This window comes from Eumetopias jubatus, unplaced genomic scaffold, assembly GCF_037043125.1.
Source record: "Eumetopias jubatus isolate StellerSeaLion01/CBP00866 unplaced genomic scaffold, mEumJub1_p1.0 scaffold_8, whole genome shotgun sequence".
In the NCBI taxonomy this organism is placed as follows: Eukaryota; Metazoa; Chordata; class Mammalia; order Carnivora; family Otariidae; genus Eumetopias; species Eumetopias jubatus.
In genome coordinates, this window is record NW_028274814.1 from 88,273,905 (window position 1) to 88,418,083 (window position 144,179).

Here is a 144,179-nt window from a genome sequence, read left to right on the forward strand (position 1 = left end):
TTCTTTAGAAAGAAAATTTTTGGTGCATCCTTTCATCCAAGGACAACATGTAGGCCCCACACACTTTGTGATACTTGCCTCACCATGATTTTACAAGCATTCTCGTACATAAGAAAATTGGCACAGATTTTCGTCTGACTCATGTGATCCACCTCTCCTCTCCCAGTAGTTTTGTACCAACATATTATTTCAAAGCTCTTCTGGCCAGGACAGGTCTTTAGCAGGAGCAAATTTAATGAAGATAAAATACACTAGGGTCTAGACTAAATTCTATGCATTATACAGTGTCGCTCCAGATTTTTGGACTGTTTTTTTTGTTGTTGTTTTTTACTCCCAGGTATTTTGATAGGTACTCCATGCATCAGTGTTGCTTGCTCTCAAGTATATGACCTCTACATGGTAATTGATGACATATAGTATAACCATAAAGTAGAAAGTAACTGATCATCTGCTGTGTTTGTCATGAGTGCATTGCTAACACTTTGGAAGTTTGCCAGTTCTACTCACCAATTAAAATAGCATAGAAAGTGAAAAACATATTCCTTGAACCATAGATCTTTTACATACATTGCAACTACTTATTGCATAACACCATTGGATAGAAATGTTGGGGTGCAGAGAAGTTTTATAAGCAAGGAACATTTACTCTCTGTTGGTACCTAAGCAGGGTTTTGTCAATTTCTTCCCCCCCGCTTTTATTTTTTGGTTCTTGGTTCACTTCTAAATGTTAAATTTTAATTTTATTTGAAATAATTTGTAAATTCAAATATTTATGAAACTTTAAAAATTGCTACGTAGTTACAGTTTCAAATCTTCTCTCTTTTACTGAGTCAAATCTTTCCTTCCTGCAATGCTCTGAATACTTCTGATTAAGTTTTTGAGCCTCATTGAAGTTCATTCTAACATGATAACCTTTCAGTTATTATGCTTTAAATTAGCTTTTGGCTCCTTTTACCCCTTAGTTTCCCTAGAAACATTGTATCATATGATTATTTGGTGAATTCCAACATATGAACATTATTATCATCCTCTAGAGTATTTTTTAAAGTCCCTCAAAAATTATGGTACCTATATCAAGCACAATATTGCAGATATATTCTGACTATCCAAGGGTACCCTGCAAAGAACAAGAGGCAATAATAGATTGGAGTGAGAAGTTAAGAAAGAATACATGATAAACAGATATTGATTTATTCCAGCATATGACAGTTGCTTTGGCATGATCAACATATGGTAAATAGATACATATTGATGGATACATCAGTTATGGAATATCTTGGCAATTGTTCCCTAAGACAAAAAATAGTCCTAGAAACTTTCAGTTACAAAATTTCAGGCATGTTCTTGAATGGGAAGGAAAGTTAAGGCTAAGCCAAATCCCTTAATCAGACTTTGGTGGCTACAAAATAAGAGTTATAGTAGATAGATGCTAACTAACTTGATGGTTTAAAATTAAAATATTAATTCAGTTTATCCAAAATAGTACTGATACAGACATTTCCACTACCTAAATTCTTGGCTGAGATTAGAGTAGGCACTTTGAAGTGCTAAAAGCTTAAAAGTGACATTTTTGGGATTATCATATTATTTTCAAAATTTTCTAAAATATAGGTCTGGGGATATCTTAATCATTGGTCTCTACAAATTGCAGAAAATTTATATACAGCAAAATAAAATGTGTGTAAACATTCAAGAATGTGATGCCCTTAATAGTATGAGAGAAGCAAGTATATGGTAATTTTGAGTAGCATTAGGAATTTAAATTATTAGGCTTTAGGAATTCATTATACATCTCATAAATAGAGTGATATAGCAATAGGTTTATAGTAATTTTCACATAGTATTTCTTTATGAAAAGAGAAGTGACTCCTTTGGGATACGCCAGGTATTTATTTGATTCAATAATTCCTTACAGGAGTAGCTGTGGCTGATTTATATCTCTTTACTGGTTTGTGATGTAATGATATGCTTGGCAGAGGTAAGTTAGTTTAACAAGCTGACCTGCTTACATAGAACTTATAAATATTGCATAGGTGGAAGCATTAATTGGGTCTTTTGACTGCACAGACTGAAATGAAGGGCTTTTCAGAGGGGTTTTGTACCTTTTATAGCATTTGTCAGTTTAACCCTACTCAATGAAAGGTCACTGGCTTGAAATACCTTCTGAGCATATTTTGAGTTTACTTCCTAGGATCCTTCTAGGTTCCTGTGCATAATACAGGAAATTTGCTAACCAGTGATGAAACTGGTGCCTACATTAATCACTGAGGTCTTAAGTTCTTTAGTTTTGACAAAATGAAAGTGGCTTCAAGAGGTTTTTGTGGAAAGTATTTCTCTTTAAATAGTTAGAAATGTAGATAACAAAGGAAATTATTTGCCTAGGTTTTATCATATGAAAAATAAATTAAAACTTTTTACCTCATATATAACCTAGTTTTATGAAATGCAAAGCAGAGAATAATTCAGGTTTATAAATAATCTTGTAGAAATTATAAAAGCTGTCATTGAATATTTGAATACAGCCCATGTTTTAAACTTGGAAAGTATGATGCAAAATAAATACTAATTAAATATGCTATTAGTTTACTGCATCTCAGTGAAATCGATTTCAAAATTGGTGGTAGAAAGTTGTCTATTTTAATTATGTATTTAATATTGTATTTAAAGAATATTGTCCCACAAAAATAGTGGCATGTCTTAGTTTATAATAGCAAATGCAAACAATAATTTCCTTGAAGTTTCTTAGCGCAGACTATAACCCTACATTTAGATAAATTTGTTTCTTAACTACCTAGAAAGGTATATTTTCAGGGTATAAATAAGACATAGAGAACATTTTTGCCCCCATTTTGGAAATGGACCTTGAAACCATTTCTGAGACAGCTCAGATGTCTAAATGCTCTCTGGAAAACATTAAAATGCCATCTCAGTCCTTGTTTAGACATTATTGATTTTATATTACAAGTAGATGAAAGGTCCACTTGGGGAATACAGTTGTATAATTGCTGCAATGACCTAGCCATCTACTACTACCCAGGGCAAAAGCCATTTGATCAAAATCAATGTAAAATATACATTTATCCTCCTGAGACTATTAGGGTGTAGAGGAGAGGAGGCAGAAGACACCAAATATGAAGAGTGCTACTTAATAATGTGACATCAGAAGTAACTGCAATTGTATCTTTACTAACTCTCAAATGCAAATAACCCTATGTGGCTCTGAATTCTGGAGCTGTGTGGCTTATCAACAACAGAATAAACAAATCAATAACTTCTGCAGAAACTCAGAGTGTTCTGAAAAAAGGAATCTTGTATTAGTGCCAGGAATGTAGCTTTACAAACAGCGCAAATGCCATGTCCTTTTGTTTGTTACAGCACATGGTTGGATAAAAATATATTCAGGGCAAGGCTTATATTACATCTTCCCTAGCTCTTTCCTTAGTTGGAGGACCCATATAGTGAACACTTTATATCCACATGGAAACTCTTCTCAAGCTAAGGAATATTGGTCAGATTTGTAGAATTCAAGGTTCTCTATGTAGTCCAGTTTCTCATCTGATCCCAAGAACAGGAGAATGTGGTTGGACACTGTTGATGGATATGTTTTTTTTTTTTATCCTCTCTTTTTTTTTTATTTTTTTATTGTTATGTTAATCACCATATATTACATAATTTGTTTTGGTGTACTGTTCCATGATTCATTGTTTGTTCATAACACCCAGTGCTCCATGCAGAACGTGCCCTCCTCAATACCCATCACCAGGCTAACCCATCCCCCCACCCTCCTCCCCTCTAGAAACCTCAGTTTGTTTTTCAGAGTTGATGGATATCTTTTATCAAGAGGTGCACTTACCACAAACAAATGAAACTTAAATTTCAGACCATCCTAGGCAGGACCCTTTGTGCAGCCCTGGAAAGGACCCTAGCAATGTACATATATTCATACATGTTTGTGAAACATATGTTTGTAAAAAAAAAAAAAAACTGAGGTACTTACAATTTTCTTGATTTTGTAATTCTAAATAATGCAAATACTATTATATTCATGATTTTGTTTTCTTTTTTTCTTAGTATTCCTTTATTTTTATTTATTTTTAAGTTTTTATTTAAATTCTGTTAGTTAACATACAGTCTAACATTTGTTTCAGGTGTACAATATAATGACTCAGCACTTCCATACATTAGCTGGTGCTCATCACAAGTGCCCTCCTTAATCCCCATCACCTATTTCACCCATCTGCTCTACTCACCTCCACTCTGGTAACCATCAGTTTGTTCTGTATAGTTAGGAGTTTGTTTCCTGGTTTGTTTCTCTCTCTCTTTCTTTCATTTTTCCTTTGCTCCTTTGTTTTGTTTCTTAAATTCCATATATGTATGAAATCATATAGTATTTGTTTTTCTCGAACTTACTTCACTTAGCATAACACTCTAGCTCCATCCATGTTGTTGCAAATGGCAAGATTTCGTTATTTTTGATGTCTGAGTAATGTGTGTGTGTGTGTGTGTGTGTGTGTGTGTGTGTGTGTATGTGTGTGTGTGTGTGTATACATCTTCTTTCTCCATTCATCAGTCAGTGGATACTTGGGCTGTTTCCATAATTTGATTATGGATAATGCTGCTGTAAACATCAGGGTGCATTACCCCTTTGACTTAGTATTTTTGTATTCTTTGGGTAAATACCTACTAGTGTAATTGCTTGAAGGTAGGGTAGTTCTATTTTTTTAATTTTGTTTTTCTTTCAAATTTTTATTTAAATTCTTGTTAGTTAACATATAGTGTAATAATGGTCTCAGGAGTAGAATTTAGTGATTCACTTACATATAACACTCAGGGCTCATCCTAACAAGTGCCCTCCTTAATACCCATCACCCATTTAGCCCATCCCCCACCTATCTCCCTCCATCAACCCTCAGTTTGTTCTCTGTTATTAAGTCTCTTATGGTTTGGCTCCTGATCTCTCCTCTTTTTTTTCCTTTCCCACATGTTGATCTGTTTTGTTTCCTAAACTCCACATATGAATGAAATCATATGGTATTTGTCTTTCTCTGACTGACTTATTTCACTTAGCATAATACATTTTAGCTCCATCCACATCTTTGTGAATGGCAAGAGTTCATTCTTTTTGATGGCTGAGAAATATTCCGGTGTGTGTGTGTGTGTGTGTGTGTGTACACACACCACATCCTCTGTATTGATTCATCAGTCAGTGGATACTTGGGCTCTTTCCATAGTTTGACCATTGTTGATAATGCTGCTATAAACATGGCGGTGCATGTACCCCTTCTAATTTGTATTTTTGTATCCTTTGGGTAAATACCTAGTAGTGCAATTGCTGGATCATAAGGTAGTTCTATTTTTCACTTTTTGAGGAACCTCCATACTGTTTTCCAGAGTAACTGCACCAGTTTGCATTCCCACCAACAGTGTGAGAGGTTACCCATTCTCCACATCCTTGCCAACATTTGTTTTTTCTTGTGTTGTTAATTTTAGCCATTCTCACAGGTGTAAGGTGGTATCTCATCATGGTTTTGATTTGTATTTCCCTGATGCTGAGTGATGTTGAACATCTTTTCACGTGTCTGTTGGCCATCTGTATGTCTTCCTTGGAAAAATATCTACTTGTGTTTTCTGCCCATTTTTAATTGGATTATTCATTTTTTGGGTCTTGAGTTTCATAAGTTCTTTATATATTTTGGATACTAACCTTTATCAGATATGTTATTTGCAAATATCTTCTCCCATTCCATAGGCTGCCTTTCAGTTTTGTTGACTCCTTTGCTGTGCAGAAGCTTTTATCTTGATAAAATTCCAATAGTTCATTTTTGCTTTTGTTTCCCTTGCTTCAGGAGACATATCTAGCAAGAAGTTGCTATGGCCAGTGTCAAAGAGGTTACTTCCTTTCTCCCCTAGGATTTTGATGGATTCCTGTCTCACATTTGTCTTTCATCCATTTTGAATTGATTTTTGTGTATGGTATAAGGAAGTGGTCCATTTTCATTCTTCTGCATGTTGCTGTCCAGTTTTCCTAACACCATTTGTTGAAGAGACTGTCTTTTTTCCATGGATATTCTTTCCTGCTTTGTCGAAGATTGGTTGACCATAGAGTTGTGGGTCCATTTCTGGGTTTTCTATTCTGTTCCATTGATCTATGTGTCTGTTTTTGTGCCAGTACCATACTGTTTTGATCACTATAGCTTTGTAATAGAGCTTGAAGTCTGGAATTGTGATGTCTCCACCTATGCTTTTCTTTTTCAAGAAACCTTTGGCTATTCAGGGTCTTTTCTGGTTCCATACAGATTTTAGGATTGTTTGTTCTAGGTCTGTGAAAAATGCTGGTGGTAATTTGATAGGTATTGCATTAAATATGTAGATTACTTTGGGTAGTATAGACATTTTAACAATGTTTGTTTTTCCAATCTATGAGCTTGGACTGTTTTTCTATTTCATTATGTCATCTTCAGTTTCTTTCATCAGTGTTTTAGAGTTTTCGGAATACAGATCTTTTAACCTCTGTGGTTAGGTTTATTCCTCGGTATCTTACAGTTTTTGGTGCAATTGTAAATGGGATTGATTCTCTTGATTTCTCTTTATGCTTCATTATTGGTCTATAGAATTGCCACTGATTCCTGTACATTGATTTTTGTATCCTGCAACTTTATTGAATTCATGTATCAGTTTTAGTAGTTCTTTGGTTGAGTTTTTGAGAGTTTTATATACAGTATCATGTCATCTGCAGAATGAAAGTTTTCTACCTTGCTGATTTGGATGCCTATATTTCTTTTTGTTGTCTGCTTTCTATGGCTTTATTTTTCTCACAGAAGAGTCAAAACTGTATTATCCTGAGACACCATAAATCCAGGATATGTTCCTGCTATTGATAAGACCCATGAAATTATCCAAATTACTTCAAATGATGCCATGGAAGAAATGGATGAAGAAAGAAATTCTAGAGATGAAGCCAGGGACCATAGGCAGAACAATAACAGGAGAATCTCTCTCAAGGAGAATACAGGCCTAATCTATAATCTGTTACAAGGGATATTTTAATGCCTACTCAGCAGAATATGACCAAAAAGTAGTGCCTATTGTGGGATTTTTGACACAGTGGTCTACCTTTCTTCCACCATTGTATATTTGGTATGGGGGAAGACAGGTGCAATTAGTTAACAGGCTAATGAAGAGTAAAGAAGCCACATCTGGACCATGAAAAGGACTTTACATCACCCAGAGATCCTGAGTTTTGAGCTAGATGCAGTTCTTAATTTTAATTTTGAGCCAGATGCAAATTCTTAATCAGAATTCAGGATGTTTTCCTCAGGAACAGAATAGGTGTGTTCTTCACGTAGGAAGAAAGGTACACATTTCCCACCCAAAGTATTAAGGGTAAATTTGGTAGTCAGAAAAATGGACTGTGGGAGTAGCTGTTTCTCCCCAGTCTCACTATGTACTTGCAACTGGGAAGCAGCTACCCTGTTAAGAAACACATTCACTTGCTGTGCTTACATCTGTATTTGGCTATATGATTAGTTCTCATGAAATAATATGAACAAAAATTATGGCAATTACTTCTAGGCAAAGAATTTAATAAATTGATTTTCCTCTTGAACATTCCACATCCCCTTGTACTAGTAGATGCCAATATAATGCAAGGTAGAGACAACAATCCAGAAGGAATTGGGGACCCTGAGTCACCCTGTGGAAAAGAGCCACCTTGAATTATTGTATGAGCTAGAAATAAAATTGTATTTCATTCGAGTTATTTAAAAAAAATAAGGTGTTAGTAAGATAGTATCTGATATTTAAATGTAACACCAATAGTGTGTCCTTGGTCTAGGTGATATATTTTTTAAAGATTTTATTTATTTATTTTGAGAGAGAGAGAGTGTGTGTGTGAGTGGGGGGAGGCGCAGATGGAGAGGGAGAAAGAGAAACTCAAGCAGACTCCACGCTGTCCATGGAGCCTTACATGGGGCTTGATCTCAGGATCCTGAAATCATGACCTGAGCCAAAATCAAAAGTCGGATGCTTAACTGACTGAGCCACCCAGGCACCCCCGGTCTAGATGGTATTAACTCAAGGTATCTCCATTCTGTTTCACCCCTGATTGACCAAATGCCAACTTAAAGGAATCAACAAGTATGAAAACAACACTCCAGTGTTATGTTTTCTAGCAAGAATAAAACTTTTTAGCTCATACTAGTAGAAATTTATTTTAATAAATTGTTATACCTTTCCAAACAGGACATCATCATTTCTAGCAATTATACCTTCCATCTGCACTATTTCTTAAACTCATCCATGCATACAATGATATCAAAACTTTCTCAGTTGATTATTATCTATAAGAAATAAATCTGGGCAGAATGATCTCTAGTACATGCTCTGGCATCCCAGGAATATATATAATGTAAGAACTGATCTATAGTCTATCAGGCAATTCAAAAGATTAGAAAATCCTCATCTGAGTTGGAAGCAGGAAAACACCATATTCAGACAATTTCAGGTATCAAATCTACTCATTTTCAACTACACCATTCTGCTTTCTACCTGTGCTCACTATGGTTTTCTATCCGAAGCATAAATAGATAGCCTACACTTAACATCAACTGATCTTAACATCTGCAGACTGAGAGCCTAAGGATTCATTCATTCCTTAATTCACCTATTTAAGAAATATTTATTGAGTACATTTCTGAGCCAAGCATTCTTCTAGAAATGGAGCAAGACAAATGCAGGTGCTACTTTTAAAGAACTTAAAATCTGGCAGAATGCCATTGCAGTTACTACCATGTGAACTGAGATCAGTCCTGAAGAGGCAAGAGTGGTAAATCCTCTACCAGGGCTTTCTACCTGGTATGCTCAGAAGACTCCTCATCTAATGAGAGGCATTTGGGGATGGAGGATGAGAAGGTATCTGTTGTTTCAGGTATTACTACTGGGATCATTCTCATTATATAGAATAAACATGCATTTGTAGTGTGGCCTTCTTGTTTGATGACATACTAAGTAATCACAACAGAACATATTTTTATAGCATATTGAATCTTCAGTGTTTCTTAGAATGATAGAGAGATAGATAAGGGTGAGTAAGTTTTTGTGTATCTGCATGTATGTGTGCATGGTGGGGTGGTCTGTTCTATCTTCTTTGGTGACTATCTGCTGGTGGTAAAATATTTCCCAGCGTGAAGCTGTAGAAAGAATCCTGGACTTGAATACTGGTTATAGTAAGTTAAATCAAAGATCTGGCATTTATAAACTGTGATCCTAAGCCCATTGCATAAGCTTTTCAGACCTCAAGTTTTTATTCCTCACATAGAGTAAATAATACCTGTCTGGCCAAGATTAGATTTCTTTTTTTATTTATGTTTGAAATATGCTGCATATATTACCACCTTGTCTCATTTAAATCTGAAAATTCACTGAGGTCAGGGATTACGATCGTCAAATCATCATTTTCCTTTCTTAAATATTAGTAATGATAACATTTACTTAGTATTTACTCTGTGGTATGCACTCGATTAACCACTTTATATACTTCACTTATTTAATGTTTACAGTATCCCTAGCCAGTTGTTATGACTTCAAGTTCTACAGAGACTGCTTGACTTTGAAATTTAGCTCTTCTACTTACAAGCTGTAATATTGGAAAAACCACTTAGCCCCTCTAAATCTCAATTTTCAAATCTAATCATAGGAAGTTGTGAGACTCAGATGAATTAATAAATGTAAAGTACATAAATATTGCCTGGAGTATAGTAAGTTATTAAATATAAGATAACATTGGTTTCAGATGTACCCATTTTTTACTGTTATCATCTCTAACTTGAATTATTATGGTAGTTTTATTACTGTTCATTTTTTGCTCTTTTGCAGAGTTTGAATTTCTGTTCAGTAAATATTATAAGCAACAAACCTTAACCTCACCTAGATAAGCCTAGCATATGGACTCTCCTTTCCTGACCCTCCTCTGTGGATAGAGTATACTTACTCACACCATTGATGCTGGACTTACCTGTGTGATTTCCTTGGCTAATGGAATATAATATGAAATGATCTGGTGCAAGCCTGTGCCTTAAGTAATATCACTTGTTTCTGTTTACCTCCCTGGGAATTTCTGGGCCCATGGGAAATGCATGCCCCATATACCTGATACTCCGACACACAGACCCTAAGAGTGTTAGATGTATAGAAGATCTTAATTCAATATGCAGGAAGAAGCAGAGCCACTCCAGCTGTCCAGCCAACACAGAGATCTATTAGCAAGTAATAAGTGCTTACTGTTTGCCACTGAAATTGTGTGTTTCTGCCTTATAATATGGTAAAGACTGGCCAGTGTACCTTTTCTCCCCATCAGTTTCTTTGATACAGTACTCAAAGTAGTTTAAAAAAAAGCACCACAAATCCAAAGATATCATTTCCTTCTACTTAGCATCTCTTAATGGCATGCCATTGCATTTAGACTAAAATGAAATTGTTTGTTATAGCTTAAGATTCCTTTTAAGATTTTTAATTTATTTTAAGAGATAAAGACAGAGAACATGACTGGGGGTGGGAGGAGCAGAGGGAGAGGGACAAGCAGACTCTGTGCTGAGTGCAGCCTAATGGGGGGCTGATCCCATGACCCTGAGATCATGACCTGAGCTGAAATCCAGAGTCAGATGCTTAACCAGGTGAGCCTCCCAGGTGCCCCCTAGCTTATGAAGATTTTAACTACCTCTCAGATACCATATTATATTTTTCTGTGCATAGGCCATCTGCGCCCTTATTCTTTACATAGAGCATCACAAGTTCCTTCTCGGGGCCTTCTCGGATGTTTTTTTAATCTTCCTGAAGGAATATTCCACACTTTTCTTTCCATGCTCCTCACCCTTCAGATCTTAAGTTAAAAATCATCTCCTAATAATGCAGTTTTAATTATATATTTATTCATTTACTTATTTTTTATCTGTCTCTTCTACTACAAATCCTATGAGCTCAACACAAGAGCTAGATTTATTTACTATTGATTACCCAGAATTTAGTACAATGCCAAAAGCTTACAAGTACTAACAAATTCTATTGGATAGATTTGTTAAGGAAATTGAGGTAGCTAATGAAATACATTTCATAGGATTATGCAACTGGTAACCAAGTGCAGAACTAAGACTCATACTCAAGTGTATCTTTGTTTGGAAAGATCTAGATATTAGGGGGAAATCATAAAAATACATAATTTACCTGTAATACATCTAGCCTTGCCTTATTCACAGTTTTGGTAATTCATACCACATGTTGATGAACCAGTCATGGAATTATCCCACAGTAAATTGTGCACAATTATAAGGGTTGTATTTATACTACTTAGAATAATAGGTTTCAACTAGCCATAAGTACTTTATAAATATTTATTATTAAAAATTCACAATCCAAAAATATAGCTTGCTTTATTTATTTATTTATTTATTTATTTATTTATTTATTTATTTATTTATTTAAACAGATACCCTCAAGGTTGTCTGTTATACAACTTGATCTACTTTATTTTTATTTTTTGACAAAACCTCTTTATTGAAGTATTACATAATATACACTCAGAAGAGGAGCATAACTTAAGTGTTTAGCTTCGTGAATTTTCACAAACTCAGTGTACACCCATGTACCCAGCACCCCACCAGGGCTTCAAGTGGTTTATTTTTTTTAAACTTTAAAAAATTTTGTGGAAACAATTAGGTGTCCAGGGAGGTACTGTGCACCCTTCCTCCAGCCAGTGTTAACATCTTGCATACCTGAAATACAGCATCAGAACAAGATCATTGTGACCAGTGAAGCACACCAGCCTTATTCAGTTGCATTTTACGTTTTATATGCTTTCATTATGTATGTGTGTTGATGTACCATTTTGTACCAGCAATGTATGAGGTATTTTGCATCTTCACCGGCAGTCAATATTGTCAGAATACAATTACATCTATTCAAACTTTCTGGTAGGTGTAGAGTGGAATCTTACCATGGTTTTCATTTCTATCACTGAGGACTAATTCTGCCTATTTTATCTTTTTTTTATTAACATGTAATGTATTATTTGTTTCAGGGGTACAGGTCTATTATCCATCAGTCTTACACAATACACACCAATGTCCATTACCCAGCCACCCCATCCCCCCCACTCTCTCCACTCCAGCAACCCTCAGTTTGTTTCCTGAGATTAAGAGTCTTTTATGGTTTGTTTCCCTTTCTGGTTAGGCTTGTTTCATTTTTACCTCTTTTCCCCTATGATTCTCTGCCTTGTTTTTTGAATTCCACATATCCGTGAGATCATGTGATAATTATCTTTCTCTGACTTACTTCGCTTAGTATAATACCCTCTAGTTCCATCCACGTCATTGCAAATGGCAAGATTCCAATTTTTGATGGCTGCGTAATATTCCATTGTATATATATACCACATCTTCTATATCCATTCATCTGTTGATGGACATCTGGGCTCTTTCCCTAGTTTGGCTATTGTGGACATTGCTGCTATAAACATTGGGGTGCGGGTGCCCCTTCAGATTACTATATTTGTATCTCTGGGGTAAATAACCAGTAGTGCTGTTGCTAGGTTGTAGGGTAGCTCTGCTTTCAACTGTTTGAGGAACCTCTATACCATTTTCCAGAGTGGCTGCACCAGTTTGCATTCCCATCAACAGTGTAGGAGGGTTCCCCTTTCTCCACCTCCTTGCCAACATCTGTCGTTTCCTGACTTGTTAATTTTAGCTATTCTGTCTGGTGTGAGGTGATATTTCATTGTGGTTTTGATTTGTATTTCCCTGATGTCGAGTGATGTTGAGAATTTTTTCATGTGTCTGTTGGCCATTTGGATGTCTTCTTTGGAGAAATGTCTGTTCATGTCTTCTGCCCATTTCTGGATTTGATTATTTGTTCCTTGGGTGTTGAGTTTGATAAGTTCTTTTTGGATTTTTGGATACTAGCCCTTTATCTGATATGTCATTTGCAAGTATCTTCTCCCATTCTGTCGGTTGTCTTTTGGTTTTGTTGACTGTTTCCTTTGCTGTGCAAAAGCTTTTTATGTTGATGAAGTCCCAATAGTTCATTTTTGCCCTCTCTTCCCTTGCCTTTGGTGATGTTTCTACGAAGAAGTAGCTGCAGCTGAGGGCGAGGAGGTTGCTGCCTGTGTTCTCCTCAGGGATTTTGATGGACTCCTGTCTCACTCTGAGGTCTTTCATCCATTCTGAATCGTGTGTGTGTGTGTGTGTGTGGTGTTAGTAAATGGTCCAGTTTCATTCTTCTGCATGTGGCTGTCCAATTTTCCCAACACCATTTGTTGAAGAAACTCTCTTTTTTCCACTGGATATTCTTTCCTGCTTTGTTGAAGATTAGTTGACCATAGAGTTGAGGGTCCATTTCTGTTCCATTGATCTATGTGTCTGTTTTTGTTCCAGTACCATACTGTCTTGATAATTACAGCTTTTTAATAGAGCTTGAAGTCCGGAATTGTGATGCTACCAGCTTTGGTTTTCTTTTTCAACATTCCTCTGGCTATTTGGGGTCTTTTCTGGTTCCATACAAATTTTATAATTATTTGTTCCATTTCTGTGGAAAAAGGTGATGGTATTTTGATAGGCATTGCATTAAATATGTAGATTGCTCTGGGAAGCATTGACATTTTAACAATATTTGTTCTCCCAGTCCATGAGCATGGAACATTTTTCCATTTGTTTGTGTCTTCCTCAATTTCTTTCATGAGTATTCTGTAGTTTTCTGAGTACAGATCCTTTGCCTCTTTGGTTAGATTTATTCCTAGGTATCTTCTGGTATTGGGTATAATTGTAAATGGGATTGGCTCCTTAATTTCTCTTTTCTTCTCTCTCGGTGGTGGTGTATAGAAATGCAACTGATTTCCATGCATTGATTTTATATCCTGCTACTTTGCTGAATTCCTGTATGAGTTCTAGTAGTTTTGGGGTGGAGTCTTTTGGATTTTCCACATAAAGTATTATATCATCTACAAAGACTGACAGTTGGACTTTTTCTTTGCCGGTCTGGATGCCTTTTATTTCTTTGTGTTGTCTGATTGCTGAGGCTAGGACTTCTAGTACTACGTTGAATAGCAGTGGTGATAGTGGACATCCCTGCTGTGTTCCTGACCTCAGGTGAAAAGCTTGCAGTTTTCCCCCATTGAGAATGATATTCACTGTGGGTTTTTCATAGATAGCTTTTATGATATTGAGGTATATATCCTATATTCCTACACTGTGAAGAGTTTTAATCAAGAAAGGGTGGTGCACTTTGTCGAATGCTTTTTCTGCATCTATTGAGAGTATTATATAGTTCTTTTCTTTTATGACTGTAGTGTATCACATTGATTGATTTGTGGATTTTGAATCACCCTTGCAGCCCAGGAATGGGTTGACCCACTTAGTCATGGTGAATAATCCTTTTAATATACTGTTGGATCCTATTGGCTAGATTTTGGTGATTATTTTTGCATCCATATTCATCAGGGATATTGGTCTGTCCTTCTCCTTTTGATGGGGTCTTTGTCTGGTTTTGGGATCAAGGTAATGCTGGTGTCATAAAATGAGAACTTCTCATTCCTTTTGTATTCTTTGAAACAGCTTCAGAACAATAGGTATTAATTCTTCTTTAAAAGTTTGGTAGAATTCCCCTGAGAAGCCATCTGGCCCTGGGCTCTTGTTTGTTGGGAGACTTTTTAATACTGCTTAAATTTCCTTACTGATTATGGGTCTGTTCGGGTCTTCTGTTTCTTCCTGGTTCAGTTTTGGTAGTTTATACATCTCTAAGAATGCATCCATTTCTTCCAGATTGTCTAATTTATTGGCATATAGTTGCTTATAATATGTTTTATAATTGTATTTCTTTGGTGTTGGTTGTGATCTCTCCTCTTTCATTCATGATTTTATTTATTTGGGTCCTTTCTCTTTTCTTTTTGTAAGTCTGGCCAGGGATTTATCAATCTTATTAATTCTTTCAAAGAACCAGCTCCTAGTTTCGCTAATCTGTTCTACTGTTCTTTTGGTTTCTGTTTCATTAATTTCTGCTCTGATCTTTATTATTTCTCTTCTCCTGCTGGGTTTAGGCTTTCTTTGCTATTCTTTCTCCAGCTCCTTTAGGTGTAGGGTAACCTGATCTACTTAGTAGACATCTGTGATAAATATTCTATGAATCTAAATTTCAGTTCTTTAAAACTATTTCATATTTTGTATTTTATATTAATTTCATTTTTTAATTGCTATCACATCTTTGTATCGGTAGGAATAGGTTAGTTTGTTCTATATTAAGCCATAACCTTAAAATAGTAAAGAACTATAACAACAAATATTTGTTTCCTACTATATGTCTGTCATTGGTTAGCTTAGGCTCTGTTCCATATTTCCTTTTCTGCAGAACCCAACACAAATGAGTAGCTTCCTTCTGGAATTTTGTTGGTTGTCATTGCAGAGGAAACCTAAAAGGTAATTTGAGCTAGCCTTTAAATCTCCTGCTCAAGACACATGTCACTTCCATTCCTGTTTGGTCAAATCAAGTCATTTTATGAAGTCTGAAGTCATTGGGACAAGTATGATTCTTACTGAGGGACTGTCATTGCATGTGGGCAAAACTAAAAGTGGCACTTTGCCACCTATTTTGAAATGTCTTAAATATAGCTGGAAGTTATTAAAATCCAAAAGCCTATGATCTTTTCTTGGACCCACCATTCAAGGAAAAATGATAATTTCTAAGCAGTTGCCTTTCCCAGAAGTTGAATTAACATTCTTAATGCTTCAGAAAAGTGAGAGGCAGTTAGATTCAAATAAAAGAAAAATTTAACACTAAGTCATTGTACTTGTGTACACTTTTTTCTGCATGAAGATAAGTTTCACTTGTGTACACTTGTGTACACTTGTGTACACTTTTTTCTGCATGAAGATAAGTTTCACTTGTGTACACAAGTGTACACTTGTGTACACTTTTTTCTGCATGAAGATAAGTTTCAATAGAAAAATCACACTGTGGTCCATTAGATTTTTAAAAATGGGCAAAAAAATAACAGATTTCTTACTATGCATAAAAATCTATATATACATATTTTAATCCTTAATATCTTTTTTAATCCTTAATATAATCTTTGATATAGGTATTTTAATTATCTTTCTGTTAAGGGAATTGAAGCCTAAAAAGATTGAATGAGGTGCCCTATGGCACATAGCTGATAGTGACTATTATGGATTAAAAATTCATACAACTCTGCTTTCAAAAACCTACACTTTCCATTTACATCATACAGTTTTACTTTCCATTTGTACTATCAAAAATGGTATTGGTGTGTATTTGAAACATGAAAATGAGATGATACATCTGGAAATGGTACTTATATCTCTGTTCTTGAATTGTTTGTACTGAGTCTAGAGTAGCTTTTTTTTTCCATCAGTCCTTCACTCCTGATAAATGTGCATGCACCTCTGCAAATAACTTGATAAATCTTAAGATTTGATAGAAGGGTGCCTGGGTGGCTCAGTCAGTTAAGTGGACGGCTCTTGATTTCAGCTCAGGTCATGATCTCACAGTCTTGCAATTAAACCATGCACTGGGCTCTGCACTCAGCTGGGAGTCTACTTCAGGATTCTCTCTCCCTCTCCCTCTGCCCCACTCCCTGCCCACATGCTTGCACTCTCTCTCTCTCTCAAATAAATAAATAAATCTTAAAAAAAATATTTGATAGACTTGCACACAATGTTCAGACCATGTATCATATGTAATTGATCCTAGAAAGTAATATGTTTAAAACCTAATTCTTGAACTTGTGTGGGTTTAGGTCCTTGGGACACAATGAGGCTGGAAAAAATAGATTGAGTATAAAAATCCCCTAACATGTACAAAAAGTGATGTTATGTAGTTATTAAGAGCACTTTCTGGCATCAGACTGATTGAGTAGTATCTCCCAGTCCTGCTGCAAGTTATTTAACATATTTGAAATTTTATATTCATATCTGAAAAATGAGGATAATAGAAACACTTTATTTAAATGTTTATTCTGAGGATTAAATAAGATAATGCTAGGGGCACCTGGGTGGCTCAATTGGTTAAGCATCTGCCTTCAGCTCAGGTGGTCCCAGGGTCCTGGGATCGAGTCCCGTGTCGGGCTCCCTGCTCAACAGGCAGTCATCTGCTTCTCTCCCTCTGCCTGCTGCTCTGCCTACTTGTGCTCTCTCCATCTCTCTCTCTATAAAATAAAATCTTTCTAAAAAAGATAATGCTCTTAAAGTGCTCATAAGTAGTGTTTACAAAGTACATTCTTTCAACAACAAAAGACTTGCATTTTGATCTTATGACTATATATGTATCCACTTCCATGGTCTGAATGTGGTCCCCCAAAATTCATGAGCTGAAATTCTAATAGCCAATGTGATGGTGTTGAAAGGTGGGGCCTTTGTAAGGTGATTAGGTCAGAATGGTAAGCCTTTATGAATAGGATTAGTATCCTTAAAAAGACTCTCTGGGATACAATTAGAAGTCTGCAAACCAGTAGAGTGCACTCATTGGACCATCCTGGCACCCTGATAGCAACTTCTAGCCTCAAGAACAGTGACCATAAATTTCTCTTGTTTATAAACCACTCAATCTGTGCTGTTCTTTTTAGCGCCTGAATAGACTAAAATATCCACCATGCCCAAACAGTAGTCTTTAGAAACAATATATGAAAAAAATAAATAATAATATATTCAGAATCTTATTATTAGAATCTTAAATAAAATAGAAAATGATCTGTAAACATTATTATTTTATACTGATTCTTGTATCAAAAATTGGATATTAGAAGCCACTTAGGAAGAAGGATGATGTTGCTACTAATATCAAGAGCCAGAGGGTGATTAAGGTTAGTGTTTCATGTGTATTTCCTAAAATAACATATCATTAAAAATCAAGAATAATGATAAATGATAAAATTTCAGGTAAATGTTTCTTGTTTGACCTAGAATGAATTTCAAGGAAGTAGGTTTCATAAATAATGATGTAGAATGAGGGGCCATGAGTTTATTAATTCACAGTGGTGACATTAACATGGATTAAAGTTTTCTTTTAAAGAACAGTAATAAGGATCCTCCTCCCAAAGTTTCTAAGGTTATCAAGATGTAGACATAGAGAATCCTGAAGCTAGGAAATTGGTAGTCTAAGAAGAATGAGAAATGTTGGGATTAAATGACATAAGAAAACAGTGACTGGCAAAATAGAATCTAAGTTATGTTATTGGTCAACCAGTTAGTCTACACCTGATACTGACCAGCTAGTCTGTCTTTGGTTGTAAATCAAAGGAATTCACATATTCTTGTCTAAAAATGCTATTTACTTTCCTAGAAAGCATGGAAAGCTAACCATGGCACAGTATCCAGGTAGCTCAGTCAAGTTATTTCTTCAGTAGAATAACATACTAGATTGCTGTCGTGTCCAGATTACACATTTCTTTTTAATTTTTTTTATGTGGGTATAGTTGACACACAATGTTACAGTAGTTTCAGGTGTACAATAGTGATTGATTTCTCTATTTGTTATGCTGTGCTCAACACTTCTTTATTCTGCATGATTCAACTTCTCACTCTTCCGCTGCCAGCTTCTTTCCCTTAGGTGGTTTATCATGTGTTAGAATTTGTCAGCACAATTAGACATAGACTTTCTTGTCAGGAATATGATCATCATGGGGACACGTGGCTCAGAGCCTCATGTGAGGGAAAATCAGTGCTACATCTGGGTGCTGAATACTAACTTTCTTATATTTGTCTAGGCTAGTAGTAATTGAAAATAGATCATAGTGTTCATGGATCCTGATTCAGCTGAGTAGAATTTCCATCAAGGTTTGTGTTTGGGGAGTGCTGAAAAAGTTGAGTTTGGCATAAGAACATCCTCTAAGTAGAATGTATTAAGACAAGCACTTTAGACCCAACTTAGTGGTCTTAATCCTCTTACAATTCCTTTTTCAATAACCTTACATCTACCCATCAAAAGTAGGGCTACTTTCTACTTTTTTCCTCTTTTAGGTTTCTTTCATCAGACGTGATGTATATTTCTCATATTCACTTACTACTAAGATTTAGGAGGACTAAATTGGTCATTGGTGCAAATGAGATTTATATTAAAAGTCAGATATATTAGGGGCACCTGAGTGGCTCAGTTAGTTAAATATCTGACTCTTGATTTCCGCTCAGGTCATGATCTCAGGCTTGTGAGATCGAGCCCTGTGTAGGGCTCTGCATTGGGCACAGAGTCTGCTTGAAATTCTCTCTCTCCCTCTCCCCGTTCCCCTGCTTGTGTGCACTCTCTCTCTCTAGTATAAATATGTAAATAGATAAATTCCTTTTTTTAAAGATTTTATTTTTTGACAGAGAGACAGTGAGAGAGGGAACAAAAGCAGGGGGAGTTGAAGAGGGAGAAGCAGGCTTCCCATGGAGCAGGGAGCCTGATGCGGGACTCAATCCCAGGACCCTGGGACCATGACCTGAGCCAAAGGCAGACACTTAATGACTGAGCCACCCAAGCACCCCAATAAATTCTTTTTTAAAAAGTCAGATATATTAGAATGAGAAAATCTTATGTATACACATATCCATGATATGTGTATGTATATGTGTGTGTTAACATATGTGGGTCTAGGTTTGGTTCATAACCTTAAAAAAATAATTTTTTAATCAAAGCAGGTATTCCATATAGAAACAATGTTAATATGATTCCTATTTCTTTCCCTTTTTTTTTTAGATTTTATTTATTTAAGAGAGAGAGAGCATGAGCAGCGTGGAGGGGCAGAGGGAGAGGGAGAAGCAGGCTTCTAGCTGATCGGGAAGCCCCATGTGGGCCTTGATCCCAGGACTCTGGAATCATGACCTGAGCCAAAGGCAGACAGACGCTTCACCGCCTGAGCCACCCAGGCACCTCTGATTCCCATTTATTTTAGAATGAAATATAATTGCAATATATTTTTGTGAAAATTCCTAATTTAGATACATATCACAGAAGAAACTTTAGCAGGGCTCTCTTAATTACTAGTCCCATTCAGTTGGTCTATTTGATAAGCTGTCAACCATTGGATCCATTTATTTAAATGGTTTAGACATTGAAATTAATAATATTAAAGTTTTCATCAGAGTCTATGAATGACATGTGCTAGATTTATAGTATTGTGAAAATATTTACTGTTCATTCTATTTGGACCTTCCCTATGGGAGAATTATATTTACAGGTTCATAGATATGAGACTTTAATAGACTTAGATAGACCAACTTTGAACATGAATGTGTGGGCAAGTGCCATGTGAAAATTCCAAGTGGAAGCCTTAAGAGTATTGCATGGTATCACGATGTTTCTTCCTTCAGTTATGAGCCTGTCAATATTCTAGATATGGGCTGTTATGTCAGCCTAGCTGTGGAGTGAAGTGGATATTGAACAGACTTAGCAAAAGTAAATATTGTATAACAGCCATCAAGATTTGGTGCTCAGTGTTTTTTTTTAACCATAGCAAAACTTAGCCTAAGATTTGTGAAGAAATATTTTCCAAAATAATGTAATACAAAGAGGTAATTCAGTTGTTTAGGTTATATAAGCACACGGGCACTAGGGATACAGCAAATACAGTAATTGCATTAATGCTAATGTCATGGAATATAGTAACAGAAATTACTGTTAGACATAAAATTAATGTCTAGTATTTACAGCTCTGGCTTTTCATACAATACAATGGGAAGGTATCTTGGTACATTTCCAAAGGGTAATTTTAAATATATGTTAGTGTAAAAATACAGCCTTTCATACAGTAGTCAGAACTTCAAGAAAAAAATAACAATGCACACAAAACATATGCAGAAGAACAGTGAGTTTTTTTATAAGAGTAAAAACATTTTGAAACAGTCTAATGTTCAAAAGTAAAAGATTGGTATCATCATCAGCTGTAAAATGAAATTTTATGCAGCTATTAAAATAGTATTGTAGAGGAATATTTAATGGTATAAATACTTTTGACAAAGAGCAAAAAGCAAGATAGAATTGTAAATAATGCATAACTTCAGTTCTTTTAAATCATAATAAACATGTACACAAAGACTGGAAAGAAATGAATCAACATTTAACAGTGGTTATTAGTACATAATATAACTTTTAAAATTAACATACGTTACTCTTAGACCTGGAACACTGTTATGAATTTCATTAAAAATAAAACAAAGGGGAAATAAGGTAAGACTGTATCTTTTTTATATACAAAAAATTTCAAAACGTTATATGTGAGTGGGGAAAGCTTTTCCCTTGGCCTTCCCTGCACCATTTGTCTATCTGTGAAGTGCTAGGTGTTACCTCACCTCATCTTGACATGTTATTTTAATTCCATTTTCACTGGTCTTAAAGTTGGACTAGTTGTGTTGTTAAATCAAAAAAATCCTAAATCTTTAAAGTCAGACTAAATGCAAGTCTCTTTACTACATTATCACTATTTCTTTTTCCAGCTATGTAGAGGTAGAGAATTCATGGTAATTAAATATTATTTTGTCATTAATTCCAGCTGGGACTGCTGATAATTATGTCCCAATATGACTTCCTCTAAGATATCTCACAGGTCATTGATAAACAGCTGAGAAAAAAAAATCAAGGGATTAGCAGTAATTATCACAAAGTGGTTTGCTATTAAATTAATTGAATAAAAAGTAATTGGATTATGTATGATCTTCAACAGCTATTAGAGTTTAAACTTTAATTGTCATAGTACTCATTCAAAAATGAATGTTTGAGCATAAACTATTTTTAAACAACAAGAAGAGCAGAATACTAATCAGGACAGCCTATACCACCAACCTTAAGTTGAAAACTCTATCAGACTGATTACCAACCGATTTCCACACATTAAAATTATCGGCAAAAAAGTGTTGAGATATAGTAATCATTTAGAGGCTTTTCAAATATTATTACTTGATAGGAAGTCAATTAGCATCGACTAAGAAAACTCATTCTTAAACAATTAGCTTAGTTGTATGCATTAAAGAAAACCTAAGCTTTTAATTTTGTCTGGAAGCTGTTAGAGTCAGAATTCCCCAGCTAAGTCCAAAATGACAGCTTATCAACTATTTCTGTATCTACCATGAAAACCATTTTAAACATATTGATACAACTTTTCATGCCCAACTCACTCTATTAGTGTTATAAAGTAAAAATAAATTTAAAAAATATTGTATATGAAATAATGTTTATATATATTTACATACAGATATGCATGCACACATATATTTGTACATAGATACATGCAGATAGACACACATATATATCATCTGGGACATCTTTCAGGCAGCTACTTAAAGGCTGTAAGGTAAAGGAAAGGTAAGGTGAAGGTGAAGGGAAGACAAGCTGTTACTTTTTGCTTTTCTACTTCTGCCCTTCACAAAGATGGTAAAAATAAGAAATTGCTTCATTCAAACATACTAATTTTCAGTGAGAACTAAAGGTGAGAATTTGAATTTTCTGACTTTAAGATTTTTTTTAATATAATATCTGAACTGTCTTCAGAGAAACTTCTTTTTTTAATCTTTTTGAGGAATGCTTGATGAAATGATTCTCAATATGTACTACTTTGGATTTCTAAAAAAATTAATTTTTTTTTTTACTCTTAATTTAAACCAAAGGCTTTCTAGAACTCCCTATGGTAGATTTGGATCATTTGACTTTTATATTAATATTTTAAATATATATTTTTGGTTTTAATCTTTTATCAAAAATTTATCTTACCTATTTCAGGAACATTTAACTTCTATTTTTAAAGGAGATCAAACAAAATTAAGAAACTACATTTCATTTTTGAGTGCAATTTTATGCAGTGTATGTTATATGCTCTCTTTCATTCATTTCTCAAAAAAAATACTGTGAGAAACTTATTTGCTTTTAAAAAGTGGTAACTGCAGTTCAGGTCTCAATTCTTTGTTTAAGATCACACAGTTAGTAGATGCTAGAACAGAGTGTAAGACTCAGAACCCTGCTCATTACACTCTCCGTGAAAGACGTGAGGATGCCCCAAGCCTAACATGGAGTGGGATGAAGAATGAGGGGGGAAGAGGTTGAAAAATCTTTTTTTCTTTAATTAGTTCCCCACAGGCAGTTCTCTACCTCAAAGCAAATCCACTGGATTGACCCTTCCCACACTCCTTGATCCTAAACTTAATTTAGAAAGATTGACAGTTCTGTGTTTAAAATTAACTTGTCACATAATTTAGGATACCTGGCAGCAAAGTTAATGCCACTGGTTAAATAAAACTAATTCTAGAAGCCACTTATGTGAATATTTAAAATAATGCTGTCAAATAAATATTTTTAAATACAATAACAGAAAAAATGTCAAGTAGTGTGTAATCATTTTGTTATCCTGAGAGCAAATGAAGTTTTCACTGGTCATTATTAAGGCATTACTGAATATTCAGGAAATAAAATATCAGCATATTCATAATATCAGGTTACCCTTAGGTGCATACAAATCACACTCATAATCAGTTTTATTCATTCATTAGTTCAGTACATTTTTATTAGCCAATTGCTTTATGTCAGGCAGTGACCAAGGCACTGGAAATACAAGGGTGCCTGTGATACAGAATCTGATCTCGAGGAACTCATAGATGAAAAAAGATTCATGTCATCAAGTAAAATAAGAAAAAGAGAGGGAGGTAAATCATAAGAGACTCTTAAATATAGGAAACAAACTCTGAGGGTTGCTGGAGGGGAGGTGGTAGGGGAATGGGGTAACTGGGTAATGGGCTTTAAGGAGGGCACTTGAAGTAATGAGCACTGGATATGTTATATGCAACTGATGAATACTAAATTCTACCCCTGAAACTAACAATACACTATATGATAAATAAATTGAATTTAAATTAAAAAAAAGATTCATGTCATCAAATCCTTGTAAATTACTATGATAAATGCTCTAAGAGTGCTAGAATCAGAATCTTATGGTATCTGAGAAAGGAAATAGACTAAATGAACTTGAATAGACATTTTCCAAAGAAAACTTGCAAATGGCCAAAAGGTATATGAAAAGATGCTTAATCTCACTATTCATTAGGGGAATGCAAATCAAAGCCATGGTAATGTATTACCTTACACCTGTTAGGATGACCATTTGAAAAAGAGAGAGAGAGAGCACGCAAGTATTGGTGAGGATGTGGAGGAGGGAGAACACTTGTTCTCTGGGAATGCAAAATGGTCCAGCCATTGTGGAAAATAGTATGGAAGTTCCTCAAAAAATTAAAAATAGAACTACCATATGATCCAGCATATAATCCATCTGGTTATGTTCAAATCATTGAAATCAGGATCTTGAAGAGATAACTGCACTCCCATGTCCACTGCTGTATTAATGACAATAGCCAACATATGGAAATAATCTAAATATTGATGGATGAAATAAAGAGAATGTGATATATAAATGCAATGGAATGTTATTTGTCTTAAAAAAAATAAAGAAACCTTGTCATTTGCAACAACATGGATGAACCTGAAGGACATTTTGCTAAGTAAATCAATCACAGAAGCCAAATACTGCATGATTTCACTTACATGAGGTATTTAAAATAGTCAAACTCACAGTCAAGCAGAAAGTAGAATGGTTAGTTATGCTGTGCATTTTTTTTTTATTGGTGTACCATGTTTAATTTGCCCCTGATATCTTTGGAGTTTTTCTGAGAAATGGAGCAGTAATACAGCATCAGCTTATTAAAATACGTTTTAAGCCTTTAAAAAAAAAAAAATGGTGGTTGCCAGGGGCTGGGGAGAGGAGGAAATGGGAAGTGCTGTTCAGTGCCTTGTACTTTTATTCATAACCTCTTTGCTTTCGTTTGGTGAGTTTCGTGGATTGGTAGGTTTATAGTTGTCATGAATTCTGGAGAAAATGGTTATCATTTCTTTAACTTTTTCACCCCTTTCTCCTTCTGAGTACTCTGATTCACAAATATTTGGCCACTTTCTGTTACCCCACACATCATTGAAACTCTTTTCATTTTTTTCTAAAATGTTTTCTTTCTCTCTGTGTTATTTTGGATAGTGTTTATTGCTGTTTTCAGCATCACTACTAATCTTTTATTCTGTAATGTCTAATATCTCAATTTTATACAGTATATTTTTCATGTCACATGCTGTTTTATAGAAATTAAATTTGTATTTTTTTATATCTTCCATGTCTTTACATGTTCAAAATATATTCTAGTTCCTCAAAAACGTGGAATACAGGGGTGCCTGGGTGGCTCAGTACATTAAGCGACCAACTCTTGGTTTTGGCTCAGGTCATGATCTCATGGGTCATGGCACTGAGCCATATGTTGGGCTCCCCACTCAGCGGGGAGTCTGCTTGAAGATTCTTTTTCCCCACATGTGCATGTATGCACTCTCTCTCTCTCTCAAAATAAACCAATAAATCTTTCAAAACATGTGGAATACAGTTATCAAACTGTTTTATAGTGTCCCTGTCCATAAATTCTATCATTTGTTTCATTTTTTGGTCAGTTTCAACTGTCATTTCTCCTCATTATGGAATAATGAAGTTTTCCAGTCTGGCTGGTGGAACATCATAATATTCTCATGCCTCTGTGAACTTCAGACACTGTTCCTTTCAATTTTTCTTCATGGGGTTCTTTGTCTTCTAATAGTTTCTTCACATTCATGCACTGAACATTACTCAACTGAATACTTGAGAAGGACTCTTCGAAGATCTCTAGATTTTTTTTCTCTCTGTATAAGTTGTGCTTCTCTGGTACTCTTAAAACCAAATCTTCCCTCTGTCCTAAAGGACACTATTTCCATCCTCCAAAGTTGTCTGCTATACAAACCCATTTGAAAAGAAAATCCAGAACAAAAGCCAATACAAGGTGTGCAGAAATAGGAGAGATCCATGGAGAATTGTATCTTACCATCAGACCACCATCCTGAGCCAGGCCACCACTGTTTCTCACTTGGACTGTCCTAACTGCCTTGTAAATTATCTCTACATCTGTCTTTCCCATTCCAATTCTTTTTGCATATGGAAGCTAGCATGAACTTTTTAAAATGTGGCTTCATATTTTTTATAATTTTAGTGGATTCCCAACTGTATATAAAATAAAATGAATCAACTTACTAATCATGAGGCCTCTTTATGAGCTGACATCTCTGTTTTCCAAATCTACTCTTACCTCTCCCATTTCATACTTTTCAGTTGCAGTGTCTTTTTAAAGAATTCTGAATATTCCAAGTATTCCCCACATTAGGGCCTTCATATATGCCACTGCATCTACCTAGAGTGCTCTTCCCCCAATATGACTATATCCTTCACATCATTTTGATCTCTAGTTATTAATATTCTCCTTTAAAAAGAGCCAACTCTGACTATTGTTGCTATAATCAGTACCACCCCTCTATTCAATATTTTTAACCACCTGTTTCCCTGATTGCATTTATTTATTTATTTAGATTTTGTCCACCTCCACTTACAATCTATAAACATATGGGAAGGACTCATGTCAGTATTATTCAGAGCTTATCACAGGTGATGATGCTTGATATTTCTTAAATACATTGATAAGTATTTAAAAGTCCTAGTTAAATTATGTTGTAATTATTTGTATATGGGATTTTCCCCATAGTTCTCAATAGTGCACTGTTGAATTGTATGAGCTATACTTTATCCATCTTCATAGTCTCTGCTGATTTGCCTGACCTAAAATGTGTTCACTAGTGACTTTGAATGTGATAAAACAGATAAGGTCATTTATTCTGTTCTAGATCCTGCAAATACAGCACTGAACAAAAAAGGAAATATTTCTTCTTCTTTTGGGTTTACTACTTAGTGTATGGAAACAAGTTCTAAATAACAAATATTTGATATTTATGCTGATGATAAGTACTATTTTTTAAAAGTTGGACTTGATAAGGAGACATAAATGTTGGTAAGTGGCTAATATTTGATTTAGAATGGTCAGGAAGAGCTTTTATGATAAAATAACATTAAGTAAAATTATATAATTTCAGAGGGAACAACACGTTTTTCTTGTATGAGGTAGCCCTGAACATAAAATGGTGCACCCATAACTCATAAACATGACACCAACAGAGGCAGTCCACCTAGCACCAGGAAAACAGTATTTTTAGGTCATGTATTGCTCTAAATAGAAAAACAACTTATTGGTATTATACCTTTAATTACAAGGGTTTTTTGACTTTTTATGGGAATTTTCATTTCTTTGTATAGTCTTTAAATTGTACTCATATATATGTTCTCTATCAGTACAGAATGTAATTTCTCAGACTTTCACAAACTATATGGATATAAAATGAAAGATGGAATGATTCTGAACTATTAGGTTATTGGAATGTGTTAGTCTATATTGTACATATAGGAAAGTCAAGTTTTTGATGTGGATTTCTTAACTGCATAGAAAACAAACTCTTCCAAGTGTATTAGGAAAAAGCATTGATTAACCACATGCTGTATCACATGATTTAACACACATAGTAAGTGATTTATATGGAAAATTGAAGGCATATTTAGTTACCATTTTTTCTCCCCCTGTAGGTAAAATAAAACCAGAGGTAAGATGTGACATGAGATTTGTTTCAGGCATAAGACACTGAATAACAAGGTGGAGTTCTTAACTCCTGTAGATGTTGAAAATGGGCATGGAAATGAAAGTGCTAAGGCAACTTTTACTCCAAAAGTGCTTCCCTAATAAAATTTACAGGGTTCAATAAAATTTCTATGGTGTCTTAGCTCATGTCAATCTTCTCATGTAACTGTTGGGATTTAAATGGACCAAGAAATTGAAAAGAGTGACAACTTTTAAAATTACAGTATGGTATTTAGTAATCAAAATATTTCTAGAAAAAACTTTGGGGAGGGCGCCTGGGTGGCTCAGTTGGTTAAGCGACTGCCTTCGGCTCAGGTCATGATCCTGGAGTCCCAGGATCGAGTCCCACATCGGGCTCCCTGCTCAGCGGGGGGTCTGTTTCTCCCTCTGATCCTCTTCCCTCTCATGCTCTCTGTCTTTCATTCTCTCTCTCTCAAATAAATAAATAAAATCTTAAAAAAAAAAAACTTTGGGGAAATTTGTGATAAAGATGTTTTACAGAGATGGTGTTTTTATTGTGGTGAGAACATTTCACATGGAATATATCCTCTTATATTTATAAGTGGCAATAAGATATTGTTAAATTCAGCACTATGTTGTACAGCAAATCTCTAGAATTTATTCATCTTGCATAACTGGAACTTTATACTTATTGGTCCACAACTTCACATTTCCTCTTTCTTTTAGAACCATCATTCTACTCTCTGCATTTATGAGTTTGATTATTTTAGATACCACATATATGTAGCATCTTGTAATATTTGCACTTCCATGACTGGCTTATTGCACTTAGTATAATGTCCTCCATGGTTCATCCATGTTGTTGCAAATGACAAGATTTACCTTTTCTAGGGCTGAGAAATGTTCCATTGTATGTACCACATTCTCTTTCTCTATTCATCTGTCAATGGACTTTTAGGTTTCTTTCTATCTTCAATTATAGATAATGTTTCAGTGAACATGGAAATGCAGATATATCTTCAACATCCTGATTTCATTTATTTCAGATATACCCAGAAGTGAGGTTGCTGGATCATGTGATGGTTCTATTTTTAATTTTTTGAGGAACTTCTGTACTGTTTTCCATCCTGGCTACACCATTTTGCATTCTCACTAACAGTGTACAAGTGTTCTAGTTTCCCTACATCCTCTCTAATAGTTGTTATTTTTTTAATTATAGCCATCCATAAATATGAGGTAATGTTTCATTGTGGTTTTGATTTGCAAAAATCAGCATAGACTTTGGGCACTAAACTCAAAGACTAAAAATATTGATCTAAAGGTGGAATTTTAAGAATAAAAGATCTTTGCAGTATTTATAAAAACGAATGCATTTTTGCAGGAGAGTTTAGAATCTCAAATTAGGACTCAGTATTTTCTTTTTGGATATATTTAATATGTTTGCTTTTATATATTTTTGAAGCAAGTGCATATATATATATATATATATATATATATATGAAGCAAAATCCTTTTTTTAATTTTATTTTATTATGTTATGTTAGTCACCATATAATACATCATTAGTTTTTGACGTAGTGCTCCACGATTCATGTTTTCGTATGACACCCAGTGCTCCATGCAGTACATGCCCTCCTTAATACCCATCACCGGGCTAGCCCCTCCCCCACCCCCCTCCCCTCTAGAACCCTCAATTTGTTTCTCAGAGTCCATGGTCTCTCATGGCTCGTCTCTCCCTCCGATTCCCCCCCCTTCATTTTTCCCTTCCTTCTCCTAATGTCCTCCATGCTATTCCTCATGTTCCACAAATAAGTGAAACCATATAATTGACTTTCTCTGCCTGACTTATTTCACTATGAAGCAAACTTCTATTACCATCTGTAGCTATCCCTTTAAATCCTATTGTTATTTACATATCTGATTTATCACCTTATAAACCTTTAAGGTTTTCATGGTGCTGAAGCTTGTTTTAAAACTAGTAGATGGTTGCTTTAGATAGTCTGTTCATGAAAATCTTTGGTCATTTTTCTGAGACAAAACTAGTTTTGAAATGGTATTGTATTTTTCAGAGATGTTTTGCTCCACAAAGAATATATATCTATGGAAGAACTTATCCAACCTATGAATATTCTTGCTGTTTCTCAAATTTGGTAATGGTATTGTATATCAAATATCACACCATGATATACTGATCCCCAGGTCTGTGCATTCAGAAACTTCAGCAAAATTTCTCAAGCAATACAACCTATTTCTTATACAAATGTTGAGTATTTTTTTGCTTTATTTTAATTACTATTGGAATATCACATTTGTACATTTGCCATACACACATACATCAGCAACCAAGACAGAGGCTGTGCAAATCAGCTATATGTTCGTTACCCCCATTTTAAAAGACTCTTGCCTACTATACATACACATACATTTAAAAAAATATTTTCAAAAAAACATTTCTAAAATGACTTGTTTCTTAATCAAATTTTAATTAAATTATTAAGACATAACTATTGAATGAAAATAACTGTACTTTAAATTTGTAGCTTATGGTAATACTATGCTCACATACACACACAAACTGATTGGATAGTTAAGAAAATAATATACAAATGCAATGACTAAGCAAATCACTTGTAACACTTGACAGAATTCATGAGAAAGTCTGCCTTTAGTTAGAAGTGGTGTCAAACAGTGGTTCTTGGAATAGTATTATAACTATTACTGGATTTTTACCTTTAATAAAATAAATCAATATTTTATTTTTGTGTTATTCAGAGTATCTAGTAAGTCACAATTCTTATAATATGAAGCTTCAAGAATGAGAACAAGGTTATGTAGCAAAATTTTTGAATGAGAATTTAAAGGTAAAATAATTCCTTTTAGGAAAATGTTTGATTGTAAAGTCATGATTTTCAGTTGCTAGGACCATTCAATTCATGTGGAGTCATAGTTAGTAACAGGGTCTAAGATAAAAAGAAAGTTAGATTACACTTATCACATGTTAATTAATCATATGATAAGTAGGCCAGTGAGGTGAGAGAAAAGAACAGGAGTTCGTTATATATCACAAAAAAAGAATGTGAAAAGTCAGTACATATTTGGAATCCAAATTAAATTTTCATGGCTTAGGTTCATTACTATGTTTTTGGTGTGCTAGTAAATATTTTGATGTAATTGAATCATTGGAGTGTATTATGGTGTGGCTATTGTTTCACTTTGTTTTGTTTTGGTTTTAGAAATGTATTGAACTACCTGAAAAAAAATAGAAATTTATTCAGCAGCCTTGCCAGATGTTTTATGGGCACTGTGAGCAATTTTCTAACATTCTACACTTGGAAGAAAATTTTGCTTTATTAAATTTCCTTCAAATTACATCACACTTAGAAAAAATGGTTCCAAATCATCAGATTGAAAGTGAACTTGTTGCACACAACTTAGATTGAAATATTTAAAATTTTAGTTGAAATATAAACTGCAACATTGTCAGCCAGTAATTGCTTTAAAAAAATACACATTTTTATAAATGTAAATGACAGTCTGAGGGGCATATTCACTCTACATCAATTATGTATGTAAAACATGTTAATATTTAGATCCAAGAAAATGAATTTTGTGTCATGTGTTTGCTTATATTCAATAAAAACAAATTGAACAAATTTCTACAGTCAATAAGGATTATATACATTAAATGCTGACATTTTATACCACATGATATTACATTAGTCTACAATTAAATATTGTTCCATCTCATATTCATGAAGGACTGCTTTGTAAGGTACCACACTCTTTTTTTTTAAAGTATAGGACTAGATGGAATGTTTACTTGTGAGATCTAGGTGGGAAAATTTTCAAATAGTAATTAAATCTTGTCCTAACTTTATAATATTCTTGTTAATAAAAATAACAGGAGTTGATATATTCACTGGGAAATGTATTTTGTGGTTACTATATCATGAAATTAAGAAGGAAGGAAGGGAGGGAGGGAGGAAGGAAGGAAGGAAGGAAAGAAGGAAGGAAGGAAGGAAGGAGGAATCAACTAAAGAAACAAGGGTATTCTAAAAATATTAGTGCCCAAATGTGGGAACTTAGTAAAATCACCCTCTGGTACTATACATTACTGACATGCAATTTTCCAATTCATTAGAATGTTTCTGATTTCAGAGACTTCAAGCCCTCTCTTTATGTCTCTCTACCAGTGACTGGATTGACTGATAATCTTTTCTTCTGAACCCTGTTTTAGGAATTTGAAGCATTTAAGTTTTGAGGAGTTCCTTTTTGGGAAGAATGTAAGATGTAAGAGAGACCAAAAGGGATTGTGCTGACAGTAGCAGAAAAAAAGAGATAAGTACCCATTTAAATATTTTGCCTTCAACTGACTTTGAGTACAAATTCTGTATAGTTCAAATAGTAGTTGATGAGGTATTAAGAACTTTTTGTGCACAAGTTATGCTAAAGCATGAGTCCTAAGAATATGCAATTGATCCTCATTATTTGCAGATTCTGTATTCACTGATTTACTAGCTAAAATGCATCTGTAACTGGGAAGTCAATAAACCCAGCTCTTTCACAGTCATTTGTAGATATATGTACAGCAGTGCTAAATTTGAATTTCCTGACATGAACATTCCCAGCTCAGGTGGAACGTGGCAAAACTTTTTGCCTTTTTATTTCAGCTCTTTTGTTGTAAACAAGTGTCTTTCCATTCTATTTACTGTCGCTAAACTGTTTTCTTAATTTCCTTTTTGTGTGTTTTTTAGTATAGAGAAACACAACTTATTTTTGTATGTTGATTTTGTAATCCTGCAACTTAAATGAATTTACTTACTCTAAGAGATGTGTGTATGTGTGTTCTTTAGGGTTTTCTAAATATAAGATCATTCCATCTACAAACATGTAATTTTACTTCTGCCTTTTTAATTTGGACTTCTTTTATTTCTTTTTCTTATCTAATTACTCTTGCTAGGACTTCAAGTATTATGTTGACTAGAAGTGGTAAGAGTGGTTTTACCACCACTTATTTTTCCTGATCTTAAAAGAAAAGCTTTTAGCTTTTCACTATTGAGTATGTTAGCTGTGAGTTTGTTATGCATGACTTTTATTATGTTGAGCTACTTTTTATTCTATACATAATGGGTAAAAGATAGTATCCTCAAAAAATAGTGTTGGAAAAGATGGATATAGACATGCGGGAAAAAAATTAAATTGGACCCCTACTTTACAGAATACACAAAAACAAACTCAAAATGGGTGAAAGACTTAAACATAAGACCTGAAACTGTAGACCTCCTGGAAAAGCTTCTTGATTGAGATTGGTCTTCACAATGATTCCTTGGGTATGACACAAAAAGCATAGACAACAAAAGCAAAAATAGACAAGTGAAAGTTGATCAAACTAGAAAGATCTATACAACAAAGGAAACAATCAACAGAATGAAAAGGCAACATATAGGATAGGAGAAAATATTCCAAAGATGGAATTAACTGAATTCATCAATGGTAAGTTTGAAAAAGCTATAGTTAGTGTAATTAGCTTTTCTGTTGTTGATTCAAAGGTCCTCCAAATTATCATGAGGGCAGATAAGTGTTATACAAAAAATATTCTGCTAATATTCTCCAAAGGATCCCAAATACAAATAGATGACAGATATATATATACACATTTTAACTTATTATCAGTTATCTATCATGAAATTCCCTTTGAGAAAAGTTAATTTTGAATTATATTTATATAAAGGTTATGTGCTGAATGTTTCATAAATAGGAACAGGAGTAAAAGCCAAAATTATGTATTTGTTAGTAGAAATGTCATAAGTAGACATTAAGGAACTCAATTCCTTTTTTTAAATCTCTTTAAGAAGAGTTGAAATAATTCTGTTTTTAAAGGGAGAAGGACATTTCTTTTGAAATCTTTTACCTTCTCTGTCTAATCTTTTGCCATGTATCTATCTTGTTTCTTTTGACTCAGCTTTAGTTATGTAGAGTGTGCAAGATTATTGACTGTGACATTTGTTCTAAAGATTTAAGAAGGTATGTATTAATTTATAATATATTACCTTAATGTGAAGAATATTTTTAACCTAGAACATTCTAGGCTTTGTTTTGATAGCTGTAAAATATAGCATGAAATGATTCAATCATTTTTAAAGTAGTTGGTGAAATGAATAAACCATTACCTTAATGGGAGGGACGTAAGTGATCTATAAAATATTGAAAGGAGTAGAAATTACATTCCCTTTATCCTAATGTGCAGAAGCATTTGAAAAAGAAAGAAGAGAATGATGAACATACTTCTGGAACTCTTGAGAACAGAATTATTTGGAAAATAATCAATTAGCTGAGAGCTATTTGAAGAAATTATTTAATTCCTAGGATGCTGTAGAGACTATATTGAAGAGAAAAGTAGCATGTGGATGTTGAGAAGAGATGAATAAAGCAGATCACAAAATATGTTTGGTGAAGCTAGCTAGATGAGCCAACTTTTGAACCAGCTTTTTGTATTTAGTAGCAATTAGTTTAGCTTCATTTCTTCCTCTGATTTTTTGGGAGGTATCTTGCAGTAAATACTTTAGTGTTTATAATTAGAAAATAAAAATAATCAATTGCTAACTTGCTGTTAAACATTTTGGTAGAAGGTATTCCCTTATTAACTTTTCAGTTATATATCTAATTTATTTTGGCACATTTTGCCAGTGCACGTTAGAGAAGCACAAATGAGACAATGACCATGGCTCCAAGTAGGATTAGTTTAGTAGTGGGTATATATATATATATATATATAGGAAATTTAATTGATGGTGACCATAGAATATATCAGAGTGAACCATATGAAGTTGCTATTTTTAAATAAAAAAAGTTTGCCTATTGGTAACTTCACGTGGCTTAATATGACGCCGTGGTCTGAATGTTTGTATCTCCTTAAAATTCATTTGTTGAAGTCCCAAGCCCCCCCCCCAAAAAAAATTAGGAGTTGGGGACTTTGGGAGTGCCTTATAAAAGACCCCACAGAGCTCTCTAGCCCCTTTTGCCATGTGAGGACACAGTAAGAAACCACCAGTCGGCTATCTGGAAAAGAGTCCCTCACCTCTGATCATGCTGACACCCTGATTTTGGACTTCCAGTCTCCAGAACTATGAGAAATAAATTTCTATTTATAAGCTATCTAATCTGTGCCATTTTTTTATAGTAGCCCAAATGGACGAAGACACATGGCATTATATTAACTGTTACGGTGGAAAAATACATAGGGCCTAATGAAAGCAAAAATACATTAATTTAAGATTGGGAAAAAAACGCCTTGGCATTCAGGAATCATTGACATGAATAATATCTAATCTAGTAGGCAATAGAAGATGATGGTGGGGTGGGGCAGGGTTGGGGGGGAGAGTTTGTAAAATAACACAAGCAGTTAGGCCATTTGGCATATCTTTAGTTCTTTTTCAGATCTTCAAGTCTGAATTGCATATTCTACCATAACAATAATTTGACCCTATTCTTAGAGTGACCAATTCCAGTGATACTGAAATATCATCTTAGCTGGACTTTAAAAGACTAAAACCAAATATCTGTAAGACTTGCACTGTATCCTCAGCCTGTGTGACACTACATTGGAATACAAACTTTAAAAGTATTTATTTGGAATTGTTAACATGAGTTAAAAAGAAGTATGGTCTTTAGTTTGCGCTTCTTTCTGATAGAATATCTTGAAATACTCTTCATCAAAGAACTTGTATTTAAAACAGATATATCCAATGATTAGATCAATGGGCAAAGACACTCCAGTGTGCATGATGAATAGCAGATATTTATTTATAGAAGCCATCTTGTTGCCTTATATATCTGTTTATTTTATGAGAATATAGTTCATTACCTCTTCAAGGTGATAGCATGTGCTCTTTATTTTTCCTCCTAGATGTTGATTTTTTTATTATCCTCCTAAACTTTTTATGATGTAATAAATCCAACACAGAGATGAGAATTGATAATAAAATATAGCAAAACTGTGCAAAAGAGAAAATTTTGCAAATATGCAAGTCTTGTCAATAAATGACAAATTTCAAGTTTAAGAAGCTGCTTGTCAAAATAATCTACTAAACAAATGCAAAATTAGATCTTAATAAAAGTAAAAGCAAAACATAAACCACTGCCTTTCCTTGCAGTATAAAACCCTCTCTTTTGAACACAATATGATGAAACATAATAAAACAAAATAAAAAATGGCATTGAAAATGCTAGTAATGTTTCTTCCCTAGCCAGTAAACAATGAGTATTTCTAATATTTCTAATGTTTGGCTCATAGCAAGGTCAGTTTCATCTTTTAGGGTGTCAAAAGAGTGAAATAAATAACAAATAAATCTCACTACTTCCATCTCTAGAGTGATAAATATATTGCCAAAGTTCACTGAAATATATCTCATTTCTGGGGTGCCTGAGTGGCTCAGTCATTAATCGTCTGCCTTCGGCTCAGGTCATGATCTCAGGGTCCTGGGATCGAGCCCCGCATCAGGCTCCCTGCTTGGCGGGAAGCCTGCTTCTTCCTTTCACACTCCCCCTGCTTGTGTTCCCTCTCTCACTGTGTCTCTCTCTGTCAAATAAATAAAATCTTAAAAAAAAAAAAGAAATATATTTCATTTTTATTTCTAGCTAAGCTTTCTTTATATACACAAATAATTTTAAAATGTTTTATGCAATGACTTGATTTGAATTATATGCCATTTGGATTGTGTTGCTGCGTTTTTCTTAACTTGTTTTCATTAATTTTAATTTTTGATCTATGGTAACTTTGTAGCTTTTCTCTTTGATAGTGTTTGTAGGTTAAACTTTTATATACTCTTTCAATTTGCATTTCTTACATATTCACATTCTCAAACAGTTGAAGCAAAGCAAATGGGATGCTGTAGACTCTTTCACAAATTATTATTTGTATTCTTAGTTTGATAGTATTGCAAATAAAAGAATAATATATGGATTATGACTGAATGCAGATTTATGGGTCTGGACTTTCAAAATATGCCATTATTTAATCTTTTTATTTGCTATGTGATCCCCTCTTACTTGCTTATCTAGTATGTATCTTCTTTTGGTCCTATGTTAACAAAACCTATTTTCTTTTTTATTCTTTTGTTGAGTTACTTTCCATTTCTCTATGTCGTACAATATTATTAGCAGAAACAAATTAGTTTTTTTATTAAGCAAGGAAAGTCTCTATTTCAGAGACTATTTCAAGAGGTTGTAAGCATTTTTTGTCTTATTATTGACTTGAGAAGTTTTGCTTCTCATGAAAAGGTCTTTCTATCTTATCAGTATTTAGTAAACATTTTGTATACTGTTGTCTCTGTAAATCTAACACTGCTTTTATGTTGTAGATCTTACTTATATTGTTCTTACAAAACTATCAAATTAAAAATGAATTATAATTCCTAATATGAATCTGTTCTTAAGAATAATGAGTTATAAAATAAATAGCAATTTTCATGTTAATTAAAAATGTTTTCTCTCTGTTCCATCATTTCCTGTCATAAAACTTTTTGGTATAAATGTGCCCCATATTTTGTATTCTATATTCTCATTGGATTTGACAAGACTGTGTGTGATCTCCCAGCTTTTGGAATCTCATTTGAGAACTAAAAAACAAATATCATAATGGACCAATCTTAAATTATGCAAATAAGAAATCAAGGAAATCTGTGATAAAAAAGCATATATTCATAAAAATAATTCTATTCATTGTTTACTTCATGTATGGTAGCATCTTGCTTGTCAGTCTTATAATTAGTGCTTAAAGCCTTGGGCAACCCGGAATGGGTGAGCAGCAATAAATGGAAAGCAGAAATAAACTCAGAATTTTGTAATGTAAGGGTGCCAGTCCAAACTGACATTTCTGTCACTAGATATAAGTTGAGTAGAAGTTGAGACAGACATGTAAGCATTACATCTAGATTGGTAGTTGATCAATGCTAAGCTTCAAATTAAGTGAGTCTCGCCTAGTATCCTCCACTCATTGAAGGGAAGAAAAAAAAATTTTTTTGAAAGGTGACAGGAACCGGTATTTGAATCTTTTTTGCAACTCATACCAATTCTTATGCATTCTACATGTTTGTTTTGAATTCTAATTTTTACTTCTTTAGTAAAACAAATAAGGTTTGATATTCTTAGCACTAAGTCACATAAAACCTAGGCAAGCTCTAATTCTCAGTTACTTGCCATTTTCAAAGGGCCTGTGATTTCTTTGTCAAACCCATTTTTATTATAAAATTTGGGGAAGCTCTTGTGTGTCTCTGATCTCTTGTGAAACCATGGCTAAAGAATTAGAAATCGTATGGCTACACTAACAGTGCACATTATAAAATGGTATAATGAGGTTGGAGAGTACTTGGCAGAATTAGATTTTAAGCCCCTCTTATTAAAAACTTTAAAACAAATCCTTTCAAGTCTTTTTTTAAGTAGATAGCATAGTGTAGTGCTTAAGTGCATGGATTTTAGAACCAGACTGCCTGTTCACATACTGTCTTTATCTATGTACCTTTCAGCAAGGTATTGTCCTCCCAATAAAGAGGGGGGAAATGTTGTCCAAACTACTGCAGATACCAGCCTATAGATGGCTAGACCTGATGGAGGAGGGGAAAAATTTACTCTTTTTTAAAATTTTATTTATTTATTATTTGAGCGAGGGAGAGATTGAGAGAATGAGTAAGAGGAGGGGCAGAGGGAGAAGCAGACTCCTAATTTGCTCAAAAAGCTCTCTTTTTTATATTTAGCTATTACATGTTTTTGAATATGTTTGGATAATTTCATTTTTAAACCAGCTAGCTCTACCTATTTTTGTTTCCACCATAACATTTGATAAATAAAACCTTGTAGAAGGAAAGGAAATATTTTCCCTTTCGGTGTAAACTTATTCATGATAATGTCATTTTGTGAGCAGGTTAACTTATATGAGATATGGGTATTTTGAGGTTGCAGGCTAGGAAGAACTAAACTAACTCATGTGATTGACCCCATTAATAACTTCTATTATGTTTTCTTATTCAGACTATCATAACAGTACTTGGTACCTCATGCCTTCTTTCCTCTACAGTACCCTTTATAGAAAATATAAGTTGAGTTCAAAGCCCAATACTAATCAGAACAATTTCCCTATAGCATTTGGTGGCTGGAGATGCAATACTACATTTTCATATAGGGTTTCCAGTCCCAGGTGAAGAAGAACAATAATAAGCCTACTTTCAAATTTTACAGATAAAGATATATGTCAGTGCTTTCAATATAAAGTGTATTATTTATAAAATAATCAAATATGTTTGTAAAAATTAATGGTATATGCTGATGATACCAAAGTTCATATTGACATAATTAATATGAATATACATACTTTGGGTGGATATATATAGAAAATTGTATTATTTTGTTTCTGATATATTTCAAGCACTGTCACATTACCTACTTCTATAAACTACAAACCTGAGGCCTATATTTACAAAATTATATAGTAATTTCTACAATAGTAGGAATAGTAATAAATGTATACCAGTGGTATACACTAAATATATAATAATGAAAGATACATGTTAAAATATTTAAGTATGTAAAAATACTTAAAAATTAAGTGTTAACATGATATACATACCTATATTATTCAAATTAGCAACACAAATCAAAAAAGTTAAAGATATATAGTTATAGTTCTAAATATTTTGTTGGGTAGCCATTCACAAAGAGCATATTTTCTTTTTTTTTAAGATTTTGTTTATTTATTTGTCAGAGAGAGAGAGAGCACAAGCAGGGGGAGCGGCAGGCAGAGGAAGAGGGAGAAGCAGGCTCCCCACTGAGCAGAGAGCCCAAAGTGGGGCTAAATCCCAGGACTCTGGGATCATGACCTGAGCCAAAGGCAGCCGCTTAACCGACTGAGCCACCCAGGTGCCCCCATATTATTTTCAATATAGTAAAAGAAGCATCATTAGATTTATAAATATTCAAAATTATTTTAAAAGTTACTGTTAATTTTTTACAAAATTTGTGTCCCTTCATTCTTTATGAAACCACTCCATAAATTCACTTCCCAATTCCACCTTACTTGCTACTTAACTAAAGCATATTAATATGTAACTATTGTTTTTTATTTAGTACCTGCCTTTTTTTAAAGACTCTTGTAGAGCACTTTTAGGTTTTCAACAAGGTATAGAGATTTCCCATATATCTCCTGCGCACCCCCATATGTATATAGGGGGGCACAGGAGATATACCTTCTCCATTCTCAACATCCCCCACCACAGTGGTACATTTGATAAACCTACATTGACCCATCACAATCACCCAAAGTCGATAGTTTACATTATAGTTCACTCATGTTGTTGTACAATCTGTGGGTTTAGACAAATGTATAATGACATAGATCCACCATTATAGAATCATACAGAGTATTTCCTACCCTAAAAATCCTTTCTGCTTTGCCTATTCATTCCCCCTCCCTACGAGCCTGCCTTTCGAAATATTTCATTTTGGGGGGCATCTGGGTGGCTCAGTCGGTTAAGCAGCTGCCTTTGGCTCAGGTCATGATCCCAGGTCCTGGGATCGAGCCCCGCATCAGGCTCCCTGCTCGATGGGAAGCCTGCTTCTCCCTCTTCTACTCCCCCCGCTTGTGTTCCTGCTCTTGCTATCTCTCTCCCTCTGTTAAATAAATATAAGATGAATAAAATAAAATAAAATAAGGTTTATTTTTTTCAGAGCTTAGAATGTCCTAGTCATCAACAATATGACTACTGTTTATTAGCTAATAACTTGTCTCAGACAATATGTTCAGTTAATTACATGTAGTATCTCATTTGTTTTACAATATCCCTGTGAGGCTGGTTATTATTATTAGTATCATCATCATCATCATCATCATCATCATCATCATCATTATCACTTAAATTTTAAGTGTGAGGAAATTGAGCCATATGAAGATTTTTTTTATAACATGCACAAAACCAAATAGCTTAAAAGCAACTGAGCCAGGATTTGAATTAATTCTCTCAACTCCATTGTTAAGCTTTTAGCCACCACACCTACTTCTATGCCAAAAGACATTAGAAACATTTATTCTGTCTAGACAGTTGGTGGGAATCTCTGGTGCCATAGTAGCAAAGTCATCAACTCTAACTTTAGAAGACAAGAGGGAATTGTTAATTCATAGATTTTTACCTACCAGGAGTGTCCTATCTTCATGGAAGTCTATCATATTAGTTTTTCTTGGAATATTTCTAACTCACTCTAGCTAATAAAGCATATATTTGCCAAATACTGTGAAGTTATATTTATGTAAAGTACCTTTCATGGGCACCTGGGTGGCTCAGTTGAGTCTCTGATTCTTGATTTCAGTTCAGGTCATGATCTCAGAGTCATCAGGTTCTGCATTCAACAGGGAGTCTTCTTGAGATTCTCTCCCTCTCCCTCTGCTCTTCCCCTCCCCCTGCTTACACATACTCTCTTTCTCTCTCTCTTTCAAATAAGTAAGTAAATAAATAATTTAAAAAATAAAGTACCTTTCAGAGCCTTTCCATCCAGTTTTTATTTTCTAAACATGTTTTTTTTTAATATATTGAATGGACAGTGTTGGGAGAACAACCTACAGAATGGGGTTACTGGCCTTTCCATCCTGTTTTTAAGAAAATAGAAAATTCAATAAACATAATTTGGGCAGAAACACATGTTCTTTTTAAAGCTATGTCATAAGAAGGTATTAATAAAACTCTCAAGCTGACTCAAATTCATATATCGTAAAGGTTGTGATAAAGTTTGTAGATTTAACATTGTTCTAGGAATAAATTAGACATTTCATTTCTTTTATTATTGCCAAAAAAATATTAAGAGGAAAATGCAAAGAAATATCAATGCTATAACAGTATAATCATAAAAAATCAGATTTAAAAAACCAAACAAAGACACAGAACAATTGAGAAGGAGTTTACATGAAGTCTGTGGGATATAAGTATGATATAAAAGATAATACTTTTAAAATGGGTTATGCATATAATGAAATGACTTATTAAAGATATGATGGAAATAACTTCCCCTAAATTACCTAGAGATAGCCTGGAAATATTTTTTTTCAACCAAAAGGACACTTTCAAGAATGAAAAGGGGCACTATTAGGAATTACACTGGGATAACAGGCATACAGTGAGACTGGCCCTGGGTAAACCTGGACCTTTGATCATCCTACTTGAAAAGAAAGATGCCTACGTCTCTGGTGTAGTTGGAGGTCTCCATCTGGAGTCTCTTCTGTGTTTCAGTTATGGAGTCTCTGAAGTACCCCACACTAGGGATCTTTATATATCTGTGAATGTATTTTCATTGTAATCCATGCATTGTAAAGGTAAACCCTCTAAGAATTCCCAACATAATTCCAAAATTAGATCTCAGGCTCTTCACTGTAAGTTAGAGAAAAACAGCTATTTCATGTGCCATACAAAATCCCATGTGTTACTATAGGAGCAGAGGAGGACTAATTTACCACTTGGTTACATATGTCTATTGTTGAGGTAACTCAGAGAAAGCTTATAGCATTTGCACTAAATTGTCACCTAAATAATCTGCACTTGAAAGATTATTTATAGAAGTAAAAAAAATTCAAGTTAGTATTGTCAAGTGTCTATGATAAATTGTTAATAAGGGGCCTACAATTTCAGAGTAAAAAAGTGTCTTAAAGAAAGTCATGCTAACACCCTTAATTTATAATTAAGCAAATTGAAGTTTTAATCAGTTAAGTGATTTAACAAAATGCAATAAAAAATTGGTAAGGAGCTTACTAATCTTGACACTGCACATTCAGTTCTCTTTCCACTACAAAAGACTGTTCCCAATGAAGTGTCGTGGCTGCCTTCTTAATTTGCTTTTGTCCTGTTCCATCATGAGGAAATATTAAATATCCAAGGATCTGAATGTTCCATCCTCTGTATTATGTTAGTCCCCTCAATGCCCCCCTTTGTAAATAAGGGGGCATCTGCTCACTATAATCCAAAATAGAATTTTCTTCCATTCTTAAGATCTCTGTAAGTAGAAAGGGTTCATTCTTAAAATTCTACAACAATCTGAACAATATTGGTCTCTTTCCAGAACGAATAATTCTACAAAATATAGTGACAGAATACAGAGTACAACACAGCAGAATAAAAGGTTAAAGTTCAAATGCTGTAATTTCAAGCTATTGATCAATGGTAATTTTTGGCACGTCTGGGTTAATTCACTGGCATATAGCAAACAAGCAAGTTAGATTAAGTATGAATGATTCATATCAAAGTAACTCAATTACATCAAAATAAAAGTAACTCATTTATTTTAATTTTCATAGATTTACTAAGCCAATACTTTCTTTTTTATTCCCATAGTTGGTCTATACTTCTAATCCATCCATTAATTTTTTGTTTTTGGAAAATGTTATTGTCTCTAGTTAGAACAGAACTAAAAGAAGAAGAAGCAGCTTTAATTAGGACAGAGCTAGAAAAAGAACTATCTTTAAATGAACCACTTGCTAAAAAAATTAGATCAAATTTTATCTTTCTAAAGGTATGATTAATCATCAAATATCTCATATTAATAAGACAGCACAGCAAAAACACTGTTGATCACTTTTCAGTTCTCAAAAACAAGTACGTTGCACTTTTACCTGCCACTTTGAAACATAAACTAAAGTTATCAATCAATTAAAATATATATTCTTCAGTTCAAATGCCATAGTCTTTTGCATGCAAAAGGCTACATTTATATTATTTATATGTATAATATAATGGAATGTAAATTAAAATGATCAATATTTGAAAAGTGATTTTGGAGTATTTTGAAGGTGATTTCCTCAGAGCTATAAAAATTGTGAATTATATTGTTGTTTGATATATTTTCCATGATAGTTCAGCAGTGTTAGATATTATATATTTTATTTCTAACTATAGTGAAATAAAAAAGATCAGTATGAAAATTCACATAGAACTTAAGGCCAATGACTGTGAAGTGCTGACCACACTCACCCCTGACACTGGCTGCATTCTTTCCAAGCTCCACACTGTCCAACCCAAGGGCAAGATCACCTTCTGCACTGGCATCCGTGTGGCCCATCTGGCTCTGATGCACCGACGGGCAAGAATCACAAGATGCGCATCATTGCCTTTGTGGGAAGCCCCGTGGAGGACAACGAGAAGGATCTGGTGAAACTGGCTAAACGTCTCAAGAAGGAAAAAGTAAATATTGACATTATCAGTTTTGGGGAAGAGGAGGTGAACACAGAAAAGCTGACAGCCTTTGTAAAACACATTGAATGGCAAAGATGGAACCAGTTCTCATCTGGTGACAGTGACCCCTGGGCCCAGCTTGGCCGACGCCCTCATCAGTTCTCCGATTCTGGCTGGTGAAGGTGGTGCCATGCTGGGTCTTGGTGCCAGTGACTTTGAATTCGGAGTGGATCCCAGTGCTGATCCTGAGCTGGCCCTGGCCCTCCATGTATCTATGGAAGAGCAGCAGCAGCGGTAGGAAGAGGAGGCCCGGTGCGCAGCTGCAGCCTCTGCGGCTGAGGCAGGGATTGCTACAGCTGGGGCTGAAGGCTCAGACAACGCTCTGCTGAAGATGACCATCAGCCAGCAGGAGCTTGGCCACACTGGGCTCCCTGACCTAAGCAGTCTGACCGAGGAGGAGCAGATCGCCTATGCCATGCAGATGTCCCTGCAGGGTGCAGAGTTTGGCCAGGCAGAATCAGCTGACATCGATGCCAGTTCTGCCAGGGACACGTCTGAGCCCGCCAAGGAGAGGGATGATTATGGACGTGATGCAGGACCCCGAGTTCCTTCAGAGTGTCCTGGAGAACCTTCCAGGCGTGGGTCCCAACAATGAAGCTATTCGAAATGCCCTGGGGTCCCTGGCCTCGCAGGCCAACAAGGATGGCAAGAAGGACAAGGAGGAGAAGAAGAAGAAATGAGCCTGGGGGCAGGGGCGGCTGAGCCTGCTCAGGGGGCTGCATAACTTGGGCAGGATAGATATGTTACCTGTAACTAGGACAACCTAAATAAAGCTTGACTACTTTTGTTTAAAAAAAATTTTTTTTGCTTATTTTGGAGAGAGAGAGAGAGAGAGAGAGAGCACAGGGAGAGGGGCAGAGTGGCAGAGAGGGTCTTAAGCAGAGTCCATGCTCTTCGTGGAGCCCAGCACGGAGCTGGATCTCACGACCCTAAGATCAGGACCCCAGCCGAAACCAACAGTCATTCCTTAACAGACTGTGTCACCCACGCACCTTGATCTTACCGACTTTCAGTGCTTCTTTGCTTTTTTTCATCCTCCTCTGATTTGTCTCTTTAGTAATACCTTGAAAATTATGCATGTGTTCCTATTATTAAAATCTGAAATTTTATAACCATGATTTCCCAAACTACTGTAAAAAATGCATTACTCCTGATACCTTCCCTTTTAGATAAAATATTTAACATGATTTTACTTTTTCTTTTCCTCTTCACCAATGATGTTTTAGAAACAAAACTAATGTAGTTTTATATTAATATATTTTCCTTCAGGGATTATGTTTTAGCATTTGTGTTATCTCACTTTTTAAATGAGATTTAGGTATTTTCTTTGTTTTATCTCCATAATCAATATAATTCCTTTATACCATATTTTCCCATTGCTGAATTTTCTATTACATGAGACAAAGTGTGGGAAAGCCTGGCCCAACACAGGCATTTCATGAATAATATCTGCTGTTACTGCTGTCATAATCATTGTCATCATCATTAAACGGCACCACAATCACCATCAACATCAAAATTTCTCAAGCTGCAAATTGCCTTTTGAATTCATTTACCAATCACAAAGATGATAGATCTAAGTCTTTTGGAAGAAACTGTTCTCTCTCCCTTCCTATCTCTCTCTCTCTCAGAACATTTTGACAATTAGTTGGCTATACAAATAAATAATAGTAGTAGAGGAATAAACAATTTCTATTGTATATTCTTTATAAGATTGTGGTTCTGAGGATGAAAAATTTCTATGAGATTATCTGATTTATGGCCTACTTCAGAAAATTTAGGAAGCATCAAGTGTCACTGTAAAGTCACTATCTAATTCTGTTGCAGAGATAATTCACATCTATAAATCACCATGATTATTTTAAAATAAAAATACATGTCTTCTATTCAAAGAGAAATACTGCCTCAAATAGGAGGCATACTTACCGTGAATTTGACCTAAATTATCATTAAGAACTTTTCTTGACCCAATTCTCTCAAAAAGGATTGCAGTTATGAGTGTGGAAGTGATTTACCGCTGGATTCCAATCTGGTTTTATGTCAAATACCTACCTTCATTAATGGGAATAATGATGAGTTTCAAGAAACCTGGAATTAGAATGCCAAGCCCTAACTTTCCCGAGTACTCATTCCATGTATAAGCTGGAGGAAAGAATACGTTTGGGATTTGTCATCAGTGATAGGAGGAAAACTAAGACAAAAAAAAAAAAGCATGTTGATTACCATATCTTTCCATTGTTTTTCTATAAAGATTTTATTATATGTCAGAGATGATTTACTAAGCTCTTCTTCCATATATGTAACTTTTCTGAGGATGCATTTATGTATCCAACAACAAAACTGTACCCCTTATATAAAATAAGTATGGAAATTCCATTAATAAAAGTTTGAATGAATATTGAAACTGTTTAGAAGTCCAAGTCAGTGGTGGAATATATGTGCAGACTTAAAGTTATGAATGCATTTGCATTTTTAAGGAAGCTTAAATCAATTCTCTTTATACATACCTGTCACAATTTGGGTTTCAGGTTTCTAAAATATGGTGCAGGTCATGTAGCCCTTGTAATACACGTTGTTGTTCCCATCTTAGTGATGATATAATGAGTCATGTTCATAATAAATCTTTACAATAGCCTTCACTGGTGGAATTCAGGTTCACATTTTCCTTTAGTACTTGATTCTTTAAACAGGCTATAGATTCATGGGCTGAGAAGCCACTTATGGGGCTGGTGTTGTAGTTCTCTGTATGACCTGATGATAGAACATAAACAAATATGGACAACAAGGAAAAGTAGGCTTTTGAGTGTGAAAACTTATTCCCAAAATCTTTCCTCAAATTGGAAAACTAAAGTTTACATGTACAAGTCCCATACCTCAGCATGCTCATGTAAAATTACAGAGCTGATTATGATTATCTTCAAATTTGCCTCCAGCTCAAACATTCTATAATTTTATGAAAAATTCACTTATACAAAATTGAAATCCTTCTTACTGAGACTTAAACTCTTCTAATTAGAATTTTATTTTCTAGAATGTATTAGTGATACAGATTTGGAATCTCTTTTCCAAAGGATCTTAAAAACCATGATGAATACTTGTCATTCTGGAATTTTTCAAATGTAACTGCCATTTTCCAGCTATGTTACATGTAAAAATCTCACTAATTCCTTACATATAGAAGGGACACATAATTTGCCTATGTAAAGGGATTTTCTTCTGATGGTGTATCGGTTTTCTATTACTGCCATAATAAATCACCACCAATGCAGGAGCTTAAAATGATGCAAAGTTATTGTTTTATAATTGTACAGGTCGGAAGTCAGACATGGGTCAAAGCAAATGTGTTGGCTGTCTGCATTCCTTTCTGGAAGGTCTAGGGGAAGATCTGTTTCTTTGTCCATTCAGATGATTGACAGAATTCAGTTCCTTGCTGTTATAGCCTGAAGTCCCTGTTTCCTTGTGGGCTGTCAGTTAAGTGCCATTCTCTATTCTCCACCAAATTCCTTAGGTTGTGCCCTCCTTCCACCACCTTCAAATCTAGCAAAGACTGTCCAAATTCATCTCAAGCTTTGAATCTCTACTGTTTCTTGTTTTATCACATCTCTCTGACTCTATATGTGTAAGTTTTTCTCATTTTAAGGGCTCATGAGATTAGATGGGACACACTTGGACAATGCAGGATATATCCCTATCTCAAGATCCAAATGCTTAACCACATCTACAGAGTCCCTTTTGCCAAGTAATATAATATAGTCACAGGTTCCAGGAATAAGGGTATGGGCAGCTTTGGAGGGCCACAAGTAGTCTTTCAAAGATCTTCCAGTTCTAAAATCTGCGATTGTACAATATTGCTTCCTTCCTAATGGCTCAACTTTCCGAGAAGACTCATTCTGTACCCCAACTCCTTGAAGCCCCTTGAAAAGATGTTTTCTTCTTGCTCTAAATTTCACTTGGACTAAACTTTTTAATGTCCATTTGTCACTTATTGCATTTAACATTTTTTTTACTTTTATCTCCATACAAATATAATAACATATTTTTTTCACAGTCCATGCAGAATGAATATTGTAGCTGTGTAGTGATTAAGTCTTTCAGCTGTGATGTTTGTGTTCAAATCTAAGGACCGTCACTTACTGACTATGATAACTTGCTCAAGTGACTTAGTTTCCCTTGTCCCCAGTTCCTTCATCTATCTTATGAGGGTAATAATACTATTTATCATACAGGGTTACTTTTGGTTAATAATTAATAAAATTAGGGGCACATGGGTGGCTCAGTCAGTTAAGCATCTGACTCTTGATTTCAGCTCAGGTCATGATCTCAGGTCATGAGATAAAACCCCATATCAGGCTCTGTGCTAGGTGTAGAGCCTGTTTAAGATTCTCCCTCTCTACCTCTCCCTCTGCCCCTCCTTCCACTCTCTCTCTCTCTCGAAAGAGTAATAATTATTAATAAAATTAAATGTAATAGACAATTAAGTTAACAAGGTTTGGAAGAAACTTGGGGAAAATCCTGATACCTAATGAGAGCAAAATAACTGTTAATTGATTAGCATATATGAGCAATAAACTAAAAAGTTATATAAAATGTATACATTCCAAAAAAATAAGTATACATTCCATTTGATAAAGTAGGTTTTTATAATTTGTGATCTAGACAGGGCATGCTCTTTAAATTATTAAATATAAAACCAGTGAAAGAGAAATAAGTAATCCCAGTTCTCTTAACTTCTTTGGTGATAGAGCTTTATCATCCTGCCTCTTTGATTTAAATATATATTTGTGTAGTTTCAAAATGCTAATGCCTAAGATTATGAGAAGTCTAAATTTTCAGTAGGTTTCATTTAGTTTGATTCTCAAATTGGGGGCATGAATATTGCTCACACTGATTTTTGTATATTTTAGTTCACCTTGTTTCATAAAGAATTTAAACAGTCCACAAGAATACAAGAAGCTTTTTAAGATAATATTACTTAAAATGGTGATAAATAATAAAGAGAAATAGGAATGAAAAATATTTGAACTAGGAAAAAGTTTACCTTATGTATAATAATCTGTTTTCCATAGTCAAGATGAAACAATAAATCCATTATCTTATACAATTGTCCATATACATGAAAAAATATAACTATTACATATTCTAGAATGTAACTCTCTAAAGGTGATGGTTGTCTGTTTTACTCTTAGTTAAGAGTCCTATACTTCAGACCATAATATACTTTTGTTGAATAAGTGTTTAAAAAGGTTTTTCTTACCGGAAAAATACCTATAGGGAAGAACACATCTTGAATTGATATGTGTGGGTCAGGCCAAATACACAGTGGAAAGTTTTCTAATACCTGAAAAAGTGTGTTAACTGTCATCTCTTGACAAATAACATCCATGAATGCTATTTATCTTAATTGAATTTCTGAGTAATCTTGTGTTGCAATTAGCTTAAGTTTTGTTTTCTTGGTCAGATACATATAAGGCTGTTACTCTTTACTGTCCTTCCCTCCCATCCTGGTTTTACTGTTTTATTTCCTGGTGGCTCTAGAGTGCAGGAGTGGAAAAACTTGACTATTAAATTTAAGGTATCATTTATGACATATGGTAATATTGTTATTAGCAGTAACATTTATATTCCTTTAGTTTAATAATAAAATTAGTGAACCTTTCATTTTAGGAATTATCTAACCTGAAATAAAATTAGTTTTTACACAAAATTTTTAAAAATTGCCCTTTTTTAGGCATAGAATTTTAAATTCATTATGAGTTACCGTTTACTTATTTATTGATTGATAAATGATCTTTCTCTTCAGTTCATGATGGCACAATGTATTTGTTCCTATAGGTCCTAAAAATCTAGACCTGCAAAAATTTGGAAATAAAAATAGTTGTGGTGGAGGAAGAGAAATATGATGAGAAAGGTGGAATACTAGGCAATAATGTGTCAGTCATTCTTAGCAAAGCCATTAACTTTTCCTGTTATTTTACCAGCCCAATTAACAGAATAAAAGGGTTGGATTGTCATACCAGAGCTCTCATAGAAAATGGGGAGTATCTCCTGTGTTGCAAGTGAAGGAAACTGTGGTTCATTTTGGTTTTCCGGTTGCTAACGAGATATGTTGCCCTTTGATATAAGCTCACCTACTGAGAAAAGAAAAAATAATAATATAAGAACAAAAGCAAAAAGAAACCCCTCTGTCTTGCCTGTTTAGTCTCCCAGTAAAAAATCATCACATCCATCCATAAACTAATACCTTCCCTGGGCCTATACGACACAGTAGCTTCAACAGTAGACTAGATCACTTTCTAAGTCATACCAATTTGAATCCCACAATCTAATACTTTCTGAGAGAGAAGGGCCTAAAATCTAGAAGTCTGAAGCAAGGGCATATTTGGAGTCTTCAGGTAGACAGTGGTTAAGAAACAAACAAACAAACTTTACTGTCTCTGTTTTTCTTTTCTGAGAAGAAAGAAGCCCCCAAGGAGTACAATGGGAGTAATTCTGTCTATGATAGTTTACAGTCATCCAGAAGCCTAAGGTTTTACAATAAAAGATGACTCCCTCGCCTTCATTGATGAATGGCTATAATTTTCTATTGGACATCCTGAATCAGCTACCCTGCCAGAAAAGGGAAAAAAGCTCTCTAACTCTGAATTGAAGGTATAATTCTAAAATATAAGACTTTACTGTGCAACAATAACATATTTTCTGGGAACCCTTGACATACAAGCAGTTGTAGAGAAAAATAACAGAATAGGTATTTACAGAGCACAGGCATTTAGATAAATTTACAAATTTCATTTAAAAGAACAAAATGATAATGAGATAAGGAAACAAATATTCAAAACACAAAAGTCAAAAATTCAGTAAAAAATGACCTTCAAACAAAGCTATCATGTGAGACACCATCAGTCAGAGCATCTTAACTGCCTGTTTCTTTCTCAATCTTGTAATAAAAAAAAATATGGTGGCAGGGACATGCACCTGCTTCTACACAGCCCAGAATCTCACATTCTATTTTAAAGAACGTACAGCATATAATAAACTATTTGATAAATGCCTAAGTATGAGCATGGTTATTTTACTATAGGATAAATGATGCCTCTTACTTGGAGCTTATAAACTGTCTTTTTGCTTACATTTGTTCCTTCCCTATGTCACAATGCTCCTGAAAGTAGTTACTCTTCTCTGTTTTAAGGTATCCCAAGTTGATTTACGCATTCCTTTTTTTCTGAGGGGTCAACAGCAAAGCTATTTTTTATTTATTTTTTTAATCTTTATTTTTTATTAATTTTTTTATTGTTATGTTAATCACCATATATTACATCATTAGTTTTTGGTGCAGTGTTCCATGATTCATTGTTTGTTCATAACACCCAGTGCTCCATGCAGAACGTGCCCTCCTCAATACCCATCACCAGGCTAACCCATCCCCCTACCCCCCTCCCCTCTAGAACCCTCAGTTTGTTTTTCAGAGTCCATCATCTCTCATGGTTCGTCTCCCCCTCTGACATACTCCCCTTTTCTTCCTCTCCTGTTAGCAAAGCTATTTTTTAAACTACTACAGCATTAACATTAGTAACTGTATTGCATTTAAGAGACCTATATTATTTTTTTTAAATCAAAAGTTAGTAATTTGGCCTAATTACTGTAGTCACCTTGCAATTTGAATATTAATATTACTCTATAATACATTAGTATTGGCAACTACTGAACAATTTGCCCATTCAGTGAACAGGAGACACAATATTAACTCCATTTAAACAAATACATATTTCCAAGACACTGCTAATGCTGAAGAAACAATAATATAACTGAAATGAATAAGTAAGAAAATTGCCTAAGTTTCTGTCAACAAATTGGTTATTTAATAGTACTTCTGTGTAGAAGTATCAAGGCTTCTCTGTGTTTCTGCCCAATGAATCCTTTCAACTTGGATTCTAATAGAAAAGTAGTTTTTTCCCCAAACAAAAGCAGAATATTAGTATGCCAGTGGATAAAACACATGGTTCTCTAATAAAATAGATGGACAGTTAAGCCCATATAAACAGAGTTCATATGGGATAATAGAGCTGCAGCACCTGGCAGCTCCTAGGTTTATACAGAGAAACAAACCATTGGTAACCAGGGATACTCACTGGAATCAGAGGTATTTGCTTAGGTTGTGCACTTATGTGGAGTAGCTCACAGTACAAGGTAGATTATTCCCAAGATATCCTTTGATGTCCACTTACCACATTACCACACAAAGAAGACAGACAATTAGTTCCTAAAGTAATTAATAAAGGAGGCAATCAAAAGTTTTAAGATTTTGGAATAAGCAGTACTACTTAAGAATGTAACAGTGCAGTGAACTTAAACTCAACTTTGATCAGATTCACTGAGAAAAATTAAGAATGTGAACTCTGATAAGGAGACATGAAAGTATAAAGTCTTAGAATAGAAAATTGCAATAAAACAGACAAAAGTCATATTAACCATTTTTACTCGACGTCTCTATTATTGTGTTAGAAAACTATATTCTATCCTTGGGTTAGGTGATTTACTCACTTCACCGGTCATTACATGAGAGGAGATTAAGACTTTATAACAAAAGTCCCAAATTTTAGTATTTAAAAACAGATGCAAGGGTCTTTGTACTTAAGGTAAATTTGAAGTAATTAAATGTAGTTTTCATTCAGTAAAGTTTATTCATTATCAAAAAAAATTTTTTTCATAAAAATTTTCACTTAAAAATATCTGGTCTACTAGTAAGCTGAAATGATCTGACCTAAGTAATCATCAGTTTTGTCCAGGTTCAATCACAGGATGGATCCTGCATGGAATGTGTAACAGGAACATCAGATTGTTCGATGACTTAATTAGACTCTGCTTTTAAGCCCTGTCACACCACAAGTCTATAACTGTGATGCCGTTTCACATATCAGTGACTTGAGTTTACTGTTCCTTCTCTTGGAATGTTCTCCTTATTCTTGTCCCATGTCTGCAACTCTATTCATCCTCAAAAATTTTATTAAAACTCTGATTTTGTTTTTGCTACTCTACTCTCCCATATATAGTTGGCCAGCACTAACCCTCTGTATATCTGTTCTTTAAAAGCCCTATATATTATTTCAAATCTCAAGCATTACTATATTTATATATAAAATATGTAACAAATGCAACATATACTATCATATCATAATATTTGAATATTATGTCGTGTATTAAATGTATATTTTATGTTTTACATATAAAACATCATATATTCTATAATACATAAAGATTTATGTGTGAATTAATAATATAATTTGCAAGTTTAATCTATCTCTCCTTTTTGAATGATAGTCCCCCCCCAACGACAAGGTTAACACTCATTTTTTACTTTGCTTTTCCAGAATCAAGTAAACATTCATTAAATCTATGTTGATTCAAATAGAACGCCTCCCTAATATTTAGATGCAGTCATAAGTAAACACCAGACAGAGAGTAAACACCAGAAACAACTTCAAAGTGGGAAACAGTAAATTGAGTGAATTTTTTTCTTGCTCAGATGAAAACTTTGAGGTCAAAATATAATTGGAAGTACTAAATGTAGAGAAAAAATTAATTTATCTGTTATCTTCTGTATTAAAATTAGTCTCCAGTGCTGCACATATGTGTTTGTTCTGGAACACATTTAACATGAACAAGAATTGAGGCAAACAGTATGGAGAACCGCCGGAATTACAGTCATTGTTCACTTGCTGTCCAAGGCTCTTGAGAGCTTTGTGTTAAACCCAAATACTAAAATGACTCCTGCTACCCAAAATACATATTCAAAGCAAGAAGAAAGAAATTTTAAATCCTTCGATAAGGAACAAAAAGTGAGGCCTGTAGCTCTCTTTGAGGGAAGGATAGTTTCTTTAAAATACTGCTAAATATCGAATAGATCACATAGTAGGATTACCTGAAAGCGACTAAAAACCTGACTCACACCAATGAGGTTCAGGAACTAAAGCTCCTGGGACTGATAGATAATCAAGCACAGCAGGCCTTGGGCTTGGAGAGGAAGGACATTTTTCTTTTCTTGTTATGCTAAAAATTACCCCAGGGAAGAATAGGGCCTCCTGAGAAACAGTACAGGAAAGTAAAAACAAAACAAAACAAAAACACCACATTCCCCAATCAAGTGGAAATATTATACACCTAGAACTAGAGAATATTTTGAGATTGTACCTTTTCTGTTGCCTTGGATTTATATAGCTACTATTCGCAATAAATTTTTACAAAATGAATAACTTTGTTTTAATGGGAAAACTATATTACTTCTTAAAAGTATAATACAATGCTTGGGACTTAGTCTTTATAGCCAGCATACTTTAAAAATAAAATGTTCCTTACACAATTCACAGCACTCACCATAGCACATACCCTCCAAATTTAGAGAATTCAAAGCTGTTAGACCCAAAACTGATGAGTGATGGGGGATTCTGGGAAGAATGCATACCTAAATCCTCCCTCTTCCCTTACTCTGCTGGAGGCATATACACTATGTTAGGCCAGTGGTGGAAACTGGAAAAAAGAAAAAAACAACAACCCATGATAGGGCTACAGTGCTGACTCTTTAGTTGATAAACGTTGCTCTGGGGTACAAATGTGTGTATAAAGGATAGAGAGGCCAGAGAGGGGAAAACAAAATTGAACATAGATAAAAATTATTTTTTAAAGATTTTATTTATTTATTCTAGAGAGAGAAAGAATAAGAGAAAGAGCAGGGGGAAGAGCAGAGGGAGAGGGACAAGCAGACTCCATGCTGAGCGTGGAGGCCATCTCTGGGCTCGATCTCAGGATCCTGAGAAAATGACCTGAGTCAAAACCAAGAGTCAAACACTTAATCCATTGAGCCACCCAGGTTCCCCATGAATATAGATAAAAGTTCTGAATGGAGCCAGGTGGGTAAACCACTAATCCCTCTATTGGGAGAATTACTTAGATGACTTTGATTATGCCCTTGAATTGAGCTGCGTTGGCACTGCTAAATTGTTTATATCATCCTACTTAATTGTTTCTACTAATGCCTACAGAATTGGAGGTAGGTGTAGTTTGTACTGACAAGTCTTCCTCCTTTCTTACTTCTGAATATAGACATGTTGTCGCCTCTAAATCTCAAACCAGAGGTCAGAGCTTCCTAGGCTGAATTCTATAAAGTTTGAAAAGTAAAGGAACTTATCCTCTTCTACTACTGCTTACCAAACCACAGCTACCTGTAGATCTCATCAGGCAGACTCACCTGGGGATTGAGTGGTCCCACACTGGACTTAAATAGGCAAAAAATGAGTACAACCCATTTATGAAGGGGGATCAAGAAACACAGGTCAATGAGTGAGTATTGCTGTGGTAAAGCAACACAGACTCTACAGCCTGATAAATAACAGATTTACCTTTCTTTTTCCATTTACTAACTTACGAGCTTTGGAAAATTACTTAAGATATCACTGTCTCAATTTTTTATCTATAAAAAATGATTTGCTATGTCTAGATGATGGAGCATTTTAAACAATTAAATGAATCGATCTTTATATAAAGCCTTTATAACACTGTGCATACCAAGTAATACGTATGTTAGATATTATGATACCCTAGCAAAATAGTTGAATTAGAGGATCAATAAAAATTAAAGCCAAAGCTTCTAGATAATATACTCAGGAAAGAGAATTATAAAATCATCAGTCTTTTAATGTGCAATATTGAAAATAACAAAAATAAGGGAACTAATATTGGACTATTGTAAGAAATAGCGAGTAATTTAAAAATGAATTACCTAGCTGTAACATCATTCAAAAGAGGGTAAAATACATTTTTGGATATTTAGTTATTCAAAAAACAGCATTCCTGTAGTATTTTTGAGAACAATCTCAACAAATTATCCCTTTTTTTTTTAAAGATTTTTATTTATTTGAGAGAGAACAGGGGGAGGGGCAGAGGGAGAGGGACAAGTAGACTCCGGCTGAGCAGGGAGCCTGACGTAGGGCTCGATCCCAAGACCCAGAGATCACGACCTAAGCCAAAGGCAGACGCCCAATTGACTGAGCCACACAGGTGCCCCAATAAATTATCCTTAAAAAATAAATTTAAGTTTATAAAAATGTTATCCCAGAAATGGTCAAAATAAAACAGATGAACAACATGAAAGAACAATATACAGTGAAAAATATTATAGCATATTAAAATGATGATGAAATCTGCACTCTGATATATGCTAAAGTATGGATTATTAAAATAGTTTTGAAGATTCATGGAAGGCACAAAGAAGACGCAATAACAACAACAACCGAAAACCTAAAAATATCTTGCTGAGGTTAAAGTTGGAAATTAAAATATACCAGAGAGGGATATAGTCATATTTTCAATGTTATCTATTGATAAGAAATAGATTTTCACTGATAGGAGCACCATTGACTGATAATTTCCAGCTGCAGCTCCTTTCAGTGCACTATGGAGTTCATTCTGAGGCCACTCTAACCTTGACCCAGTTTTTATTAGGTGACTTTGCTTGGAGACTTCCCAATAGCCTCACACACTAAGACATTCTCAGAACTCTGAATAATCAAGCCTGGAGAAAGATAGGCATCTAAGCACTTTTTTAAGATTTTATTTTAAGTAATCTCCACACCCAGTGTGGGACCTGAATTCACAACCCTGAGATCAAGAGTCACATGTTCTAACAACTGAGCCTGCCAGGCACCCCAGGCATCTAAGCATTTTTGGAATGTCAGCATCAGGTAATGGAATTCCTCTAAAAGCTAGCTAGATTTAGAGGGGCACCTGGGTGGCACAGTCAGTTAAGCATCTGACTCTTGGTTTCGGCTCAGGTCGTGATCTCAGGGTCAGGAGATCAAGCCCTGTGTCAGGCTCCACTCTCAGCCCAGAGTCTGCTTGAGTCTCTCTCCCTGTCCCTCTGCCCCTCCCCCGCTAGTGTGCATGCGCACACACTCTCTCTTTCTCTCAAATAAATTTTTTAAAAAATAAATAAAAGCTAGCCTTAGAGTGACTCAGATGCAGACCTCTGCATTTCAAATTCTGAGAAGAAATAATCTAATTTCTAGGCTTGGGTATGAGGTTTAACCTTAGGTCTGATATACATCCCTGGATCAGTCAGCCATGCATGGGATGAAGCCCCTGACCGAGGAAATGAGAAGATTATGCTGTGTTATCTACTATAGATATGATTGTCACACATCTATGCATAACAGGTTCTTTTTTTTTTAAAGGAGAATCTCATTTCTTATAATTGCTGTTTACATTTTTTAGTGAGTCTTAGAAAAAATAAGCAAACATAAAATAAGTAATTATTTCTGAATTCATCTTGAAGAGATGAGTTACTGAGGCTCTGTGCTTTTACAAATGAAAAATTTCAAGAGAAAGGGTAGAAGTAGAAGTATAAGTGGGGAAGCACTGATTGGGTTTGTGACTAATATGTTATACATCTTCCCCAGTGATAAGGTGAACTCTATAAATTTTCTGAGAAATGTACAGAAAAAAGAAGCAGAAGCCAGGTCACAGTCTTGGTCAAACATCGATCTTTAATTCCCTAGCTGCTGTCACCTGTATCCTTCCTAGTGGAGAATGTCTGAGTCAATGGTCTTCAAATGCAGACATAAAGAGAAACTTGAAGGATCAATTGTTCATGTCGTTTCTTTTCTTTCCTTCTTTGTCCAATGGCTCAATAAATACGCTTCTTATTATTGCTGCTCCTTTTTTTAAACCGACATTTTAAAGTGCCATTTTAGTCAAGGGATGTGAATGTGTTGAAAAGAATTAGAGTAGATTTAATTCCTCTACCTGATTCAGAAGTCCAGTTTGATGGCCAATAGAAAGTTTCTAGCAAAAGAAGGCAATGAGTAAAGTTGGATTTCGTTACACCTTTTAATAACCTTAATCTTTCCTTCCTATCTCCTCTCACCTCCAGGGAGCCCATCAACTCATTTTATACACAGTGAAAATTTTCCCTGTACTGTTCTCAGAGAGGATTACTTCAAAATTGTACAATTGTCACATCAAATGATCCAATTCCCCAAGGGTCCAAATTTCAGCTATCTACCCCAGGAAATAATCACATGAACCATTCTGAGACCATGGCTGATACCACTGAATGTTACATAATTTCAGTTTGTGGTAGCTAGGAGAATGCATGTGTGTAGAGTCAGCTTTCTAAGGAGTAAATAGAACATGGGAATTATTAGATAACGAAACAAAAACTTTTATCACCTTCAATTTTTTAAATGTATCATTCTCTGTGTGTATGTGTGTTTGTGTATAGTTTTAGATATTTTCCCCATAAAAAGTAATTGAGATTGTTTTCATATTTCTAACTCCAGAGTAAGTTGCTTCTTAAAACCTGTTTTTTTATTTTATTTTATTTTATTTATTTGAGAGAGAGAGAGCATGAGCAGGGGGAGGGGCAGAAGGAGAAGCAGGTTCCCTAATAGCAGGGAGCCCAACATGGGGCTCTATCCCAGGACCCCAGGATCATGACCCTAGCCGTAGGCAGATGCTTAACTGACTCAACCACCCAGGTGTCCCCTAAAACCTGGTTTTTATTAATCATATGTATTCCTTCAGTATTATATTTCAAGCATTCTTAATATGACAGAGAACATAGTGTCCATAAAATTTTGTGTTATTATCCAATGTAATCTTTATTGAGAAATAATCATGCAGAGTGCATAATATATATATATGTATAGTCAAAGAATATGAAATGAACACCTAGTTAACTGTATTTGATTACATCCCTCTCACTGTCCCTAGAGTTAACCACCATCTTGACTTTTGTGATGATCTTTGTCTTGATTTTTGAAAGTTTTTCCAAATAATCCAAAAATGGTTTCATTTTTACCTATTTTAAATTTCATTTAAATGAATATCAAATTATATTTTCTTTTGTGACTTGTTTTTTGTTTAATATTGCTTGTGAGATTTATGTAGTTTAGTGTGTTTAATTATATTTAATTTTATTTGTGGATTTAATATCCTATTATAGAATACACTGTAATTTATGTATCCACTTGCATTATTCTGGTTAACGACACCCTGAAGTCCACAGAAAGACCCAGGTTAAGATATCAGGAAGTAACACCTAAGGAAGCAGACAATAAACACTACTTCCCTGGATCACCTTCTATTCATTTTCCTTCAGTATGCTTCAAGCAGTGACTCTAAACCATGGAAAAAGGAGTGGATGATATGCAGTATTTGGTCCAGGGAATGGACTGGGCTCTATCTCTGTCTTTGTCTCTCTGTCTTTCTCTCCTGGCCTCTCTCCCAACCCCAGCCCTGACCCCAGCCTTGACCCTAGCAAGTACCTCAAATGACCACTGCTTGTGGATATCAACACAAGGGATTGAAGTAGTCTTATAATCAATGTTTGGCAGTCTGCAGCTAACTCAACACCTTTTGAACCAGAGAGTAATGTTTGGTGTTATTTTGCAAGGTTAGCTTATATGCCAAATGGAAGGATCCTGAGACTTTAGAGTGCCTCTAACATTTTATTGGTCTCTTGTTGCATCAACCATATTCTGATTGATTATACTCAGTGATATGTAGCTCCTTACGTATGTTATATGACTGATTTAATTTTATACAAGTTTTCAACAATACATTCCAGAACATTCTGGTACTTTCCAAAACATATTTACTGCAATTGTCTACAACTTTGAGGTAACCACTTTTAAAAGAAAAAAAAGTGTTGTCTAGCAAAAATTTCTAGGGGGAAAGTCAAGCAATGAACGTATTTACACTGCTATATTAAAATGTGAGATGAGGCATGCTTTATAAGCTTCATTGGACACATAGTAAACAATTCAGCAGTTAGTCATTATATTAATTCAGGTCTTATGAGAAGAGAAGTAGACACCAAGATAGTGTTCAAAATGCAAAAAATTTGGGGTGCCTGGGTCGCACAGTTGGTTAAATATCCGACTCTTGGTTTTAGCTCAGGTCGTGATCTCAGGGTCATAAGATTGAGCCCCATGTCAAGCCCCACATCAGGCTCCATGCTCAGCTCAGAGTCTGCTTGAGATTCTCTCTCCCTCTCCCTCCGCTCCTCCTGCTTGTTCTCTCTTTCTCTCTCTCAAATAAATAAATAAATTTTTTCTAAAAATTATTCATTGGGTAATATTCTGTTAAGAGTAAAGTAGGGGCAAAAATTTCATGGGGTGATATTCTGTTAAGAATAAAGTAGGGGCACGTGGCTGGCTCAGCTGGTAGAACATGCAACTCTTGATCTTGGGGTTGTAAATTCAAGCCCTACGTTGGGTGTAGAGATTACCTTTAAAAAATCTTTTAAAAAAATAGAGGGGGAACTCAGGAGAAAGCTTCCTATTATGACGGAGATCTGATGGCAGTACAGGAAAGGATTGAGCAAGAAGAGTCTCAGACTACTGGGCAATTCTAAGAGAGTTTTTAACAGATTAGTGGGGGGCGTTCCCAGAGCCAGAATTGCTCATTTTAAGAACATGTCCTGCAGATATGGGCCAGCAGTGGCAGCCTGCCATGCTCAGTCATTGGCTGACAGCAGCCTGGTGAAAGTGTAGTCTTGGTGTGAACATTGTGGTGGTTTCACAAGGGTGGTAGTAGGGCCATTGGTCAACTGTGCTCCCTGGAACCATTCGTATTGATGGAAATTGAGCAGCACATGTTTACTGCTGCCACAGTCCACCATTTGTCCCACACAAATGCATTTCTCCCAGGCATTGCCAAGCAGCTCCTTCGTGGTTCCCTTGAACTTCTCCTTCTGGGAGGAAATATAGAGAAGAAAGTTTAATAAGTAAAATAAACTCTGATCTCTGTTGCTGTAGTGGGTTGTGATCTGCAAATGTTATCCATTCTTTCCATCCTTCCGTATTCTTTTTAAATTTCCTTTATCTTCAGCTCTCATCTCAATGGGTCTTTATTTTCGGTGGGATGACAGAAACCTTCATTTTTCTTTTTTGCAAATATTTGCAATAATTTGTTTTATTTTAAAAGATGGTATTATATTACTCCCGGGGGTTTTTAATGACTATTAGAATCATGTTAATTTTATCAAATATATTCATTTTATTTTGCAATTTTATTTATTTATTTTTCAATATAGTTGACACACAGTGTTATATAGTGATTCTACATCTCTATACATTATGCTATGCTCACCACTGGCTACCATCTGATACCTTACAATGCTATTACAGTACTATTGTCTGTTTCCCTATGCTGTACCTTTTATTTCCATGATTAATTCATTCTGTAATTGGAAGCCTGTATCTCCCACTCCCCTTCACCCATCCTGCCCCTCCCCCTCCTCCCTCCCCTATGATAATCATTAGCTTGTTCTCTGTGTTTACAGATCTGATTCTGCTTTTTGTTTGTTTACTCATTTGTTTTTTTAGATTCCACATATAAGCAAATCATATGGTTTTTGTCTTTCTCAGTCTGACACTTAGCATAATACTCTCTAGGTCCATCCATGTTGTAACAAATGGCAAAATCTCATCCTTTTTTTGTGGTTGAGTAATTCCATTGTATATGTACACAACATCTTCTTTATCCATTCATCTATCAATGGACATTTGGGTTGCTTGCATATCTTGTCTATTGTAAATAATGCTATAATAAACTTAAGGGTGCATATATCTTTTTGAGTTAGTAATTGGTACCCTTCTCAGGGCATAGGTTTGACATGTGTCTAGTCACAGTTATAATAATGCAAGCAGTATCAAGAGACGTAAGACAAGTGGAAAGTGAGATTTCATACATGTTTTGTTTCTGTTCTATAAAGGCGATCATATCTTCTCCTGCTGATCAGGTTCAATTACCCTTGCTCAGATGACAACTTTTCTTTTTACCTTCAGGTTTCTGGATCAAAAAATATCTGAAGAACACTGGCAATAGTTGTAGCTTGTAGATCAATGGTAATCTTGTAGTAACCCCTTTGGGGAGCTCTGAATTGCAGAAACAAATAACCCAAGTTTCCTAATTGATCATTAAGATTGTTTGTAGGTGTGTCCAGCACCTCTTTTGCCACTTGGTTCCTAAAACCCAGCACTCCTTTTGACAGTTGGTTCTTCTTCTTGAGATCCTGGATGCTGTAGAAACCTCTGGGTTGGTGTATATGCTGGATTCTGAAGACACTCATCATTTAGAATATTTCCTCCAAGTGAATTCTTCACATGTGCCTCTAGTTGGGCAGTGGATCCTGTGATTATGGTCTACTCTCACACCTCATTCTCTGTGTAGTGGGCCCCTTGATTAGATGCTATGTTATGTGGGATTCTATATCTGTGAAGCAGTCTTTTAATAAGTCCCTGGGTATTGATGCTGACTGAGACTCTGGGCTGGAAAGGAAAAACCATATCCAGAAGAAGTATCTATTCCTGGAGGACAAACTGATGGTCCTTTTGGAATACAAGATGCCTAATAATAGAGTACTTGCCAATAGTGACCAGATGAGCCTCAAGAAATGTTGCATTAGGGTCTCACCATTGGTCTCAATAGGTGGCAGTTGAATATTCAGAGACATTAGTCATATTCATCTCAGTAAATGGGAGTCAGTGCTATTGAGTTCACACATACATTTCATATATGCCACTATGGCCACTTTATTCATGTGTCATGCCTGATCTGAGATATCCAATGAAGATAAGCTAATATTAATTCTATTTGGATGTTAAGTCTGATGTTTACATTTGGTAGGCATTAACATGTAAATACATATCTTCATACTTCATACTCACTCTCATATGTTTGCTTACATGCCTGTACCCTCTGATCGTACAATATTTTTCTCTCCAGCCTCCTGCCATTAAACACTTCCCAGGAATCTAAACATATTGTTATCTCAGCCCATTTTTCTTTCAACATAAGGCAGATTACCAGCTGTATCACTTATAGCTCTGCCCACTAGGAAATTTTTTAATCTTAATTATCTTTTAGGGCCTCCCCTGAATGTGACAGCAGTGGAGCTGCCATCTCTTTAGGGCTTGTACCCAAGCTGACTCAACAACAAACCAGTCTCAGGTTTTTTCTTCCCTTTTCCGATGGTCATAGAGGAAGGTAAAATCATGGTAGGTGCCATGGTCTTCTGGGATACTCATGGCTACTTCTGCCTCCTACTCATAGATTTTATCTTGTTTTTCCTCGACCCTGGATCTATAGACTGCTGTTGGACCTTTCCAAATGCAAAATTTGATAGGCCAAATAAAATCCTCCTAAAAACTGGAAGTTCTGAATACGGGGCCTTTTGGTGCCCCATGAGTTAAGCATATAACTCTCCACTGCAGATGGAATGGCCTTGCCCCCAACCCCAAAGGACTTATGTATAATTCTCCCATTGGCGCTTGCCATTGAATCCATACTTTATCCTTTCCTGACTCTGTCACATCCCACACAGCAGGGTCTGTGAATAGTATGTTCCAAGTGTCACACTGCATTCTGTACTTGAACAATTTTTTTGTATTCTAAACCCTTCTCACACAGGGCCATCTCTTTTAGCTGGTATATTCCTAAGTGTGGACTCTGTGGTATCCAGAACCCAAAGAGTTGTATAAGACATGGTTATTATTTCTTTCTGATGAGGATATGAGATGAAGCAATGTTTTATTGTTGTTGTTGTTGATTTTAGAAGGGATATCTTGCCATACTCCTCACCACTAAACACCTAAAAATTTTCTGAAGTAGCAGGTACTTGAAATTCCATAGGGTTAATCTCAACACCCTCTGGAGTACCTTTGCTCTTAATAAGAGTTTCAGGATACTTGCTCTTGACTTGCTTAGTCAGCCTGACATGTTTGCTTTATTGTTTTGATCAGTGTTACGGTTTGTGAGATTTCCCAGTTATCACTTTCTCTTTATACCATATTCAGAGAAGATGGGGGGATGACATAGCCCTGGAATAGAACTGTAAGTGAATATTGCTATCTCTCCCAACTAAATGCACCATTTCTAATTCCCCACCTTTTTTGTTAGAATATAAATAATAATATATATTTGCCAAATTGGTGGCCATATATCATGTATCTAAGACCATATTAGTCTGCTTTGGCAAAAATGCCATTTCTTGGCACAGCAGCTAAGATCAAAGCTACTATAGACATTCCCTGATATGCACAGGAGTTAATTTCTATAAGGATACCATGAACACTGAATTAGCTGAACCGTCACTTCTAGAGGAAATATAGGGTTAAGTTTCTGTGAGGTTCTGGTCATGACATCTTTTATCAACCAATAAATACATATTTTATGTGTTTCTTTTTGGAGATAACTTATTTAATATATATTGTTGATACATTAACTTTTAACTCATACCCAACAAAACTATAGCTCATATTTGAATGAAGCTTATCTAACACATGTATCTTCTCCATTAGGCATATCATAGCCTTCTGGCACTTAAGAACACTAGACACTACTTTAGCCCTATGCTTAGAGACTATTCTAAACAACAAAATCACCAAAAAAAATTGTTAATGTATCACTAAATAAACCACAAAAAGGATACTTATTTACAGTATGAGAGCTAAAACAAGAAAGTAGAATGTCATTTTGTTTAAGCTCAGCTAGTAACATATGTGTTGGGTGACTTAAATTTTTCACCACTCTGTGCATGCCCATAAATGACCACAAAAATGCCACGAGTATTAATTTTGGAGTTACAAATACCTTTTAATGAAAAGGTAAATTTGCAAATATGGAATGAATCCATAAATAATAAGGATCAACTGTACCTCATTAAGCTAAAAATATTCTTTACTTTATGAGGCAGGATCCCACCATTTCTTCTGGGACCAGAAAGCCAAGTTAAACAGATGTATAATAGGGACACCGTCTCTGCATCCTTCAAGTCAGTAATAACAGCACTACTCTCCTCACCCACATGATACAATATTGTTTTTTTATTTATTATCTTGGTGATGATGAATACTCAGATCTGAAAGTGGGCTTAGGTGCAGGAATTGAGAACTAGTTCTTGACTTTTTACTAGGATGATTTCTCTCATTCTTCTGTAATTCCATTCTTGCTTTCTATGGTTTATAGATTTTAGGCAATAACTTGGTTGCTAGCTCATCTGTTTTTTTTCAACTAAGATCTTTTTTTTTTAACATTTTATTTAAATTCAAGTTAGTTAACATATAGTGTATTATGTTTCAGGGCTAAAATTTAGTGGTTTATCAGTTGCATGTAACAGCCAGTGCTCATTCCATCACGTGCCCTCCTTAATGCCTATCACCCAGTTACCTCGTCCCCTCACCCCACTCCCCTCCAGCAACCCTCAGTTTGTTCCCTATAGTTAAGAATCTCTTATGGTTTTCCTCCCTCTGTTTTTATCTTATTTCATTTTTCCTTCCCTTCCTCTATGTTCATCTGTTTTATTTCTTAAATTCCACATATGAGTGAAATCATATGGTATTTACCTTTCTCTGACTGACTTATTTCACTTAGCACAATACTCTCTAGTTCCATCCATGTCATTGCAAATGCAAGATTTCATCATTTTTAACGGCTGAGTAATACTCCAGTATACCATATCATCTATTTTAACTGTGAGAACTTCAAGCTGTACTAGTCATGTCTACAACACTTTGTCAGTCAAACATCTTGGCTGTTCTTCTGACCATGCTGGTTGGTACAGTAATTTTGGCCCCCTGACTCCTGGAGTAAAATGCCACCACCTGGACACACAATGCTGGAATCCCATTATCCTTGTGACTTTGATTGAGTTAAACTCAATCAGTACATCCCATCAGCTCTGGTTTTACAGAAGAGCACCACTGGCATTCTTAGTGATGTGGTACTCCTCTCATCAACATATTCCTGATGTCCTTGAAGAGTAGTTTGACTCCTGGTCCCTCCTGTGGAACATAATCTGCTGAATCTCCTGGCCTCACACATTATTAAAACAAACCAAAAAAAAAAAAAAAAAAAACCTAATTATATATGAACATTGAGATCTTTTAAAAGGTAAAATCCCTATAAAGTTTTTAATTTGTAATTAATGTCAGGGGAAAATAGTGTTGGTCTTATAAAAATATAAATCCATTTATTTTCCTCCAAAGAACATAAGTAATAAAACCCCAAAATAAAAATATGTCTGGGTTAACTGCAAATTTGCTTAGAAGCAGGGATTTGTGGCTCACAACAGATTGCATAAGAAATGCCTTGATCCTATTCTTCACCCTTGGAAAGACCTTGGGAACTGGCAAAGAGACTAGGTCTTTGATCTGGCTGAATACTCCATGGAGAATGCTGCAATGCAGTGACCACCTCCTACACTGACACACCATAAACCAAGCACTTGTAATGTAGCTTGACATAGGAAGAAGTTAGGGATTGATGCACAGAGAACATCTTCTGCAATGAGTGAAGGACTCTCAGGGGTCACTGGAGTAGAACCTACCTTCCATATACTTCAGAAGGGGGGTAGACACAGAATGAGGAAGGATGAGTTTTAGTTGAGGGGTGAAAGAAAAGAAGATGTTTTGTTTCAAACAATAACCCTACATTTCTTTTATGGTGACTACCATCCATAAATATTGTTTCTTTGAGTAAAGACATCATATCTCCAATAACTTCCTGTTAAATTATGAATATCTCTTTAAAAAAGGGACTATTCCATTAACAACTTCACATGAGATAGTTTAAAAAATTATTTCCCGAAAAGATTTGCCTGAGTATTAATAGAAGCATCCATGCATTTTGGGATGGTAATGGAAAAAAAAAAAGACAAATTTATATTGTTAACCCTCTTCAAAAAATTTACCATCACTTGCAACAAAATAAAGTTGATATCCTTGGCATGGAATCTAAAATATTTCCTAATCTAGACCTTGCTTACTCATACATTCTTTTTTATCACCTGTTCCCCATTTATAGATCATTATTTAGCTATATCAACTTTTTACTGTTTCCATTGCCTCAACATGTCCCCTGTCAGTTAACTGAAAATGAGAGTCCTGAAACTGCAACAGAGATGTAAAATCAAAAATACTGCCTCTATCAGATATTTTGAGTCATTCTAACTAAAATATATATGTATTTATATTTAATATTATAAAAGTAATACATAAGTATACACCCACACATAGATCTATGTATTGCTGCATAGACCCCATGCCCCATAAGAATGAAGTTAGCTCTAGAGCTCTCTTGGAAAATTACTTTTTTATAAATCACCAGAGAAAAGATCCAGAAGTGATAACTTTTTGAGGAATTTACAGTAAGCAGTAACACTAAAATAGAGTAAACTTACTCATACACGTTATTAAACATTTTTTTCTTTTTCAAATTTTAAATTCCTTAACTGCATTTAAATATTTAAAACTTATTTGTTTCAGAGGTACAGGTCTGTGATTCAACAGTCTTACACAATTCACAGCGCTCACCATAGTACATACGCTGTACCTCTGAAACAAATAATACATTATATGTTAAAAAAAAAAAAAAGAAGATAGTAGGAAGGGTAAAATGAAGGGGGGGAATCGGAGAGGGGAGACGAACCATGAGAGACGATGGACTCTGAGAAACAAATTGAGGGTTCTAGAGGGGAGGGGAGTGGGGGGATGGGCTAGCCTGGTGATGGGTATTGGGGAGGGCACGTACTGCATGGAGCACTGGGTGTTATACGCAAACAGTGAATCATGGAACACTACATCAAAAACTAATGTTGTAATGTATGGCGATTAACATAACATAATAAAATTTTTAAAAAATAAATATTTAAAGCTTAGACTCTGGAGGAAATGAAGGCACCATTGATGTCTCCAATGAGGTACTTCCATCCGCTGCTCCTGAACCAATGTCAATATTTAAATGTTTTAAAAGTCATCTTTGATCAGAAGAAATTCTTCATCCTAAAATAGTTTGCCTTTGGTGCAGCCTAAGAAGCTGCAGATATTTATTTCAGAATCTATACAAAAAACCCTCTTCATTTCTAACGCAAGTTAATTTGCCACTAAGTCACTGATGTAAAATTCAGCTTCCATTTTCCACCCTTTGCTTCTTTTTTAATTGAGATAGTAACTATTTATTGAATGCCTTCTTTATTCAGGGGCTTTATATGAATTATCCCTAATCCTCACCCCTAACTAAGTATGCTATCTTTATTATAGAGATGAGGGAGCCCATGATAAGAAGGGGTAACTGACTCAAGTAGTAGCTGCAAATATCTTAGGGTATAGAGTTATAGGAAGAAACTTTTCTGGGGAGTCAGTTGTTTAAGACTATACTAAAAGTAAACTTTGAGTATTTGTAGGCAAAAAGATGAAAAGCAAAGAGAGAGACCTAAAAATAAACACACAATCCCAGTAAGAGAGTGTGGGACAAGAATGTTTGTGACATGCAAGAAAGGATTAACAGAAAACAGATAATAAAAGATGCTATCATGAAAGATGCTATTCTCTTATCCCAAGAGTTTTCACACTTTTCTTTGTGAGAAAAACTAGAAATTTATATCAAAATCTCATATTACATTAATCCTTAATTTTTTTCTTTAGTTTATGTATTTGCTTTCAGAATATGTGGAATTATTACTGTAAGAAATTATTTTATCACTTCCAGTCATTAGATGTTAAAAATGCCTTTTCTCCCTCCTTCCCTCCCCTCCCCTCCCCTCCCCTCCCCTCCCCTCTCCTCTCCTCTCCTTTCCTTTATCTATCTATCTGGGTATATATATATATGTATGTATATATATACATGTAAGAGAAATAACTGATGACACCACAGAAATACAAGGGATTCTAAGACAATATTATGAAAAATTATATACCAACAAATTGGACAACCTAGAAGAATACATATATTCTTAGACATATTAGTAAAATATATTGACTCTAATACATGCATAATGTATGTATAATACGAGTATTATTATAGTCAAAATTATAAAGATGGAAATTAAGTTATTCAGGTGAATAAAGCCCCTAATAACATGTTCATGTTCACTTAGATTTGTTCATTTAATTGTTTTTTAAATTATATAAATGTTAGGTCACTAATTAGTGAAGGTTGGTAGGAAAAATTTGAAATATCGGACATGAAGCAAAGAGGAAGGAAGGAATGGAAGGTAAGTATGAGAAGGAGAAGAACAGGGAGAAGAGGAGAGAAAGAGAATGATTACGAAGCAGTTTTACAGATTTTAAATTAAAGGTGTAAAAATACTTTGACCATATATGAATGTTAGATTATGGTGGGAATGGTATAATCATTTCTAGTTTATTTATTGTTTCAGTTGAGTCACTGTGCAGGAGAACAATGAAGATATGACTATAAAAGGAAGATTATTTTAAAAATTAATGGTTAATCTGAGTGCTTATATATTTAGTAGATTATTTAGGAAATCGACTTATTCTACCAATAATAACTTTTAAAATTATTGCTTTAAATATAAGGTTTAAAGATGTAAATGAATTGCCTTGATCCCAACATACACTTTTGAATTATGTGTTATAGAAAAAAAAAAAAAGCATGAAATGATACCTAGAAAGCTAATACACACTCGCCAAGGCTAGTAAACAGAGTACTTTATCATGAGCATACCTATCATTGGCCAAGAAAAGATCTGCAGGTGAAAGATGCCTCACCATTAATAGTTTGCTATTTGAAGTTTTATTGATGCCAAAGAGAAGTTTCATCTATGATTCTCATATGGCATATACCACATTAAACAGTTTAAGATCTCAAAAAATATATATATGTGTGTGTGTGTGTGTGTGTGTGTGTGTGTGTGTGTGTGTGTGTGTGTGTGTGTGTATATATATATTACAACCCAGCACACTGGAGTGGTTATTTTGAAAAGCATAGATGTTAAGAAAAAAAAACCGAGGTGCTCAATAATGTCTTGAGACTCTCATAGTGTTGGTCACAGAAATAACTTTACTATGTCCCCAGAGGATAATTCCTTTTGTAAGATTTCCAAGTTCTGCAAGAGTTTTTGAGAGAAAAACTATACAAAATATATAATACGAAACAAAAGAAACAACCACAAAAAAAATCTTTTGGAAAGAGCTGAAATTGGAGAACCAAGGTCATTAGCACATAATTATAGAGATCTGAAATAAATCATATCACATGAGCAAGAAAAGTAATGGCCACCTTGCCAGAACATTCTGTAGTTGCAAAATATTGCTTATCCCAAAATATGACTTACCAACACTTTTGGTGCTTAAATGGCCACTATAAAGTTTTCACTCTATTCTATCTCAATGAATAATCATCTATAATAAAAAATTAAAGTAATGATAGTAATGCCACAAATCTTGACATTGCCGTTAAAGTCTCAGTTCAAATGTCATGTATCAAAGATGCCATCTAAGACTGCTTAAGCCAAATAGTTATCTCATTATTTCTAGTTTTTGTCTAGCTCATTAGTCTCTCTGATTCACCCCATAGTACCTAATCCTCTCTGGAATTACTATAATTATTAATTTGATTATTTATTATACAATCACCACTCTTAATTGCAAGATTAATTGGTAACTGGAGCTTTGTTGTTCCAATGTCTAAGGGTTAATGTATAGGCAGTTGCTTAAGAAATTATTGCTCAATCAACAAATTACTGTTCAAAAATATTTTTAAATGTTTAAACAAAATTAAAAAAAACAAAAATAAATTACTGTTCAAATTTATTTAGGCTGTACTGTACTATGGGTGCAAAGTTAAGCATGTTGTATTTCATCAGAGATAGTTTTAATAATGCAAAATTACCCTGCATAAGATACTATTTTAGTTATATCAGCTAATATCATTCATGATAGTAAAGAGAAATTTGAAAACAAATTAAATTTAGCACTCATTCAATATCCATATGACAAAATGTTTTATTGTCTTCTATATACTAGATATACAAAATTTTCATTTTACATAGATTTTCTGACTTAATCCTCACATCTGTGTGAGGTGATTATTTTGTCATTAGTGTAGAGTAAGGGAAACAGAATTCAAAAAACTGCAAGTAGTGAACCACCATAATAAAGCAAGAATCAGTAGTTCTAATTGTAAGACACTGTTCTATGTTTTACTGTATGTTTTATTTATTTTTTTAAATTCCAGGATAATTAACGTACATAGTTGTGTTACTTTCAGGTCTACATGTAGTGATTCAGCAGTTCTATATATTACTCAGTACTCATCACAGTTAAATATGCTCTTAATTGCCTTCACCTATTTCACTCATCACTCTATCCACCTCCCTTCTGGTGACCACCAGTTTGTTCTCAATAGTTAAGAGTCTATTTTTTCTATTTATCTCTTTTTTGTTTGTTTTGTTTCTTAAATTCCACATATGAGTGAGATCTTTTGGTATTTGTCTTTCTCTGACTTACTTAACTTAGCATTATATTCTCTAGACCCATCTATCCATGTTGTTGCAAATGGCAAAATTTCATTCTTTTTCATGGCTGAGTAATATTCCAGAGAGAGAGAGAGAGAGAGAGAGAGAGAGAGAGAGAGAGATCTTATTTAAACATTCATCTAACGATGGACATTAAGGTTTCCATATTTTAGCTATTGTAAATAATGCTGCAATAAACATAGGCTTGTATATATCTTCTTGCATTAGTGTTTTCATGTTCTTTGGGTAAATACCCAGTAGTGGAATTACTAGATCATATAGTAATTCTATTTTTAATTTTTGATGAACTTCCATACTGTTTTCTGCAATGGCCACACAAGTTTGTATTCCTACCAACAGCGCACAAGAGTTGCTTTATCTCCACATCCTCGCCAATAGTTATTGCTTATTATGTTTTTGATTTTAGCCATTCTGACAAGTGTGAGGGGATATCTCATTGTAGTTTTGATTTGAATTTTCCAGATGATCAGTGATGTTGAGCATCTTTTCATGTGTCTGTTGGCTACCTGTATGTCTTCTTTGGAGAAATGTCTGTTCGTGTCTTCTACCCATTTTTTAATTGGATTATTGGGGGGGCGGTGTTGAGTTGTATAAGTTCTCTATATATTTTGGATACTAACACTTTATCAGATATATCATTTGCAAATAACTTCTATTCAGTAGGTTGTTTTTAGTTTTGTTGATTGTTTCCTTTGCTGTGCAGAATCTTTTTATTTTGATGTAACCCCAATAGCTTATTTTTGCTTTTGTTTCCCTTGCCTTAGGAGACATATCTAGTAAAATGTTACTGTGGCTGATGTAGAATAATTATTGCCTGTGCAGTCTTCCAGGATTTTAATGGTTTCATGTCTCACATTTAGGTCTTTAATCCATTTTGAATTTATTTTTGTATATGATATAAAAAGTGGTTCAGTTTCATTCTTTTACATGTTGCCATCCAGTTTTGCCAACACCATTTGTTGAAAAGACTGTAATGTTCCCATTGTATATTCTTGCCTCCTTGACTCAACATAGATTAATTGACCATATAATTGTGGGTTTATTTCTGGGCTCTCTTTTCTGTTCTATTGATCTATTGTGTCTGTTTTTGTGCCAGTACCATACTGTTTTGATTACTAGAGCTTGGCAAAATATCTTGAAATCTGCATTGTGATACCTCCAGTTTTGTTCTTCTTTTTCAAGATTGCTTTGGCTATTGGGGTCTTTTGTAGTTCCATACAAGTTATAGGATTATTCTAGTTCTGTAAAAAAAATTCTGTTGGTGTTTTGATAGGGATTTCATAAAATCTGTAGATTGCTTTAATAATATTTGTTCTCCCAGTCCATAAGCATGGAATATCTTTCCATTTGATTATCTCCTCTTTGGTTTCTTTCATCACTGTTTTATAGTTTTCAGAGTATAGGTCTTTAACCTCCTTGGTTAAATTTATCACTCAGTGTTTTATTATTATTGATGCAATTGTAAATGGGATTGTTTTCTTAATTTCTCTTTCTGATACTTCATTACTGGGGTATAGAAATGCAACAGATTTCTGTATATTGATTTTGTATCCTGCAACCTTATTGAATTCATTTATCAGTTCTAGTAGTTTTTTCGTGGCATTGTTAGGGTTTTCTCTAAATAGTATTATGTCATCTGTAAATAGTGAAAGTTTTACTTCTTCCTTACCAATTTGGATGCCTTTTCTTTCTTATTGTTTGGCTGCTTCTGGTCAGGACTTCCACTACTATGTTGAGTAAAGGTGGTGAGAGTAGATATCCTTGTCTTGTTACTGATCTTAGGAGAAAAGCTCTGTTTTTCACCATTGAGTATAATGTTGTCAGCTGTGGGTTTTTCATGTATGGTCTTTATTATGTTTAGGTATGTTCCTTCTAAGTCTACTTTGTTGGTGGTTTTTATCATGAAAAGATGTTATACTTTGTCAAATGCTTTTTCTGTATCTGTTGATGATCATATCATTTTTATCCTTTCTCTTGTTAATGTGTTGTATCATGGTGATTGATTTGCAAATATTGAACCACCTTGCATCACAGGAATAAATCCACTTGATTATGGTGAATCGTTTTTTAAAATGTACTGTTGAATTGGTTTGCTAATATTTTATTGAGGATTTTTGCATGTGTGCTCATCAGAGATATTGGCCTGTAATTCTTTCTTTGTAGTGTCTTTACCTGGTTTTGGTATCAGAGTAATGCTGCTGGCCTCATAGAATGAGTTTGGAAGGTTTCCTTTCTCATCTATTTTTTGGAATAGTTTGAGAAGAATATGTATTAACTCTACTTTAAATGTTTGTAGAATTCACCTATGATGCCATCTGGTCCTGGACTTTTGTCTGAATTTCTTTGCTGGTAATCAGTCTATTCAAATTTTCTATTTCTTCTTGATTTAGTTTGGTAGTTTATATGTTTCTAGGAATTTATCCATTTCTTCCAGATTGCCCAATTTGTTGGCATATAATTTTTCATAATATTCTCTTATAAGCCTTTGTATTACTGTGGTGTTGTAGTTATTTCTCCTCTTTCATTTCTGATTTTATTTCAGCCCTCTCTTTGTCTTTCTCTCCCTCTCTCTCTCTTTTGATAACTCTGGGTAAAGGTATCTCAATTTTGTCAAATTTTTCAAAAAAACAAATCCTGCTTTCTTTGATCTGTTATGTTTTTGTTTTTGTTTTTAGTTTCTCTTTCATTTGTTTCTGCACTAATCTTTATTATTTCCTTTATTCTACTGGTTTGGGGTTTTGAGTCTTCTTTTTCTAGATCCTTCAGTTATAAGATTAGGTTGTTTTTTAAGATTTTTCTTACTTCTTGAAGCAGGCCTGTATTGCTATAAACTTCCCTCTTAGAAGAGCTTTTGCTGTATCCCAAAGATTTTGAACTGTTGTTTTTTTCATTTTCATTTGTCTTGTAGGTATTTTTTTATTTCCTTTTTGATTTCTTGGTTGACCTATTCATTGTTTAGTGGCATGTTACTTAACCTCCATGTATTTGTGTTCTTTCCAAATTATTTCTTGTGGTTGATTTCTAGTTTCATAGCATGTGGTCAGAGAATATGCATGATATTTTTTCAATCTTTTTTGAATTTGTTGAGACTTGTTTTGTGTCCTTACATGTGATTTGTTTTGGACAGTGTTCCATGTGCCCTTGAGAAGAAGGTGTATTCCCTTGTTTTAGGATGAAATACTCTGAATATCTCTTAGATCCATCTTTTCCAATGTGTCATTCAAAGCCACTGTTTCCTTATTGATTTTCTGTTTGGATCATCTATCCATTGATGTAAGTGGGGCATTAAGGTCCCCTACCATTAATGTATTAGTATTGATTACTTTTTTATGTTTGTTATTAGGTGCTTTATGTACTTGGGTGCTCCCAAGTCAGGTACATAGATATTTACAATTATTATATCTTCTTGTTGGATTGTTCCCTTTATGATTTCATAGTGTCCTTCTTGGTCTTTTGCTGTAATCTTTGTTTTAAAGTCTATTTTGTCTGATATAAGTATTACTACCCTGGCTTTTTTTTCAGTTCCATTAGCATGTGAAGAGCTATTCATCCCTTCACTTTCAATCTACATATGTCTTTAGGTCTGAAATGAGTCTCTTATATGCAGACTATAGATGAGTCTTGCTTTTTTATCCATTCTGTCACTCTATGTCTTTTGATTTCAGCATGTAGTCTATTTACATGCAAAGTATTTATTGATTGGCATGTACTTATCCCCATTGTTACTGGTTCTGTGGGTTCTTTTTTTTTTAATTCTCTGTTCCTTTCTTCTCCTACTCTCTTTTCTTGTGTTTGATGGCTTTTATGATATATTTGGATTCTTTTATCTTTATTTTTTGTATATCTATTACCTGTTTTTGATTTGTAGTTACCATTAGGTTTATATATAACATCATATGTATATAGCAGTCTATATTAAGTTGATAGTCGCTTAAGTTTGAACACATTTTTTACTCCTCTCCCCTCCACATTTTAGGTGTGTGGTGTCATACTTTGTAACCTTTCATTTTGTGAATCCCTTGACTGATTCTTATAGGTATACTTAATTTTACTGATTTTGTGCTTTTTTCTTTTCTTACTCCTACTTATGTTATTTCCTTTCCACTCAAAGAGTTCCCTTTAACATTTCTTGTAGGGCTGGTTTAATGCTTATGAGTTCCTTTAACTTTTGTTTGGGAAATTCTTTATCTCTCCTGTATTATGAATGATAGCTTTGCTGGATAGAGTATTCTTATAGGTTTTTTTCTGTCAGCTCTGTCACTGTATCATGCCGCTCCTTTCTGGTCCTCTAAGTTTTTGCTGAAAAATCAGCTGATAGCTTTATGGGCTTTCCCTTGTATGTAATTGTTTCTTTCTGCTTGGTGCTTTTAAAACTCTTTTTCACTACTCTTTGCCATTTTAATTATTATGTGTCTTGATGTGGGCCTCCTTGGTTGATTTTGTTGGGGGCTCTCTCTGACTCCTGAATCTGGATTTGTTTCCTTCTCCAGATTCAGAACGTTTTCAGTTATTATTTCTTCCAATACATTTTCTGTTCAAACCCTTTTCTCTCTATTCTCCTAGGATCCCTATAATGTGGATGTTATTAGGCTTGATGGTGTCACTGAGTTCCCTTAATCTACTTTCATATTTTATTGTTCTTTTTCATCTCTCCTGTTCAGCTTGATTGCTTTCCATTACTCTCTATTTCAGGTCTCTGATCCCTTCTTCTGCTTCCTCTAGTCTACAATTATTGCCTCTGGTATACTTTTAATTTTAGTTATTAAGTTATTCATGTCTGATTGGTTATGTTTTCTATCTCTTTGTTGAGGGTCTCACTGAGATCCTCCACTCTACTCTTAAGTCCAATCAGTGTCTTTATAACCATTATGACCATTATTTTAAATTCTCTATCAGGCATATTGCTTATCTCTGTTTCATTTAGCTCTCTTGCTGTTCTGAAAGAGACATATTTGGGACATATTCTCTACTCATTTTGTCTGACTCTCTCTGTGTCTAGGAAGAAATCATTGTCCCATAAATATCTCAAAAGCTTCAAAATGCTTCAAAACTCTTAATGTGTTTTGAAACATAATGAGCCAACCTCTTATTTGGATTAAACAAGAGGAATCCCCAATATCTTAACAGGTGATGACTAAGTATCACAAAGAACTGCTTCAATAATATTAAATAGATATTTTTTCTAGAGATCTTGCTCCATTTCAGGCATTCTGCTCACTTGTTATGAGCCCATGAGTAGGTTTAGTCTGGACTTAGTAAGATTCAGATGCAAGAATGCATAAAACAATATTCTTAATTCAAAATTTGTTTTAAGAGAACCAGTAGAGCAAGAAGAAGGGTAAAAAAGTTTACATATTTACATACTTGCGTATACTGTTTACATTATTCAGAAGTCCTGTAATCTGTGGTGGGAAGAAGGGGAAGCAAACAGATATATGCAAACATGAAAATAGGTTTTGAGAATGACTTTTACAATATTCTTTATGATTCAGGGTTTTGAAGAGATGGAAAAAAAGGAAGCATCCCTTTAAAGCTATAAAAATTCACATTTGTCTTTATATAGGTGTGATTAATGCAAGCAGACTGTAAAATTCTGCATTTGTATTTTCTCTCAATTCACTATCATTTTTTTTTAACTCTTAAGATTCAAAACAACAGCCCTACAGCATCTTTGAAAAAGTAATAGAAACTTACCTTTCTTGGGGGAGGTATTTGAAATCTTTGGGGAATAAGAAGTTTATGAAGCAACTATGCCAGCCCACAGACCAGAGAACATTACAACAAATCAGAGGGGAAACTCCTCCATGAGCAGCTCAAAGCCACTCAGATTTAACCACATCCAGGGCTACCTCTCTCCAAAAGGAGGAATAAGATTAAAATAGGGAAAAGACATGGCCATGTGTTGACAGAGTGAAGTTATTTTTAGAAGTGCTAACTTTCCCCCATTATTATTTATTTAGTAATTTAACAAGTATGTGCTTACTTTTATAAGTATCTAACAAATTGTGCTTTTTAAATTTGATTATCAGTAAAAAGGCTAGGAAATTATAATTGTCAATATATGGCAGATAGTATTAGAATGATGCTGATTATTTCCAAGATCATATATTATAAATACCAGCCATGTTTCAAAGCAAGAAAAAATAGGAACTGAATTATTTTTCTCATTCTGGGAGATAGGAATATTCTGGGCATTTCTGAAGCCCTAATATATTTCAGCATAACTAAAATATTGTTTTATAAATATAAATAATTCCAGTCATTAAACTTTGGAACATGGCCTGAAGGATGTTTCTTAAAGGTAAATAGCCTCATACTTGTAACAGCCCAGAAAATAAACCAAATCCTAGCTTTACAGAACACACTACTGAATTAAGTTTCTTTTGACATGGTATAAATATCTATGGAAAAGGGGAAATATATTTGTTCTGCATATAAAATGCTGTTTTCTGGGGGGTTTTTTACATCATGAAATATAGTTACTATTTATTTGTTTTAATGGAAGTCTTTTGTCATCTTTGCATTTTCACAACTTCATGCATATGATGGGGATGAAGTTCAGGCTACAGAATTGTGTTACTCTAATTAATGATCTTTCATGATAATCAAGTGGATGATATATAATTATCATATGATATATAATTATTATACAGCACTTAAGTTTCTATGATCTCAGGGTGCCTGGGTGGCTCAGTTGGTTAAGTTTCTATGATCTTCATGTTAATTAAACATAAAATAGTTTATTTTTCTCTTTGACAAGAGAAAAAATAGTTATGTAATTTTTACCTTCCCCATTAACTGTAGCAAAGTTAATCTGTCAGTAGACTCAGATTCTTAGTCAGGTATATGTGTATGGGTGGAGAAAGTGACAGGAACTTGTAGGCAAACTGAAAAAGTTAACAGAGGTTTCATATTTACAGCCCATGTAACTGTGCCTTCCTGAGAATGGAAGAAAAGAATAAGTTAATACAGTTCAGTGGGATAAGTATAGGTATCACAGTGCACAAAGGGAAATATTACATAAATACACGTCCCAAAAGCCAAATCATTGTTCTCTGTTCCCTTTCAATACCATATTTATTACAGACTGGTTTCTTCTTGGATTTGTAAGCACCCCATCCCTTCTGCTAGCTTCATTGGCTCCATTGCACCCACCTTGACCACATGAGAAAATTGTGTTTATGTGGCTCCTCACAGTGTTGCCCAGCTCTTCTTACAAAATTCTGCCTTGTCACATCAAGCTGCAATGACTGCTTTAACAATCAACCTTCTTTTTACAGTGAAGACTCACATGAATTTGGTGGAACAAAATGTTATAACAAGTGTTCAGCAGTTCAACATTCCATTCTTCTTAAAACACATTTTCGTCTGGCTGCTAGGAAGCAGCTCTCTTCTGTGTCTCAGTTTTCTTCAGAGGTTCCTCCTCCCAAGTCCATGAACATAGGAGTGCCTCGGGAGTCAGAACTTATGCTCCCCTTGTCTGTCTATACTCATTTCTGGGAGGATGGGAGGCAGGAGAGCTCATCCATCTAATGGCTTTAAATACTGTGTACATGCCAGTGATGCCCAAAGTTTCTTTCAAACTACCGCAGTCATCCATGACAATTCAGCACCTCCATTTCAGTGCTTTATATATAATTTATACTTAATATGTTCTAAACTGTACTATTTTGTTCGGTCCCTGATATCTTTCCCCTGTCCATCTTCCTTATCTCTGTAATGACAGATCATCCTTCCATGTGTTCAGGGGAAAAATCTTTGGAGCTATCCTTCATACTCTTCTTTTTCTGATATTTCACAGACAATCCATCAGAAATTCTTCTTAACCTCAAAGTATATGTTGGTTTTAATATTTTCCCATCATTGTTTTTGGTTCTTTATCACTGTAGTCCAAGTCATCACTCTCCTCTAAATTATTGTAACAAATATCTATTATAATCTTGTTCTAAAGAAACCTATTCAACATTGCTTAATGCAGTGTTTAAATAACTTGACCATGAAACTCCTTTTTTTGGTAGCATCTCTTTTGTTGGAAATAGAATATATTTTGGAAAATACTGTACAAAAAAGTGCTCATTTCTTAAGGCAACCCCAGTCTCTTTTCTTTACTTCCCTTTAAGTAATTTCTCTTTCACATTTCTCAGTTTAGCTAAATTTTGCTTTTATTGTCCCTCCTTCCTGTCATATTTATTATGACAGGTCACAAATCAGATATAACCTCTGTATGGACATACATGATTAATGGCTACATACACATATCAATTTGAAACCCAAGGACTTCTCTTTGTTTGCTCATCCATGAATAGTCATGATGATGTTTTTAATATATTTGAGTTTGAGTCTTTTTATATTTGGCTCATATGATTGCTATTGCCAGCCATCCTAAACTCTTAAATATTACCTTAATATGAATAATATTTAAAAATCATATTTGATTTCTTCACCACAAAATTCAAGTTGCATTATGGCATTCTAAAAGAATAAAAGGGGAATTAACTTATTTTCTTTTATTCTACAGGAAGAAAACAGGAATGTATTTATGACCCCAGACAAATTCTTCAAGCAGATGAAACAAACTGTATATTTTACCCTGCCACTCATTTTATGGTCCCTTACTGTTTATTGACTCAATTGAGATTTTGACCACTTATCTACATGTTTATCTCTCTAATCAGACTATTCTTTCCTGGAATACAGTGATCATAACTCATTAATTACAACTCTATTGCATGACAAAGTCTAGTCACTCAATGAAATACTACTGAAAGAAACTCTTAGGTTAATTGACACTGAGATTCAGACTTAAGAATTTACAAAGGACTATCAATAATATAAAAGAGAAAGCTTCCATATATGCAGTAAAAAACAAAACTCCCCATCAATTTAATGATGAATTTTATCTATATAGTTAGGGAAAATAAATTATTTCAACGTATTTAAAATAAAATGTTACCAATGCTTTTAAAATCACTACATAGTATTTAAATGTGACCTGTGTTATTGATGGTTTTTTAAAAAAATAAATTACAAATGTTTTTATGAATTATTCCAGTTTTAGAGACTCATTTAGAAAACAGATTTGATAAAAGAATCCAGTACTGGACTACTGATTAATTGGGAGAAATACATTATAATTAAGAAGATAATCTATAACAATTTCCTGACCAAGAAAAAATAAGAAAGTTTCTCTTCTTTAGAAGAAATCAAAATGACTCTTTACAAAGTATATAGCCAAGTAAATTTGACAGTAGTGTGATATGTCCCTTTATGTGGTCTTTAAAATATAGAGTGTAATTGAACTGAATGACTTTTTAAATTCTTCTAGAGTGTTGATTTTTCAATATGAGAGTATTTTTTTTCACTCACCATCATATTGGTGGGATGCTGCCCTAGAGGTTTAGTCACTCATGGATATAATCCTGAGTCTGAGAGGTCAATGGTTCATAAATGAAGCCTCTATCTAGTCTGGCACAGTTCTGAATATTTGGCAGGATTTATTTAAAATAGGTCCAAGATGGGAATAGCAGAGGCTTTGCTGGCAGAAACATATAGGGACGCTTGCCTTCTCTGTTCTTGGCTCTAGCTGGTGCTATTTGGCTATCATTTTATAAAAACATGAACACAAAGCTCAGTCATGCCTTTATAAATGGAGAAAAAAGCTAAGCTAAAAATAGGCCATCATTTCATTGAGCTTCAGTAATGCAGTCTTACCTGGTGTGCATCCGTTGTTGACTGGCACCCTTTCCCAAAGTAAATGGTGAAGTGTTCCTGGCTTATCCTTTCATGTATAGATATCACTCAGACTATTATGTTTTATTCAATTCTCACTGCTCTGGACCAAAAATTTGCCTTGTAGTGCATAGTGAATCTCTATCAACACTGGCTGTGGAATGGTTTACTCAGATCTAGGTACAGAGAGTAAAATTTGTTTCCTTTTTAAAATTTAATGTATAATATTGTTGAATTTGTCTTCTTATGACTAATTTGGTTCTTCTAACACAACTAAAAGAACAGGTTCTTTACCAAAAAAATACCTTTGGACCTAGGTGCTTAATGGTCATTTTTCAGTGATATTTAAGTTTGATTTCATTGTGAGGGAAAAGAAAACAACTCTTGATAGATTGTTGAGAATATAACCATCACTTTTTCCACCTACATGTTGAATACATAATCCATTTTGCTTCTAGTAACTAACATATTTTTGGAAGTGAGTTTTGCTGATCATGTGAAATAAATTTAGTAGATTTACATGAAATATTTCATATTGTTTTATTTATTTTATTTCCATTTATTTGTTTATTTCAATGCTTGCACAATTATATTCTTATCAAGGGGAACACAATAAATGTAAAAGTTTTTAAATTTTTTAAAAAATTTTTTATTAACATATAATGTATTATTTGTTTCAGGGGTACAGGACTATGATTCATCAGTCTTACACAATTCACAGCACTCACCATAGTACTTACCCTCCCCAATGTCCATCACCCAACCACCCCATCCCCCCCACCCTCCTCCACTCCAGCAACTCTCAGTTTGTTTCCTGAGATTAAGAGTCTCTTATGGTTTGTCTTCCTCTCTGGTTTAGGCTTGTTTCATTTTTCCCTCCCTTCCCCTATGATCCTCTGTCTTGTTTCTCAAATTCCTCATATCAGTGAGATCATATGATACTTGTCTTTCTCTGATTGACTTATTTCGCTTAGCATAATACCCTCTAGTTCCATCCATGTCATTGCAAATGGCAAGATTTCCTTTTTTTTTTTTTTGGTGGCGGCATAATATTCCATTGTGTATATATATACCACATCTTCTTTATCCATTCATCTGTTGATGGACATCTAGGCTCTTTGCATACTTTGACTATTGTGGACATTGCTGCTATAAACATTGGTGTGCATGTGCCCCTTTGGATCACTACATTTGTATCTTTGGGGTAAATACCCAATAGTGCAATTGCTGGGTCGTAGGGTAGCTCTATTTTCAACTTTTTGAGGAACCTCCATACTGTTTTCCAGAGTGGCTGCACCAGCTTGCACTCCCACCAACAGTGTAAGAGGGTTCCCCTTTCTCCGCATCCCCACCAACATCTGTCGTTTCCTGACTTGTTAATTGTAGGCATTCTGACTGGAGTGAGGTGGTATCTCATTGAGGTTTTGATTTGTATTTCCCTAATGCCGAGTGATGTTGAGCACTTTTTCATATGTCTGTTGGCCATTTGGATGTCTTCTTTGCAGAAATGGCTGTTCACGTCTTCTGCCCATTTCTGGTTTGGATCATTTGTTCCTTGGGTGTTGCGTTTGATATGTTCTTTATAGATTTTGGATACTAGTCCTTTATCTGATATGTCATTTGCAAATATCTTCTCCCATTCTGTCGGTTGTCTTTGGTTTTTGTTGACTGTTTCCTTTGCTGTGCAAAAGTTTTTTATCTTGATGAAGTCCCAGTAGTTCATTTTTGCCCTTGCCCCCCTTGCCTTTTGTGATGTGTCTAGGAAGAAGTTGCTGCAGCTGAGGTCGAAGAGGTTGCTGCCAGTGTCACAATTATTTCTTTCATCCATTTTGAGTGTATTTTTTGTGTGTGATGTAAGGAAATGGTCTAGTTTCATTATTCTGCATGTGGCTGTCCAATTTTCCCAATACCATTTGTTGAAGAGACTGTCTTTTTTCCATTGGACATTCTTTCCTGCTTTGTTGAAGATTAGTTGACCATAGAGTTGAGGGTCCATTTCTGGGCTATCTATTCTGTTCCACTGATCTATGTGTCTGTTTTTGTGCCAGTTCCATACTGTCTTGATGATTACAGCTTTGTAATATAGCTTGAAGTCTGGAATTGTGATGACCCCAGCGTTGTTTTTCTTTTTCAACATTCCTCTGGCTACTCGGGGTCTTTTCTGGTCCCATACAAATTTTAGAATTATTTGTTCCATTTCTTTGAAAAAAGTTGTTGGTATTTTGATAGGGATTGCATTAAATGTGTAGATTGCTCTAGGTAACATTGACATTTTCACAATATTTCTTCTTCCAATCCATGAGCATGGAACATTTTTCCATTTCTTTGTGTCTTCCTCAATTTCTTTCATGAGTATTCTATAATTTTCTGAGTACAGATTCTTTGCCTCTTTGGTTACATTTATTCCTAGGGATCTTATGGTTTGGGGTGCAGTTGTAAATGGGATTGACTCCTTAATTTCTCTTTCTTCTGTCTTGTTGGTGTATATAAATGAAACTGATTTCTGTGCATTGATTTTACATCCTGCCACTTTACTGAATTCCTGTATGAATTCTAACAGTTTTGGGGTGGAGTCTTTTGGTTTTCCACATAAAGAATCATATCATCGGCAAAAAGTGAGAGTTTCACTTCTTCTTTGCTTATTTGGATGCCTTTTATTTCTTTTTGTTGTCTGATTGTTGAGGCTGGGACTTCTAGTACTATGTTGAACAGCAATGGTGATAGTGGACATCCCTGCCGTGTCCCTGACCTTAGAAGAAAAGCTCTCAGCTTTTCCCCATTGAGAATGATATTCACTGTGGGTTTTTCCTAGATGTCCTTTATGATATTGAGGTATGTGCCCTCTGTCCCTACACTGTGAAGATGTAAGGATGCTGTACTTTGTCAAATGCTTTTTCTGCATCTATTGAGAGGATCATATGGTTCTTGTTCTTTCTTTTATTAATGTATTGCATCACATTGATTGATTTGAGGATGTTGAACCAACCTTGCAGCCCAGGAATAAAACCCACTTGGTCATGGTGAATAATCCTTTTAATGGATCCTATTGGATAGAATTGGATGAGAATTTTTGCATCCATGTTCATCAGGGATATTGGTCTGTAGTACTCCTTTTTGATGGTGTCTTTGTCTGGTTTTGGGATCAAGGTAATGCTGGCCTCATAAAATGAGTTTGGAAGTTTTCCTTCCATTTCTTTTCTTTGAAACAGCTTCAGAAGAATAGGTATTAATTCTTCTTTAAAAGTTTGGTAGAATTCCCCTGGGAACCCTCTGGCCCTGGGCTCTTGTTTGTTGGGAGATTTTTGATTATTGCTTCAATTTCATTGCTGGCTATGGGTCTGTTCAGGTTTTCTATTTCTTCCTGGTTCAGTTTTGGTACTTTATACATCTCTAGGAATCATCCATTTCTTCCAGATTATCTAATTTGCTGGCATATAGTTGCTCATAATAAGTTCTTATAATTGTTTGTATTTCTTTGGTGTTGGTTGTGATCTCTCCTCTTTCATTCATGATTTTATTTATTTGGGTCCTTTCTCTTTTCTTTTTGATAAGTCTGGCCAGGGGGGGTTTGTCAATCTTATTAATTCTTTCAAAGAACCAGCTCCTAGTTTCGTTGATCTGTTCTATTGTTCTTTTGGTTTCTAGTTCATTGATTTCTGCTCTGATCTTTATTATTTCTCTTCTCCTGCTGGGTTTAGGCTTTCTTTGCTGTTCTTTCTCCAGCTCCTTTAGGTGTAGGGTTAGGTTGTGTATTTGAGACCTTTCTCCTGTTTCTTGAGAAAGGCCTTTGCTGCATCCCAAAGATTTTGAACAGTTGTGTTTTCATTTTCATTAGTTTCCATGAATTTTTTTAATTCTTCTTTAATTTCCTGGTTCGCTCATTCATTCTTTAATAGGATGCTCTTTAGCCTCCATGTATTTGAGTTCTTTCCTACTTTCCTCTTGTGATTGAGTTCTAGTTTCAAAGCATTGTGGTCCGAAAATATGCAGGGAATGATCCCAATCTTTTGGTACCAGTTGAGTCCTGATTTGTGACCCAGGTTGTGATCTATTCTGGAGAGTGTTCCATGGACACTAGAGAAGAATGTGTATTCTGATGTTTGGGATAGAATTTTCTGAATATACCTGTGAAGTCCATCCGGTCCAGTGCATCATTTAAAGCTTTTATATCCTTGTTGATCTTTTGCTTAGATGATCTGTCCATTTCAGTGAGGAGAGTGTTAAAGTCCCTACTGTTATTGCATTATTGTTGATTTGTTTCTTTGATTTTGTTATTAATTGGCTTATATAATTGGCTGCTCCCATGTTAGGGGCATAGATATTTACAATTGTTAGATCTTCTTGTTGGATAGACCCTTTAAGTATGCTGTAGTGTCCTTCCTCATCTTATTATTGTCTTTGGTTTAAAATCTAATTTGTCTGATATAAGGATTGCCACCCCAGCTTTCTTTTGATGTCCATTAGCATGGTAAATGGTTTTCCACCCCCTCACCTTCAATCTGGAGGTGTCTTTGGGTCTAAAATGAGTCTCTTGCAGATAGCATATCAATGGGTCTTGTTTTTTTTTTTTTTTTTTAATCCAATCTGATACTCTTTGTCTTTTGATTGGGGCATTTAGCCCATTTACATTCAGGGTAACTTGAAAGATACGAATTTTGTGCCATTGTATTGCCTGTAAGGTAACTGTTACTGTATATTGTCTCTGTTCCTTCCTGGTCTGTGTTACTTTTAGGCTCTTTCTTTGCTTGGAGGACCCCTTTCAATATTTCTTGTAGGGCTGGTTTGGTGTTTGCAAATTCTTTTAGTTTTTGTTTGTCCTGGAAGCTTTTTATCTCTCCTTCTATTTTTAATGGCAGCCTAGCTGGATACAGTATTCTTAGCTGCATATTTTTCTTGTTTAGTGCTTTGAATGTATCATGCTAGTCCTTTTGGGCCTGTCAGGTCTCTGTGGATAGGTCTGATGCCGATCTAATGTTTCTACCATTGTAGGTTACAGACCTCTTGTCCCGAGCTGCTTTCAGGATTTTCTTTTTGTCTCTGAGACTTGTGAGTTTTACTATTAGATGTCAGGGTGTTGACCTATTTTTATTGATTTTGAGGGGGTTCTCTGTGCCTCCTGGATTTTGGTGCCTGTTTCCTTCCCCAAATTAGGGAAGTTCTCCACTATAATTTGCTCTAATATAGCTTCTGCCCCTCTCTCTCTTTCTTTTTCTTCTGGGATCCCAATTATTCTAATGTTTCACTTTATGGTATCACTCATCTCTTGAACTCTCCCCTCATGATCCAGTGGTTGTTTATCTCTCTTTTTCTCAGCTTCTTTATTTCCATCATTTGGTCTTCTGTATCACTAGTTCTCTCTTCTGCCTCATTTATCCTAGCAGTTAGAGCCTCCATTTTTGATTGCACCTCATTAATAACCTTTTTGATTTCGACTTGCTTAGATTTTAGTTCTTTTATTTCTCCAGAAAAGGATTCTCTAGTATCTTCTATGCTTTTTTCAAGTGCAGCTAGTATCTTTATAATCATCATTCTGAACTCTAGTTCCGACATCTTACTAATGTCTGTGTTGATTAGGTCCCTGGCATTCAGTACTGCCTCTTGTTCTCTTTTTTTTTTTTTTTTTTTTGAGGTGAGTTTTTCCATCTTCTCATTTTGTCCAGAGAAGAATAGGTGAATGAGAGAACAAAATGCTAAAAGGGTAACAATGACCCCAGAAAAATATACACTTCCAGGAATTGGTAGTTTTTCTGTTCATACAATTGCTGCTATTCTTTCTTCGATTTCCTGTTGAGTTTGTAGGTTCTGAATGGTTCTAAATGGTTTGATAACTATCTAGCTGAATTCCTGGGACCAGAAGAAATTTAGGTCTCCTACTTCTCCACCATCTTGCTCCTCCCCCACCCTGTTTTTCATTTTTTAGTGTACTTTGTTCTACTATATCTATTACTTAGGCATTTTTCATTTATCATTTTTCTATAGCAAACATTGCTAAGTAAATGCCATTTATATATCTTTATGGACTAGAAATTTTATATTCTTTATAGACTCACTAAAGGTAGGATTTCTGGGTTATAGGGAATGAGCACTTTACATTCAACACACTAAATAATTAAATGTATATTATTTTTTTAGTCTCTTTGTTTCAGGTTTAGATTTTTATGTGATAAATGCTTCCTTCCTGAAACAGTGTATCAGTACAGTCATAGACACATAAAAAAAACATATGGAATACAGAGCATGAATCAGCCGTGCTGTTTTAAAGAAAAAAGAAAAAAGAAAAAAAAAAGAAACAGAAGAAGAAAATCCACTCCAGCAAATTTAAGTACAATAGAGATTTATAAAATATTGAATTTGCCAATCAAGTCTTAGATACAACACAAAAGCATGACCAAAAAAAGAAAGAGTAGGTAAATTGGACTTCATAAAAAAAAAACTTATGTGCATCAAAGGATCACACTATCACAATGTGAAATGACAATCTATAGAATGTGTGAAAATATTTGCAAATCATATATCTCATAGGGGTTGAGTATCCAAAATATATGAAGAACATTTACAACTCAATAACAAAATGGCAAACAATCCAGTTTAAAAATGGGCAAAGGATTGAGTAGAAATGTCTTCAGGGAAGATATACAAGTGTCAACAGGCATATGGAAAGATTAGTACTTACGGAAATATGAATCAAACCCACAATAAGATACTACTTCATATTTACTAGGATAGCTATAATAATAATTTTAAGAAATTGATAATAACAAATTTTGACAAGAAGGTGGAGAAATATAAACTCTTGTGCATCGCTGGTGGAAATGTATATGGTACAGCCATTGTGGAAACAGGTTGGTGGTTCCTCAGACAGCTAAACATAGAATAAACTTATTACCCAGAAATTCTACTCTTAGTTATATGCCTAAAAGAATTTAAACAAGGTATTCAAATAAGTACATATACACAAGTGTGAATAGCAGCACTGTTCACAGTAGCCAAAAAAGTGGAAAGAACCCAAATTCTTTATCACTGGAGGAAAAGATAATCAAATGTGGTTTGATTATCTATGCAGTGGAATATTATTCAGCCATAAAGAAGAATGAAGTACTCACACATGCTTGCTCCATGGGAAGCCTGTTTCTCCCTCTCCCACTCCCCCTGTTTGTGTTCTTGCTCTTGCTAGCTCTCTCTCTCTCTCTCTCTGTCAAATAAATAAATAAATAAAATCTTAAAAAAAATAAAGCTGGTGGCTTGAAAACATCAATAAAATTGATAACATCTGGGCAGATGGATCAGGAAAACAATAGTCAAAACGTAATTTATCAATATCAATAATTAGAGGTGATATCATTACAGTCTATAGATATTTGAAAGCATAAGAAGGTATTGAGAACAACTTCATGCCTATAAATTTGGCAACTTAAATGAGATCAATAAATCCCCAAAAGGATGCAAACTAGCAACAGTTGTTCAAAAAGAAATAATCTTCTCAGCTTAATCTTTATCAAATAATTTATTTATATTTAAAAACTTTCCCACAAGGAAAACTCCAGGTACACATGGTTTCTACAAAAATTTTTAAGACAACTGAAAAAGAGAGAATAATTCCTATGTTATTCTGTGAAGCCAGTGTTACTGTGATACCAAAACCAGATAAATATGTAGCAAGAAAATATTTCTCAAAATTTTAGCAAACTGAACTCAACATTATATAGAAAGGATACTATAACATGATTAAGTGTAGTTTATTCCAGAAACAAAAATTTGATTTGATGCCCAAAAATAAATCTATGTAATTAGACACATTAACAAATTACAAAAGGAAAGCCATACAGTCATATTAATTTATTAATTTATGTAGAAAAAGTATGTAAAAAAATCCAACATCTATTCCTGATTAAAAAACAAAAAAAAAACTTTTAGCCAAGTAGGAAAAGTGGAGAACTTCCTTAATCTGCTAAAGGACTTCTGATGTAACCTATAGTTAACATCATACTTAATGGTGAAAGAATGAATGTTCTCACCCTAACCAGAAATAAGTCAGCGATGTCTGTTCTTACCACTTCTTGTACTGACTGATCTTGTCAGTTCTATCAGGCAAGAAAATGAATCTTTAAATATCCATATTGAAAATTAAGAAGGAAATCTATTCATGTGCAAAATGATCATTATACAGAAAATCTGTTAGAATCTATAAAAGTTACTAGAATTAATAAGTGAATTTAGCAAAATTATAAAAATTAATATATAAAATTAACTATATCTTTGTTTATTAGTAACAACAAAAAATTCAAATTAAAAGTAATTCCATTTACAAGAGTACAAAAATATATGGAGTATTTAGGACTCTAAAAACAGGGGTGCCTGGGTCACCTAGTTGTTAAGCGTCTGCCTTTGGCTCAGGTCATGATCCCAGGGTGCTGGGATTGAGCCCCGCGTTGGGCTCCCTGCTCTGCATAAAGCCTGCTTCTCCCTTTCCCTCTCCCCCTGCTTGTGTTCCTGCTCTTGCTGTCTCTCTCTCTCTCTCTCTGTCTCTCTCTTTCTATCAAATAAATAAAATCTTTAAAAAAATTGTAAAAACATTGCTGAGGGAAATTAAAGACCTAAATAAATAGTGAGATATACAGTTTTATGGGCTGGAGGACTTAGTAACTAACATGTAAATTCCCCTCAGATTGATCTATAAATTCATACAATTTCACTCAAATTAGCAGCAGACTTTTTGTTAGAAACTCTCAAACTGAATCTAAAACTAATATAGAAAAGTGAAGGACACATGGTAGGTAAAACAACTTTGAAAATTAAAAAAACAAAGATGGAGAACTAGTATTACCTGCTTTAAAGATTTAATGTAAAGCTGCAGTATTCAAGATAGTGTGATGTTGGTACAAAAATAGATAGATAGAAAAATGGAACAGAATCAGATCATACATATATGATGAACTGATTTTAAGCAAAGAAATAAAGGCAATTTGATAGAGAAATGATAGCCTTAAAAATATTGCTGAAATAATTGGTTTATGGATATACAAGAAAAAAAAAGTCTCCTGATCTATGCCTGACATCATATTCAAAATATATATCAAAATAAATCTTACACCTAAATGGAAAACCTAAAGTTATAGGAGAAAAATAAAAGCATACATCTCTATGAAAACTTCTTATGAATGTTCATAGTAAAAAACTAATAACAGCCTATGTCTACCAATAGCTAAATACATAAATGTACTATTATATATGCACACAGTGGAATGCTAGTCAGTAATAAAAATAATGAACTTTTGATACAATCTACAACATGGATCTGTCTCAGGGTAATTATGATGATTGAAAGAAGCAAGACAAAATTATACATATTGTATGATTCTATTTAAATCAGTGTCTAGGAAACAAAATAATTTATAGTGACAGAAAACAAATCAGAAGTTACCCAGGGATGGAGTAGGGTATCATTTTAGGGAAGGATTACAGAGGTTCATGAGGAAACTTTGGGGTGATGGCTATCTTCATTGCCTTGATTGTGGTGATGTTTTCATGGTTATGTACACATGTCAATACTTAACAAACTTTACACTTTAAATATGTAGAATTTATGTATACTAAGTCTCCATAAACTGTTAACATTGGAACAAATTTGATGTTTGGAGCCTAATGATTTTTGAGCTTTGATTTTTGAATGTAAAGAAAGATAATAACATTACAGAGTAGGGAATGATACATATAAATGCTTGAGTATTGTTTACCAAATTGTGTCCAATAAGGCAGATTGTGCTTTCACCTTCATCACTTCTAAATAGTTTGTTAAAAAGAATGCAGGTATCAGATGTGCTGTAGATTGTAGTTTATATAATATACGTTGATCAGTCTGGAATAATAGGGGATGGATGGATGGATGGATGGATGGATGGATGGATGGATGGATAAATCCATAGCTGAATGTAGGAATGGGAAAATATAGATAGCTAGATAAATAAATCAATAAATCCACACTTCAGTCTAACCTTGAAGTTTACATTTTTGGGTGTGTGTGTGTGTAATCCAGGGTAAACCAAATGCTTTTTCAAATTCCTTTATCATGCCAGCAGAAAGAATCACCATATGGATGGATTCTTAAGCACAGGGGAATCTCATATGCAACTGATAACCCACAAGAGAAATGAAAATGTGATTAAGCTAACCATGTACAACACCATTCTGTTTTTATCTTTCTACACATTACCTTTCCTGCAAAAAGAATTTTTTAAAATGATGCTATTACTTTAATAGCTTCTATTTGCATTCTGAATTTTCATTGTGCCAGTTATCCGATTCCACTTATATGGTGAAATTTGTGGGCCTCATGGCTATTTTTATGTGATGCCTTTTATAATGTAATTGAGAGGAGTCTCCAATGAATAAAATAAATGGTTTCAGAGGGTTCTTAAGCCCTCAACAGACATCCGCTAAAATGTTAAGAGTGCCTCCAAATCCCACTGGTGCTATATTTTCTAACCATGAAAGAAATGTCATTATTGTAAATTCCCAGCTTTTGTCTGAAAATCTTGTACTAGATCCCTTGAGCGCCAGTTCAGTTAATTAATTCAAACAATTTCCTCTCTAATCTCTAAAACATTTTCATATTTAAGACAATAAATGAGGTACTTAAGGGGCTCACTCATTGTTGGTCATTAATATGCCAGGGAATTAGAAAAATTACCCCTAGTCTTCAATGACATGAATAATGTCTTTTTTTTTTTTTACTTCCAGTGGTTCTGACCTGGACAAGGTTAAAAGCATGGTTTCTCTGCAACTGAATTTAAGATAATCCTATTTTCCACTTGCTTTGGTTTTAACACATATATCTAAATACTCTTCCTTTTCTTTCAGCAATAAATTTAATACAAAGTTTGATAGGTTATACCAATTTAAAGATTAAATTAGTTAATAATAACTTTGAAATTGGTGATTAGTTTAGAAGAAGAATAATTGCATTTTCCTTGAACCAGTACATAAGGTTAATGTAGTTGGGAATGTGATGGCTCCAGTAACTTTGACACTAATTGGCGATTGTGTTACATGTTAAGATAAGGAGTCAGCATGAACAAATTCTCATGAGATTTGCAGGAAGACAAAGCTATTTGTTCAGAAACCTACTTTTCTCCATTTGAACGATTGGTTTAATTTCATAAAAGGTTGAAATGTGACCTTCAGGATAAAATTGCATAGCATTTCATGCCATTGACTCTAGATTATCAAACTGAAACAAAGCATAGAAAAAACTTTTTATGTAAGGCAGAATCTGCTATCTGTCAGTATATGAGTCTAATTGTTTAATTTCCTAAATTGACTATCTCTTGGGGGGAGGGGGGAGTGTTAGGTGAAAGGAATACCAGGCTTGTAATTGTTCATAATGCTTTGTGTTTGTATAGCCCTCAACCTCAAAATCTTCTAAATCATTTTTTATTTATATTTATACCATTATACATTTCTTAATGTAAACACACACACACACACACACACATTCCTATAAGTGTGATTTTGAAGAGTTGAAAAAAACTCTGGATATTTGGGGCTAGAGTAGCGGAATTATGCATAGCAAATTGCCCATGAGATAATTGAAGCAGAAAAGATCCAGTTTCCATAAATTCTAGGGCAGGGATGTATCTGTTGTGGGGTCAATCTTGTCTCTGGCCCCAATGTTTCAGCTCTAAACAAAAGCTCCCTCTTATAATTTTTTCGTTTGTAATTTTTTTAAAAGTTTAGTCATGTATGCTAGTCACAGATCAGTGTTTTCCTAATGAAACTGTTAAAATTTGACATCAAAAATATATTATTTATTTGAAACATTCATTCACCTATATATCATCTTTATAATAATCAACATTTTCATAGTGAAAAGCATGTTTAGGCAAAACAGTGATAATAGGTAGATGCTACAAACATATTGCTTAACCTGTTTCTAATTACATAATTGAGCTATTTAACGATATTACATTGTAAGTCACAACTTTTAAAAAATTATTTGTAGTGTTGAGGAGGAAAATTTTTTTCCCTACCTTTCTTGATTCTTTGGCTGGTCTAATAATCAGATTAGCATAGGGCATAGTAACAGAAGAAAAACAAATTTAATTACATACATATTGGACCCCATAAGAATATGAGACACCCCCTCCCCCAGGCATTGAGGCTTATGTGCTATTCTGAACTAAGGAAAAGGGGGTAGGTGTCAGGGACTTCAAAGAGGTGGACAGTAATTCTCAGGAAGATGGGAATAACAAATATTTGGTAAACAAATGTTTGTCATGCTGTGCAAAGACAATATGAAACAGAGAGGAATTTTATCTCCAGGCCCTACTGAGCCCCCCTTCCCCCACCCCAGCTTATTGCCCCACCCCATATTCTTTGTAGTTATCTCCAGTGATGTTCTCTTCCTGGGCCAGGCCCTCTATCTAAATTCTTATAGGGAGCAATGGAAAGGCAAATGTTTCATTTGAATCTGCTGGGTCTTGATTGCCTTCAGCTCAGAATAGTCCACATGCCAAAGTGGCACATTTTGGGAAGACTTGTTCTGAACCCCTTCAGTGGTATGTGTACTTGACATTGCTTTTCCTCACCATATATAATTTGTTTTTGTAATTTTAAGGGCTCAGGTAAATATTAGGATATTGTTCATATTTTCCATTTTCAAACAGGTTTTTACATTAAAATTAATTATTTTGGGGGGATTCTTTTAGTCACTAAATGCAGGTCAAGGCTAATATGGTTTTAATATTAAAAACTAGAGACTTGTTTTCCCAATAACTGAAATAAATTAAATATAATACAAATTAAAACCTATAAACCCATCGAGGGAATCTACTTAAAGGAAATATTTGAATAACTTTAAAAATAACACATCTAATTATTTTCTGGTCAAACTCCAACTAAATCCAGTATTAAAAAGTAAATATTTTCTTACATATTATTCAAACAGGTATAGCCAAAAGACTTTGCGTTAAGATGGATGAGCACTGAAGTCACAGTGTCATGAAGGTTTAAAATGTTTTGTGTTGATTTAGAGAAAACAGAACATATCTGAATGATAAGCTGCCTACTGGCATCTGTGTTACTCAATCTGAGTAGCCTATAATTTTTCATTCTTATTTCTGCTTCTTCCTCCAGAGACTGTTTTATTCTAAAAATGATAATAAACAAGAAAAACGGGATATTCAAAGAGAATAAAAATTTTTAAACAATGTAAGGAGAAAAGTAAAAATATAAAAGATAAATATCAATATGGGAATACTTTTTAAAGGTTTTATTGGTGGGGAAGATAATCAAAATTTATTTAAATATATTTGAACATTTTTCAATAACAAATTAATAGTTAATTAGACTAATTGCCTTAAGCATATTTTAGTAATTCTGTGTATAGTTCTTATTACTTTTAATTTCAAGTTAATTCTTAGTGCTACTTGTCTAAAATATATGTATATAAGAAAAACATAAATAACTTTGCTACCACCTCCCTCACCACCCTCATCACCACTTTTTAAGTGTATCATAATAAAAAGAGTAGATGCAGTACCACTGTCTTGTTTTTTTGTTTGTTTTTTTTTTTTTAATAGATTTTCAGGAGTTGAGTTGTTGGCACAAAACATAGGCTGGTTTGTAATGTTAATGGATCATGCGAGAATCATTCACAATAAAATTGTAATAATTCACAGTATCCTTAGCAATGGAGGGAAATATTTCTTTTCCCTGTTTTCCTGATTTTCTAACATTAGTAGATGGTATTGAACATCATGTTTTGTTTGTTTGGGTTTTTTGTTGTTTCTGTTGTTTTTTGTTTTATCCTTTGTATAAAAACAATGTTCTTTTACTGTTGGGTTTATTTGCTTTTTTTTTTTAAACCACAGTGAAGTATCTTTTCTTAAATAGTCATTTGCATTTCTTCTTTTGTGAATTATCAGATTCTTTCCTTTCTTTTTATTCATAAATATTATATTTCTAAGATTTATCACATATATTTTTTTTAGTGTGCTCCAGAGAAATAGAACCAATAGGATATATCAAGAGGGAGAGATTCAAAGGAAACAAACTGAGGGTTACTGGAGTGGGGGTGGGTGGGAGGGATGGGGTGGCTGGGTGATAGACATTGGGGAGGGTATGTGCTATGGTGAGCGCTGTGAATTATGTAAGACTGTTGAATCACAGACCTGTACCTCTGAAACAAATAATACATTATATGTTAAAAAAAAAAAGATAGCAGGAAGGGAACAATGAAGGGGGGAAAATCTGAGGGGGAGATGAACCATGAGACACTATGGATTCTGAGAAACAAACTGAAGGTTCTAGAGGGGAGGGGGTTGGGGGGATGGGTTAGCCTGGTAATGGGTATTAAAGAGGGCACGAACTGCATGGAGCACTGGGTGTTATACGCAAACAATGAATCATGGAACACTACATCAAAAACTAATGATGTAATGTATGGTGATTAACATAATATAATAAAAAAATAAAGTTGTTTGTAAAACAAAAAAAAGAAAGGCAAAAAAAAAAGAGGGAGAGATTTATTTTAAGGAATTGGCTGATCTAATTATGGGGCAGACAAATCAGAAATTTGTAATGCAGGCTGGCTGGCTGGAAACTGAGATAAGAGTTGAATTTGCCATATTGAGTCTGAAATCCATAGGGCAGGCCAGCAGGCTGAACTCAGGCAGGAGTTCTATGTTACAGTCTTGAGACATAATCTCTTCTTCTCTGGGAAACCTCAGTTTTTGCTTCTAAGGGCTTTAACTGATTGAATGAGGCATACCCACATTATGGAGGGTAATCTGATTTACTTAAAATGATTATAAATTCTAATCATACTTACAAAACACCTTCACAGTAATATCTAGCATAATGTTTGACAAAACAACTGGGCAACATAGCCTACCCACATTGATACATAAAATTAACCATTGTATTTGCACGTCTCTACTTCATTCATTATGACTACTGTATAATAGTTCATCGACTGAGGCTTCCAGTTTATTCATCAATTTTTGTGTATTTAGGTTGTTCCTTGGTTTTTGCAGTTGTGCATAGTGTTTCTATATTCTTGTACATGTATTCTTTAATAAGTATTACAGTTTTTCTTGGGTAACTAGTACAATTCTAAATGAAAAGTAGGGAGTTAAGCCTTGCCTTATAACATATCAAGACCTGTTATGAACCTATGCTAAGTAATAGTATGGTAAGGCATAGGGATAGATAAACTGATCTGTAGAATAGAAAAAAAAAAAAAGAAATGAGAGCCTATGCATGTATGGTATTTTAATGACATATCAGATAAGTTGGGAATATAAGGACTTTTCAATAAATGTAAATGGAAGAAAAATATCCCTGTGAAGACAGATGAATTGAATTTCAACTTCCTATTGTAAGGAAAAACAAACACACTAAATAAAATTAGAAGATGATGGGAATACAAATGGGAATAGAATGTCATAATACAAATTTGAAAAAATACGAAAAACATATGTAAAAATACCCTTTACAAATTAGTAACAAAAGCACGAACAATTCAAAAGTACCATAGGTAAGGGACATAATCAGTCCAAAGAAAACATATATAGAGCAATGCTAAACATTATTGTGTTTCATGAAAATTAAATCAAACTCTCAAAATCATTGACACACACAAAAACCCTATAATCATTAAATTATTCAGTTATATAATGTGGGATGCCTTTATTTATAGAAATTTACTGTTTTAGGGATGCTGCTTTTTGCCTGTTATATGTATTAAACCATATTTGTATTATTGTGTATTATTTGTCTCTTTTAAAATTGTTGCTTATATTTTATAATTTGGTGGTTAATATAATTGGGCATTTATATTTAATGTAGCCAACATGTCTACATTTTTCTCTGCAACTCAATATTACACAAATAAAATCCTAATTATTAATTATAACAAAAAAATTCACTCAAAACCACCATGACAATATCTTACTAAGTAATGGAATTTTGAAAATATGTTCAGTAAAATCTGACAAAAATGTTCAGGATGACAGTTTTCCCAATATTATTCAACACTGACTTTATGTTCTTAGTGAAGACATGCACAGAGTAGTAGATAAAGCTAAGCTCCCTTCCCATTGGGTTTTTAGAAAATGTCATTTGACAGGTGATATAATTATTGGTGGGAGGCATTATTTTAATTATAGCTGTTTCATCACTCAGGCTTTATTGTTCAAAAATACTGTGACTAACTTTAATGGATCAGTTGGAAATTCCAAATATACCCCAGATATCAGCTAAACTGAATCTCTTTGAGATAGAAATAAAATGTCCTAAAACTTTTATTACAGCAATATTAAAAAATGTATTGCCCTCTACAGGATTTCTGAAAATTCCCAAGAGGCATATGTTCTTATAATCATGTATGGTTCATAAATCCTGTTTCTGCTAAACTCCTTCAGTTTAGCCATCATATACCATTGCATTTGGACTATTTTTGTTCTCCACCACATGTGCCCAACTATAAAACTTTGCCCTTTAGTTTCTTTTTATGTATACACACACACACACACACACACACACATATCACAACCTTGTTTAAGTCAACTCTGTATACGATGTGCTCTAGTGAATGTCAGTAGACAAGGAAAGATGCAGAGTATATATTATTTCAGTTTAAAATGCCATATTCTGATCATTACCTCCTATTTTCCAGCTCATTTCCTCTAATAGTCCAACTTAATCCTCAAAACAAATCTGAACCTTCTTTAATCCTTAGATCCTTTCTGGTTTTCACTGTCTATGACCTGCTTCATACACTTACTTACCTCCTTACCTATGTTACACCACAAGGAAAATCATAATCACCTCCTCACGTAAAGCTCTTAAATTCTTTCTACCTTCATAGTACTGAAAAGGTTCAGTCACAGTCCTGGTTAAACCTAAAATTCTACTCTTCATATGTACTTACACAGGTGAACATTGCTGACAAAAACATGTGAATTGCTTTCATCTTAAATTCATGATCAAAACCTCAATCAAGCACTTAAGTTGGTGACAGTTAGACTGCATTGAATTTGGATATTCACATTTTCATTTTTCAGTTATTTCATAATTTATTCTCTTTCATCAAACTTCATACTTCCTTTCCCATTATCACATCAAACTGGTGACTTTACTGCTGATTTCACTGAGAGAATTTCTCACTACAACATCTAACCACTTTCAGTCCACTTACTTTTTTTAACTATCATTTCTCATAACTAAGGCCAACCACTTTACCTGTACAGTACATCTCAGTATTTCTCACTTATTCAAATAGTTTGTTCCAGAAAACTTTTACTTCCTCCTGCATCATTCATATTTATGACTTCTAGATTATTACTATAAAGCATATAAACATGATATTATTTTCCTACTTTAAAAATTTTGCAAATCTTTTCAGTTATGACCAATATGGAGTAACTAGAATCATACTTAATTCTTTCTGTTATTAATTATAAAAGATCTCTATAATATAAAAACAACTGTTTCCAGAATTTGGACAACAGTTGGCAAGTCTACAATCAGTGGAGCAAAGGAAGAAGAGAAACAATCAATGATTCCCTATATTAATTTAGGCCTTCTCCAGGAGAGCATTTTACAGATAATTATGGAATAAGAAATAAGAGTACAGCAGGGATTTCAAGTTACAACTGTCTTTCTGAATAGAGGAAACACAGATTGGAGCCAGAGCTGTTTTGATGCTTTGGACTCTTTCTGGGGTCAGGATCCATTAGAGGGAGACTTGCAGAAAAGCAACCCCATAAATTTGTGTAAGAATTTGCATGGTTGCTTGGATGACCCCTATTCTTGTACATATAGGGTGAAATTCAAAGAGACTTAACAGAGAACAACCACTATATGTTTGGAATACCTACCAGAAATTTCAGAGGTTGCTCAAGGCTGAGAAAACATTGACGTTCAAACACATCTAGAGTGGAGAAAATCTCTTTTCAAATGCACAGGGAACATTTTCCAAAATAGATCATATGCTGGCTATAAACAAAGGTTTGACAGTTTTCAGAGGATTGAATTTATACTGGGTATGTTCTCTGACCATAGTGGAATTTAATTAGAACTCAATTACAGAAAATTTCCTAGAAAAAAATTTTAAATTAAGCAGTATTCTTCTGCATAATCCATATTTTGAAAAATAAATCAGACTAGATATTAGATAGTACTGAACAGGGGCACATTTGTGGCTCAGTCAGTTAAGTGTCAGGCTCTTGATTTTGGCTCAGGTCATGATCTCAGAGTCGTAAGATTGAGCCCCATTTTGTGCTCTGCACTCTGTGTGCGGTCTGGTTGAGACTCCCTCTCTTAAAATAAATAAATAAAATCTTTTTTTAAAAAAGTCTGAACAGTAGCTGAATAATAATGAAAAATACAACATTAGAACTTGTAAAAATACAATTGAAGTAGTTCTAAGAGGAAATTTATAGCTTTAAAGACATACATTGAGAAATAAATTTTTTTAAATGAATATTTGAACCTCCAATTTAACGTGCTAGGAAAATAAAAGAAATTAAATCTGGGAGCGGGGGTGCCTGGGTAGCTCAGTCATTAAAGCATCTGCCTTCTCCTCATGTCATGATCCTGGGGTCCTGGGATGGAGCCCCTGTGTTAGGCTGCCTGCTCAGCGGGGAGCCTGCTTCTCCCTCTTCAGTTCCCCCTGCTTGTGTTCCCTCTCTTGCTGTCTCTCTCTCTGTCAAATAAATAAATAAAATCTTAAAAAAATAAAAAAATTTAAAAAAAGAAATTAAACCTAAAATAAATAGGAGGCAAAAAAATAACAATAACAACAAATAAGTAATCAATTTAAAATAAAACAAAGGAATCAGTAAAGCCAAATTTGTTCTTTAAAAAGTTATCAAAGTTGATAAATTCCTAACACATCCAATTATAGGAAAAAAAGAAAATGTAGATTGTAAATATTGAAAGTTTAGATGAAATGGATGAAATAACTTGAAAAATATTTTAATATAATAGGCACATGAAGATATAGAAAATATAAATAATCATATATCTGCTAAAAAAATGAATCCACAATTATAAACCTTCACAAAAAGGAAATTCCAGGTAAGATGGCTTTAGTAGGGAATCCATTCAAATACTAAAGGATAAATTAATAAAATTTTGCATGAAGTTTTTCAGAGCATACAAAAAATGAAAACAATTATGAGACAAGCATAAATGAATACCAAAACCTTAGACATTAAAAGAAAGGAAAATAAGTTTATACACCTCTTGTGAGCCTTGAGACAAATATCATTAATAAATTATTGACAAGCAGAATAAAGAGATCTATAAAAAGGATAATATACCATGATCAAGTCACATTTATTCTAGGAATGAAAATTGTTTTTCACTTCAAAAATCATTTAATGTGATACTCTAAGAAATAAAAGGAAAAATATATGATTTTTTCCACACATGCAAACAATGCTGTCTCATATTTATCTATGAAATGATTGTGTATGTGAAAAATCCAAAGAATCAAAACATTTAGAAATAATAAGTAAATTTTGCAACATTTCTTGACATGAAGTCAATATTTTTAAATGGATTTCTGTTAATTAGCAGCTAAAAATTAGTGAACCTAAAAATATAAATGTGTAATGGAGTCGAATATATTTAATAGCCAACAATATGTATAATAAAAGGTATGCAAACTTCCGCATGGACAATTATGAAACATTAACATGAGAAATCAGTGATGACCTAAATAAAAAGAATCTACCATTTTTTTATTTAAAAAGTCAATATATTAAGGTCTCTACCCAAATAGCTGTATTGATTCTATATAATAAAAAAAAAAAATTGACAGGTTTGTGTGTGTGTCTGTGTGTCTGTGTGTGTGTGTGTGTGTGTGTGTGTGTGTGTGTGTGACAGAGAGAGAGAGAGACCTGGCTTTATATTTTATATGGAAATACAAAATACCTAGAATAGTCAAGGTAACATTATAGAAGAAGAGAAGTAAAGGTATTATTATACTACCTGATACTAAAACTTACTATTAAGCTATAATCATTAAGACAGCATATATTGGCACAAATATAACAAGTTCGGATAAAGTGAGGCAATAGAACAGAATGGTGTACACAGAAACAGATCCACACGTATACATTATCACCTGATTTATGACTGCAATTTAGTATGGATCTTTGATCTTTCTCAAAATTGGTAGTGCAATTCAGTGTGGATCTTTGATCTTTCCCAATTGTATATCTCCTGCATTGCATGACAAACAAAAATCAATTCAATCTGGCACATGGATTCTGCTCTAAGAGGTAAGACCAAAAAAAAAAAACTTTTAAATGAATTTGCAAGAGAATAATTATGTTTTTGATATAGACAAAGATTTCTTAATATACAAAGTCAATAATGAAAGAAATATAAAACAGACTTCAATAAAATTAAGCACAACTATACATCAGAAGTCATCATTGAAGAAGTTAAGATAAATGCAAATTATAAGCTGGGAGAAGATATTAGCAGTACATATATCTGAAAAAGATCTCATATCCAAAACCTCTAATGAAATTTTTTTAAAAATACAGCCAACTTTTTCATTAAAAACAAATGAAAGACTTGAACTTTGCAAATGTGGGTTTCAAAATGGCCAATAAACAAACAAAAAAAGTTCCATTTCATTATTCATGTGAGAAATGCAGCCACCAGAATGACTCAGTCTGAAATCTGACATTACCAAGTGTTGATGAGGATGTGGAGCAGACGGAATATTCTTACACTGTTAATGGGAATGTAAATTGCTACAATCACTTTGGGAAACTGTTTGAAAGTATCTACTGAAGGTAAACATATTTATTCCCTAACACCTACAAGTCTATTCCAAAATATTTTTCCAAAAATAGTATTAATGTCCCTGAAAAGATATGTACATGAACGTTTATAGCAGTTTTACTAATAGTAATTTCAAATTAGAAACAACCTAAATATCCATCAATAGCAGAATGGGTAAATAATTTCTGTAGAGTCAGAAAATGGGTACTACACATTGTGATATTAAACAATGAAAATGAAGCTTTTCACAAAAATGTGTGTGAATTTATACAAATATTTTATATACCTGTTATTAATTTTCATATTCCTGTTTTTGGTTTCTGTGCTTCAGATATAGTCTCCTGCCATGTTTCTCAGGCTCAGCCTCTTGCATTCCCTCCTGAGATGTTTTATGAACTTTGACTTCTTCCAAATCTGAAATATAGAACAAATCAGCTCTCTCAATTCCCAAACTCATATCCAGGCCTTCCCTTTCTTATCCAAATCCATGGAGATTCTCAAAAGAAAAAGAATTCTTTATTTAATGATATTCACCCTCCTGAAAGAACAGTTGCCTTTCTGTTATATAAACATGGCTTAATTCAATTTCAAAATATACATAGATATATCCCCCTGTCCCCCGCCATTCTTGACATCTGCTGGGGTTTGTGAATATCTTCTCAACAGGATTGTTTCCCTTATTTTTATTCATGGAAACTGATGGAAAAAATCTCTGTAGGTTTTGTGATGGAAGGTATAATCAGGGTATTACTGAATGTATATATTTTTATATAGAATATGTAAGACAGGAAATATGCAGAACTCAGAAGATCAATAGGGTACTAATTCACTTTTATAGGCCCAAAGTATACAATATCTAGATTATCATATAAGTAATCAGAACAGAAAGAAAAGGAATAATAGGTGCTACTAAGGAATAGGTGAATTCAAATGATTGTTTTTATAGAGGAACATTTTCCTCTATAGAAAGAAAGAAATTAATAAGAGTCAAGGTGGAAGCATCAGGAAAGAATTAAACCATTCCTGTTATTTTGAGATCGTGCCTTCTCTAGAGATATAACCTTTTAAGTCATAAGTTATAAAGATAGCACATTAATGCCTGTTGCCATATCAAAGACATCTTTTCAGGCATATTAAGAGTACATTTTCATAAAACATCAATTTAGTTTCTGTCAGTTACATCTGCTCCTGAGAGATTTCATCAGTCACATTGTGTTAAATCACATGACTGTACATGAAATGATTGATAGCATACAGATAGGACACATCCAAATATGTAGGTTTCAGTAGAAAATTTTAAAATAACCTGTGAGAATTTCATATAGGCCTCAAATACCAAGTATTTTAGCATGACTTTATTCTACAAACAGGTTTTAATTCAGTTAAATAAACAAAACATAGCACATTAAAGAGTCAAATTAAAAAAGATGATTTTTTCCTCTCAAAAAAATGAAGGCCTTATGGAATATTCTTTTTTTTTAAGATTTTATTTATTTATTTATTTGAGAGAGAGAGAAAAACAGCATGAGAGGGGAGCGGGTCAGAGGGAGAAGCAGGCTCCCCGCTGAGCTGGGATTCCCCTGATGTGGGACTCTATCCCAGGACTCTGGGATCATGACCTGAGCTGAAAGCAGTTGCTTAACCAACTGAGCCACCCAGGCGCCCCTGGGCCTTATGGAATTTTCTTGGAAGAAAGCAGAATATTCAAATATTTTAGTGATTTAAAAATAGCATTTCATTTCAAATGATTATACAAGTATTATCAGGTCCAGAGTGTTCAGTTACCAAAATCTTTATTCAAAGGAGCCAAACGCAGTGTCAGTGAAGGAGAAGTCATATTGGATGAGGTTTTGGTGAGACTATTCTTATGAAATTCATTTTATTATCACTTTACATAAAATCTGTGAAAACTGCATCTCTAACTCCTTACCTATTTCCTCAATCTCCTGTTTTCATTATCTTTTGAGATGTCATAGGGTATATTACCTGCAAGAAATATACTGAAACTTACTTAAGAAAAGGAGACTTAGTTTAAGAATATCAAACCTATTAAAAAATCATGTTAGATTTCACAGGAACTAGAAATCCATACAAGAAGTCTCTCAGTCTCCTTCTCTTTTCTGAGGTTGCGCCATCCTCCTTTCTGTAGACCCTCTCCCTTCCTCTATAAGGTACGAGTCTTTTCCATAAATTTCTTACACACCTTGTCTGGGAATGTCATGAGGTAGACTTGTGTCTCAGAACTATTTAACTTTATGGGTCCAGTGCTCATCAGTTTGACAGATTCAAGTTCTATCCTTAAATCCTATTTCCTAGGGGAAAAAAAATCTAATTGGTGTAATTTTGTCCAAATGTATTTAGCTCCAGAGCAAGGTTTCTAAGAAATAGTTAAGGTGACATAAAATGATGGTCATTTTTAATACCCAGGACCCAAATATGCTTAATCTTGGCAAAGATATGACAAGTCTAATTTTGGCCTAATCTTTCTGCACCCAGAATTTATTATGTCAATTTACCACACCATTCTTCCTTTTGGTAACTCTTTTCTTGAATGTTTGTTAGAATAGAATTGATTTTTAAATCCATGACTTTTAATCATTATCAACAATTGTTGGACATTCTTTCAGTTAGCAAATTAATTACATATTGGACTTGTAAGTATGGCTTACTATCCCCATAATCACAGTTATATTCTTCCTAATGGCAACTCTCAAATATTCTTGTGAAAAAGTGTGGTTTAGTGGGGTGTCTTATTACAATACAGATTTCAAAACTATTTTGGCTGAACTGATGTTATCATTTTATTTCTTAATTTTTTCAGGCACTAATTTCTACAAAATCAGCTAGATAAGAAATAAACCCTAAACAAAATGTCATATATAAAATGTGACTGGAATATCAGTTTTCAGGTAAAGTATTTGTGTTTCGAAATCTGTCCATTACCTTCCATTTATATCTAATTTCATCATTCATTTAACAATTAATTGCACACTAATTTATGACTTTGCAGTATTACTGGGTGACTCTTCAGGTTAGTCTTGTTCAGGATGATATAATGAGTTGTGAATGATCCTATTAAAAGAAATTACGGAGGTTTCATTATAAGATGCCAGGCCCTGATGAGGAGTTGTAAATAGCCAGCCAGAAAAGGGAAGAGCAAATGGGAGATTTTTAATGGGAACTTCATTATTAGGATACTACAGAAGAACCAGTGTCTGGATCCATGATACACAGAAAGCTCTGATAAGAGAACAAATAGTATTTTTCATGTAATACTGTGCTCTTTTCCTTTACTTTTCCCTCTTCCCTTTGCCCAACAATAGAGGAACCAGAAACAGCAGCTTTAGCGTGATGAAAGAAGGAAATGAAAGGAAACCCACACACTCTTCTCTTCCTCAGCATTTAACAATAGGGAATCAGGTCAATTTGTTGAAGGAGAGACACATGGAAGTGAAGGAGAGGGTACATTTTTAATTTAAATAACAATAGATTACGATACCCACCTTTGATTCATCTCCTCTCTATGCTCCTTCTTTTTTTCTTTTACTATTTTGATAGTATCTCAGATGTTGTTTGAATGTGTTACAAACTAAGCTTCCTTACTTGTTAAATGCAAATAGCTCCATGAGGAGTTTTTACTTTTCTGTGACCTACCTGCTTCAACTAGTTCTTGTACATGCTATTTTTCAAAATTCTGATATATGAACTTTGGGCCCCTGAGTAAGAAAGAACCTTACACCTTAAGGAGACCAGGTCTGATGATCTGAACCTAAATATAAAACAAGGGTAGTCATACCTAGAGTACGAAAAGAGGTTTTTGGTACACTTGGAACACTCTTCATGATCTTATCCTGTGCAATACCTGGTTCCTCAGATATAATATATTATGAACAGTTCTTGACACTTCATCCCTTTGCTCCTTTGCCATTATCAGACCTTTCTATGTTGCCAGAGCAACCGGTAATCACATCAGAACTTATCTTTCAGGCTCTCCTTGACACTTAACGATAAGCAATAAGGGAAGTCCTCCAGAAGAGACCCTTACTTCTTGAATCATAGGGAAGAATCTAAATATAAAATTTAGACTTTAGGACACCTGGGAGGCTCAGTCGGTTAAGCGTCTGAGTTCAGCTCGGGTCATGATCCCAGGGTCCTGGGATCGAGTCCTATATCGGGCTCCTTGCTTGGTGGGGAGCCTGCTTCTCTGTGCCTGTTGCTCCCCTTGCTTGTGTTTTCTCTCTCTCTCTCTCTCTCTCTCTCTGACAGATAAATAAATAAATCTTTTAAAAAATTAGACTTTAGCTTGAAACAAATAATTACAGAGATTATGAACCTATGATTAATATGCAAAATCTATATTTGGCACAAAGTTTTCAAAAATTTTAGCAAATATTTTCATACAAGGATGTTTTGCATAAAAAATCAGATTTGGATATTATCATGTGACTATGCACTTAAGTCTACACTCCTACTTGTCAAAAATCAGAGACTGAGTATGGCTGTATACTTTCTATAAGCATTTGCTGTCTTGTTGTTCAGAGTCCCTATAGTGTCACTACCTTTTTTTATAAAGTAATACATAGACGTTATTACTCGGGTTCTCCAAAGACACAGAACCAATATATATGTAGAGATTTATCATGAGGAATTGACTTATGCAAATATGGAGGATGAGAAATCCCAAAATCTGTAGTTGGTGAGCTGGAGACCCAGGACAGCTAATGGTATAAATTCTAGTCTGAATACTGGAAGACTCCAAACCCAAGAAGAGATTATTTTTCAGTTTGAGTGCAAACACAGGAAAATATCAATGTCCCACCTAAAGCAAGCAGGCAGAAATTTCCTCTCACTCAGCCTTTTTGTTCTATTCAAGTCTTCCATTGATTGGATGAGACTTACTCATATTAGGAAGGGCAGTCTGCTTTATTCATTCTGTAAATGTTAATCTTTTCCAGAAATACCCTTAGAGTACACCTAGAATTATGTTTGACCAAATGTCTGGACACCATAAAATTAACCATTACAATAGGCATAATCCAGAGGTCACAATTTTACAAGGCTTTGGAGATAAAAATGATAATAAACTCATTCAAGTGTCCAACAGTGATTCAGGCTGTCTCAATTCTTGAGGAGTTTGCATTCTACTTAGGGAGTAAACAATAAATTATTAAGTTATAACTAATGTGTAAGTAATAAAATTTCTGTATCCATTTGGCCTTACTATAGCCTTATTAGCCAAATATCTGAAAAGTGTGGCAAGTCAACCTCACAACTGCAGTAGTGTTAATCATTCTGTTGCTTAGGGACTGCTTGGTTGCTTGGTAGCCAGTCTTCGGCAACTCTGATAGAAATCTGGTAAATGTTTACCTGAGGGTTTCAGAATATAAAATGGTCATATCTAAGTCAGTACCTACCACCCATGGTCCCTTTCAGAACTTATGTCCAGGAGGATTCTCATATTCTCCAATTAGGTTATGGACATCAAAAATTCCCATCAAAACCTAACCATCCACAAACATAGCAACACTCTTTTCCACTCAGATCCTCCAGGAAAATGGGGAAACAAAAGTGAACACAGATCATCTCCTTCCAAAAGTATCAGGTCAGAACAATTGAGTTTGTATATCCAAACAAATACATTCATCTAAGAAAATCTCTTAACATAGAGGAGGAAACATTTTGACAGTATGAACTGTAACCTTGAAGTTAACATTAGAGGTAGCAAGTTTAAAACAATTATCCTATAATTATCAAACAAAAATTTCAATCTGAAAATACATCTTTTTCACAGAAACATTAGGTTATTTCTTTTTACCTTCAGAGAATTTTTTTACGGTACATATATGAAATGTAACAGAGTATGAAACATTTAGTTTTAAGTATTTTATCATCAAAATTATGTTTATGAATTGGAAAGAAATCAAAGAAGGAAAATATGTTAAATTGAGTTATCTTAACTATTAAATTTCTTTTTAACTACAAAAGATTAAGGAAATATTTGGTTTATTTCCTTCATTAGTATAACATTGAAAAGTATGTATACTAGCCAGATGGTATTGAGTTATATTAAGAGATAGTGGTATTAATATTGTATATATGATTTTTGTCTGACTTTTTAAATTTAACAACATTTGTCTTGGTTGCTCTGAGTCAATTTTTTTTTTTTTCCAGATCTAAGAGCCGTTACTCAAAGTGCCTGATTTAATTAAAATCTCTTTTTTTGGTAGTTCTAATAAATTATACCTAACTTAAATATTCACTGTACTGTCAAACTATAATGTTTGAGCTAAGCATTATAAATCATGCCCATCCAAAATGACATTAGAAAAATTATTAAGAGTAATTTTATGTCAGCTTAAAACATTAGTTATATATAGAAACACATGGATTGTAATATTCCAACTTGAAAATACCTGGTGGAGGGTTCCAAGCTCCGTGCTTAGCTCAGAGTCTACTTGAGATTCTCTCTCTCTCCCCCTCTGCCCCTTCCCACCTGCCTCTCTCTCAAATGAATAAATAAATTTTTTTTAAAAAAAGTAATGTGTTTCTTATGTTTCTTATTGCACTTAAAAAGTGGCTATGTTGAAAACCATCACCCAAAACAAATTGGATTCCTACCTTCTGGATTTATCAACCTACAAACACAACTGTTGGGATTGGATATTCTTTTACCTCACTGTTAACTAATGTCTGAGTATCACGGTAGAGACCTTAATATACACCTATATCCATTGTTGTCTACTGAGTACATGGGAAGATTATACTTGCTTGTTTTTATTTATGTAGGATCAAATAACCAGTGCTGGCCAATGAAGTATATGTATAAATAAAATATGCCCTTCTGGGAGAAAGTGTTTAATTGCTAATACAAGAACCTCCAGCAGCCACAGAGGCTACATATTTCAGATAGTGCAGTGTCAAGATAACAAAACTTTCCTATCCTGTATATCTGAGTCACTATGTATAGCAGAGGCTACAGTGATTCAAGAGACATGTTATGTGAGCAAAAAAATAAATCTTTGTTGGGTTAAGCTACTAGAATTTAGGGGATAATTTGTTCCTGTGGAATTATCTAGTCTAAACTAATACACATGTGTTTGCATATATTAGCACCATTTAAGCGTTTAATAAATAGAAGTATAAATTTTGCCTCTTCAATTGGCCATTAAAGATGATTCTATTTACTTTTTTCCATGAAAATCTAAATTTTTTATGTAGATGCCCATTTCTTGTCCATATTTTCTATTTTCTGAAACTAGTCTCACAACAATTACTAAGAGATTAGCTTCTTTATTCAGTGTTATTATTAATTTATCTATTGGTTTACTTAGGGTCTTCTGAATTTTGTTTTCTTTTTTTGTTTGTTTTTATAGCAAATGGGGAAGTATTGTTCATTGCTGCTTTTTATTTAAAGAATGTTAACTACCACTTTTACAACAAAAATATATTCTGCAACCAAAACTATGTCTTGTAAAATATTTTTTCAGTATTTAGCCTTTTTAATAGAGTCACTGCACCTTAATGTGTTATATGGATAGCTTTACTATGCACAGTCTAACCATCTAGAACATCTAGATTCTGAATCCCATCTCTATTCAATATTAACTACCTTTTAAAAAAAAGTTTCCCTTTTTTCAAGTTTTCCTTTTTTCCTGGACTCCATGCACTATAGACTCCAATCCCGTTCCTTTCTCTAAATGTATCTGATTCTCCAGGCTTAGCCACCTGCTTCTGCATTTTTTTTTTTTTTTTGCTTTTAGTGCTTTGTGGTATTATCTAACAGAAATATATTTTATAGGATGTATACTTAGTGATATTTTCAATAGAAAATAAATTAGGACAGATCATAATTTTTCTAGATAATTTTAGATAAACCAAGATAGGAACAAATCTACTTCTTAATCAATAAAATAATGCAAATTACTTTATCTTTTTGTGATCCATGTATATTTCTCAACAGTTGGTTTCAGCTATAAGAAAAATTTTCTGTTCCTTGTTTCCAGGAATTTTTGCTTACTTAAGTTAAAAATGACAACTGCCTGAACTATTTCTTATATCCAAGTAAACATAAAAGAAAGGATATTATGCATTCATAATGATTAAGTAATACTTCCCTGATAACATTTATTTACATTTCTCTAGGGAGCCCTTAAATTTGACATTTCATCATAAAACAAAGCAGTATGTGTGTAAAGCAAGCTTTGAGTTTGACTCAAAGCAATATATTTTGAAGTCTGTGTTGAAGTTGTTTATAAATGATGTGGTTCTGTGACATAGTTTCTATTCTTAGAAAATGAACTAAAGTGGCAATAAAAGAGAGTAAATGGCAGTTAAACAGGAGTCCTTCTTGGAAACAAGATTATAGTGTAAACTTAATATCATATATCAAATTAAAATTATTAATTATTTTATTCTTCTCTGTCATATTTTGCTTAAGGAAAATACTTTAACTCAGAATAAGAGCATCAATTAGGACAACTGAGAAAACACTGTTAAAATTTTGAGTCAAGAGGAGTTAAGGTAGCGGAGTAGTAGGAGTACCCTGTACTTGTGTCCTTCAAACATAGCTAGATGAATATCAAATCATTCTGAACACCCAGGAAATTGATCTGAGGACTGAGAGAACAAACTGCACAACTAGATGGAAAAAAGAGGACACATTGTGTAAGTTGGAGGTGCAAAGACATAATTTGGTGGAGAAAAGAATCACCAGTGCTGTGGAGGGGAGGGAACCCTGATCACGGAGAGAGGAGAGAGAGGGCAAGCAGGGAGCAGGTCATTGCATAAGAAAAACTCTTCCCCAAAACCACTGATGGGAAAAATGAGAGGGACTGATTATGGCGAGTTTTTACAAGGAGCAGAGCTCAAAGACTGAAGTTTTAGAAGTCTGCACCATTGCAGGGTGGAGCCTGGTAGGCATATTGGTGCTCCTGTGGAGAAGAATGGCAGAGGACCGGGAGCAGACAGTGTGGTCTGAGGATCCCCTGGATCGCATTGGGAGTGATAGTTCCCCTTCTTGGAGTGCATTTGGAATAGGTGGCACTGCCTCTCAGGGGTCAAAAGAGCTGGTGGGCACCATTGCCTTGCCCTGTTCATTAGCTTATGAGCAGAGACACCTGCTGAGGACAGCTAACCTGGACATCAGCTTTCTCCTGCACTTTACCATAAACTCCAAGTCCCTGCGTGTTTGTGTGACTGCCCTTCTGGGACAAACTGGCACCAGCCAAGGCACAGTGAGACACACCGCCCCAAAGGATCAGCACAGGTCCCTAAAATTTGGAGTTTTGAAACCGAGCCAGCACACCTGAGCTAAAACACAGGAGCACTGCACCACTGGGTGGGCAGATGGCTCAGACACAGGGTAAAAGCAACAATCTGAGGGATGCCTGGGACACATGAGGATAGATTGTTTGCTCTTCTGAGAGGGCTTCCTGAGCAGCAGCAAGAGGGAACTCTCCTCTCTGGGGATGAGAGAGCTCACTAACGCCATTTATACCCCCACCTATCAGCACAAATGGACTTAAGTGAATGTCATAGTGCCCACAGTGGAGGCTTGAGCCACTTACACAAAGCTCCATCCCCTGCTCTCTGCAGGTGTATCTGAACTAAGGCAAATGTGCCTGAGAATCAGAACAGCAGTGGGTCCCTCCCCAAGAAGACCATCACAACTGCCCCCACACGCACCTAGTCTACTGACCATAGAGTGCTGCAAAGCTTCATCTCTAGAGGAAATAGGATCTAGCCTCTTTTAACAAGCAGGCCAAAACACACCTAGTTAAAGCTCGACACACAGTGGACAATGTCCAAATATTCCCCAGTGCAGGCAAGGAGAAACTCTGCAGAGGACTGACCTGAAGGAGAGAACAGCCAAAACACAAGAGCAGAGTGCACACAGCATACACCAGAAACACTTCCTGAAGCACCAGGCCGTGGACAGTATATGCCTCTTCTTAATATAGCTATTACTCTCAGGAGCAGGAAACATAACAGGCTTTCCTAACACAGAGAAGACAGAGACCTAGAAAAAAGTGCCAAGATGGAGGAATTCACCCCAAAAGAAAGAATAAGAAGAGGTCATGGCCTGGGATTTAATCAAAACAGATATAAGTAATATGTCTGAACCAAAATTTAAAACAGCAATCATAAAAATACTTGCTGGGCTTGAGAAAAGCATAGAAGACACCAGGGAGTCCCTTAGCACAGAGATAAAAGACTTAAAAACCAGTCAGGCTGAAATAAAAATTGCTATAACTGAGATGCAGAACCAACTGGATGTAATGACTGACCACAAGGATGGAAGAAGCAGAGGAATGAAAAAGTGATATAGAAGATAACATTATGGAAAATAAGCTGAAAAGAAGAGGAAAAGGAAAATAGCAGATCATGAATATAGACTCAGGGAACTCAGCGACTCCATAAAGTGCAATAATATTCATATCATAGGGAGTTCCAGAAGAAGAAAAGAGGGGAAAAGGGGCATAAGGTTTATTTGAGCAAATTATAGCTGAAAACTTTGCTAATCTGGTGAAGGACACAGACATCTAAATCCAGGAGGCACAGAGAACTCCCATCAAAATCAACAAAAGCAGGCCAACACCAAGATATATTATAGTAAAATTTGCAAAATACAGAGATAAGAAAAGAATCCTGAAAGCAGAAAGGGAAAAGAAAAACATAACCTACAAGAAAAGACAGGTAAGGTTTGCAGCAGATCTGTCCACAGAAACTTGGTAGGCCAGAAGAGAGGGGCATGATATAGTCCACCTGCTGAATGGGAAAAATATGCATCCAAGAATACTTTATCCAGCAAGGTTATCATTGAGAATAGAGGGAGAGATAAAGAGTTTCCCAGATAAACAAAAACTAAAGGAGTTTGTGACTATTAAACTAGCCCTGCAAGAAATATTAAAGGGGACTCTTTGAGTGGGAAGAAAGACCAAAAGCAACAAAGACTAGAAGGGAACAGAGAAAATCTCCAGAAACATCAACTTTAAAGGTAATACAATGACACTAAATTCATATCTATCAGTGATCACTCTGAATGTAAATGGATTAAGTGCTCCAATCAGATGACACAGGGTATCAGAATGGATTAAAAACAAAACAAAACAAACAAACAAAAAACAAGACTCATCTATATGCTGCCTATAGAAGACTCATTTTAGACCTAAAGACACCTGCATATTGAAGGTGAGGGGATGGATAACCATTTATCATGCTAATGGATGTCAAAAGAAAGCCAGAGTAGCCATACTTTAACAGACAAACTAGATTTTATACCAAAGGCTGTAATAAGAGATGAAAAAGGGTGCTATATCATAATAAAGGGTTCTATTTGATAAGACCTAACAGTTGTAAATATTTATTCCCCCAACTTGGGAGCACCCAAATATATAAATCAATTAATAACAGATGTAAAGAAACTCATTGATAATTCTACAATAATAGTAAGGACTTTCACACACCGATTACAGCAAAAAACATATTATCTAAGCAGAAAATTAACAAAGAAACAATGACTTTAACACACTAGACCAGATAGTCTTAATAGATATATTCAGAATATTTCATCCTAAAGCAGCAGAATACATTCTTTTTGAGTGCACATGGAACATTCTCCAGAATAGATCACATCTGGGTCACAAATCAGGCCTCAACTAGTACAAAAAGATTGAGATCATACCATGCACATTTTCAGACTATAACACTATGAAACTTGAAGTCAACCACAAGAAAAAATTTGGAAAGACCAAAAATACATGGAGGTTAAAGAACATCCTAGTAAGGAATGAATGGCTTAACCAGAAATTAAAGAAAAATTAAAAAAAAATACATGGAAGTAAATGAAAATGAAAACACAACAGTCCAAAACCTTGTGATGCAGAAAAAGTGGTAGTAAGAGGTAAGTACATAGCAATATAGGCCTACCTCAAGAAGCAAGAAAAATCTCAAATACACAACCTAACCTTACACCTAAAGGAGCTAGAAAAGGAACAGCAAATAAAGCCTAAAGCAAGCAGAAGGGAAATAATAAAGATTAGAGCAGAAATAAATGATATAGAAATAACAACAACAACAGAAAACCTGGTAGATCAATGAAACTAATAGCTGGTTCTTTGGAAGAATTAATAAAATTGATAAGCCTGTAGCCAGACTTACCAAAAAGAAGAGAGAAAGGACCCAGTAAAATCATGAATGAAAGAGGAGAGGGGTGCCTGGGTGGCTCAGTCAGTTGAGCATCTGCCATCGGACTCTCTGCTCAGTGGGGAGCCTACTTCTCCCTCTCCCTCTGCCTGCTTCTCCCCCTGCTTGTGCACTCGCTTGCTGTCTCCATCAAATAAATAAAATCTTAAAAATAAAAAGAAACAGGAGAGATCACAACCAACACCACAGAAATACAAACAATTATGAGAGAATATTATGAAAAATTATTTGCCAACAAATTGGGCAATCTGGAACAAATGGATAAATTCCTAGAAACATAGAACCTACCAAAACTGAAAGAGAAAGAAATAGAAAATTTGTACAGACCCATAACCAGCAAAGAAATTGAATCAGTATTCAAAAATCTCCCAACAAACAAAAGTCCTGGGTCAGATGCCTTCCCAGAGGAATTCTACCAAACATTTAAAGAAGAGTTAATACCTATTCTTCTCAAACTGTTCCAAAAAATATAAATGGAAGGAAAACTTCCAAATACATTCTACAAGGCCAACATTACCTTGATTTCAGAACTAGACAAAGAGCCCACTAAAAAGGAGAATTACAAGCCAATATCCCTGATGAACATGGATATAAAAATTCTCAACAAGAAACTAGCAAATCAAATCCAACAGCACATTAAAAGAATTATTCACCACAATCAAGTGGGATTTATTCCTGGGTTGCAAGGGTGATTCAATATTTAGAAATCAATCAATGTGGTACACTATATTACTAAAAGAAAGTATGAGAACCATATGATTCTCTCAATAGATGCAGAAAAAGGATTTGACCAACTATAGTATCCCTTCTTGTTAAAAATCCCCATCAGATAGGGATAGAGGGAATATACCTCAACATCATAAAGACCATATATGAAAAACCCACAGCTGATATCATCCTCAATGGAGAAAAATGAGAGTTTTTCCTCTATTATCAGGAACAAGACAGGGATTTCCACTCTCACCATTGTTATTTAACATAGTATTGGAGGTCCTAGCCTCAGCAATCAGACTACAAAAAGAAAAGGCATCCAAATCAGCAAGGAAGAAGTCAAACTTTCACTATTCACAGTTGACATGATAGTCTATGTAGAAAACCCAAAAGACTCCACCAAAACTTGCTAGAACTGTTACATGAATTCAGCGAGCTCACAGGATACAAAATCAACATACATAAATCTGTTGCATTTCTATACTCCAATAATGAAACAACAGAAGGAGAAATCAAGGAATCGATCCCATTTACAATTGCACCAAAACCCATAAGATACCTAGGAATAAACCTAACCAAAGAGATAGGATATATGTACTCTGAAAACTCTGATGAAAGAATTGAAGAAATTGAAGATGACCCAAAGAAATGGAAAAACAGTCCATGCTCGTGGATTAGAAGAAGAAGAAATATTGTTAAAATGTTTATACTACTCAAAGCAATCTACACATTTAATGCAATCCCTATCAAAATACCACCAGCATTTTTCATAGAGATAAAATAAATGATCCTAAAATTTGTATAGAACTGCAAAGACCCTGAATAGCCAAAGCAACCTTGAAAAAGAAAAGCATAGCTGGAGGCATCACAATTCTGGACTTCAAGTTGTATTACAAAGCTATAGTGATCAAAACAGTATGGTACTGGCACAAAAACAGACGCATATATCAATGGAACAGAATAGAAAACCCAGAAATGGACCCACAACTATATGGTCAACTAATCTTCGACAAAGCAGGAAAGAATATCCATGGAAAAAAGACAGTCTCTCCAACAAATGGTGTTGGGAAAACTGGACCGCCACATGCAGAAGAATTAAACTGGAACACTTTCTTATACCATACACAAAAATAAATTCAAAATTGATGAAGACATACATGTGAGACAGGAATCCATCAAAATCCTAGAGGAAACACAGGCAGTAATCTCTTTGACCTCAGCTATAGCAACTTCTTACTAGACACATCTCCTGAGGCAAGGGAAACAAAAGCACAAGTGAACTATTGGGACTTCATCAAGATAAAAAATTTCTGCACAGCAAAAGAAACAATCAACAAAACTAAATGGCAACCCACAGAATAGGAGAAGATATTTGCAATTGACATATCTGATAAAAGGTTTGTATCCAAACCCTATGAAGAACTTACCAAATTCAACACCCAAGAAGCAAATAATCCAGTTAAGAAATGAGAAGACATGAATAGATATCATTTCAACATCACTGATCATCAGGGAAATACAAATCAAAACAACGATGAGATACCACCTCACACCTGTCAGAATGGCTAAAATTAACAACACAGGAAAAATCTGATGATGGTGAGGATGGAGAGAAAGGAGAAACCTCTTACCATGTTTAGGGAATGCAAACTGGTGCAGCCACTCAGGAAAACCGTATGGAGTTTCCTCAAAAAGTGAAAAATAGAACTGCTCTACAATCCAGCAATTGCGCTGCTAGTTGTTTACCCAAAGGATACAAAAATACAGATTAGAAGGTACACATGCATCACGATGTATATAGAAGTATTATCAACAATACCCAAATTATGGAAAAAGCCCAAATGCCCATTGACTGATGAATGGATAAAGAAGATGTATACACGCACACACACACACAATGGAATATTACTAGCCATTAAAAAGAATAAAATCTTGCTATTTGCAACAACGTGGATGGAGCTAGAGTGTATTATGCTAAGCAAAATAAGTCAGAGAAAGATGAATACCATATGATTTCACTCATATGTGGAATTTAAGAAACAGAATAGATGAATGTAGGGGAAGGGTGGGGAAAGAAAGGGAGGCAAACCATAGGAGACTCTTAACAATAGAGAACAAACAGGGTTGCTGGAGGGGAGGTGGGTGGGGGAATGGGTTAGATGGGTGATGGGTATTAAGAAAGGCACTTGTGATGAGCACTGGGTGTTGTATGTAAGTGATGAATCACTAAATTCTATTCCTGAAACCAATATTACACTATATGTTAACGAACTAGAATTTAAATAAAAATTTGAAACAAACGAAGTATTGAGTGAAGTTAAAATGAAGTTGTAGCTAAAATTGTGCCTTAATCTGACTTTACTTCCTAGCTGAAAACGACCTAGTCATGCAGTGCCAAAGCATTTTAGAGCTTTAGGAGAAAACAGAGATTCTCTGGATAATCCCTTAGTTGAAGCATTAAGGAGACTGTGGTTCAGAAAAGTGAGCTCCTCATGCCATACAACTAACTGTTGATTAACTTTTAACCTTTTGAAAGTTTAGTACTGCTTTTATTGTTTGTTTCTTGTTTTGTTGTTGTTGTTGTTATTTATTAGTCACCCTTAGATATTTTTTTTCATTTTGATGCTGTAATGTTTTTGAGAAAATTGGTGTTTTAGTTCTTAGACAAGACATAACATTTAGGCATACAATTATGTTCATTTTATATCCTAATGCAATTTTTAGTGGTATTATCTTTACAAGTGGGAAGAGACCCAATAGTTGTTTCTTTTTTCTACTAAGTACAGATAATTTTTGACTGTGAGAAAGCTGGTGCCTGGGCCCTGTGGCCAAAGAGCCTACCGATTACATGTTTCAGGAAAGCCTCTCTGCCCCAACTTTGCTTTGCACTTCCTTGCTTGAAAACACACTCTCTGGAGGAAGTTGGGAAAGTACATGTCCTTTCCTTTAGGTCTTTAGGAAATGATTTTCCAAAGGCTGCCTACATACTTTACTTTACAGTGAAACTTGGATAGTTGGCATGAGCTATGTAATAATTAAGAGCATTTTTTCAATGCTATTCCACATGCTATTCTGCATTTACCTATTTCATATTTTTCATTTTGGACTTTCATATTTTACTTAATCCAAATAGGTAGTTTATGGCTTAAAATATTTTGAAAATCACTAACTTTAAGCATTTGTTTGGCCTTTACATTGTATGTAAGGTTTAAGGTAAAACTGGTCATTTGACCAAAATCTTTGTGATAACTAGAAATATTGTTGCTTTTTATTTATTTAGGGGCAGGAGAGTAGGGGAAATATGGTAGACGTTTTAAGAAGAGAAGTGATGTAATGTGTAGGGAATATTTAACTTCCTGGGAACAAAGTTCAGCAATTTGGCATTATAAGAGCTTGCTTGTCAGCCTCTTCCTTATAATTTCATATACACTATATAAGGCTTCTAGAAATTTCCAGTAGGCAGCATTAATTCAAAATCTCTGTGCAAGGAATGCAGCTAAGATTCATGTTTTATTGGGCGCCTGGGTGGCTCAGTTGGTTGGGCGACTGCCTTCGGCTCAGGTCACGATCCTGGAGTCACTGGATCAAGTCCCGCATCGGGCTCCCTGCTCGGCGGGGAGTCTGCTTCTCCCTCTGACCCTCCCCCCTCTCATGTGCTCTCTCTCCCATTCTCTCTCTCTCAGATAAATAAATAAAATCTTTAAAAAAAAGATTCATGTTTTATTGAGAGCAGGATTAACACAATTTAATTGAGTCTATTATCCTGTGAATGTTACTGGAGAAATGCTGAGAAGTGAAGATTGAGGGACAAAGGAAAAAGAGGAAAGGATATAGGGCTGGGTTTTAGGAATTTCTAAATGAGGGCACCAGTACAAAAGATGATAGCTCCGTTACATTTGTGAGTAACTCATATCCAGTTCCTTCAGCTAGCATGATTACTCATTAGGAATAAAGAGGGAGTTAAAATGTTACTGTGTTGTCTCTGGTCTATTTATTCCCACTCAGTAATACGTGGAGGTTGCATCAACATGTACCTAGGATTATCATCATGTTAAAATTAAATGGGAAAAAGAAAATATCAAATACATTAAACTAAAATATTATCTTGTAATTGATGTTGGGAAAAGGTTATACCTGGACAAAGTAGTATCTTCCTAGGGAACTAAGTGAAACCTCACATTCAATTTATAGTCCTTCCTCTCACTTATTGCCCACGTCTAAGAAATCCCTAAGCCCAGCTGATTCTCCTTTCTTAAATATCCATTCACATTGTCACTCATCTCTAACCACATTTTCATGGCTGTTAACCTAATTGCCACTGCTGCTGTTCCTTATCAACTCCTGCCTTCAAATTTCTCACTGCCTTTATTCATCTTCTCTCCAAACATTCTCTGTATTGCCTCTAATATGCAATATTGCTCATTAACATCCAGTAGAGATTCTTCATCACAATGATCAGTGATTCTCAAATGTTAGTGTCCATGAGATTCACCTAAGAATTTTATAGTCTGGCTCAAACTGAGGACTCAGTGCTATGTGTTGTAAAAACAAAGTCAAATTTAAGTTTGGTTTTAAAGTACAGATAGGCATGAGCTAGATAGAAAAGGCAGGATATTTCTAGGAATAAAGCATATTCTGTGAAAGAAAAGTGGGTTTTTTTTTATTTATTACAATTTTAGGGAGTTTATAACAGATTTCCTACCTCTAGGCATAAATAACAAGTATCTAATAAAGCATTATATATATACATTTATGTTTATTTTAAAATTGAAAGAAATAGATTTAAACTTTTTAATTCATATAAGAATACTGTACCTGGGACATCTTGTAACTTGTATTTTTCAAAAGGCTTATCATTATCTGAACTACATTTTACCTTATTTAAAAATGCTAACTTCAAAGAAATATTAACTGGGACTTCCTCTTTGATGTTGACTATTACCTGACTGGTTTCTCTGTATAAACAACTACAAAAGTAGATAAATTATAACTTATGAATTAATGGTTTTCAGATTTTGATCAATAAGCAGCACAGGATGGTATTCCCTAATAAAAGCAAAACAAAGCAAATGTTGTGAGTCAGTTCTCCCTGGGTGTTGCACATTTCTGTACATGCTGTCAACAAAGATAACAGCTTTTGTCCCAGTCCTTCTTTTCAAGTGCATTTGAATAATAAGTAGCCTTGGAAGCAAGAGATAGTATCTCCTTTCTGGACAAAAATTGGGCAAGTTTACTTGCAAACCCCATATAAAGATTGAGGTTTGCTATGCTCAGGGTTCTTCAGTTCTAACACAAACTCAGTGCATGTGTAGCATCCACCTTGGTCCACGTCTGGGTCATACCCATTAGTCCTGGAGGCGAGAGACTGTCAGATGAACATTAAAATCATTATGTCTACTATACCATGAGTAATAAAGTCTTTTGTCTCTGACCTAAGGGGACTGGTTTCTTCTACCAGCACTCATGAAATTATGGCAAGGTAACTGATTAGCTTGCAAGTAGGGTGAATCCCAGACTCGTCACAGTTTCTGACATTAAGTCTTGGCTTTCAGTAGTCCTGTCCAAACTGTGATACAAGAAAGGCATGTCCAGAGCATGATGGGTTTTTTTGAAGATTTTATTTATTTATTTGACAGAGAGAGAGCACAAGCAGGGGGAGCAGCAGAGGCAGAGGGAGAAGCAGACTCCCCACTGATCAGGGATCCCAGTGTGGGGCTCGATCCCAGAACCCTGGGATCATAACCTGAGCCAAAGGCAGATGCTTAACCAACTGAGCCACCCAGGTGCCCCTAAGCATGATGGTTTTATCATGAGAGAAAGATATGAGAGTTTGAGGCTATTGAATCAGCTGGGATTTGTTGAATACAGTACCAGAGAGAGATTTCTTCTTAAAGTTCCAGAACTTTTATTGGGATTCTATTGAATATTCCATCATATCCTAAGCTACTCATGCTCAGGTCAAGGCTCCAAGAGATCAAACAAAGAACAACTTACCATTTAATCAGCATTTGCCATAGAAAGAACAACTAATGGAAAGCTAAACTGGACAACTACTAGATCTCACATGAGATGGTGAGATATTTGATTTTCAACTAGTGAAAGTGGTGAGATCTCTTGGGATTGCCAAGAATTTTGTATAATCCCCAGAAAGGCAAATACCTTGAGAAATGGGCTAATCTAGTCCTAGGATAAACTACTCTAGATCCATCCTAACACAACTCAAAAACAAGCCTATAGAGGATCAAAGTGATCTGGAAGTAAATTAATTTAATACTCTAACAAGAAAGCATAATTTTGAAAAACAAAATACTATAGCATCCATAATGTCCACAAAAATTATTAGACAATGGAAGAAGCAGAAGATGCGACCCATAACCTGAACAAAACAAAAAATAGAGACTAGAATTGTCAGAAAATTGGGCAAGTTTGGGGCGCCTGGGTGGCTCAGTTGGTTAAGCAACTGCCTTCGGTTCGGGTCATGATCCTGGAGTCCTGGGATCGAGTCCCACATCGAGTCCCACATCAGGCTCCCTGCTCAGCAGGGAGTCTGCTTCTCCCTCTGACCCTCTTCCCTCTCGTGCTCTTATTCTCTCTCTCTCTAGTAAATAAAATTTAAAAAAATTATTAAAATAAAAAGAAAATTGGGCAAGTTTACTTGCAAACCCCATATAAAGATTGAGGTTTGCTATGCTCAGGGTTCTTCAGTTCTAACACAAACTCAGTGCATGTGTAGCATTTAAAGAATTACTAAATTCTTTAAAATACCTATTAAGAATATATTTAAGGATGTAAAGGAAAACCTGAACACAATAGGGAACTAATAGGATATAAGAGAAATAGAAGCTGAAATAGTCAATGAGAAATTCTAGAGATGAAAATTATAATCTTCTAAGTGACAAATGTACTGGATGCACCTGACAGCAGATCAGACACTTCAAATGAAAAGTTGGGTAAACTTGAAGAGAGGGCAATTGTAATTATACAAATTGAATATAAAGAGAAAAGAGGTTGAAAAAAATGAAGAAAAACATGATCCATGGGACAGTATCAAACAGTTTAATGTACATGTAATTGAAGTGCCAGAATAAGTGAACAGGAAGACTGGATCATAAAAATATGAAGAACTAAGGGCACTTGGGTGACACAGTCAGTTGAGTTGCGGACTCTTGGTTTCATCTCAGATCATGATCTCATGGTTGTGGGATCAAGCCCTGAGTTGGGCTCCATGCTCAGCACAGAGTCTGCTTGAGTTTCTCTCTCCCTCTCCCTCTGCTCCAACCCCTCCCCCCCATGCACTCTCTCTCTCTCTCAAATAAATAAATCTTTTTAAAAATGTGAAGAATAGTTTAAAATTCTCTTTATAAAAATTATAGGCCCAATGTTTCAAGAAGCTCAGTGAATGTCAAGTAGATTGAAAACAGAAAATAACACCAGAGCACATTATAATCAAATTGCTAAAAATCAATGATAGAATGAAAACTTTAAAGGCAAACAGGAAAATAAAGACATCACATTTATTCCAAGTAATGATAATGATAAGAAAGCAAACAATTATAATTTATGAAAGTATTCAAATATAATTATATCTATTTTTGTGAGCATGACTAATTTAAAAACCTTTTTTTTTATCATTTGTGAAAAGTTTTTGCTCTCTTCAAAGAATTTCTTGTCAGTTTCTGTTGCTAAACTATTCATATTTAAGTCATTATTTTGGTTTAAAGCATTGCAAGATATAACATATTTCAGTCAAATAGTTGCGTCCATGAAAATTAAATACAGGAAATCTTTTTCAGTATTCTTTGCCATTTTGAGAGGTTATGTATCTAGTTGCTTCCTGAAAAGACTAACAATGGGGAGAACATGGGGAAATATAGAAGTTTTAGTAATAAGACACGTTATATAATAAAAATACATGGACAAATATTGATTTTTAATACCCTAAATCTCAGTACAGATATTGAGCATAAAAATAAGGCAAGTCCATGTTAATCTCTCAAAACTTACCCTCAAGTTGTCAGTTTTCCTTCTATGTGCACAAATTTTCTGCTGCTTGCATCTCCTTAAATAAGCATGTACAACTTTTTCTTCTTAAAGCTAATTATATATTTAATTCACCACTTCTGGGTTTCTGTTCTAATACCAATCAAAGTTTCAGTTACAGATATTAAGTATGATTGTATAATCTTCGACTTCAGCCATTGGGATAGACGGAATCTAGAGAACACCAGGATGTTTCTTATATCCCTGCAGTCATCCTATATAGAAAATTATTTACTTTAATTCATGCATTGAGTTAAATAAGCAATGAATATTATAGGATAATTGGCAGGCTGGAACAAGAGGTAATTCAGGGGGCATCAACATTCAAATTCAACACGGATTATATAAAAACCACAATAAATTATGGTTTAACTAAAGTGAAGAATCAAGAATGAAGAGAAACAAGCACATAATAGGTCAGAGGATAAGGCACTTGAATAAATTTCTTTATATTCATAATTTTTCTAAAGATTTTATTTATTTACTTGAGAGAGAGCACGAGTGGGGATGGAGGGGCAGAGAGAAGAGAAGCAGACTCCCTGTTGAGCAGGAAGCTGGATGTGGGGCTCAATCCCAGAACTCTTGAGTTCATGACCTGAACCAAAGGCAGACGCTTAACCAACAGAGCCACCCAGGCGCCCGTACATTCGTAATTCTGATGAAAATATGCTGTAAGGTTAAAAATTGTGTTTTGAGTGAAAATAATTCTACTACCATGGAAAATGAAAATAGTTCAGCATCATCTTTTAAAGTTGAATATCCGTATGACTAGAAATTCTACTCGTGGACAAATACATTGAAAAGAAATGTACATATGAATAGATGTGTATTAAAACGTTCTTAGCATCAGCAACATTTTTTAAAGTGAAAATATATGATTTTTGTCTAGTGAAAATGAGCTGTAGATCTATGCATCATTATGAATGAATATAAATTTGAACCCTAAATAACTCATAGAGGAATACATAAGTAATGGCTTAATTCATACAAAATGTCAAATAAAACTAAGTTTTTTAAGGTTTAGGGAAAAAAACAAATGGGATAATACCATAAAGAAAATCAAGGGAATAGTTACCACAAACTTAATGAAAATATCTTCCATTCTGAGCTTTGGGAGAGGGATGTGACTGAAGGAGGAAACATGGAAAACCAAAAAAACTGGTTTCTTTCACATAAGTTAGGTACCTGTTGAATACATGTTGCTTTTTTGTTTGGATGCATTTTAATGGACAGTGGAGTATGGTGTTTGTATGGATATCAGTTTTTAAAAGACTTAGTTAAAATACTGGTTCTACCACGTAATAGCTTCTAACTTAAAATCTTTCTGCCCCAATTTCCTCACCTGGCTGTCAATTGGGAATAGTTCATGGAGTTGTTAAGAGAATGAAATAATGATATATTATAGATATAATTCCCAAAACATGTCATAGATAAGTAACTTTTTGATGGTAAACTGATATTGGTAATTTTTGGTAATGATTAGGAAGTTGTAATTTTAAGTGTGTCTTATGGAGACTGCATTTGAAGTTATGTGGAGTGATTTTTCCTTGTTTTATTTTAAAGTCTTTCTCAATTTACATATATCTTCTGGTACATTAACAGAGTCTTTCCCTATCAAAAAATGTATTTTCACCACCATAATTAAAATATTTATTATGTATTATATAGAATTTAAAATATATTGCCACAGAAATTTATCTTACACTAGTAGAACAGAAATAACAATAACTGTCAACAATGTCGATGTATTAAAAGAGGTATTTAATAAAGCAGCAAGTATTACAATTTCAAATTTTAATTTAAAGGAGTTTTGAAAAAGTGAATTAATTTCTTTAATATCTATTTATTTAAAAATAGTTGTTGGGGCGCCTGGGTGGCTCAGTCGTTAAGCATCTGCCTTTGGCTCAGGTCATGATCCCGGGGTCCTGGGATCGAGCCCCACATTGTGCTCCCTGCTCAGCGGGAAGCCTGCTTCTCCCTCTCCTATCTCCCTGCTTGTGTTCTCTCTCTTACTGTGTCTCTCTCTGTCAAATAAATAAATAAAATCCTTAAAAAAATTAAAAAATAAAAATAGTTGTTATGGTAAAATTTTCAAAACACCAGAAAAGTAGAACATTTTATAATTCTATAATTTTGTAGAATTTTATATACTTCTATAATTTTAAGATACATGTTTAATAATTTATTTTAATTTTTGAGAAATAAAATATAACTGATAAAGATATCGTTGCTTTGAGATTCATCCACACATCCTTATTCCTCCCAAGAGGCAACCACAACCATTAATTTGGTGAATAGCCATCCAGTATATATCTAGATAGCATGGTTATATGTAATATACATATATATAATGTATATATAATGTATGTATGTATATATATACCAATACATAACATGGTCGTGTGATATCTGATAAGTTATATAATTATACCACACTGCAAATATCTTTTTTCAAACATTTTTTCACTTAATAATATTTTTGAAAATCTATTCTCAGAGATGCATCAGTTTTTGTGGCTATGTGGTATACCCTGTTTTATTTAAAGAATCTCTACTAAAAGATATTTAGTGATTTTTGTATTATATTATTAAAATTTGTCAGTGTTTCTGTAATATTTCACAAATTCATACAATGCCAAAATAAACATCATTAAACACATCTATTTGTAAACTTGTGTCAAAGTTTTATGTAGATTAAAATGACTTCTACCTCCCAAAAGAAAATTACATTCCATTAATAAACATGGGCAGTATTTTTTTCTTAAAAATTAGAAATGGGGGCACCTGGGTGGCTCAGTGGTTAGGCATCTGACTTTTGATTTCATATCAGGTCATGGTCTCAGGGTCCTGGAAATCAAGCCCCAGGTTGGGCTCCGTGCTCACTGGGGAATCTGCTTGAGATTCTTTCCCTCTCCCTTTGCCCCTCTCCCGACTCAAGCACTCTCAAATAAATAAATAAATAAATAAAATCTTTAAAATGGAGTCTTCCTGAATGGAAATCACAAATATTTGGTAGATTTACCAATTTCAGTAAAAGATAAATTCTTTCAGGGGTATCTGCCTTCGGCTCAGGTCATGATCCCAGGGTCCTGGGATGCAGCCCCACATTGGGCTCCCTGCTCAGCGGGAAGACGTCTTCTCCCTGCCTGCTGCTCCCCCTGCTTGTGCTCTCTCTCTCTCTGTCAAATAAATAAATAAAATCTTTTTTTTAAAAAAAGGATGAATTCTTTCTTTACTAAATTGTCTTTCTACTCAAATATATACTTTTTAGGTAGTATATTATTTTGAAAATGGTATTGCCCTAATAATTCAGTTTCCATCCTATTTAGTTTTTTACATTGGTAAAATGAAGTCCATTTTCCTGATAGAAGAAAGGTAAAAACATAGAATTTACTTTTCTACTATTGAAATAGTTGTCATTTCTACAAAAAAAAAAAAATGCGTGGTAAGACACATCTTACACTCATCTTCCTGTAGTAAATATCTATATCCAAGGTGTGTCTGTAACTTCTTAAAGAAAAAAGAAAGAAAAGGACAGTAATGAGTATGTATTTGTATTTCATAAATGACATGTCCTGACATATACACATAGATTATGAAGGAAATAGGCCAATAAATATATATTCCATAAAATACAGTACAAATTCTAGGTGTTTTGGTGGGAGGGATATCTAGTCATTTGATGTCGTATGCTTTTTACTTGTTTTAGTCCAACTAGAGTTAGAACAATTCTCAAAAATCTAAGATTTTGGAAACCAGCTATACATATGTAAATTTTATCCTTTCTGAAATATCAGAAGAATAAAATTTGGTGGATCAGAATAGGAACTCTAACAATAGTTCATTTATTAGTCTGGGCTTTTTTTTCTATAAGATGAGAAAAAGTTTCCCAAAAGAAATACACTTTCTACTTAAACACGGTCTCTTTAAATATTAAAATGAAATTAGGCTTCTGGACAGAATGAACTAGCACTGGATTTGCATTGCAATCGTTGTCTTCTACAAAAATAGATTAAGTAAATGAGCAAACAGTTTTATACATTGGTCACTGAGAGGCACAGGGTAGTTATCTCTGAGAGAACTGGGGAACAAATATGGTTTTCCTTCTTTCAAAGAGAGAACCCAAGCTGAGAGTGGTGCTCACACTAAATTGAGAAGACAGAGTTGAGAACTTGGGGAGCCTACAGAAGCTGAAGTTTGTAGGTAGAGTACTAGAAAGGAGGAAGCCACATCAAGAAAAAAACTCTCAATATTGAATACCTTGGGTCTTGAGATGCTAAAGTACATATGGGTTGGTTGAGACTCCACAAGGCTAGGCAAAGAACATGTTATAAAAGGAACAATTTCTGGAGTTCATCAAGACCTGGAAGATATTTGAATTCTGATCAGAGAGAATCCAGAGACTGACAGAATGCAAGGTTTGTTTAATATTCAAAAAGTAATCAACTGATTTCTTATATTAACAGAATAAAGGAGAAAAATCATGATTATGTCAATAGATACAGGACAAGCATTTCATCAGAATTCGACACGCACTCATAAGCAACTTCCTCAACCTGATGAAAAACATCTACAAAAAACATACAGCTAATATCATACTTAATGATAAAAGTAAAAATGTTTTTCTTCTAAGACCAGAAACAAGATGAAATATTCATTCTGACCATTTCTATTCAACATTGTACTAAAATTTCTAAGAAAAATGTATTGAGTTGTTTTAGTTAAAGTAGGGTAAGTTTAGGGAAAGGAAATAAGATCTATACAGATTGGTAAGGAACAAGCATATTTGCAGTTATTTACATAGAATATCACAAGGAAACTCAAATAGAGCTACAAGAGCTAATGAGTGAATTTAGCTGTATATCTATAAAACAGCAACAAACAATTGGAAAATAGGGGGCCTGGGTGGCTCAGTCAGTTAAGCATCTGCCTTTGGCTCGGGTCATGATTCCAGGGTCCTGGGATGGAGCCCTGCATTGAACTCCCTGCTCACCAGGGAGCCTGCTTCTCCTGCTCCCTCTGCTGCTACACCCCCCCAGCTTGTGCTCTCTCACTCTCTCTGTCAAATAAATAAATAAATCTTAAAAAAAAATTGGAAAACAGCTTTATAAAAATGCCAATTATAATAGCATCAAAAAAGTAAAAAAAAAATGTATTTAGGAACTCGTTTAACAAAATATATTAAGATAAAACACTGAAAATTATAAAACATTGCTGAGAGACTAAATACCTAAACATATTCAGAGATATTCTATTTTATGAATTGAAATTTTTAATATTAAAATGTCAAATATCTTCAAATTGACCTATACATTTAATGCAATCCTAATGCAAATCCTAGTAGTTTTAGTTTTTTGTAGAAATTAATAAGCTGGTCTTATGGTTTATGTGGAAATACAAAGTACCTAGGATGGCTAAAATGGGGGAACAAGGTAGGAAGATATTTGCCTAATTTCCAAACTTACCGTAAAGCTACAATAATCAGGACAGCATACTGGCACAAGGATAAACATGCAGAGATCAGTGAAACAGAGTCCAGAAATAGACCCATGTAAGTATGCTTAATTCCTTTTTTACAAACACAGCAAGGTAATCTAATGGGGTAAAATAGTCTTTTCATCAGATAGTGCTGGCAAAATTAGCAATCTGTAAGAAAAAATAAGTAAGTCTTGACTCTTAACAAACACAAAATCTTGAAATGGTTCATATACCTACATACAAAATTAAATCTTTAAAATATATTAAAAAACAATATAAGAGAAAATCTTCATGGCTTTGGAGTAGACAGATTTCTTAGACATGATAAAAAAAACCAAGTTCAAGAAAGATGAAATTGATGAATTGAACTTAATCACAAAAAGTACCTTTCTTCTTTAAGGACCCTTTTATAAAAATGAAAAGGCAATTCTTAGACTTAGATAAAATGTTCAACTAAATATACCTGAGAAAAGACTTATAGCCAGGGTATATTAAGTCCTTCTATGACTCAGTCTCAATTTAAAAACCAAATTACAAATGTGCAAAATGTTTGAAAAAAATACAAAGATGATGTGCAACTGACCAATAAGCAAATTAGGGTATGCTCAATATAATCAGTCATTAGGGAAATGCAAATTAAAACTACAAATAGATATAAACCCATTATAAGAGCTAAATTTAATTAATGGGCAATACTAAGATTTGGCCAGAATGTGGATGGATCAGCTAAAACTTTCATACATCACCAGTGTGAATGTAAAATGCTATTTTGTAAAGCAAGTTATTTTGTAAAGTTAAATATACATTTAAAGTATGATCCAGCAATATCATGCCTTGGTATTTAGCCAAGAGAAATGAAAGCATATATTGACAGACAGACTTCTATATGAATATTCAAAGCAGCTTTATTCATAATAGTCTCAAATTGGAAACAACCTAAACACTCATCAGTAGGTGATTATATAGACAAATAACGGTACCTCCATACAATAGAATACTACTCAGAAAAAGATAACCTTTATAAGAATAAATCTGAAATCATCAAGCAAGCAAATTAACACATAGTGACAGAAAACAGATAATTGCCTGAAGTTGTTTGACTACAAAGGGATACAAGGTAATTTGGGGGATAATTGAAATATTTATGCCTTGATAACAATGATGGTTACTTGAGGATATACTTCTATCAAAGCTCATCAAAATTTGTACAAAAAATATATTTAATATAAAGTATAACTCAAGTTGATTTTAGAAGTTAATAGAAAAAGGGGGTCTGGGGTGGCTCACTCAGTTAAGCATCTGACTTCCACTCAGGTCATGATCTCACGGTCCTGGTTTAGGAGCCCCACCTCAGGCTCTGTGCTCAGCTGGAGTCTACCTGTCCCTGTCCCTCTCCCTTTGCTCATCCCCCTGCCCCTGCCCCCACTCGTGCTCCCTCTGTCACTCTCTCAAATAAATAAAATCTTTAAAAAAAAATGTTAATAGAAAAAGAATCCAATTCCACCTAATTTTTTTCAGTTGCTGAACTTTTTACACCATAACTTCTCATGGAGCATAGATTAAAATCAGAATGTGATAATGGTTTTCACCACAAACCGTATGACTGGATTTTAACATAAATGGTATATCAAAAACCACAAACCCCAGACCCTGGCAAAATGCAACTTACACTTAATTTGGTTATATAAGCAATTCACAATTTGCCTCTTGTTTGTTTATAAGTGGTATTGTTTAATATTTGTTTTTAAGAGCAAAACACCACAGGAAAATGTGAGTACTGTAAATGAAAAGTAAATCCATCCAATTAGTAGTGTAATTATTAGGAGCCAGAAGAGTCACTGAGCACTGGAAGGACAAAAAGGGTGATAGAACTTGATCCCATCTAATCTATGAAAGGATTGTCGTGTCTTAGCAAATTATAAAATAAGCCCACATATATGGGTGGAGAAAGTGATATTCCAAATAAAAATAAAAATAATAGGCACTGGGGATAGAGATGTGAGGTGGATTTTGTTTTCAGTTGAATAAATTATTATACAAAAATTAACACATATTATAAATTATTAGCTATTTATGTGAACTTATACTCTAAATATAAAATATTTGCATGCAGGAATCAAATGACTGTTTCATAGCCTTAACTAAATGAATTTACTTTATCTAAAAACCAAAATTATGTTTCAAAGTCTGATGATGAAATTGTGAGTTTGCATATATTTGTTTATTTAATGCCTGTTTTAGTTCATTACCACATTTAAATTCAATTGATGACATGGGCAACAAATAAAATGATAAAGAATCAGACCAGTGTAATTATGAAAAAAAAAAGAATGGATACAGATTAAAAAAATGTAGTTTTTTGAACCTTCAGTTTAAAAAGTCGCAAACACTTTCTGTGAATTTTAAATGAGAGGAAAATATTGAATGACAAGAGATTTTATATGCTCACTGTCTATGAAGTAGACTCTTCAGGATACAAGTGTGTGGTTAATGAGAATGACTTTGTCCCCAGGTCATGAATTATTTGTTTAATGACATAAGACACATATAGTTATAGTTAAATATCTGATACAGTGCCTGGCACATAGTTGAGACTTTATTTGTTGAATATTTGAATGTGTCATCACCAGAATACCTGATAGTATCATGAGTTTAAGAGCACTGACAGAAGCCAAAAGCTAACTGTATAAGAAAAAAAAGTTAATATAACTATCTGTAATGATAGCAGTTCAGCAATAAGCAACACAGAAACAGTTCAAGAAAACAGGCACTTGGGGTTTGGGATAGTCATAGTATAGGTGTTTGAAAGAAAATATGGTGAAAAGGGACATTTACCAATCCGAGATGCCCTAGGCACAGTTCTTAGAACAATGAAGCATTAGATGAGGATTAATGTTCATAAGTAACATCGAATGTCTTGTGTTTTAGAAATAGTTCTAAGTGCTTAACATGCACGATGCTATTAAATCCCATCAGCCTATGAAGTAGGCACTATTATTACCCCCATTGTACAGATTAGGAAACAGTGCTCAAATATATTCAACAGTTTACTTCAGTCATACAGTTAGAGGAGAAGCTAGAATTTGAATGCAGGCAATTTAAATCTAGAGATTAGAATCTTGAATGTTTTGTAATAATACCTCCTCATAAACCCAGGATTTAGTTTAAGCCACTTTGGGAAACAACACAGCCAGAAGAATTGATTGAAACGGAATGATGGAAGTTGTGACCATAATGTTTTAAAGTTGTCACATTGCACTCAAAAAGAGGCAAACACAGGCAGAAAAAAATACAGCTATGAAGAATGTAGATAGATTATCAGATAAGGAATTTTTAGTTAAGTGCTACATCTTTCAGGAAATGTATTCATGGGCAAAATGACCCAGAAACTGAGACACATTCTTCAAAAAAAAAAAAAAAAGCATTATTTGAAAATACTGGATAGGATGAAGCATACATGGACTGAAAATAAAAATCAATTACTGCAATGTGGTGATTTTTTAAAATTTCTTTATCACTTGGAAATATTAGGCATTATGAGAGCTTCTGAGAGCACTAAAACAATCTCTTTCTGTAAGTACTAAAACAAGCCTCTCCCATAGGCTAGCCTGGAAAAATGACTTATGCATGAAATGATTTTAAAAATTAATGATTAATAAAAGTTCTTGGGATGTGAGAAATTGAGTTCTGCTTTTAAGACTCTGATACATCAGGTAGAATTAATTTTAACGTTAAAGGACATGGCCTTTGAGAAGGTAAAATGTGAGCAAAACTTGTCTTTGATAGCACCTGCCCAGTTTCAGAATTTCTCCAATATTGCTCCTATTACCAGATATCTGTTGATCTTTTGCTTCCTGTGACCACATCAACACCACGATATGTTTTTAATTTAGGCCAAAAAAAATTGTTTATTTTAGTATTTTAATAATATTTTAAATTTTAAGGACACTAACTCATGTGATGTTGATACTCACCATAAAATTACAGTTTCATGTTGGTTCCTGAAGACATGATTTCCCCATTCCTGGCTATTAAAGAGTGTTCACAGAGGAGAATGAATTTGGAAACCAAAAATGATGAATGTGTTATTCCTTATGAGAATCAAAGCAAGACTATTCACCATGCTACTAGCTAATAAAAAGCTGAATATTTCAGCAGAAACTGGTGACAATCCATATTTCTACAGATGTCAAGTTCTTCAGATACTGTCAAACTGGTATTTTACCATCTCTGACAAAATTTGAACTAAACCTAGGAGTCACTCAGGAACAACATTTTTTTGTTTCTGAGTTTTTATTGAAATTCCAGTTAGTTAACATACAGGGTGATAATTAGTTTTAGGTGTACAATTTAATGATTCAGCACTTCCATACAACACCTAGTGCTCATCACAAGTGCACTCCATAATCCCCATCGCCTATTTCACCCATCCCGCCCCACCCACCTCCCCTCTGGTAACTATCAGTTTGTTTGCTATAGTTAAGAGCCTGTTTCTTGGTTTGCCTCTCCCTCTCTCTAAGATTTATTTATTTTTAGAGAGAGAGTGGGGGGCAGAGGGACAGACTCTCTAGCAGATTCCCCTCTGAGTATGGAGGCGCAGGGCTCAATTTCAGGACCCATGAGATCATGAACTGAGCTGAAATCACAAGTCAGGCACTTAACCAACTGAGCCACCCAGGCGACCCTCTCTCGTCTTTTTTTTTTCTCTATGTTCATGTGTTTATTTCTTAAATTCCACATATGAGTAAAATCATATGGTATTTGTATTTCTCTGACTGACTTATTTTGCTTAGCATGATACTCTCTAGCTCCATCTGTGTCATTGCAAATGGCAAGATTTCATTCTTTTCTTATGGCTGTGTAATGGTATATGTATAATATATATTATAAATAATGTATTTACGGCTGTGTAATATTTTATTATATATAATCATATAATACAAATATACTATAATTAAATTATTGACTTATTTTGCTTAGCATAATACTCTCTAGCTCCAACTGTGTATTTGCAAATGGCAAGATTTCATTCTTTTTTATGGCCATGTAATATTATATTGTATATATAATATGTATATTATATATAATAATATACTTATGGCTGTGTAATATATATAATCATATAATAATATATAATATAATATTAATATCAAATAAATATTAAATTATAAAAATAGTATATGTAAATTATATATACATTTATATACAAAATATATAAATGTGTATATAATATATAATTTATAAAATTATGAATTATAAATATATAAATCATATTATAAGCATGAATTATATGATAATATATATTATATAACACAGCCATAAAATATAGAATGAAATCTTGCCATTTGATTTTATACATACACACACACACACACACACATACACACACCCCATATCTTCTTTATCCAATCATTAATCAATGGACCCTTGGGCTGTTTCCATAGTTTGTCTATTATATATAATCCTGCTATAAACTGAGGTGCATGTATCCCTTTGAATTAGTATTTTTATATTCTTTGGGTAAATACCTAGTAGTGCAATTGCTGGATTATAAGGTAGTTCTATTTTTGACTTTTTGAGGGAAATCCATGTTGCTTTCCAGAGCAGCTACACCAGTTTGCATTCCCGCCAACAGTGCAAGAGGGTTGCCCTTTCTCCACATCCTTGCCAACACCTATTGTTTCTTGTGTTGTTGATTTTGGCCATCCTGACAAGTGTGAAGTAATATCTCATAAGACCCAAATAGCTAAAGCAGCCTTGAAAAAGAAAAACAAAGCTGTAGGCACCACAATTCCAGACTTCAAGTTATATTACAAAGCTGTAGTGATCAAAACAGTATGGTAATGGCACAAAAATGGTCACATAGATCAATGGAACACAACAGAAAACCCAGAAATGAACCCACAACTATATGGTCTATTAATCTTCAACAAATCAGGAAAGAATATGCAATGGGAAACAAATGGTGTTGGGAAAACGGAACAGCAACATACAGAAGAATGAAACTGGACTACTTTCTTACACCATACCCCAAAATAAATTCAAAATGGATTAAAGACCTAAATGTGAGAGTTAAAAAGCCTAGAGGAGAACACAGGTAGTAACCATCTTGACATTGGCTGTAGCAACTTCTTACTAGAAATGTCTCCTGAGGCAAGGGAAACATGCAAAAATAAACTATTGGGACTTCATCAAAATAAAAATTTTCTGCACAGAGAAGGAAACAATCAACAAAACTAAAAGAAGGCAATATACAGAATGGGAGAAGATATTTACAAATGGCATATCTGATAAAGTGTTAATATCCAAAATATATAAAGAACTTATACAATTAAACACCCAAAAACACAATTAATCCAGTTAAGAAACGAACAGAAGAGATGAATAGACATTTTTCAAAGAAGACATACAGATAGCCAATAGACACGTGAAAAGAAGCTCAACATCACTGATCATCAGGAAAATACAAATCAAAACTACAATGATATATCACTTCATACCTGTCAGAATGGCTAAAATCAACAACACAGGGAACAACTTCTTATTGAAAATATAGACCAGAATGCATGACAACCATAGTCAATGGTAATTGGTGTCCATATTTATTGAGTGCCTGATAACTTACAAATTTTTATTTTAAATGAAGATTTTAAATAGAAAATGGCATTGCCAGAAGTGGGTTTTATTCTTTTAAAAGAATTTATTTTTAAAAAGTTTTATATTTGCAGAAAAAAAAGTAATATAAATGGTTCCTATCTATGCCCTACCCAATTTCCTCTATTATTGACATTTTACATTAGCATGGTACATTTATTATAATTAATGAGCCAACATGGATACATTATTAACAAAATTTATTCCTTATTCAGATGTCTTTTGTTTTTACTAATGTCCTTTTTCTGCTTCAGGATCCCATTCAGGCATCCATATTATATTTAGTTTTCATGTCTCCTTAGGCTACTTTAGGCTGTAATATTTTATACAAATTTTCCTTGTTTTTTCATGATTTTGACAGTTTGGAGAATTAATGGTCAGGAATTTTGTAGGGTCATTTGTAGGATGACCCTCTATTGGAATTTTCTAATATTATTCTTATGATTAGGCTGGGTTTGGGGGATGTAGAAAGGAGGGTCACAGAAGCAAAGTGCCATTTTTATCACTTTGTATCAAGAGAATATTCTATCAACATCATTTATAACTATTGATGTTGACCTTGATCACCTGGACAAGGTGATATTTGCCAGGTTTCTCCACTTCAAAATTACTCATCCCCACTTCCCATACTGTACTTTTGGATGGAAGTCACTAAGCATCACCCACACTTAAGAAGTGAGGAGTTAGTCTCCCCCTCTTTTAGGTGGAGTATCCATATAAATTATTTGTAATTCGTTTGCACTGAAAATTTGTCTATTTGGAACACTGATAAAGACTCTTTCTGTCTTTATGTAGGTTCTAAGTTATATCATTTTATTTTTCTCTGAACTTATTTTAGTATTTTTTTAAGGGAAAGTCTGCTATCAATAAATTCCATCAGTTTTGGTTTATCTGAGAAAGTATTTCTTCTTTTACTTTTGATGGAAGATGTCATTAGACATAGAATAATAGGTAAGCAATTTTTTATCCTTTTCAATACTTTAAATATTTTATTCAAGCATTTTCTTCCTTGTATGGTTTCTGAGTATAAGTCCAGTGTAATTCTGATTTTTGTTCCTCTACAGATAATGGGATTTTTTTTCTCTGACTTCTTTCAAGATTTTTCTCTGTATCTTTGTTTTTTTTTTTCAGTTTGAATGTGATATGCCTAGGACAAAGTGTTTTTTGTTTGTTTGTTTGGTTGGTTAGTTGGTTTTGTATTGTTTTTTTATTATTCTACTTGGTGTTCTCTAAGATTCCTGGATCTATTATTCTGTCATTATTTTTGGAAAATTTCTGGCCATTAGTATTTCAGATATTTCTTCTGCTCTGTTCTCTTTTTTTGCATCTGGTATTGCTATTACACATATTGAAATTGTCCCATAGTTCTTGATATTCTATTTTCTTTACATTTCAAAGTAATGATAATAATAGAATAACTTTTGAAAAATATCTCCAAAAATTAAAAGTTGGCATAAGTAATTCAGTGTGTCTTTAAGAAAATATAAAATAATATACCCAAATATGTTTGTAGGATGAATTGCCACAATTACAGTGGGAATAAAGTAACAAAAACAACAAAAATAATGAATCCATTATTATGATTGACTGCAAAGACATATGTCTACAAAAGATAATGACACTTACTTTTTTGAGCTAAAATATGTTGGTAAGGTTCCACTTTTATGAGTTCATTCCTTCATTCAGTAAAAACCAATAGAGCATGTACTAAAGTGTAGGGAATTTGCTCAGGCTAAGGATAAAAACATAAAAACTCATTCCCTCCTCCAACTTTGAAGAACCCAAATTTAAAAAAGTGACAGACATTAAAAAAGAAAGCTAATAAAAATTTGAAAATTAAATCATGTATCTATTGTAGAACATAGAAGAAAAATCACATAATTGTTGCTAGGGAATTCAGAGACAAGTTAGCAGAAAAGACAGCTATTGAGTTTCTTGAAGAATGGATCAGAATTTTGGTACATGGACAAGGATAGAAGACTTGTTGAGAACAAGTAAGAAAGCCCAGTACAATTAGGAACTATAAGTTGTATAGGATTTCTGAATTGTAGAATGTAAGAAGAGAAGTTATAAAAAGTGAATCAGAAGTGTAAACAGGGACCAATTCATGCAGGGCTTTCTACACAGTGTTCCAAGGAAATTCAACATGACTGTTACTGAATACATTTCTGGAAAATCAACATGACTGTTCTGAATACATTTCTGGACTGTTCTGAATACATTTCTCCAGTGGTGTGGTTCCAGTATAATTATTTTTGTAAGAGAACTAAAGTTTCTCTTCAACTTGAAGAAAGAAAGAGGCATGAAAATTTTGATGTACTAAAAGCTAGTTGTCAAACAGAAAATAATAATCAGTAGAACATAATGTCTATCTCTCAAATAAAACTTTGGGAACTTTTAGGGAACTCTAACTATCCTGACTTCAAAACACCTCCAGAACATTTTCCACTCAGTCTTCTTTGCTTCAGAACACAGTCTTTACCTGAAAAAGGCATTCCCTTCATTGTAGAGGCAATTACCACTTTCCTTCATGCCCACCAAAGGCGCAGCCCTACAGAACTTGTGTAGCAAGAAAGCATGCTTCCAAATAGTAAGATGAATGAATACCAGAGGGGAGTTATTAAGCCTACCAATATACTACAGCCTACAACTTCAGTGAAGTCTGAGAATCTGAACTATCAAGTAAAAAAGTATTTATATTAAATCACATGATCTCTAGAATTTCTTGCAGATTGATTGAATTAATTTATTGACCAAAAAAGTAATTCAGAGAATCATCTTTAACACTATTAAAAAGGCAGTATTTTTAATCAAATTAATTTTTGTAATAATCCGAATACATTTCTAAGAAAACTGCCTGCAAGATAAAACTTTTACAACTAATTCCTTTCAATGAAACTTTTTTCTGTATCTAAAATTTAATCTAAGGAACAAAAATCCTCCTATTATCCATGCTTAATCATTCATGCATCTGAATATGGAAAATATGTTTTGATATTTTAATGATAAAATCAAATGTATGCAGCATGCAAAGCAAATTGGGTTGAACTATTTTATTACATACGGATGTTTTGGTACCAATTTAGAGGTATTTCTTTTTGTAGTACCTGGCAATATAATTTTATAGTTTATTGCTGAACATTCCATTAAATCATAAAATAATAATAATTCAATTATGTCATCAAAGAATATATTGTGATAATTTAAACTATGTTTTAACGGTCTCATTAATATAATTAGTCTTAGATAACAAATATGATTGGGCCCCAGTAAGAAATGAGATTTAATTGGCTCATTTCCATAGTTGGAGCTATCCAATTTAACTATAATTTTTCTCTTTTAAAAACACAGTTGTTTCATTTTCACAGAATAAGCCTTCTGAATTAGATATGAGAAGTAGAATTATGGTGAAACTTAAGCATTGGTTTCCATTTATCCCTTAGATCAACCCCAGTGGACCTGCTCCTTAATTTTAATTACTGAATCATGCATGTAATACACATCTTGCCTGTGGCATTCCTAGACAATTCAGCTCTGTCTACATTTGGGGTTTTAGTCTTTAAGAAAAAAGATATTCCTCCTCATATGGATATTAGATTAATAAAATCAGATCATAGCTTTCTAAAACTGGGATATTTTGAACTTAATTTCTAAAATGCAATATTGGTTCTGCTAGCTCTGGTAATTTAGGATTTATGTGTGTTGCTGAAGTTAAGACAAAACCCTTTTAGAAGCTGCCTGGCCAGATTCAACATCACTGAGGTTTTTAGTGATGCTCTCTGAAATGAAATGTTGAGCCAATTCACTCAGAAGAGTAGTAAGGGACCCAGGAAATGGTTTACTGAGAGTGCTTCATCTATAAACATTCAAAGAGACCTGTAGAAGGTGACTTAAGAGGTATGAGAGCATCACATTAAAAAGTATCACTCAGACCCCAGCACTAGATTTGTGCTAAGGAATATGTGATTATCTATATATACCAACCAAAGTGGTAAATTTGGGACCAAAAATTGCATACGTCCTTCCTATTGTCTAAGTGAAGGTACAATGTTTTCTTAAATACTACCTCTGGGAACCAAGTTAAAATATCAGATAGTTTCACCTTCTTAACACTGTTTTAATATACCCTGCCGAAACTTTCACTTTTATAAAAGCTTCAGAGCTTGAGAAATAGTAATACTAATACAAAAAATATTTATTGAACTCTTGCTATGTTCCAGGAAAGTTCCTACTTATCAAATGTAATCTTAAAAACAAGCTTAAATGACGGTTAATGACTCACTTATGGAGACCTACTTATGACTATGTTTCCTAGTTAGAGTTTTCTCCCTCCATATATGTCATTATATTCATAACACTTTGCCTTCCCCTTATATTTTAAATACAGTGTGGATAGGTACAGTGTCTGTTCTAGTCATCATGTATGCCCAGCTCATAACACAAATATCATAATAGATATTTAAAAGCATTTATTGGGTTATAGAATGAAGGGAGGTTTGAGTTAGCAGTTAGAAAATTAGTACATTCTTCTTCAAGAACTCTAAGCTAAAGAAAATAATTAGATGGTATAAATGAATCCTGTTGTGACCCTTTAAAATGTGTGCAATTTGAATAATTTTAAAGAGTAAAAACAGGAAAATCATTATTAAAATGCCTCAATTTCAGTAAAATATCTGAACAATGAAGATTTAGTGACTTTCAAGCTCCCTTCTTTGGCCAGAAATATAACTTCAGCAACACACATAAATCCTATTTGGCCAAAATAAATACATGAGTATATTTGAATGAATTAACACAGTAATCATCTCCTTCAGTGGGGTTACACAGGGCTTATTTCTGCCTGCAAGTGAAACCAGTATGTCCTAAAAACTTAAAGCTAAAATATTCTCTGATCTTGTGTCAAGTGGTGGTTCAGATCCCTAAAGTCTGTTATGCCAATCGGTGTGTATGAACATGGGTTTCAGCTCTGGAGTGTGCCATATTGAATACTCTACCACTTGATGGGCGTTGTATAAACCTTTATCATCTCTCCTCTATCCTGCTCCTCTTCCTGCGCTTCGTTCTTGATTGGTTACATTCCCTGCAGCAACAAGGGAACAAAGCACTTGCTTCAGTGGATCTTTTCCATCTCTGGTTCCTGTTTTCTGCTTTCATCATTTCCAGCTGTTTCCTAATATTTTTTTCCTGTATATATGAAAAAAGACCAAACCCTAAGAGGTATACAAAATAATTCAAGAGATACTCCTCTGAATTTAAAAAGCCAGATGTTCAAAGAAACGCTTCTATAGGGAGGTGTGTTAAATAGTCTTTCATGTGTACAGGTTTATATTATAGCTTCAGATAACAGTAAATGCAGCTTAGCTTATTGCTTAACAAAATGAAATCAAAATTTTCAATTCTGCCCATTTAACTGAGAGATACAACAAATGAAATTTTGTTAAAAACAAATTATTTAATTTAAAAGCATGTTAGCTTGTAGACATTGTTAAGCTAACAACCCATTTCATAGTCAGAAATCTATTTCTGAATAATTAAAGGGGATAATGTTACTTATATGATTAATGGTTAATTAGATTATTTGAATTTTTAACACTATAGAAAATTAATATTGTTGCTTATAAGGTCCTGAATTAATTTCCCTTTTTATTTAAGAAGGTTTTTCTCTCCCAATTTCCTAATGGACTGCTGGATTTGTAAATGAGTCAATTTCAACATTTGATCCCTAGAAGTCCTACTGATATCAAAATGTGTGCACATATCTTATAATCTTAATTTTGAAGTATGTGTTAATGTGTAATAATGACAGATACTTACATAGCATGGATTAGGTGCTTACTATTGTAAGTAGCTTATAAATATTAACTCCTTTTGCCTTTATAATAACCCTATATAATATGTACAATTTTTATTATTGTTTATAGATGAGAAAACAAATTATATAGAGAGGTTATATAATTTGAGGTCACTCAACTAGTAAAAATAGAGCCAAGATTCAAACCAAGGATTGTAGTTCAAGGCAGTATACACTCAGTCACTACTCCCTAATAGAGCTCTACATAAATGACATGAATCTGGAACATGAGAGTTTTTAAAGTTTATTTCAGTTGGCTCAAAATATATTAGGCATCAAGGGGGCCTCCTTTTTAAATGTTTGCATCCTCTCACAAGCTAAACACTCATCCATAACAACTGTTTCTAATATCTGACTCTTGATCTCAGCTCAGGTCTTGTTCTCAGAGTCTTGAGTTTAAGCCCCAGGTTGGGCTTCACGCTGGGCATGGAGTCTACTATATAATCAATCAATCAATCAATCAATCAATAGTAAATATTATGTAAAAAAGGGGGGCACCTGGGTAGCTTAGTTGGTTAGGCATAACAACTGTTTCTTTCAACTGAAAAACATTTATCGGTGTGCCTTTAAAGAAAACTATTTCTAAACCTTCAGGAAATTGTACAATATTTGTTTTTAGAGTCAATGTTTTTGCTTATAGAAAATGCTTGTAGGAAATTATTCAATGCTTGCCCTTGAGTCATTTTTTTCCTAAAGCATAAACTAAAATGGAGTAAATATTGAAATATTGCCTATAGTTTTAGGTAAATAATTTCTTAATATTATACTGTACACTGAATGTATTGAATGATGACAAGTATATCAATAATAGGAGTAAGAATAAAAATAATTCTCAAATACCATTTCTGTTTTATACTGCTGCATAACATATCATCAAAAACCTAGTGGCTTTAAATGACAAAATTCTTTATTTCTCATGTTTTGGTGTGTTGACCGGACTCACTTGGTATCTAATGGAGTATAAGATAGCCAAAAAGCTAAATGTGGCCTTACTCACAATGTTGGCAGTTGGGCCTGACCTCCAGGTAGGAGATCAGCCAGGATCATTGATCAGTGGCCTTAGTACTTCTGCACGTGGGCCTGTCTACATAATTTCTTGGACTTCCTCACATCATAATGGTTTAGTTTCAAGAAGGAGCATTTCAAGTATACAAACACCAACAAGTAAGCTCTTATCCAGCCTTCACATTCATCAGGCTTGTTCATATTTCCTGGCCATAGCTAGTCACATGGCCAAACCCAGAATCAATATGGGTGGGGACTACAAATGGGCATGAATAGACTGGGGGTGTGGTTCCTTGAGTGCCATCAAACTAATAACTACCATTCAATAAAAAAGTAATATTAGCCCTTACCTAATTTGCCATCTCTGCTTTAAACAATGGGAAGTAGAACTGAAAATCTAGCCCCTGCCATCTTTGCAGACTCAAAGCCAGCATTATATAGACAGCCTCAGCATGACAATAGTATAGCAGTATTATTTTCTCATTGAATGCCTTGCATATTGTATTTTAGAAATGAATACAGACCCCCTCATCCATTGTTTGAGTTGACTAGAATTTTGTCTTTACTCTCTTTTCTGATATTTTATCAAATTATCTTAAAATTCATTCCCTCTCTTAGATTCAAGCTTTTTTCTGAAAACTAAGTCTGCTTATCTAGCTGCTGACCTCTGTTAGAAAAGTATCACAAACATAGGAAATTTGTTTTAGTAGAATTCTAGCAAAAATTCAGTTGTATGCTTATGTGATTATTCAATTCTGGAGGATCCCATTGTCTAATGAGGGATCTGACGAGTTACAATAATTTTTTAAACAAATATTAATATTTGTGTGTTTCTTAGGTGCTGTACCTTGCCAAACTGGCTACACTTTCAGTGTCCATCTAAGCACATCAGCATAAATCTCCAAAAACTTACATTTCTCTGGTCATTTATTTTATTGCTACATCACAGCTCTTACCTATCCCCTCCTTATTTTGATAGTTTTGACAAATTTATGCATCCATCTAACCATGTTCCCAACAATATTGAGGATATTTCCATAAACCCCACAAGTTCTCTTATATTCTTTGCAAGTTATTCCTCACCTATCACTTTCTCAGACAACCATCTGTCTGATTTCTATCCACTATGCACTAGACACAGTGGTATGTTGACTTAAAAACCATCTCAAACAACAACAACTCTATTTCATAAAGTTTGCCAATTTTGATAGTGTAAATTCTTGTACCATGGCACCATGGCTGATTTTAAGCTACCAAGGTAACATCACTGAATGTAGAATTGGGAAGAAATTTGCAATAGCACACCATTACACAGTATTATATTATTTCTACCTTTCAAATATAGTATGAATATATAAACTCAGCATAGATAAGAAGTGATGTTTTGAGTATTTATTATATATTACTTAATTATAAGTTTATGTAATTCAAATTATAATAGTTGTTTTGTTCAGCTGGCTCACAGAAATCCTGAAAATTTACAGCTGATATGAGCCAGCTCCAACACAACACTAACAAGATTTGCCTATTCTGTGAAATGAATGCCATATCAGTAGAATTATTCTGTATGCCCTCTTTTTGTTTCTTTTGCACAAATAATGTATCTGAGATTCATGCATGTTATTGCATGCATCAGTAGTTTATTGTCTTTTATTGTCAAATGGTATTCCATTCTATGAATAGAAAACAATTTTTTTAGCCATTTACCTCTTGATCGATATTTGTATTACTTTCTGGTTTGGATTTTACTAATAGAGGTATAAACATTTGTGTAGACTTATACTTTTATTTCTCTCAGATAAAATCCTAGACGTATGCTCGCTGGGTCATAGGGTAAGGGTATGTTTAGCTTTGTAAGAAACTGCCAAAATATCTTCAAGAAGTTTTATAATTTTACTGTCCCACCAGCAATGTATGAGAGTTTAAGTTGAATCACATCCTTGCAACACTTGGGTTTCCAACCTTTGTATTTTTTTTTCATTCTAGTGGGTATGTAGTCGTATTTTATTGTGGCTTTATTTTTTTTAAGATTTTATTTGTTTATTTAACAGAGAGAGGGAGACAGTGAGAGAGAAAACACAAGTGGGGGGAGTGGGAGAGGGAGAAGCAGGCTTCCCGCGGAGCAGAGAGCCCGGTGTGGGGCTCCATTCCAGGACCCTGGGATCTGACCTGAGCTGAAGGCAGATGCTTAACGACTGAGCCACCCAGCCACCCCTTTATTGTGGCTTTAATTGGATATACACTAATAAATAATTGGTACAAAATTTGTTCTTAAAGTGATCAATGCCTCCATCTTGGACCTGAAAGGCATTCATGGCAGTCTCAACTCATTCTCTCAAGTTGTTATGACTGATAGAATTGAGAGAATTGCCCCAGATTTCCTTCTTGAAGGCCAAGGTAGAGTTTTTGCAATCACTAACATATCTTGCTGTATCTTGGGCTTTAATGCATGGGCCAAGTGGAAAAGGTAATACAGAAATGTAGGGAGAAAGCCACCTGGTATTCTAAGGTAGACATTGATGACTTATGGGAATTGTTTTGCTGGTTGCATCCTGGACTGT

The 144,179-nt window shown here is 34.3% G+C and overlaps 1 pseudogene; it reads left to right on the forward strand.

The window, feature by feature from the left end:
* The first annotated feature begins 43,493 nt into the window (after positions 1 to 43,493).
* LOC114214877 (26S proteasome non-ATPase regulatory subunit 4 pseudogene) lies at positions 43,494 to 44,490 on the forward strand (annotated as a pseudogene).
* The last annotated feature ends 99,689 nt before the right edge of the window (positions 44,491 to 144,179 follow it).